Genomic DNA, 141,924 nt, shown 5'->3' on the forward strand with positions numbered 1-141,924 from the left:
TTTGTGGATATTTGTTCTATTTATAGATTCTTATTTGTAAAATCATGATGTAGGATATATATTTATGATGTGGATTCAATGCAATTCATAGATATAAAACCTTAGAGCAGCACTGGTTCCCAAGTTGGGGTGATTCTGTACCCAGAGGACCATTGATAACATCTGAAGACATTTCTCAATGAAAGAACCAGTAGAAATGTTACTGGCAACTAGTAGGTTGGAGGACAAGGGAGCTAAGCATTCCATGATGTACAGCCCCCTACAAGAAAGACTTACCAAAGCCCAAAAGGTGGGAGTGCATTACCCAATCAATAAATACACGTCCTTGTTTCAAGCTTCAATGAAAGTTCTTCCCTTTATTGTCTATGTATCACAGTGAGTCCCTTGAGGCTATCATCTCTTCAAATATGCATGAAGCATTTACCAAAACCACTTTGCTCAGCCATAGGAACATCTAAGTGAATTAAAAAAAAAAAATGTCAGGGTGATACTATTTCCTTACCATGAGGCAAAAAATGAGAACGTAATATAAAACTTAGCTTCGTCCATCCTTACCCTGTTGCTACCTACCCATAATTCTAACACCTGTCACCAGCATAAGTCTGACAGATAATGTCTTTCTTCTTTCTGTCTGTGTCCTCTTCCTCCTTTTCCTTCTTCTTCTTCTCCCTTATTTTATTTCATTTTATTTTTCGATGAGACAAGGTTTCTTTGTGTAGCCCTGGCTGTCCTGGAACTCACTTTGCAGACCAGGCTGGCCTCAGACTCAGAGATCCACCTGCCCTCTGCCTCCTGAGAGCTGGGACAAAAGGTGTGTGCCACCATGCCTGGCATAAATAACTACTTTCTAAAGAAGAAACACAAAGCGAAATAGTAATTCCTGAAGCAATGGCAATTAGAGTCTTGGATGTTCAAAGTTCTTGAGTATTTGTAAAAGGAAACCCAGGGAAAAAAATAGCCTTGTGAAGTTTTATAAAATGAAGATGATTGAAAATAAGAGATGAGTTTTCTTTCATTTATGGAAAGAAAATGAGGAACACAATTATCAGGAGAGTAGGAGAGGAATTTCGTAAAAATGAGATGAAACTAACAAAATAGCAACCAAACGTGACCTCAATAAAGGCTGTTTTAAAATTCCAATAAAAATAAGAGACAAAACTCAGATTCATTGTCTGACTCTAAAGGGGTGGAAAAGCTAGAAACAGAAGTTAAGTGATACTGGGGACGAAGAAAGAACTATGAGCCCAGGTACCTAGGAGAAGGCTGGGTTCTGTGGTAGGGCACTTGGTCCTCATTACAGACCTGGGGGTCATCTGCAGATCTACACCAAGCATCCTGCAAATTCCATTTAAGATGGAATGTGACTACAATTTCAGTTGTTCTTAAAAACCCCATGAAGAATACAACAAAAGAATCAAGAGGTAAACTAGCCTCTCCCCAAATGGGGGGAATGAGGAAGGAGAGAGCAATAAAAGGTTAAAAGGTAAAAAGCACACACTTGGGTCATAATTGGCTTTGATTCTAGATCATATAAGCAATGCTGAAAAATCAGATTTAAACTTCAATATATTGGATCCAGGGAGATGTCTCAAGGATCTGAGTTTGAGTCCCCAGCACCCAGCTAAAAAGCTGGGTGAGGCTATCCAAGAGCCTAAAACAGCAGCTCTTTAGGGGGCAGAGACATGATAAGGATCACAGGACAGTACTGCAAGAGCTTAAAAACCAGGGCTAAAGCTGGCAGAGGGAGACAGAAGTGCGTGCTAACCTGGGAGAGAGGGCTAAGGGTCCTCCTATCCAATAACCAAAATATGGAGGGTGCCGCAGAGAGTCACTCATCATACCCAGAATAAGGAAAACCATGAATTGCATTAGCAATGACAACCTAGGCCAGTACTGACATGAATCAGATGCTGCGATGATATGACAAGGATTTTAAAGCACCCATCATAAAAGTGCATTGATGGCCATTTGCAAATTTTATCAAAACATTTTTAAAAAGGAAAAAAAAATCTCAACTAAGGAAAAGAAACTCTAAGGCAGAGGGGTGGATTACAAAACTGGAAAAGGAAAGACTTCAGCTCTTACAGGATGGACTTAGTCACGTGGACACGCCACACACCATGCATTATGCTCACCTCGTTTCAGTTGTTAAAACCCCATTTGGGTGACAGAGGACCCTTTCACCTTGAAGGCAGACTGAAGGAAGTTACTCAGTCTGAATAACAGATGAAGAGAAAAACAGACTGAAAAAGAAAAGTGAGCTGGGACTTGTGGAACCACGTCAGATCTCCCTTATCTGTAATTCCACTACCCATGGTTTCAGTTATCCATGGACAAGGGCAGTGTGAAAACGTTTGCGAGAAAACATCTTAAAGAAACAGTTCATAGCCAGGTGCAGTGGCACACATCTTTAATCCCAGACTTGGGCGCTTTTTGGATATTTGTGAGTTCAAGGCCGGCTCGGTCTACGAAGAAAAAAGGAGAAGGAAGAGGAGGAGGAGGAGACAGAGGATAGAGACAGAGAGAGAGAAGAAAAGAAACAGTTTATAACTTTGAAACTGCATGCCATTCCGAGTGGCATAATGAAACTGCATGCTGCCCTGATCTAGCCCAACCAGGATACGAAGCATCCTCTTTTCAAACCCTACCTGTCCAGTAGTCACTTAGCAGGCATCTTGTTCATCAGAGGAGCTGTTGTGATATCGCACAACAGCACAACTAATGTAACCCTTACATTAGTTAATGATGGCTCCAACATATAAACTTGTATTACACGGTACTTTTATAATTGTCCAATTTTGTTGTTGGTTGTTTTATGTACCTTGCTGTGCCTAATTAACTCTTTATTTATAAATTAAGCTTTATCATGGGAATGCATGTATAGGAAAGAAAACACAGTATATAAACTGTAGCCCTAAGCATCAATGCTGCTAAGTCTTGAAACGTAACTCTGAGGATAAAGACAAACTATACAGAAAAGAATTGATAGCGTAAGAATTCTAGGTGAGGGCAGGACTCGGCACCACAAAAGTACTCGCTGGATGAACGAATATTTCCCTGGGGAAAGACATAATTCTACAGATCCAAGAACTATTTGGGAGTGACTCTCAAATAGAAGTCCTAAGAAATCCACAAGACACATCATAATTAAACTTCTCAAACCAAAATCAACTTAAAAAAATCTTTAAAGCAGCTAAAGAGAAAGGGGGGCGACTCCCTACAAAAGAACAACAATTAGATACGGAAATGATGAGCAGGAGGACATGGTATCTAGCCTTCAAGTTGCTGGAGAACCAAGACCTCCCCCCCCCCAGGCCTTATAAACAGGTCAAATTGTTGTTGTGCAATTAAAAAAGGACACCCTGAGTAAAGGAAGATGAAGGGAATGTGCTGCTGGTATGTTGAGGCCACAAAAGTCCTTGTGCCCACAGAGCACGAGGATAGCAGGAATGTCAAACACACAGGGGCCTCTCCTCAACAGAAGATATATAAATACCCGTCCCCCCCCCCCGCTTCCCCACCTCCCCCCCCCCCCACCAGAGGGCTGGGAGTGGATGTTGTTAATGACCTGGTGACCTTTTGGCTATCTGTGGAGGCAGACCACACCCAAACCCCCACAATGCTCAACCCATACTGTCCCTCTCTAGCCAGTGAATAGAACCCATCCTTAGCAGGGGATGGCATATGTGCCTGCTGACCTCTATGCTAACTCAGAGACCGTACTAGATTCTGGGCCTTTGGCTATAGAGCCCACCCTGGTGGTCACATGTACTTTGCAAAGGAGTTTCTAAATAGTCACACCTTTAGCTTTATTGAGTACCTGTAATGGGAACGATTGTTGCCTGGAGACCTGGAATGGGAATGCGTGTTGCCTGGAAACTTTTCCCCAGATTGTACCGTGTTTTAAATATGTAAACAGTGAACTGCCTGGCATCAGGCTCCCTGATGTCTGACCCAGGGTGATGGAGTCAACCTGAGCCAAGTTTTCATTCTCGTCTCTTAGTGGGTTTGCTTCCCTGGACACCTGCAGGGTCCTTCTCTCTGGCAGGCCTACCTTTAAAGAATGGCTACAGGAAGCCCTCCAGAATGGAAGAAAATGACAGCTGAACCTTCTAAGAGGAGAACACAATGAGGTGTTAAAGTGACGTAAATATAATAGACTCATCCTCTTGAGTTCTTTTTTTTGTTATCATTTATTTTTATTTGTATTTATTCATTTTATTTATACATCCTTGTCACAGTCCCCTTCCTCCTCTCCTGCCGGTACCAAGTATCACTCTCCCTTCCTGTTTCCCTTATCACCCCTCCCCTACTCCTCTGAGAAAGGGAGCCCCCACCCCCACCCTAACATATCAAATTGCATCAGGACTGAGTGTATCCTCTTCCCCTGTGGCCTGGTGAAATAGCTCTGGCAACAGAGTCCATGTCAGAGTCAGCCCCCATTCCCCTTACTAGGGAACCTATATGAGGACCGAGCTGCCCATGAGCTACATCTGTGTAGGGGTCCAGTCCATGCATGGTCCTTGGTTGGTGCTTCATTCTCCACAGCTCCTGTTCCTCTACCCCCATCCTCCACTGGCTCTGGTTAGTTGGCTCTGTTGGTCTTCTTGTGGAGATCCTGTCCCCTCTGGGTCCTTCTATCCTTCTCCCCACTCTTCCATGCTCTACCCAGTGAGGCTCTCTGCATCTGTTTCCATCAGCTGCTGGGTGGATGGAATTCTCTTACTCACATTAAAAGAGGGCTATTGTCCCTTGATGCTCAATGTATGTGGAGCAACCACTTGAGACGACACACTTTAAGTGATAGGAGTTCGGTGGTGGTGTGGATCTTTGGTAGAATGTGTACTTAGTCCCCACAAAGCCTTAGATTCCAATCCTAGCACCAGGGGATGGGGGCAGTAGGGCAGGTTAAAGGATGTAAAGGGCAAAATGACACCAGTAGGTTATGATAAGTTGCTTATGGGTATGATAAGCCACAGAACAAGAAAACTACAATGTGCTACAACTGTAACAACTTTATGAATACATCATAATGGAGGACCAAGCAGCCAATAGGAAGGCAAGAAAAAAGCAAAACAAAACAAAAAATAACAGCAGTCAGATACACCGCAGAAGGTATATGCAAAAAACAAATATTTAGATGGCTGACTTAGCCCCAGCATTTCAACAGTTGTGCTAAATGTAAGTAGTCCAGGGGCGGGAGAGAAGCCTCAATGGATAAGAGTGTGTGCTCCTCCTACAGAGGACCCGGATGGATTCAGTTCCCAGCATCCTTGTCAGGCAGCTCCAGGGAGACCTGATGTCTGTGGTCTCTGGGCATCTGCACTCACATTTTTATGGCCAGTCACACACACAGACACACAGACACAGACTCACATACATGCATGTGCACGTATGATCAGGCACACACACACTTTAGAAAAATAATAAATATTGAAAAGAGAAGGAACAGTGAGTGAAAAAGAATCATGACCCAACTAAATGTTACTTGTAAGACACATAAATAAAACGGTTACAGTTTGGATATATGTCCCCAACATGCTCCTGCAGTGGGGGCTTGGTGGCTCATAGGCTTTTGGGAAGTATTTGGTTCCCATGGGCTGTGGCCTAAGATGGGTTTCTCTTTCGTGAGTTGCAGGGTGAAGTCATTGTTGAGAGGCAGTCAAAAGCAGGAGGTGGGGCCTGTTTGGAGGAAGTAGATCACTGGGTTGTGCCCTGGAAAGATGCATCTCAGCCCCTTACTCTTCTTTCTTCTTAGCCACCATCAGGTGGATGAATTCCTCTTCCACACGTCCTTGGTCTGCCTCATTCCAGGCCCAAAGCGATGGCTCCGGCAGCCATGTATTGAAGCCACGAACCACCGTGAGTTACAGCAAGTATCTTCGTCACAGGAACAAAAAACTGGCAGGGTAATGGAAGTAAACAGATGGAGAAAGAGAAAGGAGTCCCGAGCTGAGACGGAGTACTTCGCCAAATATAAGATTCGTTCCTTGAAATAGAAGAGGGGGTACTTCACTGATTTTATGGGCCAGTTTTCATACAGATATAGCACAAAAAAAGAAAGCCACAAATCTATATCTCTCCTAAATGTATGTAAATATACTCATGAAAACATTGGCAGATCAAATCTCAGAACGTACAAAAGGAATGGCGTGCCCCTTTAACTGGGCTTCAACCCAGCTACACAAGATGTTTCAGTATTTGAAAATCAACATGAAAAGTCATGTGATTGTATCAACTTAAGCAGAAAAGCTGCAGATAGCATGTATTTGTGATAAAACATGATAAAAACTCTCTCTGTGTTTGTGAGCTGGGGAATGTAGCTCAGTTAAGTGCACACATGCTTAGTGCATTAGCCAGGGCTCCCCAGAGGAACAGATGACAGAAGGAATGAATGAATGAATGAATGAATGAATATATTAAAGATTTATTTAATTTTATGTCTATGAATGTTTTGCTTGATACCCAAGGAAGTCAGAAGAAGACTTCAGATCCTCTAGTAATGGAGTTATGGACATTTGTGAGTTCATGTGGATGCTGGGATCAAACCTGGATCCTCTGTTAAGAACAATTAAGTGCCCAGCTATCTCATATATATGTGTATATACATATACATATATACACACGTATATTTATATGGGATTTATTAAAGTGGCTCACAAGCTATAGTCCAGCTGGTCCAACAATAGCTGTCTCTGGACAGAAAGGCCAAGAATCTGGTCATTGTTCGGTTCGCAAGCTGGATGTCTCAGCTGGTCTTTCAATCTTCATTGGAATCCTGAAGTAGGTTCTACTACCAGCAAAGGAATGCCTTAGCAGCCGGTTAGAAGAACTTGTCAGAGTGAATGTGGCAAGCAGGCAAATAAACCCAAAACTTCAGTCTTCCATCCACTTTATATAAGCTGCCACAAGAAAGTGTTGCCCAGATTTTGTGTGTCTTCTGACCTTAGATGATTCAGATTTAGGGTAAGTCTTTCTATTTCAAATGATCCAATCAAGAAAATCCCTACGGTGGCCAGATTCTCTGGTTTTAGTTGATTCCAGATGCAACCAAAATTAGCCATCACATTTAGCATGCATAAAGTTCTGAGTTTGATTCCTGAGGCCATACAAACCATTGGTGCTGCATGCCTGTGAGCTGAGCACTCAGGAGGAGGAGTCAGGAGGATCAGGAGCTCAAGGTCCTGTCTGTGAAACTGCGATTGGTAAAGACACATGCTGCCAAGCCTGAGGACCTGAGTTCAATCCCTGGGTCCCACACGATAGGAGAAGAGAATCGGTTCCCTCAGGTTGTCCCCTGACCTCCACACATGGCATGGCATACCCTTACAGAATAAATAAAAATGTGACTTAAATTAATAATAAAAAGAAGGCTAGAGGGACAGTTCAGGGATTACAACCACATATTGCTTTTCTAGATGACCCAAGTTAAGTTCTCAATACTCATGTTAGGTAGGGCTCACAATCACCTGTAACTCCAGCCCTCTGGGGATCTGAGGTCCTCTTCTGGAAACTGCAGGCACATGCATTCATATAAAAAACCCTCTCTCGGGGGCTGGAGAGATGACTCAGAGGTTAAGAGCACTGGCTGCTCTTCCATGGATCCCGAGTTCAATTCCCAGCAACCACATGGTGGCTCACAACCATCTATAATGAGATCTGGTGCCCTCTGCTGGTATGCAGGCAGAACACTGCATATGTAATAAATAAATAAAATAAATCTTAAAAAAAAAAAACCTCCCTCTTTCTCACATAATTAAAAATAAGATAAATCAGGCATGATGTTGCATTCCTTTAATGATAGCCTAGGTAGCCAGTTCCAGGCCAGCCAAGGCTATGGAACTACACACATGGCATGGCATACCCTTACAGAATAAATAAAAATGTGACTTAAATTAATAATAAAAAGAAGGCTAGAGGGACAGTTCAGGGATTACAACCACATATTGCTTTTCTAGATGACCCAAGTTAAGTTCTCAATACCCATGTTAGGTAGGGCTCACAATCACCTGTAACTCCAGCCCTCTGGGGATCTGAGGTCCTCTTCTGGAAACTGCAGGCACATGCAGTTTTATGTGACCCTGCCTAAAACAAGCAAACAAGCAAGATAAAAATAAGTTCAAGATACTCTTTGGCTGTATAGGAAGTTCACAGCCAGTCTGGAATACATGGGACACTGTCTTACAAAACAAACAACAGGCTGGGGGATGGCTTAGTGAGTGAAGAACTTACTTCAAAAGCATAAGGTTATGATGTTGAATCCCCAGAAGCCACATGAAAACTGGACGCAGTAATGTGCTTCTGCAATCCAAGTGTTCCTACGGCAACATGGGGGAAGACAAGAGAATTGCCAGATGCTTGTGGGCCAGTTCCTCCGGCATACACAGATACTCCATCTCACCCAAGGTGGGAGGAGATAACCAGTACTACAGGTGTCCTCTGACCTCAGGAACATGCTACAGCATGCCTACATTCACACATACAAACACATACATCATACACTATTACATGCACACATACAAACAAAACAAAAAACAAAGGAAAACAAAACAAGGAAAAAACCTCTCAGTTTGGTAGTAGTGATTTATATATGAACCCTACACATATGGAAGAGAATAAGTGTTCTAAGCCATTTCTCCATTGAAATAGTGTTCAATTACAAGATCTTCTGGTGAGTCTAATGTCTGTTGTTTCGCAGCAGTTAAATGAGTTAAAGTGGTATTTCAAGACATCTCCAAAGAATGCTGCTAGGGGATGAAAATGCTTTACAACTGGAAAGAGGAGGTGGGTTTACAGTATTGCAAGTATACCAAATGCTACTGAATTATACATTCATTTTTTTACACAAGAATCTTACTCTAGTAAAGAAAACAGTATTAACTGAAGAGAGAGACGATCTTCCCAACAAACAGGTAGGAAGTGAAAAAGCCTGGTTTGCATTTCCACTGGTGGTAGTCAGGGGCGCTGCCTGCCTTCCTGGGTTTCTTAGTTTCTTCTTAGTTTCTTCTGTTGCTGGGATAATACTTCAGCTCACAGACCATCATTGCAGGAAGTCATAGCAGCAGAAGCTGGAAGCAGCTCATCTGCAATCAAGAAGCAGAGAGCAATGAATGAGTGTATGCTGCTCCCCCGTCCCTTTTTCCATCCATAAAGTCCAGGATCCTAGTCAGGGAATGGGGCTACCCACAGCGGTCAGGTCTTCCCACCTCAACTAACCTAATCAAGGAATCTACCGGCCTGCCTAGAGCCCCATCTCTAGAGTGATTCTAGATTTGGTCAAATTGATAACACTAACTGTTGCCACACTGTTTTGGTCTCTTTTTTTTCTTTTGCTAATATCATGAAACCACAGACTGAATAAGTTATAAAGGGGAAATGCTTATTTCAGCTTGTGGTTCCAATCAATAGTGAAGAACCCCATCTGGTAATGGCCTTCTTGAAGCCAGAGTCCAAAGATATCTCAGGTGTTATAATTTGGAACCTGTACGTTCATCAGAGGCACATGTTTTAAAAAGCCTGGTCACCAGTCTGTGATGCTGTTGGGAGGTGGTGAAGCCTTTAGGAAGTAGGGCCTAGAGGAAGGAATTAGGTCATTGGAAGCTTGCCCTTGAGAAGGCTATTGTAACTTCTGTGCCTTCCAGTTCCTCTCTCAATTTTCCACCCACCGTGAGCTAAGGACCTCTCCTACTACCAAGTATCCTTTGCTTGGCTCTGGCACAAAGGCAACAGGAGGAAGAAACCATGAACTGATGCTTCTAATAAACCTTTTTTATAATTTGGTCTGCATATTAAATTCTAAGCCATCCAGGGCTGCATAGTGAGTCCCTGACTCAAAAACAAACAGATAAATAGAAGTAAAAAAGTATTTCTCACAGAGACTAGCATTTAATTGATTCCAGATCCAATCAAGTTGACAAAATTAATCATCACGAGATGCAGGATCAGTTTTGGGGGATCTTAACAGGCCTGCTATTACCCGCCAGCAACAAAATCCTCCTCCTCTCAATGTTCAGATCATTCTCTATAGAAACGAATTCCAGACTCCTCAGCTCAGGCTCCTGCCATTGCTTGAACACCTTGCATAATCAGGAGCAATGACTGAAAGTGCTCTTCACCCAGGGGAGTATTGGTGATTAATCACTTGTAGGCGTTGGCATCTTACATTTGAGGTAGGAGGAATCTCCAGGCTTTTCCAGGATTGCCCAAACCGAACTCCAACCTCTACCCTACACGTCAGAGCTGACGCCAAATCATCTGATGGTTGCTGGGGCCAGATTTCTGAAAAACATACCTGATTGCCCTCTGCTGCTCATCCCACACCTCAAATCACCAGAAAATCCTGGGAGAAGTACAGTAAATACATATCAGGGTGTCCAAAACTGTCTGGAGGGGCTGTGTGTTCCATTTTATGAAGAGGTCAGAAAGGTGGGTGTCTTCATGCTTGCACAAGGAAGTGCTCTTACCCACCCTGCCTCCTCCCCTCCCCCGCCACTTTGGATGCATCCACTAACATAAATTTACAGGCTTGCTATACCTGAAGTGGTATCTGGTAGGGAAACAAAAAAAATGTACTGGCCATAGTATTTGGAATGTGCGGGACATGCCTTTAAAACTTATCTTGTTTCAAGACATTCTCAGCACACGTATTAAGCCTTTAGGTATGAAACCTCTAGGAGTTAGGACACCTCAGTACTTCTCAATTTGGGAGTATTTTTATCTGGCAATTAAGCTTGAGGTTTACCAATAATCCAAATGCTCAGCTTTTAGGGTGTGGTTGGGATGTGAACCGGGGTGAGACACACTTTCTTCTTCATGTTTTTCTGTTCTTTAAGTTATCCCCCCTCCCAATTCATGACTAACATTTTAATTATTTATTTCTAGGGAGGATCCAAGCCAGAGCCTCGTGCTTTGTAGGCAAGTGCTGCACATCTGAGGTGTCCTCCTAGTTTTTGCATAACATTGGGAAATTACCTTAATCCTCTGCAACCGTCAGATGTATGTCAAAGCAGAAACAAACCTGCTGCCTCTTCCCATTCTCCTTGATCCTCTAAGGTGAGTCTTCCGGGAGCATGTTGAGCTCAGAACAGAAGTCCTGTTTTCTAGTTTATAAGGATTCCAGGCATCTTCTCCCTATATCCCTGCTAGGAGTGAAGCCAAGACAAATCAGACATGTTGAGAAGTGGCTCGAAGGGATCTCTGTGTGTAGGAGACCTGGTGGGAAATAAACCTTAGCTTTCTATGTCTTCCTGCTATTCTGTTTCTCTTTCCCAACAATATCATCTCATCTCCATTTTCCCCTCCTCTGCCTATTCTCTGCATTTCTTCCCTGCATTCTTTAGGTGAGGCTGAATCCAGCCCAGTTACATGGGGTGGGAGTGGAATGTGATTTTGTCCTGGCCAGGGCACAAAATTCTCCTGAAAATGGTATTTGGTTTGGGAATGGAAATGAAAGCCGGGCCCTGGGCAACAAGCTCTCATTTTCTGGCTGGTCTTAAACCCTGTGGAAGCTGACATCTACTGTGCTCCAACATGGCTTCTGATGATTGGCCACCACGGAAGAGAGGAGAACTTAGAATGTCATTTGTCCCCAGATCAAGCCATACCTGAAGGGTATATTTTTCCTGGCCTTTAAAGCTGTTTGAGTCAACTAATTCCTTTTCTTTCTTATTTTTCCTTAAAGCGGTTTGAACTGAATTTTGAATCAGGTGAAGTCTAATACACTAGGCCTAGAACAATGAATAATATGAGGAAGATCAATGGGGACCTGTACCTCTATAATACCAGATTCTGACTGAAGAAAACTGTGGCCCTGAGCTCAGAGAAAGGGAGGTAGATGGCAAGGATATATTAACATCCTTAGTATTACACACGGATAAGGGACTCAGGTTGTCAGAGCCTGTCCTTGGACACCAAATCTCTACCCATCAGACATGTCAGACTTCCAAAGTTGAATAGCTAACCAGGGTCCATATTAAGGCTAACCAAATAGTTTCTACTGAGGTTGGCTTTCCCTGTGTTTACCCACTAGAAAAACTGTGGATTTTCCATAATAAGCATTCTGATTCCTCAACAGTTCAGTTTGTCGGGATTGGCTTCATCTGGCAGTCTTCACTAAGTTTTTGTCACTGTAATCAGGATGAAGAACACCATGCATCTCTGGGGATGCCAGCACTTGCAGGACTGGTCTCCCTCAATGGCGTTGAACAGGTCCACCAGTCTGTGTGCACACAGCTCTTCCCTTGTGTCCTCTCTTAAATCCACACTGGGCTTGTGGTTGCTTGTGGATGGAATACAGAGGAAGAGGTAAACTTTAGAAGAGCTGAGGGCTTCTTCTTCTTCCTTCCTCTTCGGGCCCCAAGGTGCCCTGTTAGGGATCCAGAAAAACCTCCAGGTGGAGGAGATTATTCACAAAGGCTTGAAGGGAGCACTCCAACACAGAGGGAGGACTTTATTAAGGGACACAAAGGTGCCAACATTCATCCACCTTTGGGAGGCACTGGCATGGAAAAACCACAAGTGAGACCAGTAGAACTGTCTAGCTAAGCATCTGAATGATGAACTGTAATAGAATTGTTGCTTAATGAAGCTAAGGTTTTTGTTACACAAGCAGACTCCCCTGGAAGCCTACAGTCACTCTTAAAAAGGCAGCTCCCCTTGGGCAAATGGATTACAAAAAGGAACCGTCTTTTCTAGGCTGGAGCACAGGTTGCCAGGGCACAGCCCCGGAATGGGAATGGCCCAGCAGGATGTCTAACACCCCTGGCCCCTTAGCCTGGAACCCTTTGTATAAAATACGCACTGAACAACTTGAGTAGGTCAGGGCTTGGAGTACTATCTTCAGGTAGCTAGTCTGCTCCTGTCCCTACTAATTCCTCATGTATGATGGGCGTTTGCATCACCTTAACTTTGCCAGTGTCCCAGGGCACTAGAAGCCTAGAATGACACAGCTATCCTGGCAAATGGCAGGCAGTGATGATCTCAAGGCAAAGCACAAACTGTTTGCCTTGAACAGAACATCTGGTTCTTGGAAGGGCTTTCATCCCTCAGTGGTTTGCTCGCCCAGCCCTTCTCTGCCTCAGGCAACAGCCAACCCATTTCTCACATCTTGGAACTCAAGATAGACATCCGTGAGGGACATGCATTTAATTCTTCCCTGTTAGTTCCTGGAAGCCATTTCATGCTCAGTTCTTCTGGGCTGATTTGCCGCGAGGTAGGGGCAGCTCTTTTCCTTCACACTACACCCCTCAGCCTGCATCACCAGTGTATGTTAAGTGATACGTAACTGGTGCTACTCTTGCCCGTACACTGACTCAAGACAAGGTGGAGCCTGATTAATCTCTGTGCCCAGAATACCAGCCAACTACTTTTTCCTGATGTAAGCATCATTAAGCAGCCCATTTCTTTCCCGCTTTACCTGAAACCAGTTTTGTCCTGAACAGATTGGATGCGGCTATGGTTTTGTTACTTAAACTACAACCCCATTACCAAAAACTGCCTATCACTTGATTGTTTTCTGCCTAGTTAGGGCACGAACAATTAGCCAAGTATTCAGGACTGTCCCCGGGCAGATCAAGATACTGGATAAGGTTAAACGTCCGAGAGCTTATCTGTGCTCCCAAGTGATTGGCAGGCCAAGGAAAAGAAAAGTGAATCGAGAGGGGTGAAAAATCAAGGGAAAGGTGGAGACAAAAGTGGACGAGAAAGAAACCAGACAGCAAGCTGAAGCGCCGAGGAACAGCATCGGGAGAGGAGGAGGCAGCGAGCGTGGAGAAGGAGAGGCGCAGAGAGAGCGGGAAGAGAGGCTGGGAGGGCGGGCCGGAGCGCGCCGGACCGGCTCACTGCTCGGCGACGCGGGGGACGGCAGCCGGGGCTAAAGCGTCGGGCGGAGAAGAGCCCCCCCACCCCCGCGCCCGGCGCGGGATGATCGCGTCCGGCCGCGTCAGCCAATGGGAAGCCGGGATGTTGGAGAGGCGGCGGTGAGCGGGGCGCTCGCTGGCCGGGGTGGGAGGGGGCCGGCGGCCGCCGCCATGATGCTTGTTTGCTTTCAATGAAAACGAGGGGGGCGCGGAAGAGGAGGCGTCGGCGTCGGTGGCGGCGGCGTCGACGGCGCGGAGGCGAAGGCGGCGGCGGGCGCGGCGAGGAGGGCGAGGCCGGGGGCCGGGAAGGCGGCCGAGCGTAGCGGCGGCTCGTGGGGTCCGGGCGGCCGAGGCGGGCGGCTGAGGAGGGGGAACAAAGAGCGGCGGCGGAGGCGGCTGAGGAGCGGCGGCGGCGGCGGCGCTGCAGCAGCGGGCGGGACTGGTATGGTGGTTCCACAGGGCAGACCCCGCTGCACTCACCGGGAGGAGGCGGCGGCAGCGGCGGAGGAAGGCGGCGCAGCTCGAGAGGTGAGCGCGACGGGCCCGGGCGGGACGTCGCCGGGGCCTGCGCCTCCCCCCGTCCCCTCCCCCCCGGGGGGACCCCGTGAGCGCGCCCCCGGCCGCAGCTTGGTAGCTCTCGGAGCGACCCTGTCCGTCCATCCGTCCCCCTCCTTGACGCCCGGCGGCCGCGATCGGGCCGGTTCCCGGGCCGCGCCCCCGCGCGGAGTCCCGGGGCCCGGCCCGGCCCGGAGGGGTGGGGGGGAGCGTTGATTGACGGCGGTGTGGCGGGGTACGGGGGGGCGGGGGCGTGAGCCCCGGCCTCTCGGACCCCCGGCTCTGGGCACGCGCGCCGAGAGACGGTCTGGAGCCCCCCGGACCGGGGGCTGGGGACCGGCGGCAACTTTGGAGAAGTGGCTTTGTGGGACGGCGCGCTGTGCGGCGTGGAACTTGGCACCCCGGGGACGGCGCTTGGCGCTCACCTTTTCCCCTCAAGTGCTTTCAAGAGTCAGTTTAACGCAGACATTTATTGTTTGGGGCGGAGCGGATTACGTGGCCAGAGAAGTGATTATCGGTTGGAGAGATTATTGGACTCAGGACTGGAGAACTAATTCCTCGAAGAAATTTTCTCCAGTTTAACCAGTGCGGACCTGGCCTTTTTCATGTTTCAAAGTCAGTGGTTATTTTCTTTGGTTACATTCCCCCTCCCCCTTGACTGTTTCTATCTTGACATGTTCTTCAGAGTCTGCTTATAAACAACTGTAATCTTTTACCTGTTACTGCAAATGACAACGTTGTGCCGTCTCGTTACTGTGTTTAAATAGTCTGCTTGAATTTGAGTACGGTAAACCCGTTTTATGGGTAGATTGCCTAATTATTGCTAGGTCTAAATTCTTCTCTGCCTGTGTTTGGGATTTTAACTTTGGAGAAAAGAGACTATATGAAAAACAGTTGGCTGTGTAATAGCCCTGTGTTTTCCACACTTCCTAGAATTCTCCACCATTCCATAACAGTTCTGTAGGCTGGTCAAAAGATCGTGAAGGCATATTTTGCTTTCTGTTGTTGCTGCCAGTCTTAAGATTGATGCTTTATAGAATAAATTTTAAAATTAAAATTACATGGTACTAGTGGTTTACCCTAATTCTCTTATGCTGCCCGTGTGGAAACTGAAACCTAGAATGACTAAAGTGACTCGCCCAGGGTATTACGGATGCGAGGGTAGGCACCAGGCTTTGTGTGTTTGTCAAAGACAGACGTTAAGTGTGGCATACATTTTTAAGGGTTTTTGGAGAAGGAAGGTGTTTTAACGGGTAGATATTATTTAAAGTAGGTCAGTGTGGGCATTTCTCAGTAGGTGAACAAGGTGCTCCCTAACGTGGACAAAAAGACATTTCCTTGTGTGACTGGAGATTTTCTTCTTGAAAAACAATCCTTGTTGAGAAATTGCAGGCTCTTTTTTTTTTTGAACAGACGAAGTTGATGTACAGAACTTGCTTGGTGCTGAATACAAATAAAGGCATTACTGCTATTCTGCATGCAGGGTTTTGTTTTTGGAATTTTTTAGTCAGGGTGTCTCTGTGTAGCGTTGGCTGTCCTAGAATTCACTCTGTAGACCAGGCTGAACTCACAGAGATCTACCTGCCTCTGCCTCACTGAGTGCTGGGGTTTAAAGGTGTGCACAACCACCCCGATTATACATGCATTTTTAACTGATATTTTGGTTAATGTTTAGATATCCCACTGTACCCGTGTTAACTTAAAAAAAAAAAAAAGAACAGGGTCTCAAAATACAATCCCTGCTGTCCTGGAACTTTCTTTGTAGACGAAGCTGTCCTTGAACTCAGATACCTCCTGTCTCTGCCTCTGGAGCGCTGAGATTAAAGGTGTGCAGCACCATGCTTAAGTTTTTCATACAGAGCAGCCCAGAAAGGTAATATATATAAGACATTTCGGCAGTAAGCGGTTGTACTGTTCTTTGGTTCTTGTGGTGAGCGATCAATATCTTCAGTACTTTTGCAGCCCTCTGCGCCATGCAAGGTCCACTCGTTAGAAAGCTTGAGCTTAAATGTTTTGTCACTTGGAAATGTCCACATATATTCAGCTAAAAATGTATACTTAAGATCTGTATCCATGTGGATGTATTATATGCATGTATATATGTATACAAATATACACACTTTTGTTGTGGGGGAGAAAGTTCTGATTTAAATTTTTGAAACCATTTATCTTCTACAAAATGCACATTTTTTCTTAATTGTGCCTTTACCTCAGGCTATGGAAGTAGCCATATTACAATGAAATGCTGTTAATAAACACTACTTGTAAGTTGAGTGCTGACTAAACCCAAGTATTATCTAGCTATGTGCATAACGTACACTTGAGTAGAGATGCAGTAGAGTTTGGTGTTTGAATAAGAAGAAGAGAATGATTATTTGAATCTTAAGATGGAGGCTTATTCAGGCTGTCTTAATTTTACTCTTTGGGCTTTACTTTTTTGTTGTCCATTTATATTTTTCTGATAAGTTGCACATTGAGGAATAGCATTGATGGTCCTGAGGTAGATGGTGAGAATTCAGAGATGACCATACTCAGTTTCTGCCTTGCTGTCTTGCATAGGAGAAATGGGTGTACAGAGTGCTTCAAGGAACAGAAGCATGATTAAACTGGAGGAGGGTGTGGTGGCAGTTTAAAAAAGTAACACTGAGTAGAAGCTTGCCAAGTTGGAGAAAGGGATCATTCTAAACAAAGGGAACAGTGAGCTTGCTGAGGTATCAGGTTTGGGGATAAGGCCAATGTTAAGATGTTACTGGAGCAATGGGAGTGGACTGAGAACTACTTTACAAAGGTGCATCTAGCCTAGATTTTGAAGGATTGTGCTTGCTAAGCTTTGTTCCCCTTTAGCAAAGGAGGGTCTACTGGTTTTGTTTGTTTGTTTGTTTGTTTTGTTTGTTTTGTTTTTTAGCAAGGAGCAAAGTGATTTAAAGATAACTAGTTATCAGTGTGGGGAATAGAGACTGCAAATAAAATTCAAGTCATATTTGAAATAATACTGAATTAGTGGACTAAGTGTGTGTTTTTGTCTTGGATATGGTGTCTGTAACTCCTTTTGTAATGTGCTTGAAGAGTGCCCAATTGCTCTAAAATACAGGGCCATGTAAAATCAGAATGTCCATGTTTTAGAAGATGGTAAAACACCTAAAATGGTATACACAAGGCTTCAGGCTTGTGAACTTTGCTTCTTAGAGGGTCACAGTCAACCCTGTGCTCGCTGGGAATCAAAGCAGTCAGGCTGCTTAGGAATATTCTGATGTGTTATTAGGATGTAATAAGTATTTTGTGAAAATTAGGGGGGGGACAAGTGTTTTTCTTGTAAATTCCTGGAATTAGAATATTAAGACTGTGAAGCCATGGAACTCTTAATAAAACTGCTGTTACAGGTTTTGTGTGAAAATCACAGGAGGTGGGAGGAAGTGGAGTTGGGATACAACACTCAGAACATTAAAAGAACAGAAACTTGCTAAGAATGGTAGCATGTTTTTCATGTTAGATGTTTAAGAAGTAGATAAATGTTACAATAACTGTGCTACTTCAAAAAGCACCGGGTTTTCTTGAGCTAGAGAGCCACAGGGCTGCTGCTTGTAAGTTACTCTGAATTGCAAGGAGAGCTCCCTGAGAGTCTGGAAAGCTGTGACACTAGAGTTGGGTGGGTGTGGTCCACAGCACAGAGGGAGCTGTGCGTGTCCTCTGTATCAATTCACCTTGGGTATTTTTTTTTTATCTTTGTCTAATTTTTTTCACACATAATAAAATAGCACATAAACAAGTGAGAAATTTGCATGTACTCAAATTGTTCAGTATTAAGTCAGCCATGTTGGAACACATTTACAATTTTCCAAACAAGTGTTCTATAGAAAAACTAATTATGCTTGAACATAGTATTTGAAAATAGTATTCAATTCAGAGTAGGTTTGCAGTGGTGCAGAAAGACCAAAGAATAATAAACATAGCAGGTTAAATGGTAGGTAGAAATATATCAAGCCTTTTGTGTGTCCTGAAGAAGTATCTGATTTTGAAGGAGTTACATCAGCAGTCTTTGAGCTGAAGTTAGAAGACTTACCAGGCTGAATAGGGTATTTTTGAGGAAACAACAGCGTTTCCACATGCAAGTCATACACAACTTGGGCTATGCAACATAGGATGGATAGAGGAGAGATAGAAGTCAAAAACAGCCTCGGCTCTTTTCCTTAAAATGTTAGAACATCTTCCTGTATACAGTGGGAACCATTGAGACTTGGAGTGCAGAGATGTTGCATGTGACATACTTAGGAAGCAAGTAGTAAAAATGGAGAGACTGGATACTTACTTGGGTTAGAGAGATCATTTAGGTCTTAATGTGAGAATAAGGACATCAGCATAGAGAGTAGAAAAGCTAGTATACCCTCTAACAATTTTCAGAGTACTAGAGTTAAGATAATACAGGTACTGGATAGTAGCTGTTTCTCATCTAGATTTTCTTTTTTTTATATGTGGAGAGTAATAGGCAGTATCAAGGGCTACAATATCTTTAAGATTTAAAAAAAAGTGTTTGTTTATATTTTTGAGACAGCATCTCCCTATGTAGCCTTGGCTGGCCTGGAATTTAACATGTAATCCTGACAGGCCTGAAATGCAGTGAATGTGCAAAGAACACTCTTAAGTGCTAGTACAATGTGTGGCAGTTAGCACAACTCAGTTTTGCTGTTAGGTCTGTGGGTGTTTGCTTGCTTTGACTTTTTGCTTCTTATCCTAAGGTATCCTAGAACCAGTATTCTTATTCCCATGGACGCTAGTCAGGTTCTTTTTGTCTGGTTTCTCTGGATTTTACCTTCACCGCTAGAAGCCTAGGTATTTTTTCATATGCCTGATAAGATGGACCACAGCTTATGTTTTGTTTGTATGTGTTTTAGAAACTATTACAGCTTTCCCCCTTGAATTCATGTAAACATTGACTGAGTGTGAACTAACTGCCAGATGCTGGACTTATAAAAAATTTTAAAATATAAATAAATACACGGACTGTTTACTGTAATAGGTAGGTTTAAATTAAGATGAGGTTAGTGAATACAACAGTAGACCAAATTTTCAAGGTTTAGAATAGCTCAGAACAGGAGATGGTAACTTCTGTGTTTGGGAGTGATAATTGTCCTTTTGGAATTAGATAACCAGTTTGGCATTTGAGCAAAGTCAAGGGACCATGTGGTGTCTGGGGCATTTCAGGCAGAAGCAATATGTGCTAAAAGCACAGAGGCTTGTGAGAGGTTAAGTGGGCAATGAGATCTGCATATGATGAGCTCAGGAAACAGGCAGGTTGCAAATACACCTTACTCATTCTAACAGTGAACCTGGGTTTCTTTTGTTCTTTTGTGTAGAGCCAGCTTTCCATATTTGCAGACTCAACAAACCATGGACTGAAGATTAGAAAAACAGTTATGCCTGTGTTGAACATGTACAGATTGTTTTCTTCCTCTTATTCCTCAAATGGTGTATTGTAGCAATCATACGGTACTTGCGTTCTCTTAGATATTAGAAGTCATTTGGAGATGGTTTAAACCATGATAAGATATGTTGTGGGTTTTTTTTTTTTTTTTTTTAATTCATTTGGGTTCTTGGAGCCGGTTGTCCTGGAATCAATCCCTGGTAGATACTCTGGGACAACTGGTATTTAACACTTTGTCCTGGGTGCAGTAAGAGTCATACAAAGTTTAGTTTGGGGCAGTCATCACAGATGATATCTAGAATGGATGAAGGTAGGAGAAGAGTAGAACAGAGAATAGATCCGAGATAAGAGCAGAAGGGGTTAAGGCAGAATTGATGAGAATTTTGTCAGAATTGGAGTCTTGTCATACTCATTTTGGCTTGAAAAACTGGGCAAACATAGGAGGGAAGACAAGTTTGAAGATCAAGAGGCATTTTTTTTTTTTTTAAGTATGATCCTTTTGATATTTTGTTTCCCTCACTGCTTTCCCTATTCCTTTCAAGCAACTTAAGTACTTGGCTCTAAGACATGTCATGGGGTGTAACATACCTGCCATAGTATGTATGTATGAGCTATAATAGCATTCTCAAAATCTGTCCTTAATATTTAAGCTAGATAGGAAGCTTTGCAGAGAGGTATCAGTGTGTAGGTTGATTTTCACCAGCGCACGAAAAGTGCCACTGATGACAGCTCCTGCATGAGGTTTCATATGTGTAAAGTATATGGTGGGAACCTGCCTAGAAAGAAGAGAAAAAAATGTGACACTTTTTTTTCCCTCCCAAGACTGGTCTTAGATTCCTGATCCTCCTGCCTCTGAAGTGCTGGGGATACAAGCTTTGAGCTTGCATAGGACAGTAATGACTTTGAGAATCAAGGTGATTTAGGTTTAAAGTGAGTGGAAGTACATAACTAAATTGAGGCTTTAAAGTTAGAACTGTCTTCCAAGAGAGCCCACCTATTCTCTTTACACTAGATTTACATTCTTTTAATTTATAGAATACAACATATATGTCAAAACAGGTAAATTTTTAAAAATTATTTGCTCTTCGCTCCAACTGCAGCTTCCTTCCCTCTGTTCCTCCCAGCTACCCCCACATCCACTGCTCCTCAGTTTCCCTTTAGAAAAGAGCAGGCCTCCCAGGGATATCAACTGAACATGGCATAACAAAATTCAATAAGACTAGGCATAAACCCTCAGATCATGGCAACCCAGTAGGAGAAAAGGGTCCCAAGAGCAGGGCAAAGAGCCAGAGACACCCTGACTCCCACTCTTAGGAGGCCTATAAAAACCCACGCTAAACAGTCACATCATGTGTGCGGAGGACCTAGTATGGACCCATGTGGGCTCCATGGTTTTGCTGCTTCAGCTTCTATGAACCTCTGAGCTCTGCTTCGGTGATTGTGTGAGCCATGTTTTTCTGGTGTCCTCAACCCCTTTGGCTCCTACCAGTCTTCCTCCCCCTCTTCCTCAGGGTACCCTGAGCTCTACCTCATGTTTGGTTGTGGGTCTCTGCATCTGCTTCCATCAGCTGCCAGGGGAAGCCTCAGATGATTGGGCTAGGCACTGATCTAGTCTTCTAGCAGCTGTGGCCTGTGAACAAGGTAAATATTTTAAGGCCTGCAATAGGCCTTCCGTTTCCTGCCATAATTTTAATACAAAATTCCAGATTATTCCCATGTAAAAAATGAGTATTTGCCAAATTCTTGTGTTTATGTGACATTTTGAAATGTTCTACGTGTCTTGGGAGAAACAGTACAGCAAACTAGTCTTCATTTTCATCTAATTTTTTTAATATGCCTATGAATGAGTTGTCTGTCATTTGTATTGTTTTCCAAAATAGATTAAATTGGGTGGTAGGAGGATTTAATGGTTTTAAAGTAGTGGCTTGGTAACTTTTTTTGTAATAATGAAAAATAAGTTTTGATACACAATTTAATTTCCTTTATTTGTTTTACAATATCACCATTTTTGGCTGGGTGTGTAGTTCAGTGGTAGAGTGCTTGCACAGATCCTAGGTTCCATCCCCAGCACTGTTAACTCCTCCTTCACCTCATAAAAGTCACCATTTTCCTACTTGTCCCATTGAAAGAAAGTATGGCCTAGGACTCATTTCTATTCTTGTTTTGAAGTTTGTCGACTTTTATTGAGTTATCTTCCTGTTGTAAGGTAAAAGAAATGATGAGTTATGTAGTACGTTTGGTATAGGATTATTAGAAACAAGTTATATGGTATTCTAGTCTCTTACAAAGCAGTTAATTTCAGAATGGTTTTTGGAAAATGAATAAATCTGAGGCTATGCGTTGTGGTAGACGTTTTTAATCACAGCATGTGGGAGGCAGAGTCAAATGGATCTCTGAGCTCAAGGGTAATTTGGTCCAGGCCAGCCAGAACTTTATAGTGATAATCTGCTTAAAAACAAATAAATACACAGGGCTGGAGAGATGGTTCAGTGGTTTAGAGCACTTGCTCTTAAAGAGGACTAGGATTCGCTTATCACTCCAGTGTGAGAAGATCTAGCACCTCCTTTTGTGCTCTGCGGGTACCAGGCATGCATGTGGTACACATATATACATGGGAACATTTTTGTGTACACATAAAATGAAAATAAATCTTTTAGGATGTTCTTTAGAAGCCAGGAGGTGGTGGCACATACCTTAAATCCCAGCACTTGGGAGGCAGAGGTAGGCAGATCTCTCGAAACCCTGTCTCTTAAAACAAAAGAATATTCTTTGAAGGACATTCAGCAGAACTCTGTTATTGTTCTGTCTAATCTTGTTTGGTGACTATATTATATTCATGGTTCTATGTTAAAAGAAAATGGTTGTGATCTACTAGTACACCTTAGAAATGAAGGTTAGAATTTCAGTGTACAAATGACAGAACTAATACTTTGGAGGTAGAAGTGGAGCATATCCAAAGGGTGTCAGTTTGTTTACTGTTTCTGTCGAAAGTACATAGACAAGTCCTGGGACAGAAGTTGAAAAGATAGGGGAGCTGGTTAGTTGTGACGTATTCCTTTAATCCCAGCAGTTGGGAGGTAGAGGTAGGCAGATTTCTTGAGTTTGAGGCCAACTTTGTCTACAGAGTGAGTTCCAGGACAGCCAAGGCTACACAGAAAAACCCTGTTTCAAAAAGGGATTCTATATGATAAACTGTGGAGTTTGAATTTGTTTCCTAAGATATAGAGATTTAATATTTTTTGCAGTGCAAAAGATGGGACCCACTGCTTTGTGCTTGCTACGTAGATGCTCTATCATAGAGCTACACCCCCAATTCCAACAAATCAAAAATGGTGTAGAGGGAATGTCTTAGATCCTTAAAGCTGACATAGGATCAGAAGTTAACTCTAGCTAGCCACCATGTTGATGCTGGGAGTTTGAACCCTGGTCCTCTGGAAGACCACACAGGGCTCTTAAATTTTAAGCCATCTCTAGGCAGCCAGAACATCGGGCCCTTTTAGCTGCCATTCTTTTGTAAAGCGGGGCTTTCTTTTATCTGGGATTTGACTGCTTTGAATGCCCTCCCCTCCTGAAAGGATAACTAGTTAAGCCTTTCTCTTTAGTTATCAATTCTCTGATTATTCTGTATCAGAGTGGCTGGTTGGCATGCTTGGTCTGTGCTGCTTGCTCACTGTCTTCTCTGTTCCCTCTGTTCCTCGCTTGGTGGTTATTGGAGTAGTATCTTTCAGTTGTTATTTCATCTTCTACATTATGCTTTTCTGCAGTACATGTAGCATCATGTTAATCCTCTGGTTTTAGCCGTCTTTCATTGAAGTACTTATTTTATTGATTGTGCTTTAGCGTATTATGATTGTGCTTCTTTTTTACTAAATTATCACCGTAACCAATGAGAAGGGTTCCTTTTAGCTAGTTCTTTGTATTGTGTCGACATGAAAACCCCATTAGATTTTGCTTTTTGACACTGAAAGATGCTCTAGATTCATGTTCTATGTTTCTTGTAACGTATTTACAACTGTCTAGCCTACAAAGAACTTTGTGTTGTTGGTAGCTTATTTCTCTGAAGTTTCAGTTGTCTGGTCAGTCTTATCCCAAAAATAATAAGTGGAAAATTAAATATGTAAGCCAGGTGGTGGTGTCACATACCTTTAATCCCAGTACTTAGGCAGAGTCAGGCACATCTTGAGTTCAAGGCCAGCCTGGTCTACAGAGCTAGCTAGTTTCAGGACAGCCAGAGCTACACTACAGAAACCCTGTTTTGAAAAACAAACAATAGGCATAAATTCATAAGTTTTTAGATTGTAAGTCATTTCAGTAGCATGATGAGTACTTGTGGTATCCTACACCAAGGAAATGAATCAAGCCTTTATCTAGTCTATCCATACAGTGTATACTACCTGCCCATTAATATTTGGTCTGGCATATTAGATCAACTATGATGGCACCACAGTGGCTAGTGTTCAAGAAATGCTTGTTTTACTCAGTATCTCCAAGGCACAAAAGTACCGATCCTAGCCATTTGGTAGATGCACCAAAGAGAAGTATAAGTGGCTTATATCTAGAGTAGAGCGGTTTCCCATATGATGACGGACTATATTCTAAGATTCTCAGTGCCTAAAACATTAATAGTACCAAATCCTGTGTATATTGTATGCCCACTCTCCCATATATACATACTTATCATAATGTTTAATTTCTAACTTAAGTGTAATAGAGAGATTAATAAGTTAAACTGAAAAGGTAGCAGGAAGTTATTTTTCCTTAAGTTGATGTGTGCTTGATGTGTGTGTGTGTGTGTGTGTGTGTATTTGGATCTGTGAGTTTGAGGCCAAAGCGAATCCACGACAGCCAAGACTACACAGGGAAGCCTATCTCGGGGGAAAAAAAAGTAGAAAATGGTATTTGATTATTCAGTATGTGTAAATGTGTTTTTATTTCCTCATACCCAAGCTTTTCGAATACCAGAACATTTATTTTTCTGTGTTCTAAATATCCCTAGGCCTAGAATGTTACAGCCTATGAGATTGACTTCTGAATAAGTTCATCCTTTCTAGCTCTTTCTTAACTCTGTGTGACTGGTTCAACTCGGCTATTCTGCCTCAAAACTCCTTCCCAAGATGACTTACTCAATCTGGCTTCTCTCTCTGCTTCACTGATTTGCTCTGTTGGAAAAACTGCCTCTGAACTACACGAACTCATCTGTACTCAACTAAAGTGCACTGAACTGTACTGTCCTCCCCAACTCTACTGTATTGTCTCCATGAACTTGCTTGCTTTCTCTCTCTCTCTGCCTGCTCATAAGTAGTCTAGAGTTGGGCGTATCCTATCTCTGGCTCATTCTGGCAAATCTTTCTCTGATTCATCACTTTGTCCCTCAATTAGATGTCATTGTTTGGGATTAAAGGTGTGTGCTAATGGCTGGTCTCTATTCCAGCCAGAGGAGTTAAAGGTGTGTGCTGTGTCTTGCATTCCAGCCTGATCACACAGACCTATAAGGTCTTTGAATGTGAGCCCTTGCCAGAGCAACCAGGTTGTTGGATTAAAATTCCTCTACAAGTATGTATTGATTGGTCTCTTTTCTTCATTTAACAGGCATGCCCAAAGAAAAATACGAGCCCCCTGACCCTCGGAGGATGTACACAATTATGTCCTCTGAGGAAGCAGCAAATGGAAAGAAATCACATTGGGCAGAGCTTGAAATAAGTGGTAAGACATGTTAGCATGAATTTTATGTTACAGAGACTAAAAATGTGTTGGAAAGTTAGGTTTTCTGATACTAATGAATATATAAAAGCAACAGTTATATTTTACAAATGTTAATTTCTCTTTGAAGGAGGAAGGGCCAAAGAAAAGAAATGGTTTGAGTCAGAATTTAAATCCCATTGATTGCCTGATACTTACTTGTACTTGTGCATGCTCTTCCTCTTCCTTAAACACCATTAATAAGGAGAGGGACTGTGGATTATAAGCTTTTTGCTAATAAGATCACTTTGTTAGTCTGTAATAAATAAGCTTGTGTGTTGAAACAGTCTAGTTGAAGTCTTTTAATGCTGAGACAGTGCTTTCATAGAGAGGATTTAGCATAAGCTTCTTTCATTCTTTTTTTCTTTTTGGCCTTTTTGAGACAGGATTTCTCTGTGTTCTGTCCAGGGCTGTCTTGTAACTCAGAGATCTGCCTGCCCCTGCCTCCTGAGTGCTAGGATTAAAGATCTGCACCGCCTTGCCCAGCTAGCATAAGTTTCTTAAAGACAGTATATTTAAAAGTTCTATAGGAAGCTGAAGAGATGGCTCCATGGTTAAGAGAACATGCTGCTTTATCAGAGGATCCTCATTTGGTTTCCAGTATTCTTATCAGGCGGTATCTACAGTTCTTCCTTGTAGTTTTTAATTGTGTTTATTTAAGCATTGTACAGTAGCTTCTCCACCCTCCTCATCTGGTATCTGTCTTTATTTCAGGTTCCCCCTCCAAATTTTCTTTCCTTGCAGTTTATGTGTTGACAGTCCAGCACTTTGTTTTCCCAGTCTGTATTTTTCAGATTGCATACTCAAAATGTATCTCAGTATGTTCTTCATCTTATATTTTACAAATGGATGTCTGGGTCTAGAGTTTAGAACAGACTTGAGGTTTAAGCTCTTGGACAGGATTTAAGATATATATCTGTCTCATAGGTGGTATTGTGCAGATGGTACAGTGCCTTTTCTTTAGGAGCAATATAAGACATGAAAGCTTTTTCCTATTGCTGTTTATTGGTCAAAGGCATTAATTCTTTGAGGATTGTCATATAGATACTTTTCTATAATTTTTCATTAGCTGAGATATGTTTTTAAAAAGAGATATCTTTCATTTACCTTTTTGTTTCTTATCACTTTTTTATTTAAAAAATTTTTATTAATTAGTTTATTCACTTTGTATCCCAGCTGTAGCCCCCTCCCTTGTTCTCTCCTAATCCCACCTTCCCTCCCTTCATTTACTTTTATTTCCTGATTCAGTCTTAGGGTTTTTATTGCTGTGAAGAGACATCATGCCCATGGCAACCCTTTTAAAGGAAAACATTTAATTGGGGCTAGCTTACAATTCAAAGACTTAGTCCATTATCATCATGGCAAGAAGCATGGTAGCACCCAGGTAGACATGATCCTAGAAAGGTAGCTGAAGAGTTCTGTGTCCAGGTTGGCAGGCAGCAGAAAGAGAGACACTTGGCCTGGCTTGGGTCCTTGAAAACCAGAGCACACCAGTTTTGTTTCCAGAACTCATCAGACTAGATCTTTATTTCTTGTACTTTTAAATTATGTTTATTAATGTAAACTTGCTCCAACAAGGCTGTATTTCCTAATGCCACTGTCTAAACATTCAAATATGAGTTGTGTGTGTGAGAGAGGGGGGGGAGGGATCATTCTTATTCAAACCACCACATTGATGTATAGTTGGTATATAGTAAAGAAAAACTATCTCTTTGTGTATGTGTATTCCAGAGTTTGACACTATATGTCTGCTTCAATTGATCTCCATCTGATTTTTAAAAGATTTATTTATTTATATATTTAGATATATATATGGGTACTTTTGTCTGCATGTACCACTGAACACCAGAAGACAGCATCAGACAGCTGTGAGCTGCCATGTGGGTGTTGGGAATTGAACTCCGGACCTTTGGAAAAGCAGTGAGTGTTCTTAACCACTGAGCCAGCTCTCCAGCCCTACACCACTTTATTTATTGAGGCTTGGTCTTATCCTGAAAACAGTTTGGCTTTCCCAGAAAAATTGAGTAAACAGTCTGAAGTTCTTATACCCCTTTCTGCAACAGGCTTTTCCCATTGTTAACATCTGACATCAGTGATACATTTATTACAACGATAAGGAGTTGACACATCATCATTCAAAGGTCTGTAATTTGTGTTAGAGTTCCCTCTGATGTTCTGCATAATTGTGTAGAGAAGCATTTCTCAACATGTGGGTTGTGACCTCTTTGGGGTCACATATCAGATATCTTGCATATCAGATATTTACATTACAATTCATAACAGTAGTGAAACTAAAGTTATGAAGTATCAATGAATAATTGGGGCCACCACAATATGAAGAACTGTTTTAAAGGGTCACAGAAGGTGGAAGAACCACTGATAGAGAGGCATGGATCCACCATTAGAGTATCATACAGAATAGTTTCTCTGCCCCATAAATTCTGTTTCATTTTTTCATGTCTAGTAACTGTGATGTTTCTACTGTTCTTAAACTTTTGCCCTTTTGGGAATGTGGAATAATTGGACTCATACAAAATCCTTTTCAGATTACCTATTTTACTGAACCATGTACTTTAGAGACTCCTATGCCTTTTCAGGCTCAATAGTTCATTCTATTTAGCCCCGAAATAATGCTACGTTGTCTGGAAGTACCATCATCTCTTGCTTACTGGTGTCCTGAATAGCATCTTGGGGTCTTCAAGGTTTTGGCATTTTTGCATATTGCCTCTCCAGACATCTGCCTGTAGGCTTTGCTAAGGACCATGGAAGTGTGATTATTGTTCATATGCTAAGAGTATGCTTGGCTTTTATCAAAAACTGCTAAAGTATTTTCTAGAGTGCTATGCACTGTTTTCACCAGTGTAAACAAGAATTCCTGTTTTGCAGCCTCCTTATGATTTGGTGTTCTCAGAGCTTTGAATTTTGCCATTGCGATAGTGTATGTTTATCTCCTTTTAGATTTGAAGGGTTTTTGTTTTTTGTTTTTATTTGTTGAGACCAAGTTTCTCTGTGTAGCCCTGGCTGTTCTGGTACATGCAATGTAGACCAGGTTGGTCTCAAGCTCACAGAGATATGCCTGCTTCTGCCTCCTGAGTGCTGGCTGGTATTTTGGCATTTTGCAGTTTCTTAATGACATGCAGGGTTGATTAAATGTTTGTCATTGATGTAGTATATAGTATCTGTTCAGCTCTTTTTGGCTGTTTTTAATAGGTTCTTTTCTTTTGTTGTTGAACTTTTAAGAGATTGCTATGTATTATAAATAACGTTTAAATATGAAATGTCTCCCTTTAGGTTCTGTGCTTGAATACTTGATCTCTAGCTGGTGATATGAAGAGTTCTATAGGTTTTAGGAGGTGGGGTATTGCTGGAGGAAATGGGTCACTAGGGAAGGGCCTTGAGGCCTGGTTCTATTTTGTGTTCATTCTGTTTTCCTGAATGTTGATGTTGTGCTGACTTCTTGCTTTTCTGCCTGCTGCTATGTCTTTCCTTCTGTGCTGGAATGGTCCCTAGAACAGTGGTTCTCAACCTGTGGGTTGTTGTTCAAACTTTGGCAAACCTCTATCGCCAAAAATATTTACATTATGATTCATAACAGTAGAAAAATTACAGTTATGAGATAGCAAAAAAAACAATTTTATGGTTGGGGCTCACCACAACTTTAGGAAGTGTGTTAAAGAGTCAATAGAAAGGCTGGGAACCTCTGCCCAGAACAGGAAGCCAGCACAAACCTGTTATTCCCTTAAACTGCCTTGTCAGCAACAAGACAAGAACTAACAAGTCTTTAGTCAGCTGTCTCTCTTGCTCTTGTGTTTTCACTTCGGGTGTTAAGTTCAGGGCCTCATGCATGTGAAGCGCACTCTTCTGTAGAACCACATCCCCAGATGTGCCTCTTCCAGTTCATGGCTGGTCTCCTCATTCTCCTGGCAGCCGAGGACGGCATTTGTAAATTTAAGTGATACACTATTGAATCTGTATATTAGGTTGCAGGAACTGACTTTTTGGCACTGTAGTCTCCCTAGCCATGAGCTTGGGCTGTATTTTTACTTATTCATTCTTATACTTGGTTTCTTTATATGGAATTTCATACTTTTCCTCATTTTGTATCTCTCCTTTTCTTAGTACAAATGTAAATGGTAGTGTTTTTATTTTGAATTCCACTTATTCATTGTTGGCATATCAAACAGAATGGCTGATGGTGAAGTCTTCCTTTATGTTTTTTTAAACATGATTCACATGTTCTGGTTAAGTGTCACTGTCTGTTGATACTATTTCACTAAATATCAAATTATAAGTTGTTTTTATCCACCTGGGATTCATTCCAGTGTGGCTCATTCTTTATAAATGCAAATTCCTGTTGCAATTGTCCTTCTGAAAGTTTAGTAATAAGGTTCTTTCCTTTCAGACTCTGTCATTATGTTATGCTATTTTGAGGGATAATTTTCCTGGAGGAAGAATTCTCAGTTAATGGTTTGCATCCTTCAGTAAAATGTTCCTTCTCTTGCTTATATTGTTTCTCTTTAAGTCTACAGTCATTCCTGTCATTGATTCTTTTATGTATGTCCATTTTCTGAGGCAATTTTTAAGAGTTTTTGTGTTATTTTAAGCACCTTGATTATGATGTCTTTGTATAGGATGTTCCTCTTCACCCTCCTCCACCCCACCACTTTCTTTGATGATTAGCTTTTGTCAAGCTTCTTGGATCTGTGGGTTTACAATTTACAACACTATTTTGTCATATAATTTTGTTCTGCTTTCCTTCCCCTGACCATTCTGAGTTATGTGGTTGTGTTTTAGCTTGCTTAAATTTGTCTTATAGATTAGCTATGCTTAATTTACTGTTACCTTTATTTTCTTTTGGACTAGTTTTCATTGCTAAACCCTTAATTTCACTAATTTTTTTTTCAGTATCTAATTTTCATCACTAGAGGGTATAGAAATTTGTTTTCCATGCCTTTACCTAACAGTGCCCCCCACCTTTTAAAGCATATAGCAAATATAGTAACTTATTGTTCTGGCACTGGTTTTGTCATCTTTTTTTATTTCTAGGTTGATTTAAAGTCATTTCACTTCTTGTTTGCATGCTTCATAATTTAATTTTTGTTTTAATATAGGAATCACAGAGGTTTACTTTCTCTATTTTGGATAGCTTTATATTCTCGAGTTTTATTCTGACGTAGAGTTAACTACTTGGAGACAGTTTGATTTACTTAGAGCTTACTTTTAGGTAGCATCTTCCTAATAGTCTAAAAGGTTTTCCACTCTTGCTGGTGGAAAGTCAAATTGTTCTGATCTTTGGAATCCCAAGGATTGCCTTCTCTGTTGTCAGTTTCTCTCTGCTCTTCTCTTTCTGTCCAGGTTGTTCCTTATATGAGGACTCATGGAGGGATTTCTGCACAGCTCTACACAGCTCTCTCTTTAGCACTCCATCCTGTGAACACTATCTGCCTTGACCTCTCTATATTCCTGTCTTCATCTCCGCTTACATAGACCATCAGACTCTGCCTGAGTTCTGCCTTGCTACATATTCTCAGAACACTAGGCTGTGCTGCCTAGTGTCCACCATCTGAAAATGGCCTTTTTAATGTCTTTTTGTATGATTCCTTCGTTCTTACCTTCCTTCCTTTTTCCTTCCCTCCCTCCCTTCCCTCCCCTCTCTTCCATTCCTTCCTTCCTCCCTTTCCTTTCTTCTTTCCTTCTTTCCTTCGAGGTTTTGTTCTATTTCTCTTTTTCTTGTGGTTTCAGGCCTTTGATATTTTTTTATTAATTGTGGGAAATGGTGATTTCATGGCCTTCTTTTCCTTAGGAGTAAATTCACTTGTGTATTTTTCAGCTAATTATGGAAGGGAGGTGGCCTTATTCTAATCAGGGATTGATCTGACTTGAGCCAGATTTCACCAGTTGTGAGTATCTCTGTCTTAGATCATCCTTCTTCCTTTTATAGCTCCCAGCTGGAATCCTGCTGGTTTAACAGGATCTTCTTCCTCAGGGTTTCAGAGTTCCTCTTTTATCTTGAATATGTTTAAGACAGCTTAGCTTCTCTTTGGCCTCAGCATCTGCTTTCAGCTTCTGAGCTGCTGCTTATGATTCTGGACCAGATACTCTAGAAAGTAACCCCCTTTCATCCCTTTCTGTGCTTCCAGTTTTTCCTTGCTCTCCAGGTTGTCTGTCACATCTTTGCTCTTTTTGTTCTTTAGTGTAACAGTTATCCAACATTGATGATGTCAAACAATCAGGTGCCTTTTAAATTATTTTTATTTACTTAGTTTTTTATTTTATATAATACATTTAAATCATACTCACTCCCCACCCCAACTCCTCCCAGGTCCTCTTCTATGTCCTTACCTTTTTACCTCCTCCAACTTCCAACTCATGCTCTCTTTCTTTTTCTTAAAAAAAAAAAAAAAAAAAAAGAAAAAACACATGGAGTCTAATTTGTTTTGGCCAGTTACTCCTGAATGTGAGGCTTGTCCTGGAGTGTGGACCAAGTGTTACTTCATTGAGGAAAACTGATTTTCCTTCACCCAGTAGCAGTCAAATGCCAAAAGCTTCTTGGCTATGACTAGGAGTTTTTGCCCACCACTGACAAACACCTTATATCTATATCTATATCTATATGAATTTAAAATTAGATATGTACAAAAAGAAATTCTGCCTGAAGATGCCAAATTACTTTTATATCTCTTTTGTTCTCATTTAAATGGGGGCAGTACTGTGATTACTTGATTTTGAGGTACTCCTTTAGCTTTTAACAGCCATGTTTAAGTCCATTTGAGATACCACTGTAGGGCAGGAGGCAGTGTACTAACTAGAACTATACACAGGAAGCGTTTAGGAGATGGAAGCCTGACTCTTAACTGATTGGTGCTCATTAGAAGATTTTTGAAGCAGGTGCCTTTCCATGTTGGCCACATGTTAGTGCAACTTTTAATTTTTATTGACAAAGCTTTATTCAGATTTGCTTTTCTGTGGAGAATAGACCATGACTAACATTCTGAATGTTAGTCAAAAACTTTATGATTTTTAAAAGGAGTATATTACATGAAGCTCTTTTTATAATTATTAAGTGTAACTTGAGAATTGGGTAGCTTTCATTATGTTATTAGTTTATGAGCTTTCTGCTCTCAGTCCAGTGCTTGTTTTCCAGAAGTTAAGAATGGCCAGGTTCAAATGGGAGAGGAAGAAAGTCTAAGTAGAGACAACAGATGCTGAGTGGTAGTTCTAAATCATTTGTTGCTCACTAGAAATTATTTATATGCCGTTCATCAATTCGTTCTTTGTCTTATGAATGGATGAGTAGGTGATTAAATATAAAGATTTTCAGAATTTTATAAACTGTAGAAATCCCTGACAAGGTAGTTATGAAACTATAATAAATACAGAACACAAATACTTGAAGTGTTATCTTTAAGAAGTTTTTACTAGCCTGGCAGGATTAAGGAAAGCGACTTAGGCTAGCTGAGTACTGAGGTGGTGATGTAAGCCAAACAGAACTGAGATCGAGGGTAGTTTAGGAAAGGGAACATACAAAACGTAATTTGGAAAGGTGCATAGCCAAAGTCTTTTTATTATACCTCTTCTCATGTTTCTTTATGTTCCTCTGGAGTTGCTTTGTGCAAACACATAGGCAAATAAGTTATTTCATGACTCTTTGATTCAAAATGATGTTATATCATCTATCTATATATATTTCTTTACTATTTTTCACTTACCATTGTATTTTGAAAAGATGTTTTTCACTTTTTTTTTTTTAAAGTTTATTCAACACAACACAGTCTCCAACTTCAAGAGGTGTCTGACCATGTCTACCACCAAAGTCATCTCTAAACTGGAATTCACTTACTGAGCCAACCCCAGCCTCAGCTTTCTTGTCAGCCTCAGGGGACACAGCACTCCTTCTGTAGGTGTCTCTGTCCACCTCCCCTCTTATGAATCTTACAGGTCACTTACCCTCTGGACCTTTGAGCTGAAGCTTGCTAGTCTCAGGATGGCTGTGGCTCAGGGTGGCAGGCGCAGTGTCCAGAGATAGGTGAAGGTAATCTCAGAGATACTGATGCCCTCATTTGTAAGGTATCAATAGAAATGTCTCCAGGCAGTTTGCTCCTTCATGTAGCCTTGAGACTTGAGAGACTACATGGACTTCATTACACGAGTGTTGGGCCATTCATTGTCTACCAGCTTGGGGTGTTTAGTCATATGGACATCTTTCTTGGCAACCATCACTACTTCCTTAAAAAGTTCATATATGGCAGTCTGCAGGGTCCAAGGCAGAGGCTGGACTCTAGACAGGCTGGCCCCGAACTCAGAGATCCTTCTGCCTCTGCCTCCCACTTGGTGGGATTAAAGATGTGCACCACCACTACTTGGCTGTTTCTGTAGTGTAATCAGTTTTATGGTTTCTGCAGACTTCACCTATCTTTTATTTCTGCCTTCCAAAATATTTATTCCCCCGTCCCCGTATCCTGGCTTAGACTCCACTGTGTTAAGTGAGAGTACTAAGAGGAGGCACTCTTGCTTTGTTTCTGATTTTTGGAGGACTCTCACATCCCTTTACCACTAAGATTTTTTATAGGTTCTTTTTTAAGGTGAAGTTCTTAATTTACTGAATTTTTAAAGACTCAGCAGTGGATTGTTTTTTGTCAAAATGATGTTCAAATTTCCATCTGTTAGTATGAGACTTTTTAAGTCTATTAAAATAATGAATTTACATTGATTTTTGTCATATCCAATAAGCCTTTAATTTCTAGAACAAAGTACTTGTTTATTCTTTTTTGAGATAGACTCTATAGTTCCAGCTCATAAATAAAAAAATCCTTAGCAAATTTTTAGGAAATCAACAATTCATTAAATGAATTTAATGAGGCTGCACTATAGTGAAGTTGGTAGAGTATTTGTCTAACATGAGACCCTGAGGCCCTGGGTTCAATAGAGGAGGAACTGGGGAGGAAGGGGAGATGGAGACCAGACATTCCAAATATATGAGCCTATGGGTCCATTCTCATTTAAACCACTACACCAGGCATAATGGCACATGTCTATAATCCCAGCATTTATTGGAATAGAGGTGGGAGGATCTGAAGTTTGAGGCCACCTTTGGCTACATAGTGAGTGGCAAAAGGCATCCTAGGATACATGAAACTGTCTCAAGAAATAAAATTAAAGGTTAAAATTTCTTTCTTATGCCTCTCTTGTGCTGCTTTTGTCTTGGTTGTATGAGGATGTTGTTGACTTCAGAATGGTTTGGAGAGTATCTTGTCGTCTTATGTTTTCTGAGTGAGAGTAAGTATAATTGGCATTATTTGGTAGTACTTACCAGTGACTCCATCTGGTCTAAAATTCTTTTTGTGGAAAGCTTCTTAAGTGCACAGTTAATTTCTATGAGGATAGGCATGGTCTATCCAGGCTTTCTCTCAGTCCTGATTGTGCTTTGGTAGCCTGTATCTATATGGAAGTGTCCTTTTATCTTGCCATACTGTTCGGTATGTGTTATTATCTTCTCATAGCTTATTGCCTACATGCAATAAGCATGACCATTCTAAGTTTGCAGTAGCTATGGTATGTGCGATATCTTTGTGATGTATAATATTCTGATAGTAACCAACTGTAGCCACACATATTTACCTGCAGTCTCTGGCAACAACAGATCTTTCTTTTATTACTATAGTTTTATCTCTGCATGTATATATCAAATACAGTTGCCCTTTGTTCAGAATGGGTATGGTTCCAGGTCTTCCCACAGATACCAAAATTTGAAAATACTACTTTATATAAAAATGCTATGTTACTCACTAACTTCCTGTTGTATAAACAGTTATTAAAGTGTTTGGGGAAAGGGGACACAAGAAAGGTCAGAATATATATATTTGCATCTGTTAGACAGTATGAGACTTTTTAAGTATTAAAATAATGAGTTTACATTTTTGTATATTGATTTACATATATATATTTATAAATTTTTGTTTCCAGATTTTTCAGTCTGTGTTGGAATCTACGGGTATAAAACTCATAGGCATAGAGGATGAACTGTGTATGATGTGATACACTGTATAGCTCTTTTTAGTTACTCAGTGCTGTCTAAGTACTGTTAGCATTCCAGTGCCTGGGAACACTTAATCATCAACTTGGGCCGCTAACGGGTTTTCTGGTTTTGGAAATGATTGTTAAAACCATTGTAAACTTCTGAGATTTCATTTTCTGACCCATTTCTTTTTTCTTTTTCTCCTTCCCCCCACGCTCCCCATCGTACTTAAGACTGAACCCATAGCCTTGTGGGCTTTACCCCAACAGAATGTGTATTTTTTTTTTTTTTTAAAGATAAGGTCTCAACTGTAATTTTTTTTTTTTCGAAGGTAAGGTCTTAACTGTAGCCGGTGTTAGCCTCGGACTCGTATTTGTTTCTGGCTAGTTTATTTTATATCTATATCTATATATATCTGTCCATCTATCAATCAAATTTCCTACTTCTCAAAAGTAACAACTCTTGGTTCATTGGTTTAATCTGCTTTCACCTCTGTTCTTTTACATTTTAGATTTGGATTAAATTTCTTCTTTTCAATAGCATATTATTAATAGAGAAGCCAAATTTATTTCTTCATTGATTGAAACTTACATAATTTTCCTTTTAATATAGAATAGTTTCCAGGTAGTCTTTTAATTGCTTCTGACCGGTGAAATAGTTTCTAGCATTTTCTAGGTGTCCTTACTAATTTCTAAACTTAATCCCAACATGATTTTGACAGAAAACATTCTTTATTTTAATTTCTTTTGAGTTTATGATAGTCAGGTTTTGCCAAAGTGATTTCATGCATTCTTAGAAGCTACATAAATACTTAGGAGTCTGTGCTCCTGGTAAGTTGACTTCTTTATAAAGACAGGATTTGTTCATTACCCACAGAATTTCTTTTCTGGTATCAACACAGCTACTGCCAGCTCTCTTTTCAGTGGTATTAACATTATTTTTGTTTCCTTATTTCCTATGTATTTATAGTTGAAATACATTTCTTGCAGATGGCCTGTAAGTTGATCTTTTTAAAAATGGGAACTGGCAATTTGTTCATGTTATTTGCTATTTAGACATCTTAATTTGACTGGTTAGATTTTGAACCCACCATCTTTTTTGAGACAGAATTTCTTTATGTGGACTTGGTATTCTGGAACTCACTCTGTAGACCAGGCTGGCCTCAAACTCAAAAGAGATCACTTCCCTCTGCTTCCCCAGTGCTGGGATTAAAGGCATACATCACTACCGCCAGGCCACTTGTTGGTTTTTAATTACCCATTCTGTTTTGTATTTCCTACCTCTTTTTGAAGTAAATGGATGTGTGGATGTTTGACCTGTTTTAGTGTACATTGACTTATGCCACTTTCTGTATTGTGTTAGAACCTCATACTGCACTTTCTCATCTTCACACTATTGTCATGGTACATGTATTTGCCCTGAATCTCATAGTTTCTATAATTTTGCTTTAAAACAGTCCATGTTTGTTTGTTTTAAGGTAATGTCACATGTAGCTCATGCTGACCTAAAACTTAATACAATTGAGGATGACGGAGAACCCCCAACCCTTCTGCCTTCATCTCTCAAATGACGGGATTGTTGGCGTGTGCCACCCCCACATGTGGATTAGTCAGCTTTTTATAGAAAAATATAACATTTTTAGAAAGTTTGTATTTGTTGAATTTACCCATTGATTTTCTACAGATTTGAGCATTTCTAATCCGAAGGACTTGAGATCTAAAATTCAGTGTCCATGTTTTAAAATTCAGAGTTTTGGAACATTTCAGATTATCAGATTAGGAATTTGACTGGTAATATCTATGTGCCAATAATTCCAAATCTGAAAATTACAGAAGTAGAGATGCATAGTTTTTATGTCTGATAAATTTCCATCTAGTAATACTGTTTCTATACTGCCTAAAGAATTTGTAGAACTACTGTCAGCAAATTCTTTTAGTTTTTTTCTCTACCAAAAAAAAATGGCCTTCACTTGAAAAATTTGTTTGTATTGGGTTATAGGTCTTTTTCTGCTAGTGCATTAAAGACTGTTCTATTCATGGTTTACAACTAGACATTTACTGACATGTTATTTTGTTCTGTAAAAAATATAATTTTTCCCCAAAAGGCTGCCTTTTATATTTTTCTCTTATTTATCTTAAGCCATTTGGTTACTGTATGTTTCATACAGTTTGCTTTTTCTGTTTTTTTTTTTTTTTTATGGAATTTTCTTTCTGTTGTTAAAAGTAATTATTTGTCTGGTTAAAGAAATCTTGATAATTATCATTATCAGTGGTGTATATTTATTGTGATGGGCTTCATGAAGACATTTTTTAATTCCTTTTCTTTCTCCAGTTCCCCTTTTCTTCTTTTTAACTTCTCCTTTCTGCTAGTATCTGTTTAGGGTTACTGATCTCTTTGTGTTTGTGGGATTGCTGTATTAAAATACCTGGCAAAGACAACCTAAAGGAATGAAGGGTTTCTTTTGGCCCTCAGCTTCAGTAAGTACAGTCTATCATGATTGATAGGGAGCATATATGTCAGGAGCAGGAGACAGATGGTTACAGTGCTTTCACAGGCCAGAAGCTGGGGACTATGAATGCTGGTGGTTAGCCCCATTGTTGCTTTTTATCCAGTCGGAGACCTCAGACATAGAATAGTACCACCCCCTTCCCACCTCAGCTAACCTAATCTAGATAATCCGTTATAGACAATTCCACAGACTTATTTCCACGGTGATTTTGAATTCTGTCACAATTAACCATCACACTAGGCCTATAATTTTCTTTGCATAAGGAACATTTTTCTCTCCCTTTTTCTTACGACAACTGAAATACAATTCATGCATCTTATAGTTCATCAACCTTGTGTAGTTATAGGTTTCTGTAGTCTCCACCTCAGTTTGAGAACATTTTCATTATTTCCTGAAAGGAACTCGGTACTTACCAGCATTCTTTTTTTTTTTTTTTTTGGCTTCCTTCAACATCCCTTCCAACAACTATTGCTCATCCCTCTTGGTGGGTTTTTACTGTTCTGGACATTTCATGTAAGAGCATTCATATGATATGTGATCTTTTATCACCAGCTCTTTCACTAATGGGTATTTTTAAGGTTGGTCCTTGTTCTAGCACATATTTGTTTTGCATATTCTATGATAGTGAATATACTACATTTTATTTATCCAGTCATCAAGTCATGGGTATCTAGATCATTCATTTCCAGTTGACGTTTTTGTTTGTTTGTTTGTTTGTTTTTGTTTTGCTGTGGTGGTGGTGGTTTTTGGTAGCTGTCCTGAAACTTGCTCTGTGGAGCAGGCTGGCCTCAAACTCATAGAGATCCATCTGCCTCTTGCCCCCTGAACTCTAGGATTAAAGGCATGCACTGCCGCTGCCTTCCCTACTCAAAAGATTTTAATTTTAATGAAGTGCATTCAATTTTTTTTTCTTGTGCTTTTGAGTTTTGTATATGGTGTGAAGTAAGGGTCCAGCTTTTTTTTTTTTTTAACTTTTTAAAATTTTTATGTTGATATTGTACCTGTGTGTGTGTCTGTGTACCACATGCCTGCCTGTGCCCAAGGAGGCCAGAAAAGGGCATCAGCTTTTCTGGGACTGGACCTTTTGATGGTTCTGAGCTGCCTTATTGGTGCTGAGAATTGGTCCTCTGGAAGAGCAGCCAGTGTACTTAACCGGTAAGCCAGCTTGGCCACACCTCATCTTCATTCTTCTGTATATGGCTATTCACTTGTATCCTTCTGTTATTTAATTTTTTTTTTTGCTTGTTTCCTGCATTCCTATTTGTTGTCTCCAGTTACGTCTGCATTGTGAAAAGTTGTACCAGACGTTAGTGTGAAGTGCCATGGTTTTTTTTTTTTTTTTTTTAAAGATTCATTTATTTATTATTTATACAGTATTCTGCCTGCATGTGTCTGCAGGCCAGAAGAAGGTACCGGATCTCATTATAGATGGCTACGAGCCACCATATGGTTGCTGGGAATTGAACTCAGGACCTTTGGAAGAACAACCAGTGCTCTTAACCCTTGAGCCATCTCTCCAGCTCCAAGTGCCATGTTTTTTCATTGTGTTTCCTTATTTTGTTTCAGATTTTCTTGCCCTGCCTTCAAATACAAATAATTTTCTTCAGTGTCTTAATTTGCTGTTAATCTCATCTTGTCCATCTGTCTACCTCCCTTTCCCCATTTTCCGAATCCTTTTTTAAAAAAAATATTTGTTTATTTATTTATTATATATATAGTATTCTGCCTGCATCTATGCCTACATGTCAGAAGAGGGCACCAGATCTCATTATAGATGGTTGTGAGCCACCATGTGGTTGCTGGGAATTGAACTCAGGACCTCTGGAAGAATAGCCAGTGTTCTTAGCTTCTGAGCCATCTCTCTGGCCCCCATTTTCTGGATCTTGATGTAAATTCAAGATTCTAAAAATTCAATTTTGGTGCTTGGGCTGTCATTTCTATCTCAACATAGCTTTTAATGTCTGTTTACACTTGGATTAATTTTTCTCTTGTTCCTGCTTGTTTATATGCATGGTGATTTTTCCATTGGTGCTAGAAACTGAGGCTTTTTTGTTGTTGATGATGATACATGTTTGAGATTTCTCCAGCTAACCTTGGGCATTGTTACAGGGGTACAGTGAAGTTACTGGAAAACAATTTGACTTTTCTGAGGCTTTTCTTTAGCTTTTCGAGGTAAGACTAGAGCAGTCTTTGTCTAGAGTTGGACTTTGATCCTATGCCTTCTGAGTTGAACAGATTTTGGTCTCCCATCACCAGTTGGGAACAGTGTGGCCTTCGCCATTTGGGTGTTTCCTCCCCTGGCTCAGGTTGTTTTTTTTTACATTCAGTGGTTAAGGGAAACCTTCATATCCACAGATGGTACTGTTCGCTTCTCTCTGCACTGTTCTCCAATTCTAACCACCACAGTGTCAGTACTCTTGTCTCCAAAGCTCAGGAGCATACTCCTCTTTAACTGGCATTGCCCACTGTTTTTGTACATACTGCCCAGGAAGTAAACATAGATAACCGTAGAAGCCACTGTGTCTGTTTCTCATTCTTCCTGGGTAACTCTCCTACCATGATTGGTATCTGGTATATTTGTTTCCTGTAGCATAATATTTAGGCCTTATTACCCTGTCTTGATTAGAAGTAAAAGTTTCAGGGTTGTATTTTGAGCCATTAGACTACCAGTTCTCAAAGGCTGGTGTATTTCCATTACATCTGTTTGTTTCATTCTCACTCAGATTAGGCCTGAACCATTAAGGAGATTATGGAGAAAGTTCTGGTGGATTGTAGAAATGCCTAAGTATAGGTTTAATACTTCATTGAAAGAATGCTGTATTTTTAGTTTACAGAGCTCTGTCTCTGATGCTTGGCTCAGTATCTGAACTGTTTCTGGGAAGATATTTTCACATTTACATTAACAGTATAGATTTTCTTTTTTCTTGTTTGGTGTTTTTTGTTTGTTTAAAGAGATCTCACTGTATAGACCAGGCTGGTCTGGAACTCCCAGAGACTAGTTTGCCTTTGACTCCCTAGTGCTAGAATTAAAGGTTTGTATCACAACACCATGCTTTACTGCCTACAGGGCATCCGCATCCGCATGACAAACTTTTTTTTTTTAATATGATGCAGTTACTACCTGAGTAATTTGTCCCTCAATCTCAACTAATATGAGAATACCTTAGCTTTCTTTTCTTTTTTTAAGGCAAAATTGCTATTTTTCTGGTATATCAAATGAACAGGTTTTCAGACATTAGTGTTTAATTTTTGTACATAAACTCAAATAGTATCCAAGTTTTAGATTGGCCATTACTGTGGATAATATATATTTGAAGATCTATTTATTTATTATTCATACAGTATTCTGCCTGCATGTACACCTGCATGCCAGAGGAGGGCACCAGATCGTGTTATAGATGATTATGAGCCACCATGTGGTTGCTGGGAATTGAACTCAGGACCTTTGGAAGAACAGCCAGTGAGTGCTCTTAACCTCTGAGCCATCTCTCCAGCCCTCATTATTCATATTTTTGTTTACCATATTTGAGTCCAGTGTGCTCTTAAAATGAAAATAGTCTCAAGTATTGATTTAATTTAAAAGTTTAAATGTTAGTTTCATTCTTCTAATTAATCACTTGGCGTACACAGTAAATTTGTCTAGAATAGATTCCTGTTAAACCTTCGCAAACTTTTTTTCCAGTATAAGTCGTTTATTCCCAAAGAATCCCCAGATCGAACTTATAATTCCGGATCTTGTTTCTGGAGCAGGGTAACTTAGGTCTTGTTCATCAGCCTGCTGCACAGTTGCCCTTTCAGACACATAGATACCATCCAGAAACTTTCTGATATCCTTGTTTTTAACTGTGTGGCTTGCTGAATCAGAGCCGCTGAATTTGAAACAAGTTCAATATCATTTCCTTCAAGGATTAATTTATTCTTCTGGGCTTGAGAGACAGAACAAGCCACGCCTGTCCTTATCCGAACCCTTCAGATGTATTTTTCACCCAAGAAGTTTCAGATTTCAACAAAAAACCCATTCTCCTGGATAACGATGTTGATGGGGAAGTGAGCATACACAGACCTCATCTTGTGGCGGAAGCCCAGTGTAACACCCTTGATCATGTTCTGAACCTGACTGCAGATGGTTCTCACAGTGGCCAGTTCCTTTCTGTTACCCCACCATTTGTCAACCCAGAGCCTCTTCTTCTTCTTTCCAAGAAGACTCAGCTCTACATTGATGTGATTGAAGTCCCTCTGCAGAGCTCCCCTGAGGCCCCTCACAATGACTGTGTGCCCCTCTAGGGTGATACTGGCATTTTCTGGGATGTCGACTGTCTGATTGCTGAGAATGGTCTTCATTCTCGTAGTAGAAGGGGCAACAAGCTTCTTAAACATTTTAAAATAGTAATTTAAGTACCTAAGTAAAACATCTGAATTTATTTACTACATGGACCAAAATTGGGAGATCACTGTATAATTCGCCGCTCTCCCCCCACCCCCTTTTCTTGTTTTGCAGGAAAAGTAAGAAGCTTAAGCTCATCTTTGTGGTCACTAACTCACTTGACAGCTTTGCATCTGAGTGACAATTCCCTGTCCTGTATTCCTTCAGACATTGCCAAGCTTCACAATCTGGTATATCTGGACCTGTCCCATAATCAAATCCAGAGTTTACCGGCAGAACTCGGAAACATGGTATCACTCAGGTATGCAGACTTAGTCCGGCACATTTAGATTCCCCTGAACAAAGGGAGAATGTATTTTGTTAGGAAATAAAGTTACTTTATATTTGAAGAACGGAAGCATAGCTATGTCTTTTATTAAAAGAGTTTTGCTAAGAATTGAATGTTCAATAATAAAAATTAAGTAGGTCTGTTGCTTAGTTTTTTGTTGCTGTGTCATGTATTTTATTTTTGAACCAAAAAATTTTAAATAGTGTAGAGATAAACAGCTGTAGGGCACTGTGTTGTTTGATGTCCTTGCCTATGGCCAGCAGTTCGTGTCACACAAGCAGCTTTAGTCACATTGGTCCTCGGAACCTGTTGCCATAGTAGGAAAGCCTTGGCATGAACAAAGCTAGAATTAATTACTGTGCTTGGAAGCCTGTAGTCTCATGAGTAGAATTAATAGTGACGCAGTTCCTTTGGGAATCTTACTTTGGCATTTATAGATTATGTGATCTTGGATAGGCTTCTTAGCCAGAGGTTAGGGATGTTGGTAATGATGAGTAAAAAGTTACCCTATCCAGCTATAACGTTTCAGCAAATGATAATAGCTGTTTTTGCTGTTGTTTTTGTTGTTTGTTTTTTAACCTTGGAAGGTAGATGAGCTCTACATAAAAACAAAGCCAAACCCAGTGTACCTACTTAGAATGTGGTGGTTTCTGAGGCTTTTTTGCTACCTTCTAGCATGAGGATAAGGACATTACAGAAGTTTCTTATCTTTATCAATCTTAGGGCAGCCTTTTAACAGTTTTCTTGGCTTAGTTACTGAGTATTTACTATGACTTTTTGGGTTTGGGGAGGGTTTCTAGACAGGGTTTCTCTGTGTAGCCTCGGCTGTCTTGCGCTTGCTTTGTAGACCAGGGTAGGCTAGAGCTCACAGCAGTGTGCCGGCCTCTGCCTCCCAGAGTGTTGGGATTACAGGCATGTGCCACCGTGCCCAGCCTGGGACTGTTTTTAATCCTCAGAAAGATATATAGAACCTTTTTTCCTATTTAATGTGTTTGGAAATAAAGAGGAACCAGTTACTCAGATCTTGTTTTTCTTGTTTAGTTTTCTCAGAAGTAACCAAGATTTGAGTCAAGAAACAAGGACAGTAGAAATTATTCCTTCTCATCTAAAATTTGATTAGTAAACTTAATATAGGAGGTTGACAGTATCTCAGTTCAGTGTTCGGTGTTTGGTAGCCTTTTTTCCTTGAAGAGTGCTATGATGTTTATAATGTGGTTGTCAAAAAAACACTAAAGTAATCTTTTGTTTATATAGCTTTTACTTTTAAACTGAAGTTTTGGTAAATTTGGAGAACTACTTAAACATAACTGCAGCCATCATTAACTCATTCAGCAGTGCTCATGGTAGCTTCATGGTAACTGCTTTTCTTGTTGCTGTGACCAAGTACCTGACAAGAAGCAGCCTAAAGGAGAAACTGTCCATTGTGGTGGGAAAGACATGGTGGCAGGAATGCACAGCAGCCGAGCACACTGCGTCCATCACCACGAAAAATTGGGACCTGCTTTCTTCCTTTTTTCTCTTTATTTTGCTTGGGTTCTTAGCCCAGTTTGGTGGCACTACCAAGTTGAGGCTAGTCCCCCTCAGTTTAAGCTCTCTGGAAGTACCCCCATAGATGTATCTTTGAGATGTGTCATGATCATTTCTGCCTTCTTAAGCGTGTATAGTGGATCACACATGTGTCAAACTAGCACTTGCTAACCATGTTTCTAGCTTATAATTAGGTATTTCAGTTGAGTAATTTTATGTATTTATGAATTAACCAACTTTTAAAAATTGAAGCTTGTATCATACTTTGCTTTTGTTTCTTCTTTTTTAGTAATTTTCCCCGTGTTTTGCCAAAGGTTTGGTCTGTGGCAGTTTGCTGTTGTTTTTCACTATGCAGAGTTTGAGAAAAACCAGGCTAGATATTGGAATATAATGTGTAAAACTTTGTCATTCTTCAGTTCATACTTTCCTAGAAATAACATTGTTGATTTTAACTGTTAAGATTAACATGTCTTCTGACTTCCTGGAGTTTTTATATCAATAGGGAGCTCCATTTAAATTACAACCAGTTACGAGTTCTACCTTTTGAGCTGGGAAAACTGTTTCAGTTGCAGACTTTAAGCCTGAAAGGTAGGATTTCATTTTTTTTTTTCTTACAGTTTCAAAGAAGCTATAAGAGTTCTTACTAGGGGATGCTTTGGTGGGCAGTGTTGTTCCCCATGCTTCCTTGCTTTAGCTCTGCTGTAGTTCTCTGTGACTGTTCAACTGCAGCAGTCTATTCTTTGTGTTCTTTTTGGTTCCTGGCCTGTCTGCTTTCTTTGCTTCTGTCTTGGCGCTACCTTACTTATACCGTATTTCCTCATCATGTCGTAAGAAGCTTTTCCTTTATGTTCAAATCTGCGTGCAGTTTCCCATTAAAATAAGAAAGAAAATTTCCCCAGTGAATAGAAATTTTTGATTTGGTCCTGGTACTAAAAAAATTATGCTTTTGAGGGTTTCATTTTTAAGAGGTTGATTTATGTATACTTGCCTAGTACTAGAAATAGGGAAGGAGTCACAAATAATGCAGTAGGAACTGTTGTGAAACATCTCAAGCCAGAAGAAGTCAAAGTCACATTTTTCAAGTGTGTCAAGACATTGGTCATATTTTGTAATGTGATTGATTCTTTACCAGTCTGGGCAGGTGTAGACAAACAGTTGTCTCCTAAAGCAAAGGCTTCTGGATAAAGTCTCTAAGAGTTGCATTCATGTTTTTGAAAGATAGTTACAGGATCAGGTAATAAGTTTATTTGGTATATCATAGAAACTGTTCAAGAAGTAGATAAAAAATAAAGACACACACTTGCACTTTATATATAATCATTTTTATCAGCCAGCAATTTTGCAAATTCGTCAAGTCCATTGCATGTCAGAGAAAGCCTCTCTTGTATATCCTTCCAGTTCGGAATTGATAGAGAGCGCTTCTGTATTAACATTAACCCACTGATAGTCTTAAGTACTTCTGTAAAACGGTGCAAATTTTGAGGCTGGATACATGGCCCCAAGAGTACTGGCTGTTCTTTGAGAGGAGCTGGGCTCAATTCCCAGCTCACATGTGCCTGTAACTCCAGTTCCAGGGGATCCAGTGCCCCTCTTCTAGCCTCCAAAGGCAGCATGCATGCATGTGATACACAAACATGCATGCAGGCAAAGCACTCATACTCATAAAACAGAAGTAAGTAAATCTTAAACATTGCAAAGCTTCATTTTTTTTTATATAAAATTTCAAGTGATATTTTTATTTGGTAAGTTATTAGCAACTGTAATATAACATTGTAATGTGCTACTTTTTTTGTGGTGTCTTAGGTGATTATGATTATATTGATAAACTTTTCTAAGTTTGAAACACTTTATTATCTTCATTTACCTACTTAAATTTCTCCCAGGAAATCCACTTACCCAGGATATATTGAACCTCTGTCTGGAGCCAGATGGAACAAGAAGGCTACTGAACTACTTGCTCGATAATTTGTCAGGTACTGCAAAAAGAAGTAAGTGGCTGTTTGTTTAGACTTTTTATTAGGAAGACATGTAAGAATATCACTTAATTATTACTGTTTTTTTATATGTATATATACCCAGTTTCAACAGAACAACCACCTCCAAGATCTTGGATCATGTTACAAGAACCAGACAGAACAAGGCCAACGGGTTGGTAGCTGTATTTATTAATCTTGATTTACCAGGTCTTGATAAGCCTGAAAGTATTGTTGGCATGCTTCAGATTATCAACAGTATTTAAGGCAATATTCTTATAGGTTGATTTGGTTTGGAAAATAATGATAAAGATTTTATTCTGTAATGCATTGCTTCTCAACCAGGAACAGTTTTATCTTTGCGGGACATGTATCAATTTTGACAATTCTGATTCTCAAAACTGGGAAAAATACTATAGCATCCTGGAGATTGAACATAGCTAAGTATCCTACAGTTTCTGGCCAAGTCAGCCCCCACAGTGAAGACAAGATAGCTTTCTTGTTTGAGAGAAAAAAAAATTGAACTAATGGCCTTTAACCTATTTTTAACTTAAATTTTATGAGAATAGTTTAGTTTTCAGGGTATGTTTAAAAGGATTTGGCTGATGATATATATACTTGTGTTTCTGCATAAATTAATACACAAGCTACCTTTTTTCATGGTACTTTGTATATTTTTTGCTCCGTAGATAATTGTGAGTTTTTGTTGTAACCATATGTCAGTCTAGTCTACCATTACCATTTTTCCTGTAGCTGAGACAAAAATTTTTTTAGCAATAAAGTATTTCTTAGTCTGTGAGTTTAACACAGTGCTGTTCTATAGATGATAATGAAAAACTTTTTGTGTGCCGCAGGAAGCCAAAAATCACCTCTGATTTGCTTTGTTGGGGTATTCACTCTATTTTAGGGTTCTGAAGCCAGCTTATAGTCTGTCTCCAAGTTAGTCTGTAGTTGTTCTATGGGAAAAGAAAACTGGGCACCTGTAAAGGAAAGTGCTTGTCAAATTGCCATGTCCTCTGTTAACAGTTGGTGGCATAGAAGAAATAAGGAGTCTTGGTTTGTCCTGGTTTTTAGGTTCTGTAAATACAAACACATTGTATCTTAACTGGTTTGTTTATCTGTCTTTCCATTACTTATTTTTCTTTCTGTGAACACAGAAAAGAGTATACTCTTGGCATAAAGTAATAAGGTTTTCAATGACTGTAGGTTGAGTGGTTAAAGTCAGACTTAACATAGTAAGGACCATTACTAAAATAATTATGGTTGTTGATTTTTTTTCTGCCATGTGTGTGAATAAGTTATCTTTCCTACAGCTTTGTTTTCTGTCATGTGCTATAATGTTCTTTGTGATAAATATGCGACCCGGCAGTTATACGGCTACTGTCCATCATGGGCACTAAATTGGGACTACAGGAAAAAGGCCATTATTCAAGAAATCTTGAGCTGCAATGCAGATATTATAAGTCTTCAGGTAAGTCATGCAGAAGACTCTTTAAGTTACATGACCCTACAAACCAGGACAAAAAAAGGAAGCAATTACACTATAATTTATTATGCTGATATATTTGATATGTATATGTATATATTGTATATGTAATATTCAACAGCTCTTAAAATCCTGGCCTTTTCTAGTTTGAGTGAGTTCTGAGAAACATAACTGTCTTGCTTTGCAACCCTGTGCAGTCAAATAAAGCAAATGGGTTTGACTAGGTTTTAAACATTGGCAGTAACTTTTCTCCTTTCTCCAAAGTTCCTGTGTATTGGCTGAATTTGACTTGGCAAAGTTACTGAAATTGTGGTATTTTCTGGTTATGGTCTTCTTCTTCTTTTTTTTTTTAAGATTTATTTATTTATTGTGTATTCTGTATACACACCTGTATGCCAGAAGAAGGCATCAGATTCCAGTATAGATGATTGTGAGCCACCATGTGGTTGCTGGGAATTGAACTCAGGACCTCTGAAAGAGCAGACAGTGCTCTTAACCACTGAGCCATCTCTCCAGCCCCTCTGGTTATATTCTTGCTTTACTAGCCCTGTTACTAGAAAAAATATGGTGGAAGTGGGAATAGTTTGGATTGTCTGCACAGTAACCTAGGTTTTTTAGCCCAAGTCTTACAATAATTTACATAGTTTTGGTCAGTTTGTTTTCTCTTCATGGGTCTGGAATTATAATGTTTTAATTGGAATTCATTCTTGTATGGTTCTCGCTCCATGAGTTCTAAGACATGAATAGACATGTGTATGTGTACGTGTCTTTCATTTACTGCTGTTAGCAACTGGTACAATAAAGTCTTCTGATTGGTTTTAGATAAATTACGTTTTGAAAATGTTCCATTCTGGTTTTTTGTTTTTTTTTTTTTTTGAGGTTTATTTATTATGTATACAATGTTCTGTGTGCCTGTACACCTGCACACCAGAAGAGGGCACTAGATCTCATTATAGATGTTTGTGAGCCACCATGTGGTTGCTGGGAATTGAACCCAGGGCCTCTGGAAGAGCAGCCAGTGCTCTTAACCTCTGAGCTATCTCTCCAGCCTAGATGTTCTGTTCTTAATAATTTGGTCTGTTGAAGAAATATTACTTCGGACTGTACACATGGGGTTAATGTATTGGGCAGATTTTTATCTTTGAAGTAACTTTGCTGGTTATGATTTTTCAGGAGGTTGAAACAGAGCAGTATTACAGTTTTTTTCTGGTAGAACTGAAAGAACGTGGCTATAATGGATTCTTTAGTCCTAAGTCTCGAGCTAGGACAATGTCCGAACAAGAAAGAAAGCATGTTGATGGCTGTGCAATATTCTTCAAGACAGAAAAGTAAGTTTACTTGAGCTGTTTGTTTGTTTGTTTGTTTGAAGGATAGTGTCCTTAGTATTTGTAGGACAGGGCCATGAATGCAGCAGTGTATTGGTATATCAGAGAACAAAGTGTGATATTATTGAAGAAAATATGACTTTAAAATTTAAACAGTCTTGTTTTTGTTTGAAATAACTTGCTTTGCGGGCATACTAAAAATGCTGTTGTTTCTTTGGATGGTTTACTGGGGCTTCAACTGCTAACTGAAATACTTTTTAAGTAACATTCCTTCTAGGAAACCTATGCTTTGGAAGATAATTGTTTAAATTATGCAATGAAATATTCCAGCACTAATGGTAAAGATGACCAACTACATTGCATTAAATTGTAAAGGTATTTCCAGGTCTTGTTTGTGTCAGTAACAAACTAAGAACAACTCTGAAGTCTCGGGATACATATCAGTGGTAGAGAAATATGCCTAACATGCACAAGACCCTGGGTTCTGTCCTCAGTACCACAAATACAAGCTGCGTTAGACTGGAAACAACTTTAAATGAATTTGGGCAGCCTGGTACTATGGAGGATTTTCTATTATATGACTGAAGTGATTTTGTATCTGGTAATAACGTTTTCTGGAAAGATGTTTTACTCAGAGCAAATGTCTTATTTTCTATGTTTGTGCTTTGTTTCAGATTTACTTTGGTTCAGAAACACACTGTTGAATTTAATCAGCTAGCAATGGCGAATTCAGAAGGGTCTGAAGCTATGTTGAACAGAGTCATGACGAAAGATAATATTGGAGTTGCAGTACTGTTGGAACTTCGAAAGGAATTGATTGAAATGTCATGTGAGTGTTCGTTTCACTTCCTGTAAAATTGACACTTCAATCCCCCCAAATTTAGTTCGGATTAGGTATCTTCATAACAGAAATCTCACTGTGTATTTAATGGTCTTGTCTAACGCCTGAAGAAATTGAGTGAGTAGTTGTCTTTTCTAAAATAACATACATTGTTTTCTCTATCACAATGGTAAAATTGAAAAATCATTGCCCAGAGAAGTTCAAAAGGCATAAAGGCTAAAAGGTGTTTTAAGATGTTGAGGTAAATAGTAATTGAAATTACTGCTCAAGGATGAGAATTCTATATGCTCCCATGACTTCTTGTCAGCAAGGGTGTTAAAGCAAGTTTTTATAAGTTAATCTTCTTGGCTGACTTATAATAATTATATTAAGGGTCTTAAATTTGGAGAAGGTAATTACTTTTTAAAAATGTAAGTATGTATATCGTGACTTAGAAGCTGAGAACTGAAGCTTTCATCACTTGTTGCGGTATTTGGGATATTTAATATAAAGATAAAACCTGGTGACTGAGGATTGTGCGTGTCCCAATGCCACTTGCAGAGTATGCGCAAGTCCTATGTGAAATCTCCATTTCTGAAGAAAAAAAAAGGCAAAGAATTAATAAGTGCTAATAAAAATATGTATCTAAGCGAATTTAGTTTTAAATATGAGAAACTTGATTTAGGATATCTAAAAATAGCTGGCATGGGCGTCTCTGTCTGGGTAGGGTTTAGTGCTGGAAGTACCAAACTGATTTAGAGATCTAATTCATAGCTTTATCAGATTCCGTGATTGGGTAGGAATCACTAGATACATTAGACTCTTTCCAAAATTTCACTTGTTTTCAGATGCAGTAAGAAGCTATCAACCGATGAGCAGATTTTGTCTGTTTTATTTTATCTAATATAGCTGGAAAACCACATCTGGGAACAGAGAAACAACTCATTCTTGTGGCTAATGCGCATATGCATTGGGACCCTGAATACTCAGATGTGAAGTTGGTACAAACTATGATGTTCCTCTCAGAAGTGAAGAATATTATTGATAAAGCCTCTCGGAACCTCAAGTCCACTGTCTTGGGAGAATGTGGAACTATTCCGCTTGTGTTATGTGCAGATCTGAATTCTTTGCCAGACTCTGGTGAGAAAAGTAATATTTTATATGGAATAGGTACTTTTTGAATTAGAAGTGTTTTATAAAAACTTAGTTAGGTGAGCGTCCTTGCACAAATGCGTGTGAGTGTCGAGGTTTGTTTAGGGATCAAGAACAGCCTTATGCAGTTGATCTCCCCTTCTGCAGTTACCTGGATTCTGAAGGTAGAACTCAGCTAAGCAGGCTTTGGGGACAAGCACCTTCCCCTGCTGAGCCAGGTCACTGTGAGCCGTGCATAATTTTTTTGATAATTCAGAATTTAATCTAAAGGAAAAATAATTTTGTTTTTTTGGGTTGGGTTTTTGTTGTTGTTGTTTGTTTGTTTTTGGTGTGTGTGTGTGTGTTTTATTCGAGACAGGGTTTCTCTGTGTAGCCTTGGCTGTCCTGGATTTGCTTCGTAGATTTGTTTGGCCTGGAACTCACAGATCCCGTCTGCTTCTGCCTCCCTGAGTGCTGGGATTAGAGGCTACATTTGTAGTGGCAGTTCAGGTCTACAATTTCTTTTTATAAAACAGCCAAGGGAAAGAGATCGTTTTAGCTAATGTTATAGAAAGCTAGGGACGTGATTATAGGTATTGCTTATTCTCTCTTTGTGTCTCCCCTTCCCTGAGTCCTCACTCCAACCTTCTTTTTCTTTTTGTTAAGAACTCTTCCCTCCCGAGTAAGTAGAACCACAGAATACATGTCAGCATACCCCCAGTTCTAGGCCGATAACTTGTTGAAAACATAGTTTTGAAAATTTATCCCAAGACACTTATAGATCCTAAAAAGCTGTTAAGATAACTTGTTTGGGATTCCAGCCTTTAGAAAAATGTGATTACAGTTAAATTTGACCAGCAATACATTAACAGAATCCCAAATTTTGTTTCTTCTGATAACTTTTATAAAAAGTAGAAATTAAGACCTTTTGTCGCATGTTATCTTATTAACAAGAAAGAGCAATGCTCTTGATTTTTGTCATAAAGTAGCACTTGGAAAGCCTGATCTTAAACATTTTTTTATGGATAGTGCAGAGAATAAACCAGATTTCTTTCGCTAGCAAGCTAGATTGTTCCTCTGTGTTCATATTCTCATTCTCTGCACAGTCCTTTTGGGCTTGCCTGTATGCCTGACTGCATCCCACTGTGTTGATAGTCAGCAACTTTGATAATACATTATTGCTGCCGAAATAGATAGAGCCATGAGGAAGAAACTGAAAATGTGTTTTCAGGAGCAACAAAAAGTCCCTGAGATCTCTAGTTCTGTAGCCCCATGTCATCTAACTATTTGGTGGTGGTGAGGGTAGGTGACTGCTGCTGAACAGATGAGTCTCTGATAACTCCATATGCTGTTCTGTCTTCTAGCTACAAAGTATTGGGGGGGTTAATAGCATTTTGGGGAAATGTCTGGTCTTGCTGGGTACTTTAATAAAAGTTAAGTATTTGTAGAGCCTACTTTATGATTAAGAATTTTAAAAAAAATAGTGAAGATGCTCTCTTACTTGTGGCATTATATTCCGTAAGTTTGGTTGGATGATAAGATAATACATAAACCCAAAAGAGGGTTGTGTAGCCCTGCAGATGATGTAGGATCTGACAAACCTGCATACTATTTTGATTGTGATGTTACGTTTAAGCTGAGCAGGCATATTTCAGCCAGCTGTTTCTTAGAACCATTGAAGGATTTGGGAAGACACATCTATTTGTTAGATAGCTTTAAACAAACCAAAATGTAAAATATTTGGATACTGTAATTGCATGAGAATGAATTCAGGCAAATTATAACAAATTAAGAAAAACATTTTAGAAGGATAGGAAATTGTATGGCTTTTTGGACTATAACATGCTCTTTTAAAATTACATTTTCTTTGCTGGGTAGTGTATTTGATAAATACAAGTGCATTTCTGTTTGTTTAGGTGTTGTAGAGTATTTGAGCACCGGTGGGGTAGAAACAAATCATAAAGACTTCAAGGAATTAAGGTACAATGAAAGTCTTACAAACTTCAGCTGTAATGGGAAGAATGGGATGACCAATGGAAGGATCACTCATGGTTTCAAGTTAAAGAGTGCCTATGAGAATGGCCTGATGCCTTACACGAATTATACATTTGATTTCAAGGTATGTCTTGAGATAGATATGCTTTCAAAAACCTCCTTTTTATCAGTGAGTCCTGTAACTTCTTAAGTCTTAAATACCAGTGTATGCTGACTAGCACTGAGCAGCCTTAACTTAGCAGCAGTAGTTTGCATTGTATTTCCATGTACACAAGCACAGGGTGGGGTCAGTTTTTCTAGATAACCTAGCAGACTAGTTTCCAGAGTGAAAAGTCAGGTGAAAAGTGGCAGTAAAGTTGTCGTTGGTTATTCTTTACCCTTTGTGACATTTGTTTCTTACATGCTGGTCGTTAACAGCTAGATACTGTAGTATGTAGTTTGCTGTCAGGTAAAGTGAGACATCCTTCTGTCATGCTTTAACTGAGACTCCTTTGAATGCCAAAATGTGTTATGTGAGCCACTTTTAAACATTATTTACTTGGTGTGTGGGGGCCGTTGCTCATGTTGCCACATTGCTTGTGTTGACATCAGAGGGTGGCTTAGGAGAGTCTGCTCCCTCCCTCTGTGATGTGGCCCCTGGGGACTGAACGTAGGTTGTCAAGCTAGTGACAAGTATATCTACCCACTGAGCCATTTTGCTAGCCCTGTAGATTTATTGTTTTGTGTTTTGTGCTGGGAATTGACTCTTGTGTTTAGTACTAGGCACGTGTTTTTAACCTTGTCCCTTGTCTTGGTTCTAAAGTATGTTATGTGCTGTATTTCACAGTTATTAGCATGTCCAGTTGTCTTTGTACTGATGCTGGTTTAGATTCTTAGGGTGATTAGTGGGAAGATATAGGTGGTGACCAGAGTAGAGAACAAATTATCGTTTTGTTCGTTTCTGTTAATGATGTAGAGATAGGAGGAAGAAACACTGGCATATGCTTTAGTGTCCTTAACCAAGAATACACGAGAAAGGAGGGTGAAGTTGTTGGAGGAGAGCCCTAAGCCAGCAGATTCATTGTTGTGTTCTAGATGTACCCTGCACTAACTACAAAGATGTGCAGAAGATGTGAATGGGAAAGACCTGACCGTTCACTCTGGAAACCGTTCTGCTAGGTTTTCTAGAAAAACTGCCCCCTCCCCCCGAGTGTGCTTGTCTGCAGAAGCGCAATGAGCACTACTGCTGCTGAGTTAAGGCTGCTCGGTTCTAGTCTTGACTGAGATGGATGCACACTACATAACTCATACTTGCCTCAGCTTCTTAGTCCTCCTACCTCCCAAGTGTACACGTGTGCAGCATCACGCTTAACTCAAAGCAAGCCTGGTGCCAGATAGCGTCCTATGACTGTAACGAATGCTTTTTTTTTAAGGTTTATTTTGGCTTTCATCTTCAAGGTTCTTGTATGTGCTATAGCTGTGGGCCTCCCCATTGGGACAGAGTATCACAGTGGGAGCATTTGACAGCAAATTGCTCATCTTAGTCACCAGCAAGGAAAAACAAGAAAAGGAAGAGCAGAGTTAGGGTCGCATAATCCTGTTCAAGGATATGCTTCTAGTGACTAAAGACCTCCCAGAAGGTTCCACCTTCTGAAGGTTCTTGGCATGTCCCAGTAGCACCACCTGGGGGACCAAGCCTTTAACATCTGGGACTTTAGAGGGGCATTTAATAAGATTACAGTCAGTCTCAACTGTAGAGATGGGTATGTCCTCACTCCTTAGGGTGGGCTTTAGTGTTGGAGGTTATTACGGGTGACTGTTGGACTCAGGAGTCCAAGCTTTGATGCTTGGTAAGGAGCTAGGCAGGTGTTAAGAAGAGCATGCATACTTGTAGGCTGTTAGTTTATCTGGCCAGACTTATTGATTCTGCTGAGTCTGACTTTGGCAGAGTTGGTTGTTTTCTGTTTTTTCTTGTATAGGGCTGGGGTTACACAGCTAGCAAATTGCTTTTGTTTATCAAAATGACTTCTATGGATATGTATCTTGAAAATACTTGATATTTCAATTTTTTCTTGCTTGGGCCTTACCATTTTTATTTATTTTTTTTCCAGGGTATAATTGATTACATCTTCTATTCTAAACCTCAGCTGAATACTTTAGCCATCCTGGGACCTCTGGACCACCATTGGCTAGTTGAGAATAATATCAGCGGCTGCCCACATCCTCTTATTCCCTCCGATCACTTCTCACTTTTTGCACAATTGGAGCTCTTACTGCCTTTCCTGCCCCAAGTTAATGGCATTCACCTTCCTGGCAGGAGGTAGTCAAGTACTTTCAGAGGACTTCAGATTTACTTGTAAACTGGTGAAAATCTGACTATAGAGGAGTGAGGTATGGCCACTAGGGATTTTTCTCAACGATCATTTGACTTTTCAGTCTGATTATTTGATAAAGGATATAGTATGAAAGCCAGGTGCTAGCAACAGACCAATTCTGAGCCCAGTATGCTTTATATCCTGCTAGACAGGGACGGGTGTGTTTACACCTATCTTTTAATTTGTTAAAGTAATTTTCCTGTTTATTCTCTCCAATGTGTATTGTCATGCCTTGAAATAGGAAGATGTGTGAGCAGTGTGCTGTTTGCACAGAAATCCACAGCACTGTTTTCTGAGGCCAGTAGTAACAACAGAGACCGTTCTTCCAGACTTTACTCACTCTTTTTTCAGACTTGTTTGTAAAATGTAGAATTTGAATTTAGCCTTTATGATTGTATATGATCCACAGAAGACCTGATTTATGAAATTTTGTACTAAAAAAAAAAAAAGACAAATTTGAAAACAATTGTATTGTAAACTAAGGCTAATTTTTTTAACCTGTGTCCTGTGTTCTGAAGGCCAGCTGGTAACAAAGTTGCAACAGACTTTCTCTGCAGTGATTTGCACTGTTAGGGTTTTGTTAGCCCTTTTGTACTACTTTATTTTTAAATTGAGAACATTACTCTTTAAATGTAAGTTTGCTTAGACCTTGGGATATTTTCTTGGACCAGAGGCAACTTATGTATGAATTCCTGAATTTCTATGGAAACTTTCTACCAGGACAGATAAGCTGATCTGTAGGCATTTATGGACTGAATATGATAGTTGACATATGTACATTTAAATCTTTTACTTTTTAAGTTAAAAAATTACAGCTGCTTAGGTACAGCTTCTAAGTCCTTTCTGAGACATTTTCTGTTCTGTCTCCACTGTGCCTGCCTAAATTTGTTCTCACCAAGCACTGCCTGTGCATGCAGAGAAAATCTGTGCATCTTTTATATTTTTTAAAAACTAACATTTGTGAGAATTTTATGGAAATGCTTTTGTATGAGCTGTGGCTTTTCCTCGTTGTGAAGCGTTGGATAGCACATTCTGGAACATGTCCCTGGGTCCTGGGTCTCTGTTCACCGACCTGAGCACTGTTTCTCGGTGTCACTGACCTGGAGAACCACTATCATGTAGATTCCTTACTCTCTTATGTTTTTAAAAATCATTCCTTTTTTTTTTTTTTTTTTTAAAGAAGAATAATTTTCTGTTTTTGAAGCAGTATAAATTAGATGCATTTTCAAAACAGGTTCCCCAAGACAATTGTTTGGATCATTTTTAAAGTGACTAAGGAATTATAATATGTCAACCAAGATAAAAGTTATACTGTACCCTCTCTTTTGCCCATAGTGCCATTAGTAGATTAGAGATTAAAGTCACCTTTAACTTTACAAAGTTAACTTGTATACGTTCTGTTCTCAGTCGTTGGTTCTCTCAAAATCAGATGAACTCAGAGGGAACTTGTCTGGCTGCTTTTGTTTCAACTGCAGGCAGTGGAGCAGAAGGATGCCGTGTGGCACTAAAATGAACTGTTGAGTGTTAACAGTTTTATACAGAGACTGAGCCATTTTGGATGACTCAAAATTTTATGAGAAAACATTTAATTGCTTATGCTGTTTTTAAGAGGAAATAAAATTACATACTGTTTAAATAAGTGAATTTTTTTTTCTTTTTAAGAAATTCTCTAAAAGGTCTTGATCTTGAGTCTGTCTTAGACCTTGTTTTTCCTTTTTTTATTTTGTTTGTTTAAATCTTAATTGTGATTGTTTGTTTGTGCGATTTCTCTTTGTTCAAGTTGTGCTGGCACCAAACACATCCAGTTTGTAATCCACGCGTTGGTGTAGAACCAGTACATGGCTTCTAATGACTTTGTTTCCTCTCTGTCTGACTTTCTCTGTCTCTTGTAAAGTGTGAATATAAGATTTGCTGACTTGATTTTCTTAAACACTGTGGTGGTAGTGTGCATCATGACAGTTTCCAGTGACGGTGACCTGGAGCTGGTTGGACTGATGGGACTGAGGAAGCCGCTTTTCCTGTGACCTGCTAAGAGAACCACAGGTCCAGAGAGTAGGACGTAAGGAGTGGGGAGGAGCACTTACTCATTTTTGCATTTGTTAGTGGAAGATGTATTCCTTTCATGGAACCTGGAACTGAGTGCACTTGTTAGATGCTAAAGGTTTGAGCTTTACACAAAATGTTTCATTTGTATTTGTTACTGTCTACAATATATTTGAATTTGGGGGCAGCATAGTAAGATATAATTGCCTGTTTTGTCTTGAAAGTACTTGTTTTGCCTCTTTTGGGCATACTGCATTCTGTGGGTCAGTTTGAACATCTCCACCTTGTTTAGATAGTGATAAGTTGAACAGAGGGTGTAGATTTACAAGTATAACCTTCAAAAATATTTTGAATCTATAGAGAATAAATGTTCAAACCAAAATAGACCGATACTTTTGTTAAGCAAGGTTTTATGTTTTAAATGCTTTGTGTCCAAAATAACTTCCAAGAACCTATACTCCTTAAAATGCATAAAACTAGTCTGTTTTCATAATGTAGATTATTTTTTGAAAAATTCTGTAATAAATATATGTAATGTTTTGCTATAATGTAATTTCAGTGTTCTTGCTGATAAATGCATCTTAGGAGTGTTTTACAGAATGTTTAGAATATGTTCCCTTTCTAAAGATGAGATGATTGGAGGCACTCAAATCCTTGTAAATCTTATAAAGTACAGTTTATAGTATTGGTGGTAATTATTTATGCTTTGAGAATTTAAATAATGTTCACTGAAATTAATTTATGAAATAGTATAAACTGAAGTTCTAGAAGTAAATTGTTGATTGCAACTTTAATAATCCCAGAACACAGGCAGAGAACATCTCCAAGAAACTTGTTTTAGTTTGTACTTTGATTTGATTTGGTGACAACCAGGAAAACTTATTTTGTATTAGCACTTTGAAACCTAAAGACATAATTAAATTGGGTAGAATGCACTTCTAAATCTTTAAATTATAATTGAAACCTTTAAGATTCCATTTTTCTATAATAAAATTCACATGGCTTAAAGTTCCACCTTTTCACTATTTAAACTACAGAAATCATTTCCATCATGACTTTTAAGTTTGGTGGTCATGTCATAGGATAAAGCCAACCCAGGCAAGATGATTACGGGACTTTGTCCTCCAGTGAGTCAATCACAATATCCAGTAAAGGTATCGCAGATAATTCAGAGAGCAGAAGCGGGTGTCCTCCATTCGTAAGCAGTATTTTAACATGTTCTCTTTGTTCCTTTTGGTTACTTAAATTTTAAAAACTGGTATGTTGATGTAGTGTCTCAGTTAGAGTAGTCTTCATTCACAGTACATTATGTTGTGTAATGCACTGGACTAACTCTTGTTTACCATTCATGTAACAAAACCCAGCACACTATCTGCACTAAGCTCAAGAATGTCACATCTGCCTAGGCAGCTCTTTGATAAGGGTGATGAGAAACTGAATTTATACCGTATGGACTGGTGGTAACAAGGGCTTTTACTGTTCTTTTCAGTGGAATCTTCTTGGTCAAATTGTAACTAGCTAGTATTATATTTATATACAGGGTCTCTTTTCCTTACTGATGTATTTTCCTACTCATAGCCAACCAATAAATTCAATATCTGTTTCAAATATTTTAAAAGTGTAATTTGTACAGCTGTAGCACTGAGGCTTCAAAGAAGGTGTTAAGCAGAAGACCGCACATGCACAGTTCAGAGTTCTCTGGGACGGTTACAGCCCACCCTCATGGGGGAGGAGTGAGTCGGGACAGGGGCCTGGTGCAGTGATGTAGTGTGAACACTTTTCCTCCTCGGCCGTGTTACTCTGTGACACTCATCTTTGCCAAAGTTTTATATTTAGGTTGCGGGTGGTCCTTTTGCATTTAGGGTTTTTCTTGTTACCATATACCTCATGATATAAAAAACGGGCTCATGTTATGGAAGGACATTGACAAATATATTTTAAATAAATGCTTTTAAATATGGTAGCGAATATTGTGTCGGGGTTATGATAATTATTAAAGGTCTTATTGTTACATCTCTAAATTCCGTTGCACGTATAACCTTTAAAACTTTTTTGATCTTCCAAGTTTTCATATGTGGGCTTGAAGTTTAAAAACAAAACCATTGATTTCCTTTTCAGAAACCACACAATTCTATTTCCATATTCAGGAGGCTGAGGCAGGAGAATCATGGGTTCTAGTCATTCATCTTTGTATAGATCCTGAAAAAATGTTTAAAGTCAGAAGAATGTAGAGCAAACAGTGTCAGGTTCTTAGAGTAAGCGTACATCATGTAAACCCAAATCTAACATTTGCTAAAAGCAAGTAAGTGGAAAAGTTAAGTATGCTCTCTAAGTTCTAACTGGTGTTTTGTTTTGTGTTTTTTTTTTTTTTTTTTTTGAGGGGGAACAGTTTTCTAAAAATGAGCTGAAAATATATTTAGTGTAATGTTTTCAGCTTTTAGGTAGAAGTGTTAATGCATACCGAAGAGGCCCTTTTTGAATTTAGATTGGTTTTAAGATAAGCTATGGAGACCTCAGAGATCTGGTGATCTGTCTGTGTCCCCTCCCAAGTGCTAGGATTTTAAAGGTGTTCTCTACCACTCCTGGCTTTACAGAGACAAGTGTAGCCTGACATGTGTTAGAAGAAACTATGTTGTAAAAGACAACCCTTACTAGAATTTTTGGCAGATTGGGGACACTATTTGTAAGTACATTTGTCCCAAGTTGGGTTCTAAGTTTTCCGAATGAGTGTAACCTGCATGTCTGTCTATCTGCCTAGGGAATGGGGAAGCTGCTGGGTAATGGTGACGTCAGAACCCTTTCTCCAGATTCTTCAGCACATTTAACACTTCTGATCACGTGAGCAAGGAGACATCAGTGTTCTTGTTTTCTCTGAACTGCGAATTTAAATCACTGTAATCTACCCCATAACTGTTAAATTTACTTTAGACTGTTTTCTGTCAACTGTGACCCAAGGTAGATGTCAGCATCTCTTATTGCCACTATTCTCCAGCTTGCCAGCAAAGTGAGTCTAAGTCTCTGGGCTCAGACCCAGGAAACAGAAATGGGAGGAACCTGTGTTATCGATACATCTTGAAGTATGAGGTTAAACCATGTTTTTGTTGCATTGATGAATATTCATTTTGAATTGCAGGCATTATACTTAGTTTGGGACTAGATTTGCAGGTATAATCTCTACCTTGTTGGTCCTTATAACCTAGTGCAGTAAATGTCACACATAACCAAGGAGCAACTGCTTGCATGGGTTGAGAGATGACCTTGTGGCTTTATTTTAAAGGACTGAGAATTTGTTTCCGAGATGAAAGAAGTTAACACTAAAAGGCTTTGTGAACTGTCTGTTGCTGTGATTGGTAAATTTGGCATATGATGTGGTTCAAGCTCATGAAGTGCACTGGTAAAATGGCTGGGACATGACAGTGCCTTTGAACCCAAACCACATGGGAAATTTGAGTTCCATGAGTGGTCTAAAGAGCCACGTGAGGATCTGAATGGGCAGTAGTGTTGCCAGATTTTTATTCTGGAAACATTGCTGTAAGCAGCACTGGAGGGAAGATGAAAGTAATGAGACTAATTAGGAACCAACAACCGCTTGAAAGACAATGAGCTGAGCAATAAATGTCTGTGCAGTGCGTGCATGCACATGCAAACACACAGAGAGTGAGAGAGAATAGGAATTAAACCTTTAAACAAAACAAGTAGAGTAACTCTTTGAAGATCACAACAATCCAATAATTTTAATTGCAGCTTCTTCTGGGAGGGATTAGCTCTGTGCCTTGGCGCTTAAGCACTTGAAACTTGACTCTGCAACAGGGCACCATGAAACAGGTTTTGTTAGTTTTTGAAGCTTGACTTTTAAAAAGGAGTTTTTAACTAAAGAAATTTACCTATGTATGTGAGAGCTTCCTGACATGGGTGCTGGAAGCCAAACAAACTCTAGTCTGAAAGAGGAACAAGTGCTCTGAACTGCTGAGCCACCTCTCTGGTTGGCTCATCCTCACAGGACTCCTTGCCTTGTGCAGGGCAGGGGACTGCTGTGCTGCTTACCTGTATCAATGTGTATCTCTTGTTAGTCAGTGTCAGCAGACTGAATTCTAGTCACGCCACTAGCCAAAACATTATAAAGTTGATTTGAGTATTTTGTGTAGACAGTTGGGAAATAATCTAGTACAAAGGAAGTATATAGGACAGTAGTCCCTATGGATATTTGTATGGAGTCTCCTTTTATAAGTGTGGGCAAATTAGAATCAGTTTTAATACAGAATTTGGGTGTTCAGAGTTATTATTACAGCTGGAATGGTGAAAACTGGCTGTGTCACAGAAATCTGCATGAATTACAGTTTTCTGTAGCAGAGCAAAAGAAAAAAAAATGTTGTATAAAAGGGTAGAATTAAAGGCAACATGAACAGTATTGCTATTTCGCCAAAAATGCATATCTTGATATTTCAGTGGTTGAGAAGTTGATGGTGCCAGATAGTGGTGACACATGCCTTTAATCCCAGCACTCCCTGGGAGGTTGATCTCTTGACTTCCAGGGCAGACTACACAGAAAAATCCTGTTTCAGAAAAATAAAACAAAAGAAGTAGATGGTAAATCTATGAAGTAAAGATGTCCAACAGAAAGTTTAAAACAGACAAACAAAACCCACGATCTGTGCTTCTGTCTTGGCCAGCTTTTATAAAAGGGCTCACATTATTGCACCAGAGGAAAATGGTCTATTGGGTGGAAAATTATTTGATAGGGAAATTTTGTGTGTGTGTGGAAAATTCTAAAAAGACTGAGTGTCTTATAAATAAAAATGCAAGCTTTGCAGCTAGCCCACCAGTTAACTATAGAGCACAAGGCTTTCCTAGTTCCCCAGAGCTCAGTTGATTGAGGGGCTGGGAGATGGTTCAGCAATTAAGGGTCCTGCAGAGGACCTGGCTTTAATTCCCAGCATCCACATAGTAGTTTTCCACTATAGCTCCAGTTGTAGAGGGCTCAATGCTCTCCAAGAACATTCATGCCCACAGTGTGCATACTGCCCAGTTGATACTTTGTTTTGTCTTTAAAAAGATCTCCAGGTTAAATTTTTTTTTTTTTTTTTTTTTTTTTTTTTTTTTTTTTTTTATCCCTAGCCTGAAAAAGTAAAACTTGTCTGAGCAGATGGCTCAGTGAGTGGAGCCCTTACGGCCCAAGCTTGAGGACCTGAGTTCAGGGCCACAGCACCCACATAAATACAGGACCTGCTTTAGGAATAAAGATACAAATAGGTTGGCAATAAGCAGATGAAAAACGTCACCTACATATAACCAGTTGTAAGTGGCTGTGCCAGCCAGCACAAGTTTAATTCATTACTAGAAACTAAGGAGTTGCTTGTAATGGTGAGCACATCAGACCACAGAGCTCCAAACTAATGGACCAAAGTCAACACTGGTAAAGTAGGTGATGGAGCAAGTCATACACGAACACTCAGTTATGGGCTGCCAGCGCCAGCAACTACTGAACAGCAGTATAAGGTGGTAGGAAAATGAAGAGTGCTGTAACCCAACTACATCTACTAAACCCGTGAGACAGCAATAACGGAGCACATGTCTTCTCAGCTCTATGTGGAGCTGTTCGAATTTATACAAAAGTTAGTCTGTAGCTAGTGGAGTGCAATAAGGTTGGATAAAATAAAGTGAGTATAGTGGAAGTTAACACCAAAAATTGCTGATGGAACAAAGAGAAGGGAAAGTAACGTTCTCTGAAATCAATGAGAAAATCACATTGGAGTAGGAAACACAGTGAGAGCCTTGTACAGAGGGAAGTTACAATGCAAAGACATTAAAGAAGAAAGTTGATCTGATACCAGGGCAAGCAAACACAGGAGGTAGGAGGAAATAAAGAGTAAAGCGGAATTATGGAATGAGAAATAGAAAACAGGAAATTAAAATTTGCCTCTGCTGGGTCTTTTGAAAGATTTGCGAAGCTGAGTGTCCAGATCAGCAGAAATGAAAAAAGTTATTAAATTTAGATACTAAAAGGACTACCAATCTCAGAGAAACTGGAATTTTGTATAATGTGTACACCATCTCAAAAAGGGTAGAGAAGCTTAAAATCTGAGTACATACAGCAAATAATGGCACTGTATCAGTAGTGGGAAATGCAAAACAAAAACTCTGGAAAGAAGCCCAGGCCTAGATGGTTTCACTGATAAATACCAAGAGAAATTTAAGGACCAATGTTAAGTCTTAAATTTTTGTGTTTTGAAATTTTCAATTCTTCCCAGTATTTTTTAAAGGTGTGTGTGTGTGTGTGTGTGTGTGTAAACTTTTCACCTCACCTACGGGTCCAGTATTACCACCCTGACATCAAAACGGATGAAGCAGGCTGGAGAGGAGAAGAGGTATGAGGAGCATGTGCTGCCTTGCAGAGCGCCCACATCGAGTGAGCCACCTGTAACTAGCTGTGGGCCGTCCAGCACTTCTGACATTGGAGAACAGCTCAGTGGTTAAGAGTGCTGGCTGCTCTTGCAGAGGACCTGGGTTCTGATCCTAACACCAACATGGAGCCTCGCAGCAGGCTTTGACTTCAGTTCTAGCAGGATACCCAACACTTGCCTCTCAAGGCACCAGCCACCATGTGTGACACAAACACTTATCCACATAAAATTATAAATCTCAAAGAAAAACACTGATAAATGTATTGTCTTTTTGTGATTGAAAACAATCTTCAACTAGCTGGCGGTGGTACATGCTGGGCCTTTAACCCCAGCATCAGGAGGCAGAGGCAAGTGGGTCTCTGAGTCACGGCCAGCCTGGTCTAAAGAGTTCTTGGCTAGCCAAGACTACATTGAGACCCTGTCTCAAACCCTATTTCTAGTGTTTGTAAAACAAACAAAAACTACCCTGTAGTATCCCTTTGCTTAACATTCTATGAAAACATTTCTCCCATCAGTTGTCCTGGGTTGGGTTGGATTCAGAAAGGCGAGGTACATTCTTGATTACTTCTTTCATCCAGTTTCAATATATTAAGTTAGTTTCTTTGCATCCTTTGGTCAAAGATTATCTAATAAGCCTTTTTTTTTTCCCAAGATCAAGGACATGAATTTATACACACTGGGTAAGGTTTGTTCCTTATTGTTAACATTCAAAAATAGTTTGATCTATGGCCCATGTATCTTTGAGGCAGTCCTGCTAGTCACTGGTAACTTCTTTTCTGGTATGAAAAGTTATTGTCTTTTATGTTTCCTACATGAGGCCTGTACTTAGCTATTCATTCAAAGATTGTTAGTTCTTAACGTAGGAGACCAAACATATGTAAAATTCAGGAAGGAATGCTTTTAACTACTGTCAGGTTCTAGGTCATTTCAGGGGACAGAAGTGAGAGTTTCTCCTAAAGATAAAATACATCTGTGGTGTTTTTAAAGGAAAATGTTCCCTATAGTCTTAGACGTTTGAATGCTTGGTCCTCAGTTTGTAAGCGCTATTTGGGAAGGCTTAGAAGCGGGGAGTAGCCTTGTTGGAGGAAGTGGGAACTAGCTTTGAAGTTTCAAAGACCCATACTGTTCCCCTTTCTCCTTTCCCTTCCTTTTCTCCACCCCTCCCTCTCTCCCTCTCTGTGTCTCCTTGTGCTTGCCTTTCAAGAGGTGAGCTCACAGCTTCTGCTCCAGCTGCCGTGTAGGCTACTTGCTGCCATACTACTACGTCACTTAGGCCCCTGAACCATAAGCCAGATGAACCCTTCTATAGGTCATCTCGGTCGGGGTGTTTTATCCCAGCAGTGGAAAAGTAATTAATACGTTAAATGTTGAAAGTTCGGTTTTCATTTGAACCCTATGGTTTTTGCTTAAAATTAATGGTCTTAAGTCAGTACCTCCCTTTAACTTGGCCAGAAAAACTTGGGTTTTAATTGATTAAAAAATAATAATAATAACCCCTTCATCCCCAAGAACGGGACTGGCCTTGTGCATGTAGGCTAGTCCTCTACTACTGAGCTAAATTCCCAGCTTATGATTAGTTCATACAGCTTCGACCGTGCCGTAGATGGCCTCAGTACAGCAGTGCCATCAGTAAGAAATATGTTTTGTTTTTAAGCACTTCTTGTCTTTGGGCACACACACACTTCGACACAAGGGTGTGGTTAAACGGCCATCCTTTTCCATAAAACGCATTACTTCTTTTGTGCCTGTCTTCAGAAACAGAATTAACTTCTTAATGCCAAGTTTTAGAGACTGTCTTTGGCTTCTGTAGTACTCTCAATGGTTTACAATGGCAAATTAGCCAAATAAGATTTTTGAGGGAACAAAGCTGTTTAGTTCTTGCTTCTTTTCTCCCAGATTGTTTTTAATAGGTTTCTGTTGTAGCCTGCCATTGAATTTTTTTTTTTTTTTTTTTTTAAACAGAGACATCTTTCTTAAACAAACAGAACCTGTCTCATGATGAGTTCTCTGGGACACAGGCTTGTGTGCAGGAATTCTGGTGGCAAAGATGGAGGGATGTTGTAGCATTTGAAAGATGGAATTGGGAGCTGGAGCGAGGTGGTTAAGAATGCTTGCTGCTGTTACAGAGGGCCTGACTTCAGCTCCCAGCACCCACACCGGGTAGCTCGCAGTCACCTGTAGCTTCAGTTCTAAGAGATCAGGTACCTCCTGGCCTCCTTGGGCACTGGCACGCATGTGCATGTCCTTATACACATAAACATATACACATAAACAAAAACCATTTTTAAAGGGAAAGATGGAATTCAGACAACAGATTGGCGGTGATACCTGTGTGAATGGGGAGCCATCATTTAGGACGCTGTACATCCCCTGAGTTAACACTTCTGCGGTTGTGTGGGGAAAATTAAGGAATTAGTATTGGGCAAAGGGAAAGCAGAGGGGTAATGGAGTCACAGTCCTCAGACCACTGCCATGGGAGTGTGAAAACCCTTCAGATCTGTTTCTTCTTGAAGCTGGGAGTCCATAGGTCTTCATGATCTATACCAGAGAGCTGGAGACAGGTAGAACCTACATCAGCTAGAAGGCAGACTCCCTCTTGCTCACTGTGACCTTGCAGTTCTTTGAGGGCAGAAAGCAACTCAGCTAGGGGCTGTCAGTTTTGCCAATACTCTCAAGAGCTGTGGAAAGGGCCTCTTGAAGGGAAACTGGGTGGCTGCTGCAGCATCCAGTGCAGCCCACCCAGCTCCACACTTCGAAAATAACGGATTAGGGATCACCCTCAATCAGATGAAGATTATGCTGGTCTCATTTCCCCAGGAATCTACAGGAGCAGTGTTGGGGCTAAGGTCTCTAAGCATTTCTCTCTTGCCTTCCTGGGAGACAATCCCCTGGTTAAGGAGGGTATCAGAGCTGCCTCAGAGTGGGCTCTTTATCTGGTCCATGCCTGCCCACGCCCAGACATACTGTGCTGTAGTGTACAGTGTTCCCATGGCAATTTAGGGCATGGTTATCAGACAATCTACAGAGTCTAGACATGTTTTTGTTAACAAGTTATCCAGGGACATTCAGGGCACCCCCACTCACTTCACCAGAGATGTCAAACAGTTCATCTTAGTGTTTGTGAGTCTTCAGACCAGTGTCTTCCACAGATTTGTGCCCCTTGCCGACTGTAGAGGCCATGTATTTAAAATGAGATTCAAACCTCATTTTAGTCCAGTTGGCCTTTCCTCTACTCTAGTTGTGAACAAAGTTGGAACTTCACAAAATTGTAAAGTTTAAATCTCCGATTATTTTTATAATAATAGGAATGGAAAAATCCCAGCCCATTGGGATTAATAGTTTAAATGTTTAAGTGTAAAAGATCCAAGTAGCTTCATTCTCTCTCTCCCCCTCCCCCTCTCTATCACACTCACACACACACACACACACACACACACACACACACACACGATGCCTTTGGCTTCCTATGGGGATTGGCTTTGAGGCAAGAAGACATCAACTGCAAAGCTGCTCCAGCCGTATTTATTAGGGTAGAGGAAAAGGGCGTGAGCATCAGGGGTTCCAGTTCTCCTTGAAGAATAACATCTTGTCGGGCAGAATTATTCCAGGTTCACCTCAACCGAATACTGTCAGGGCCCCCTGGAAAAGAGAAGCCAAGCCTGAGAGTGCCCTTCACTGCTGCCTAGGAATGCTGAGAAGACCTGGGCACCTGAGCTTACTCAAGACAGGGGGGCATAGCTATTGGGGAGGGGTCCCTAGGACAAATGCCATGGCCTGCTGGCAGTCAGTTGTGCAAGGTACATCCTGAAGAATTCCTTCACGGTTTTGTGAGGAGCAGGTCAGAAAGAAGGGCTCTGCGATGCAGCCTGGGCTGCCTCTATATGATGATGAAGGTGGCTGGGAAGGGGTACCCACACAAGAAGGAACAAGCATGCAAGGGAGTTGCCCATGTTACCAGCAATGACTTCACAGCCCCCACAGTGTCAGGGCCCAGCTCGGTGATACACTTCCTGGAACCCTCTATGAGAGGACCCACTGGGATGCCCAGGCTGGCCAGGATGAACCTCAGGATGCTCAAGTGGCTTGATGGTAAGCTAGGCACAGCCCCGGCCACAGCGTCTACACCTGGGGCAAGGGCAGCCACAGGTTCTACTGCCGGTTTGACCACCGAGTTCACAAAGAAGGCAATACCTGCCAACACAAAGAAAGAACCTGACTGAGGCCTTCTCAAGGATCCTCAAGACCCAACTCTTCCAGGGAGGGCCCCCAAGGGAGACCTCACAGCCACCCACCTACATCCTAATTGATGGCTGCCCTATGTCTAGGGAGACACCAACAGAAGTGAGGAAAAGTGGCCACAGGGAGAAGAAAAGGGCCCAGGGAGAAGATGGCTGCAGAGGGAGCCATAGGAGATGGGTACGGTTTTTAGAGTTGAGGACGTTCATACTGTGCTTTGATTGAGGAGACATTAACCAAGTTGAGAGCAGGTGGGATGGCTGTTCTCAAGCCAGGGCTGGCCTTTAAATCAGCTATCAGCTGGCAGGTGAAGAGAAGCTGAAGGTGCGTAAATAAGTGAGGGCTAGCTCAAAGGCAGGGTAGGACGGACAGTAGGCTTTGAAGGCCACAGGTAAAAGAGGAAACCTCTGAAAGGAGAAGTAGAGGAGCATCTGGGTTCCTCTGTAGACACCTGCTAGAAGAGCTACCGTCAGCAGCCTGGTGCATAAGAAGGGCCCTATAGGGTCAAAACCAGCTGGAGTTGGGGCCAGGAAAGAGCAGATACCAAAGGCAGGTCCTTCCATGGGAGATGCTAGGTCCCAAGGAAACTCACCGGAGTCACTGAGCAGAGCCACACAGAACACTAGGAAGGCGGTGGAAAGCTTCATGGTGGAAGGAGACTCGGAAGATGCTCCCGGGACATAAGACACTTCCTGGAGCCTGGCCCTGGGGGCTGCATATATCCAGGAGTGGAACCTTACCCTCCTGAGAAATGTGTTGTTTACTCAGCTAATGGGCACAACTACAGCCAATTTCCTCCTCTGGCCAGTGGACCCTGGGAGGATCGATTGCACATCCCGCCTCATTCCCGGGGATTTCCTCTTGGCAGCGTCTCCTGAACTCAAGTGCTGGCCCTTTCTTCCTGCAAGCAGGAACCCAGGACATGCTTTGTCTCCGCAGGGCCCACCCAGGCCTACACCTTGATACTGTATTCTGACCCCACCTCACCATGACCACAGTACAGGCTTGGGGCCATGTCTGTGGTGGGGACAGCTCCCCAAGGGTGAGGAAGGCCTGAGTGATTATGCAGATTCTGGGGCTGGAAGCCTGAAGAGTGTGTAAGTCAGCAGGTCCCAGGGACCCCAGATCTCTCAGTGAGCTAGTGGTACCTGGTCCCAGACTATGGAAATGTCACACAGTGACAGTCTTCCCAGCTTCTGCTGGTCTGGGAGCACCACTGTGAGCCAGAAAGACATGCCTCATTGCTTGGCTGGGTAACCAGGCCTTACTCTTGACTACCTCCTTGGTAGTTGGACCACAGGATTATTAAAATACAGATAGATAGATAGATAGATAGATAGATAGATAGATAGATAGATAGATAGATAGATAAAAAGGCCTGGCGCATTTTTCTGTCTTGAAATTACTCTCCAAGGCAGCAGATGAGCTTGGTTTCTTTAAAAGCAGAGTTTCTTTAAAAGCCCTTTCTTGTCTGCCACCTGCTGAAGTGTAGCAGAGAACAAAGCACGGACACTCCTCCACTAGGCTCATCAGTGGGGACATCTGACTGCCGGTATTTGAGAATGCCTCTGCCACAGCCCATGAGCTTGTCTTGATTAAGAGAGGGGCTCCAGCTGCCTGCCCCTGAGCTGCTGCAGAGTTAGGAGTGGGCAAACCCCACCTGTTTTCAGTCCATGGCTTGTGCCTGTTCTCACGCTGCCTCTGCCTCTGCCCATTCTTTACATCTTTTCCTAGGAGGCTTTTTGTTAGTCACTGTAGAAGTGATTTCAGCAGGGAAATGAGATTTCAATTTAGGAGGCCGCACCTCCTCTCCGTGGCGTTTCTGAGAGGATTGCCGTTTGTGAGGCTGTGTCTAGTGCATCTGTGTTACTGTGGATATCGTGGGCCCGCTGCCGCACCCAGAACACCGGAGCCTCCTCGGAAGCGCACATTTCTGACCAACCACCTTCCTAAAAAGCCACACCTAACTGGTGTGAGGTGCCCCACACCCCTTAATCTGTTGGCTTTCTGTGATAACTGGAGTCCGAGAATATTAAACAGAAAAGCCCACGATTCTTAACCTTTTTAGGATTTTTATCAGGTGTAACCTTGCTTTTCTTCTTCATCTTTAAATTTATAAATACGAATGCAGATTGTCATATTGGTGGGTTTCACTGTGACATTTATTCACCCTCCCAATGTTCTTTCTTATTCTCCGTCTTCCTCCTCCACCTTGTTGCTTCTGTTTTCAAGCTTTCTGTGTATATGTATGTTCTAATTCTAGCTTTCATGTATGACAGAAAATATGCAATGTCCATGAAAAGACATTATCTAGTCTATGTGTTTGTATATTTTTTGTGCTGTCTTGCTGTTGGTTTCTGATTTTATTCTCTTATGATCTGATCAGATGCAAGAGATTAATTAAATTATTTAGTACTTGCTAAGACTTGCTTTAGATTGTAAAATATGTCTGTTTTGGAAAAGTTTCAGGAACAGGGGGAAAAGAAGCGAAGTGTATGTTCCTGCTGCTGTATGGAATATTCTGTAATGTCTGTTAAATCCAGTTAATCTAGTGCAGTGTCTCAACCTGTGGGTTGTGACCCCTTTGGGAGTCACACAGCCTTTCACAGGGGTCACACATCAGCTATCCTGCATGTCAGATATTTACATCATGATTCACAACAGTAGCTAAATTACATGTATGAAGTAGCAATGAAAATAATTTTATGGTTAGGTCACCACGACATGAGGAACTGTATTAAAGCGTCCCAGCATTAGGAAGGTGGAGAACCACGCCTCTCATACACTGCGTTGTTCTTAATTTACTCACCTGTTTGTTCGAATGGGCTGGCATGGCGGTGCACACCTTTGGTCCTAGCACTCAGAAGGCAGAGGCAGGTCGATTTCTGTGAGTTTGACGCCAGCCTGGTCTACAGAGTGAGTTCTGGGAGAGCAAAGGCTGCACAGAGAAACTGTCTCAAAAAAGCCAAATATGAATGAATAACCTTCTGAATTCTTTTTTTTTTTTTTTTTGTCCAGCATTTCATCCCCTTTGGTATCTTTGGATTCTCAGTTACTGAAAAGCTCTGACTTGTTGGAGGAGTCACATTAGCACCATGTTTCTTGTGTTTCTGGGTTGAGATTTGTGCACATGTTGGGGTGAATAATGTCTATTTTTTTGTGGGGGTCTCAGTGACTAACTTCTCTGGAGAACTCCATCCCCAGTACTGTCCAAAGAGAAAGCGGTGTTAACAAAAACAGTAAAAACAGATCAGATACAGTAATAAATTTTTTAAAAAATCAAAAACAACTTTACCACTGACAATATTAAAGACACCAAAATGTAGAATAAATGAAAAATTAAAGTAAAAAAAATCTATTACTAATAAAGAGAATGTTTGTGGGAAAAGAAAACAAGGAAGAAGCAAAATTGTAAAAAGGCATAAAGATGAGAAAAGAATGAAAGAGAAGAATGAAAGGTTCTTTCAAATTTTATGCAGCCATCAAGATGTGAAATCATGTTTTCAGGCGAGAGATGCAGCTGGAAATCACTATTAAGTGAAATAAGCATACAAAATAGCACACATTTTCTCTCACATTAGATCCTAGATGTAAAACTGTTCTGGCAGGTGTGGGGGGGTAGGTTAACTAACTTCAAAGGAAACTTCAAAGAGGTGATGACAGGGAGGAAGATGCCTTAAGTGAAGTGTGGGGGGGGGGTGGAGCCCAGGTAATAGAGCAGAGGGGAGAGTGACCAGGTAGAAAGGAAAACAGCCATAGTGGGAGAGCAGGGATGTGGGGTAGGGGAGGGAAAAGAGTGTGCATTGACACGTGTATAAAGATACCACGGGGAAAATGACTGCTCTGGGTGCTAGTGTAGACTTTTACTCCAGAAACTACCGTGATCCATTCCATCCCCACCTGTCGCTAGAACCCTTTATCTCAGAAAGCGGAAACCTGTGCCCATTAAATACAAGCCCCTCTTTCTCTCTCCTTTGTGGTCCTTGGAAATCACCACCCTATCCTCTTAGATGACTCTCAACTGCCATACTGTCATGGGTCAAGACTTCTGGTGAGCAAGGGCTGCTGTAACTAGACTCGGGCTTGTTGGATCATTGTGTTTGTCGTCTTTGAGCGACCACTGTTCTCCACAAGAGCTACCTCCTCCGCATTCCCACCAACAGCAGCATATCTGTCTTGACACTCCGTGTTCTCACCGGCAGGACTCCAGTGACCCAGGTGATCAGATTGGGCATCTAGGAGCTGAGCTTGCATCCGCTTTTCACCATGCCGGCTGAGAACCAGAGACAGCCAAGTTCGGGCAAAGTCCTGAGCGACCTCGGTGGAGGCCTGCCATCCTCGGGGCTCCAGCCGCCTGTGGACTCCTGGTGTCAGTCCAGTGGCCTCCCTGCACACCCTTCCTGGCATTCTTTGTCTTTAAAACAACTTTCCAGCAGGATGTGATGTTGCATGCCTGGGCTTCATAACAGCACCCCGTGTTTCAAAAACAACAACAGAAGAGAGCAAAAAAACAAAACAAAAAAACCTCCCTGGGCTGAACGGTATAGCTCACTAGTGGAGTACTGGTTTCACAAGAGGAAGGCCCTGGAGATGAAAAATGGCAAAAACAAAACAAAACAAAAATCCTCAGCAATAACTGTCCCCCAACTTCCCCTTCCTGGTTAAATAGTTTGAGTGACCTCTCCTGCCTTCCCAAGAGCCTTCAGTGTGACCACAGGCCTTCTCAGATGCTGGCCAAAATGCAGCCTCACAGTAACGCATGCCATCCTGTCCCGCCATTTCCCAGGTGTGTGACAATCACCCAGTACCATCCTCAGTGCCAGTCAGTGGGGAATGTTGAGAGCTGCCTGCATCCTGGGTGCCAGACAAGGTCTCTGAGTTAGCTTCTGGAGGCTGCTGTCAGCACCTGCAGGCGGCTGAAGACAAAACACAGTTCCTCGCTCGCTCTTCTGGAGGCCAGAAATCCAGTATCACTGGGTTGAAAGCCAGATGTTGGCAGGCCTGCACTCCCTCAGGAGCCCTGCGGGAAGGCCCATTCCTGTCTTCTTGTTTGTGGCATTCCTTGGCTCTGGCTACATCCTTTTAAAGCCTGTTTCTGCTATTAGGTCGTCAGTGTGTGTATGTGTGTGTGTGTAAGTTATCTTTGCCTATTAATAATATGACTACATGTGATTGCATTTAGGATTGATCCAGATAACCCAGGAGAATCGCTTTGTCTCAAAATAATAAACTTAACTATATTGCCAATTCTCCATAGAAAGTGATATTCAAAAGGTTTGGCAATTAGTTTTTATTATGTACCTTATCATCCTTCAATACCTGTTGCTTCCGTCTATGTTGCTTTCTTAAGGGCCAGTGGAGTGTCTCCCAGTGGGTGTCAAAGCCTGCTTGGCATGGGGAAGGGGGAATGGGCAGGGATGAGGCGATCAGCGTCTACTCTAGACCTTCCCCACCCAGTTCCTGTACGTGGCCGAGGGCTGGCTATGATACTGAGAAGTACTTGGCAGATAACAGGGTCAGTTTGTCCCAGGACGTGTTTGCAGGGCATCCTATGGGCCAAAACAAACATTCACGCTTTTGCCTATTCTCTGAGAATGCAGGAAATACTAGATGTAAACAGTGACTTTGAAGGCTCTGAGCATGGGCCAAAGATCAACTTTGGAACTGTGGAAGGACCACGAGGACCTCAAAGCTGGGTGCTCTGCCAGGGGGAGGCTTCAGCAGATGGAGCCATAAGGGGAACTTCCTGGCCCTTCATCATGGTTCCTGGCTTCAAGAAGCACCAGGGGAGGTTGTGGTCTGCACCAGGCTGAAAGGACTCAGCCAAGTCCCTTCAAGACTATGCCTATGCCATCAACAAACCCCCAGTTTGAAAGGCCCCCAGACCTGACCATGATTCCCTCATGCTCAGATTTCCTATCCCAGGGCTCAACTCAACTGCCAGCCTGGCTCCAGGGTCTCCGTGGTCTGTGCTTGGTCCCCCTCTGTTCATGTACATACCTGGGCCCACAGTGAGGCTGTCATGAGCATGCAGAGATGGAGCTTATGCACGTAGGCTGAGGCAGCCAGCCAAGCAGCCCCCCACCCCCAAGCCCCTGGGGGTCCCAGGAGGTCTCTTCTTACTTCTTTTCCTTTCATTTTTGCCAGTCAGCGCATCTCTTAGTAAGACTTGCCATCCTGGTACCCAGGGTGGAGCCCTCTCTGATACCCAGGATAAGTGCATTATTAATCAAACTATGGACCCCTATTCCATCTCAGTGGGGAGCACAACTGCCCTGCCTGAGCAGGCAGATCAGCTTCTCTGCCCTTCAGACTGGGCATTTGGATTGTGACCTCTCATGGCAGTTGTGTGGGGGTGGGGGCAAGACTGTGGAGACTTCCATGATGACCGTTTCCGTTTTCACCGCGACTCATTGCCTTGTCGCCTTGCTGTGAACCAGGTCAGTCAGAACCCCGCTTTGTGATTATTTTGAGCTGGAGGGTGGGTCTTGTATGCATTACTCCTATATCTGTGTAAAACTGATCAAGGCTGAAGTTTGCAAATGGACTGCGTCGAGTTTCTCTTCATTCCTTCTCCATTCTTTTCCAACCAGGAGGTGGGATGGATGGACAACCTCTTTGGTGAGTCAGTACCCAGCTTCCTCCCCAAATCCTAGGCTGCTGCTGCTGCTTCTGCTGCTTCTTTTTCACCTTTTTATTTATTTATTTTTTTGTGGATTTCACATCATGCACCCCAATCCCCCTCATCTCCCCATCTCTCCATATCTGCCCTCTGCCTTTGCAACCTTCCCCACAAAAGAAAACAAAAATAAAAATGATTAAAAAAAAAAACAAAAAACTGCTGTTGAAGTTGTGGTATGTCACAGCGTGTCCCACAGTACACCAAAACACCAAAGATGTTTTGCCAAAACATCTTTACTTGCAAATGTTCATTGCAATAAGTCTTTGGTCTGGTTGTAGGCCCCAGGCTACTGCTACCCTTATTTATACTGGATCCTCCCTGGGACTCCTCTTGGGATATAGCCTGTTGTTGCCTTGTATCATGGAGGTCCTGCAGCTTTTTATCTGCAGGACCAGCCTCTTCATGTGTTCTAGCAGTTCATAGATGAGGTAGATGCTGGGGTGGGCCACCTCAGAGCCCTGGATCTGAGCCTGTGTCATAGATGAGTTGGTCAACCTGCCAGCTCTCCTGTGCCGTGCCACCAGGGCCAGCTCTCCTGCTTTGCCCAGATGAGGGGTGGAGATAGCTCTATTGTGCTTCCCAGGAAAGGTATGGGGGTCACTGTCCTATACCCAGGCTACCGGAACCAGTTCTCCCACACTGCCCAGGCGGGGCCTGGACCTTTTCATAAGGGGCCTAATGGAGACTTCTTATCCCAGATCTTCTTCCTTCCCATCAATATGACCACCTTCCTAGGGATGTTATCCTTGGCCATGGCAAGTGTATGGCCAAGGGATGGATCTTTCTATCTCTCTCTCTTCCTTGAGTAGTTCCCTCCAGGTCAGGTGGGCATATCCTGGCTCTACTAGCGGCCAACGTGAGGCCACAACAGCAGGGCCCTGGACTTTGTTTGACACCAGGTGAAAGTGCTTTGGGGAAGAAGACAGGATCTATGTGATAAGGCTGGAGCCACTAGCAGGGCCAGAGCAGAGAGGACTGCTGAGCATTCCCAGAATCCCCGGCTCACCCACCAGGTACACAGATAGGCTGCTCCCTCCTCAGGGGCCACTCATGAATCTCTGCCAGCATGCCCTCCTCAGTGGCCTCCTTCCTGCTTCCTCATAGCTCAGCAGAGTCTGTTCTCAGCAGAGTCTCCGTGTCTTGTTAGGACTTGTGTGAATGGCTTCACGTTGGTCAATATTGATCTGGCTCTCTCAAGCACTTCATTTTCCATCTCCCAAGGCCTCCTACAAAGCACCCTATAGTGGAGAGGGTGGGGCAATACTATCATCACGGGTTTTGCCTGGAGAGATCAGGACATTGCAGAAAGTGGCGAAAGTGCTGACCCTGTGGTAAGCAGTGACTAAAGTGCCAAGGAAGGTTCTGCCTTCAGTCAAAACTTGATTCAAGCTCAAATGATGACAACAAGGACCTTGCATTTCTCAGCAATCTCTCTGCTCCTTCTTTCACATTTGTCCTTTCTTGAGTGAGAAGCCAGTAGCCAGCGATGGCAAACAGTACCTCAGCAGCCAGACAAGCTCCAAATGCTCGCTGCAGTCAGTCTTTGGTCTGGTAAGGAGCCACATCTGACCCCTTCTTTGTGAAGGACTGGCCAAAGTTCCCAGATATATGCTGTCTCTGAGTTTTCCCTGCCCCAGTTTAGTCCTCATTCCTGTGTCCTCCTGACTCTTTTCTGGCTTATGACACCCATGTCCAGCTCTAACTGAAAAGTGGAGATGTCCTGTACCCCCTGCTCTGTGCCTCTGATGGTGAGGTGCTGTAGATCATTCAGTCCAGGACAGGGAAGCAAGTCACCTCCTCTGCTTTTGTGGCAGCAATCACTTAACTCTAGATTTCCCTGGGTCAGAACCACCGACAGACCCTCTCGACTGCAGCAGCCTCCTGGTTTTGTGTAACAGAAGGGCCACAGGTCCTTCTGTTGATGTCCACTTTACCCCTAAGCTTCCAAGGCAGGCTTCCCATCTCTCTCTGCAAGGCCCTCTGTTAGTCTCAATGGCTGCAGCCTCCAGAGGGTTGTTGTGGGGAGATGAGAACCCCACCTACTCTGATGCTGATGTATGAAGGAAGGGGACTCAGTGGGATTTGCCGTAAGAAATGAGCATGGTCTTGGATCAGACACTACACTCATTCACTGCTCACAGTTCTGAAGGCTGAAAAGTCCAAGATCAAGAAGCAGGGATGATGCTGTCCGGTGAGGACTCACTTTCTGATTTGTGGATGTGCCTTCCGATGGTGGGAAGAGGGTGAAGGAGCTCTATGGGATGGTGTGTGTGTGATCTTATCTTTTCATCCCTTGGTGTGGTAAGGCTCTTCTATTTGAATGCTTGGTCCCCAGTCAGTGCAACTATTTGAGAAGGATTAGGAGGTATGGTTTTGTTGGAGGAGGTGTATCACTGGTGGGCAGGCTTTGAGGTTTCAAAGGCCTGTGCAATTTCTGCTCCTCTCCCAGCCTCTCTGCCTCTTATGTATAGATCAGACATAAGCTCTCAGCTGCTGCTCCAGTGCCATGGCTGCCTGCTGCCATGCTCTTCACCATGTCGGTCATGGACTCTAACTCTCTCAAACTGAGCTGCAAGGTCAATGTTTCTTGGTCATGGTGTCTTCCCACAGCAAAAGGAACTAAGACACTCGACTTCTTTTAATAAGGGAAAAACCCCATTCCTGAGGGTGCCACCCTTTTTGGCCTGGTTCCTTCCCAAATGCTCTGCCCTCATACCATCCCCTTGTGATAAGGGTCTTGAGGGGTCACAGTGGTTCAGCCTGTGGCAGATGTCTAATAGATGAGGGGATATGTGATGGATAATCTTATCAACTTGACTGGACTGAGAAATGCCTACTAGACATGCCATCAGTAATACCTCTGTAGATTTTAGGAAGATCCCTGCTGATTTTGGGTGGCATCCTCCATTAGGCGGGGGTAAAGATATAACAAAAGGGAAAAATGGAGGAGACCTGCTAGTGCCACTACAGGCATGACTCGATGAGCGCTGGAGTATTCTCCATGATATGGTCACTTCCCGCACCCGTTTTCTCCAAACCTCTCAAGATGGCAGGTCATGGTGAGACTGAGGGTCTGATTGGCACTGAAGGCTCCCTCCGATTCAGGGGGCCTCATCTGGTCTCTTGCCTTCCACTCTTGGCCTTACCCAACCCCACAATCCAGCCTGGTCCTGGCTTTCTGGTTAGTGAGAGAGAGGAGATCCGGGTCCTGAGGAACAGGCTTCTGCCACTGAATCTGTGGCCAAATGCAATTGATTCTAACACAACACTGTGTGTCAACATATTTGTGTTTTGTATGGATTTTTCTTTCCTGTTCAGATTTAGATTTATTATAGAAGCCAAGACAGAATGAAGCACCCAACCACAGCAGCTGCCACTGCAGGGAGGGGCTCTTCCCACCAGAATGTCGAAAACTTGAGGGGGCAACAGGCATCACCAGGCGGGCCCAGAATGGGTAGTCGGCTCACCAAGGTGGGCGACTTTGCCTCAGGCCTTTGCTAGGTGGGGGGTAAGGGCCCATCTGACTGTGCTGGCTGTTTCTGGGTGCTTAAGACCTCCAGTCTGGTCCAGCTGCTAGGGCTGCTGCCTCCCAGCAGCCATCACTGGCTTTCCCTCTTGGGACCCTGGGACAGCCTGACTTGCAGACACCCTGCTTCCTCAATGTGATTGGAAGAGAGCTGGTGCAGAGGTCTTATCTGGGTCTAGATCCAGTGATGTTCGGGGAGCAACGTGCGACAAGAAGGAGCTATTTATTTTACTTTACAGATCAAATAGGTGTTAGGAGAACATGTCTGGGCTGGGTGGAAGTCCAGCCAGCATCCTGGTGTCTCCTCTGTGCCCTCTACTGGCAGTTTTGGGCAATGTGCACTGAGTTAGGGACAGATGGGGACCTGGGCTCAGGAGCGTTGTCAGGGGGGACCACACCATGTTTCCTTTGAGGCCTGAGGCTTTTGTGGGCTTTAAGGTTAAGGTCAGAGTTCGACAGACATAGGATCCATTCATTATAACTCAAAGACTGGCATCGAATTTATTATTATCTCTCGTTAAATATCTTAGATCATTTCAGAGAACACCGCCTCAGAGGACAGAGGACAGAGTTCGTCTTCTTCCCCAGTACGTTTTGGATGTGTGTAGTTAGAAGTCGGGAGAGGTGACACAGACAGGCGATACACACGTTGGGGAGGGTTGAGGAGGGCTCTGCAGGCCCTTGGCAGCCTTTGGTCCTCTGAGAGAACAGTCTCTGTATTTCCGTGAGGCAAGCTTGAGACTCGACCCCACAGACAGGTTAGATGTGGAGGAATGGGGGTGAGGGTGGGGGTCCGCAGGGGACAAAGAAGACTACAGTCATACATGCACTCAATGTATCATAGAAGAACAATACATTTAGCGGGGGAGGTGGGGAGGGAGAGTATCTGCCGAGCAAGCCCCTGCTTGCTGTATGGTCGCCTGTCCCGCAAGCGTTCTTATTGGGATGGGGCAAGGGATTGGTGGGTCTCATCTGCCCAAGGCTTTCTTCTGATAAGTGATGGTTAGACAGTTTGAGCTGGGCTGGAGGGGTTCCGAGCAGGGAGGCCCCAGCTTCCACGGAGGGGGTCTCTCAGGACAAGGGTTTGATCGGTTGACAGGTATCAGGTAAACTGAAGGCAGGGGCCTCCAAGAGGCCCGGAGACATAGAGTGATGGCTGAGTGCCCCCCCTCCAGCCATGTGGTCCTCTGTGCCAGTCCCCCACAAAGTCTTCCTTGACAGAATCCACAGATTATCAGATTCTGGCTCTAGAGCAAAGACCCAAGCAAGGGAGGTCCAGAACACCAGCTGTTTTATCAGGTTCTAGGCCAGGCTGGTGGGGCCTGGGGGCCTTCAAGAGAGAGAGGGAGAGAGCTGTGGTGATGAGCACGCTGTGAGGACCCCGTTGGGGGCCGAGATTCAAAACCGTGTCCTTGGGCTTTCCCACGTGACTCGTGGATGAGTGAATCCTTCACAGCAGCACCCGGTCTCCTGATAAACTCAACACTCATGGGCAGAAATGTTGCTTCATTTCCAGTCATTGCATACAAACAGCTGCCATGAGGTACTTCTGTGTTTGGAGGACTCCTGCTCCCTTGGTCCTCCTTCCCGGCTTTGATACGGAAACTCGGTCTTCTCTCCTCAGCCCTGGAGGGCCAGGAGAAGGAAGCAGGAAGACAGTTGGACATGGGGGACTGTGGGTGGAGGGGATTGTGTTGGGCAGGGTGAGGATGTGGAGGTTCTGGTCTCATTCTGCCTCCCCCCCACACTCCCCGAATGTGTGACTCTCAGACGCATGTGTTCCTTTTGAGAACCCTGTCACGCACCAGGGCGACGGAAGTGGGTGTCGGAGAAGGATTCTCTCTCAGGGTGCTAATTCTGTAGCCAGCATCTGTGAGTGCCGAGCTGACAGGGCAACTGAATGTGAAGGTGAGGGTGACGAGAGGCACAGGAATGCTGTTCAGGGAAGCCCTTGTGTGGGGGTTTGACTCTTCCTGGCTAGGGAGGCTGAGGAGGGCGCTAGGGAACACCTCCTCTCAGCCTGGGCCTCCGGCCTTGCTCTGCTAGGGCCCAGCTGTCAGATCCGGGTTTCAGCAAAGGGGCAGGAGGCCTTGCCGAGGGTCTCCTTAGTAGCTGCTGTCTGTGAAGAAGCGGGCGCCAGCAGACGGGCAGTCGCCTTCTGTACATGGCTGGGAGACCTCCCCATACTCATTGTTGTAAAACACCTTGCCTCCTTGTGCCCCTTGGGTGGGCCGCCGTCGCCTCCCCTGGGGGTCAGGATGTCCTCTGGGAATATCCGTGTGCTCGCCAGGGCCTTGACAGCTGCCAAGACACGGGGGATGGTGTTAATAAACAAAGTGAGAGGACTCTGACTCAGGGTCTGACTGGAATCACCCAGACACGAGCAGAGCATGGTACTTGCGAGAGGCTTTGAGGTGCGCACAGATTTGACATCAGTCTCACCACAGACAGCTCTGATGTGACAGGGCAACTTTCCTGCTCAAAGCTTGGACCCAGGGCCATGGAAATGACCAACTTCATCCTCTCAACCCTGCATCATCATCATCTTCTTCTTCTTCTTCTTCTTCTTCTTCTTCTTCTTCTTCTTCTTCTTCTTCTTCTTCTTCTTCTTCTTCTTCTTCTTCTTCTTCTTCGATTTCCTTCCTTCCTTCCTTCCTTCCTTCCTTCCTTCCTTCCTTCCTTCCTTCCTTCCTTCCTTCCTTCCTTTTTTGAGACAGGGTTTCTCTGTTTAGCCTTGGCTGTCTAGACTCACTTTGTAGACCAGGCTGGCCCCAAACTCAGAGGCTCCTACTCCAGGTGGGCATCTCTGTCGACTCAGAGGTCACCCTCCTGGGCCATGTCTACATCCACACTTACCTTCCTCCCTGGAAGGTGGTCAGGAGATCGTTCAGTTAGCTGTGACATCAGGGTCTCTTCCCGCCACTGCCCCAAGGGCCTTCCATCACTCTTGGGGTGCATTTCTAGCTTTGGGGCTGGGAGAACGGCTCAATGGACACAGGGCTTGCTGTGCAACTGCGAGGACCAGAGCTTGGGTCCCCAGCACTCAGGTAAAAGCAAAAGCCGGGTAAGTGTGGTGGCTCACCACGAAGGAAGAGACAGGGACAGAGGCAGGACGCCTGGGGCCAGCTAGGTAGCTGGCCTGGCTGAGCTGGCAAGCTCTGGATTCAGCAAGAAACCCCGCCTCGGCAAGCAAAGTGGAGAGAGATCCTCATGTCAGCTCTCATATGCGCACGCGCGCACACACACACACACACACACATACACACACATGCACACAAACATCCAGGTGCACCTGAGCACACACATGCATGAAGAGGTGCGTGTATATGCACACATGTGACACATACACATATACATGAAAAAAAACAAAAACCCTACAGTCCATGAGGGCTTGCAGGCTCCAGCCCTTCCTTGCTTGCTCCAGATCATCCACCCTTATCTCATATTTTCTTTGTGACTTTTATAAAATAGTCATTTATTGCTTTTCGTAGCATGGTCCTACTGAGAAAATTCTGATGCTTACCTTTTTTTCATCACGAGTACCTTGGTCTTTTTATCAATATTTATGTAGTGTGTGTGCGTGCATGAGAGAGAAAGACAGAAAGACAGCCATGCATGTGGATATCACAGGACAAACTGTGGTCCTCTCCTTCCGTGTGGATCTTGAGGATAGAACTCAGGTCCTTGGGCCTGGAAGCAAGTGCTTGTATCCACCAAGCCATCTCCTGTCTCCAGAATATTTTTTTTAAAAACCAAATTGTCTACTGGGAAATATCCCAGCGTTTACTCCTGTAGGTCAATCTATTTCGGTACACTTAATTTTTTAAATCAGTAACTTTAAATATACATATGTATATATGTGTGCGTTCAATGTGTGTTATGTGTGTCTACGCCTTCAGACATAGAGCTGGAGCTGGAGTTATGGAAATTTTGAGTGGCCAGATGTGGGGTGCTGGAAGAGCACTCGGGTCCTTTGGAAAGACAGTAAGTATTCTGAACTGCTGAGCCATCTCTCTCGCCCCTAGGCATGCTTCTAATATGCAGAGTCATGTCTTCTTTTATGTACTCAAAAAAAAAAAAAAAAAAAAAAAAGAAAGAAAGAAAGTTTGTTCATGCCTCATAAGTTTAAGGCAAATATGAATTCACTCACAGTGTGCACATTTTCTTTGGGGAGCTCCAAATTTACACATCAGACACTTCTGCTCCTCCCCTACACCTACTCTTCCCTGATCCTTTTATCTCTTTGGGTTTGTTTCGCTTTCCTGGTTCTTTCCACTTGTTCGGTTACACATCTGGCCATTTATATTGTCCATGGAGGGCCTTGGTCTTCATTTTAAAGAGGATTTATATTTCCCTTTCTTCTGTGTGTCGCCGTATTCTATCTTCACGTCACCCATTCGTATTTCCAATTCTTGGCACGGTGCTTGTTTCTTCACATATTTTAGTCTGTTGGCATGTTGTGTTTGATGGCCTCTCTCCAGATGTGTTTATTTTTATTTGATGTGTATGAGTAGCAGCAGCTTTACTCTCTGCAGGGTTATGGATTCTGTGACTCCTTCACGGTTTATAAGCCGTAAAGTCAGTTCCCAGTGCAACTGTGTGGCAAGGTGATTCGGTTCATGTGATGGACTGACGTCACAGAATCCAGGGTCCCCTTTCACGCTGCTCTTGCCATTGCTGTGAGATCGTGCTACAAGGACTCTGCAAGACCCCAGCACCACAGTTCCAGATTTCCCAGCCTTGAGGGACACGGGTCAACCACATTCTTTCTCATTCTCAGTTGCCCAGGCCTTTCGTTACAGCAGCAGAAGCTACACTAAGAATGGTGGCTCCCTAGGTTTCCTCATCCTGAAGTGTCAATTCAGACACTTTCATATCTTTGACATCACCTCGGGTTCCCTTGATCGTGTCCTTTCCAAAGCTTCCACCCAGTCCCGCTTTATACCAACGACAACAGCCGGCCTGTCACTTTTCCTGCAGTCATGCTGCCCAGTGCAGGCCCCGCATTGTTCGAGATCTCCTTCCGCCCACAGGCTTGCAGGGATGTGGCTCTGCAGAGTGTGGGGGCTCCCGTGGGAAGAGCGTGGCCCTGGGATTAAAAGAGGTGCGAAGGACCTGGGCAAGCCAACTCCCTCTTCCTCCCTGTAGATGCCTCCCGAGAGACACTCTGTCCAAGCGTTTGGAGAACATTCATCAGCTAAATGAATGCACCTGCCTGGTGATTTGCTGCTCCATGCAGGGAAACCTGTGTAAACAGTAGCGCCCTCTGCCACTGTTCAAGTGAGCTGCAGTTTCTGCGATGAACGAAAGTTCTCTCTTCTTCTTTTCTCCTCTTCCTCTGAATTATGGGCATTATCTTACTTCTGTGGGGTCATTATCTTCTAGAACTTTCTTCTTTCCTCACCACCAAGCAGCAATCCCTTCCAGCTCACTGCCCTGTCGGAAGCAATCCCTTTCCAAGATGGCTGCCTCTGGAGTCTCAAACTTGTGCCAGGATCTTTGTTCTTCTCCTGTGTGAAGACTTAGCCTACTCCACTGTTGACTGTCTGTGTGGCACATGGCTTTTATGGGACAGTCCCCGGCTGACCCACCTGCTGTGGCTCAGGCTTGGCTGTGCTTGGCATGATATGTTCTTGGCAAGAACACACACAGACACGCAGACACAGATACACATATACAGATACATACATGTACAGACACAGAGAGACACAGACACACACACTCTCTCTCTCTCTCTCTCTCTCTAAGTGCCTTCATTCTAGCTCCTCAAGGAACTGTGTGTGTGTATATGTGTGTGTGTGCGTGTGTGTGTGTTTTAAGGATGTGCTGAGATTTGAATTTCCATAGTCATCATCATCCCTTGGGTGGTGCACAGTGGTAGGTCATAGGGCAGAGCACTGGGTGGGGCCGTGATTTGGGCCTCGGGGTGAACCCACAAAGAAAATCATTTGGGTAAGAGTGCTAGAGCAGCACCAGGCCCCAGCTGCTTCAGTGGGCTCCCTCTCAGGGGATGGCACGCCCACTTTTGGAGGCTCTTACCTGAAGCTGCCTTCTTGTCTGTGCCTGTTTTCTATCTGCTCAAACTCCTCTGAAGCCAGCACCATGCCGCTGTCTGTCTGGTTATCCTGTGGGGAAAGAACTAGCCTGTGGACCACACGAGAGGCTCTCCTACAGGGCAGCTGTATTCCGGCCTGGTCAGGAGTCAAGGGACCCAGGCTTGCCGGCCTTATACCTGTACCCAGGGAACTGAGCTAAGTGAGTGGTATCTGACAGGAAGGGGAAAATTATGGAGGCCAGGGGTGGGGGTGGGGCTGTGTCTGGGACACTTCAGACTAGAGGGCTATAGGTTAAGCACGTGCTCATTCTGAGTCCTCCAGGAGGCAGGAGCTGGAATCTCAGAGTTGTTCCCAAAGGTCTTCACTGAGTCCTGGAGACATAGGCCTAGGTAGCTGTCGTCTGCTCAAGGGGTCCTGATGACCTCATCACCTACCCTCCGTGGGCCAGAGCTCACTGACTGGGTCCAGGTTCCATGGCCCGTTCGGGACTGACCTGGGTCTGCAGTTGTAGCCACTGGCCACCGGAGCTCAGGCCTGGGGGCTCAGTCTTGTCACTTACTTACAGGCGGATGCCACTGCTGAGCCTCACAGAGCCCCGCTGCATATGAGCTGATCTGTGGACCCCTGCACGCTTCCCACTCTCCACACTGTAACCCTCTCTCAGAGACACTTGTACTCCACAGGTTGGCGCCGACCACCACCTACGGAGCCATCTTCGGTGTCCAGGCTGAGGGCGTGTGAGTTCCCTCTCTCCTTAACATTCACATATTTGAATATATGTGACTATACAAGCATGTCGCAGTGTGTGTCTAGAGGTCAGAGGAGAACTCGAGGGAGTCAGTTATCTCCTACCATGTGGCTTTTAGGGATTGAAGTCAGGTTGTAAGCTTATCCACAGAGCTGTCTCACTGGCTCTGAGTTCTCTCTCTTCTCTCTCTCTCCTTCCCCTCCCTCTCTTCTTCCCTCTCTCCCCAGCTCTCTCTTTAAAAACCACGGTTTCTACGCAGCTGGGATAAAACAGGCTGAGAGGCCACACGTGAGAATGACCAGCAGCTGGGAGAGGATAGCCTTTGAGTGACCACCAAGATGCAAAAGTTCTTGTCTCCTGGATTTGATGTTTTCAAGGACTTCCCCAAGGAGATGCCTTCATGCCCGTGTAGTGCGGCATGACTCACAATAGGTGAGCGACCGCCAGGCTGGGTGCCGTCAACAGAGGATGGGGCAGGAAGATTGGTGTGTGTACACAATGGGGTTTTATTCAGCCACCGAGAAGAGTAAAACGCTGCTTGCGGGAAATGAATGGAATCGGAGGGAGCCACAACTAAGTGAAATGAGCAGACACGGAAAGGCGAGTACGGCTTGTTCTCTCCTGTGGAAGCTAAGAACCCTTGACCTGGAAGTAGAACAGCCATTAATGAAGGTTGGGAAGAGGAAGAGGAGGTGAATAACGGGAGGCTGGATTTTATTAGCACATCCCAGAGGCATGTCTTGAAAGATCATCGCCTCCATTATTCTGTACAATTTGCACTGTAATAAAAGTTAAACGAACGATTTTAGAAGCCTGGCTTGCTTTGCTGTTACTTGTGTTGGGGGATACTGTCCCCCACCTCTGAGCTCTCCCTCCTCCCTTCCACATTTCCTTACCACGGAGGCTTTGTAGGTTGTAGGGATCATGGGGAATTCTTCAAATGTCTTCATCCTCGAGGAACCTGGAGTCTGGGTCCCTCTGGTTAGGCACCCAGGAAAGGACACACAGTTGTAATACCTGTGGGGAGGACACAGAAGGTTCTGATGAACTTAAGCACCTCCCCAACTCTGGGGCTGCTTCTCTCCCAGCCGAGAGAGGCCTTCCAGTTAGAGGCAGAATATGGGTGCGGCCTGGACCCAAAACATGGCCCTCTCTGCTCCTTCCCTGTATTGCATTGTCTCTCCTATTAAGAGATCTCTGAGCGCACCGCTAGGGCTCTGCAGAGGAAAGACAGTGAGGGTCCCAGGCTGAGTGTGGCATGGAGCTGAGGGGCAGGTCTGACCTTCTCCTCAGGATGGCCATCTTTCCACTCTTATCCACCGACTGGCCTGCCCATGCATGCGTGTGCGCATGTGCAAGTGTCAGCGTGCATGGTGTGTGCATGGCATGGGTGCACGGCGGAAGCAGCCTAGCGGGGACCAGCTTGCATTCTGCTCCCCAGGCATGTCATTGCCCTGAGCACACGGGACAGGAGATGCACACAGGACAGGAGCCCCGGAGCCTTAGCTTCTCTGTCATGCTGGTGAAAACACATATGGTGCGAAAACTACCAGCGGTAAGAGACCATGGATCCGAAATTCTAGAAACAGGCTGTTTTACTCCTGAATATGGCGAGTGTGTGGCCTTCTCTGGTCATAGAGCCTTGCCAGTGGTCCTGGAGACAAGCTCGAGAGATGAAACAGCAATTGCATCCCGGGAGGAGTCTTGGTCCAAACACAGTCTCCTCTACTCTGTGTCCCCAAAGAAAAAGTGCTCCAGGTAGGTGCTCCCTTGAAAGCAGGAAGCACAGAGTTGGAGGAGGCCAGTTGCTGTGCTTTGGATGGTTAGAGTGTGTCTTCAAGGTTCACATGGTGTAAGCTTCATCTGCCATGAGGGGGCACTGAGGTGGGGCCTAGTGCATGGGCACATCAACCTCAGAAAGAACTAATAAAGTTCTCTTGGGATCCTTTCCAAGAGACGGAGCTGTTGTAAAAAGTGTGGTCTAAGGGCCTCTGGCTTCCTCTGCCTTCCGTTCTCACCACATCTCATTCATGTGCTTTTGTTATCATGATGCCATCTGCCACAAAACTCTCCCCAGAGATAAGCAAATGCTGACACCATGTTCTTGAATCTCCATTGATGTGAACTGAAGGGGACTCTTTTCTTTATAAAGTGCTCAGCTCCAGGTATTTTGTTATAGCAATGGACTAAGACGCTCATTGGAAGAGATCTCTCAAGTAATTATAAGTTGCTTTTCCTTGAGGACATATGAAATGTGCCACCACCAAACTGCTGTCACCATCAGACTCGTTCCCAGACCTGGGGAGAGGGAAACTGACCTGGCTGCCAGGCTGTGGCCGTGCACGCTCGGTGGACTGCTTTCAGCGTCAGCTTCGGTGATGTGCAGAGCTGTGGTGGACGCCTGCATGAAGCCACCCTCCTCTGAGCTCTGAGAGCTGTGCAGGGCCAGGCATTCCTCTTCCTCCTCCTGGCAGGAGCGGGAGAAATTTCAAGGGTCACAGGCTACCACAAGCCTGCCCTCAGTCTTAACGTTCCAGTCAGGACTACTGTGGTCTTGACCTTAGCCATAGGGTCAGGATTGACTGTGTGTTTGTGTGTGTGTGTGTTTGAGTGCTCTGAGGATTAGTGGGTCCATGCTGGGCCCTAGCATACTTTAATGCTCACAGAAGGCCAAGCATGGAGATTGCTAAATGCCTGCTGGGCTGGCCTTGTTCAGTTTTCCCAGCAGCCCTTCCAGGTCCAGGCAAGTGGGACAGGATGGGCTTCAGCTGGGCATCCTCAATTCAGGTCCCAGAACATGAGGTATCAGTCTCAAACTACTACCATCAGGAAGTGGCTCTGGGAAGGGAGGCATGGAGGATGTAATGTCCAGTGTTTTGGTGCTTAGCAGGTGCTAGGAGTAAAGGGAATTACTAGTGTCATGTTTGAGGCTAGCATTGCCTTGCAGGCTCAGTGTGGACCAGACTCCTTGTGGGCAGAGAAGACTATCCCTGACTATCTGTATGGTAGCTAGAGCAGACATCAGTGGTGTTTGCCTAGCTTCATGCTGAGTGAGATGGAGCTGTGGGCAGTGGGAGGATAGGCCCATAGGCCTGGGGCCCAGACATGTGTGACCCTTGCTTGGTGGTTGACAGGTGACCAGGGCTTAGAAAGACAGACAAGGCAGAGACCCAGGATAAGGCCATGGGTTGCAGTAGGACAGGACAAAGATGGGGCTCACCTGCCAGCCTCCACCCTGAAGCAGGTCCCCCAGGATCTCCACCAGCTCGGTGAAAGCAGGCCTCGCTTTAGGGTCTCCAGACCAGCAACTCTGCATGATGTGGCGTCTGTGGTGGTGGGGGTGGGGGCAGCCGGCTGTTGACCTGTGCTCTGAGTGCACCATGACCCTCCCTCCAGCTGACCCCATCCCTCCCGCACCCCCTGGATCACCTCGCCTATCAGGGCTCTTGCATTTATATACCCTCTGAAAAATTCCCAGGATTCCCATCATCACACAAATGCAGAAACTATCTGCAGCTGGCAAAACCACGCCTCTGTTAGGGCACGAGGCAAATCATAGTCAGCTGCTGCAAAGCAGCCCCACATCCCCACCTGGGATTAAAATGAAAACATATTCTTGTAATATTTCTGTATGAAAAAAAACAAAAAACAACAAAACAAAACAAAACAAAACCCCATAATTCTCATGACACTGCAGGGTCAAGGGGGCTTATGAATGGATTAATGCTGGTCTTAAGGGTTGGGCTCTCCGGAGAACAGGCTGTTGTATAAAAATTCCCTTGCTTCCTGTCTCATTACGTGATCTGTCCCTTTCATGTGCTCCCAGCGTGACGCCATCTGCTATACTTCGATGCAGACAGAAGGCCACCAGAGCTGAGTAGACAGAGAGCGATGTCTGCTCCTGAACCTTCAAAATTGAGTGTCCCCTTGCCTGCCCTGAGGCCCTCCTCCATGCAGGCAGACTTCTGTTTTTGCCTTCCATCTCACGATCTGCACCAACCCTCCCCATTCCCCATCACTGCAGACTTCTCTCTTGGTACCTGTCCCCCAACAATTAAGTGGCCAGCCAGGAGACTCACATGGCAGGTGTGGCCAACTCCGGGGCCCTCATTCTTGTGCCGTCCTTCAGCCTCTGGCAGAACTCCTCATTGATCTGTACCCCAGGGTATGGAGAGGCTCCTGATGGGAGAAAGGTGGTGGGGTTGGTGGGGAGCAGTCCCTTTGTTCAGCCTAGCCTATCTTGTCCCTTCCTCTCTTCTATATTGCTACTATTGTCAGTTTGAGGTCCCTACCCAGGGGCTGGACTAGCTGCTAGCTCCCTTCTCCCCCATTCTAAGTCTTCATCCGATTAAAAGAAGCCGAATGGAGCTGGAGATAGATCTCAGCAGTTAAGACCATTTGCTGTGCAATCATGAGGACCAGAATTCTTGTCCCAACACCTGTGTAACAGGCTGGGAATCTGGCACATGCCTGTAACCCCAGATTCAAGCAGGGCATAGACAGGAGAATCACTGGGGATTGTTGGCTTCTAGACAGCCATGAAAATGCCAGCCCCAGGTTCTGGTAGGTTACCAAGAGCATCCACATAGTCAATGTGCATTTGTGAGACTAGTTCCTGGGATCTTCTGCATCCTCTGATCATCCTGCCCACCGTTTGCCCACTTCTAACTCATGAGGGTCACCGGCCTCGTATTCCTTTGCTCCTCCTGGGCCACCTGCCTCTACCCTACCTGTCTATTATTTATTTGTAGACTGTGTTGCTAGAGATTGAATGCCCCAACGCATGCTAAGCCCACTGAGCTGCACTCCAGCCTCATCTCCTTCCTAGCCCCTCTGGCTCACCTAGCAGCCCAGGGGCCCCTGAGTTGTCTTGAATCTTCCCATTCCTGTATTTAGTAACAGCGTTTATCACGGCTGCCATTTGGTCGCACTTATGTTTTGTTCATTGTCTCCTCCTACCCTTCATGGGGCCTGCTTCCACGTGGGATTTGTGTAAGCAGGTGTGACCGAACGGAGTGGCCTTCAAAGTATCGTGTATTTGAGTGGTTGGTGACCATGGAGTGGAAGTATTTGGAAGGATTAGGAGGTGTGACCTTATTGGAGGAAGTGTGTCACTGAGGGTGAAGTGTCACAGGCCTTTGAGGTTTCAAAAGTCTACACCAGGTCCCAGTCTCTTTTTCTATCTGCTGCTTAAGGATCAGGATATAGCTCTGAGCTACTTCTCCAATGCCATATCTGCCTTGGTCCTGCCATGCTCCCTGCCGTGGTAAAAATGGACTAACCATCTAAAACTGTAAGGAAGCCCCAGATTAAACGCTTTCCTTTATAAGAGCTGCCTTAGTCATGGTGTCTCTTCACAGCAACAGAATAGTGATTAAGACATTGTTTGGGTACCAGACTCCCTCAGAGACCCATGGTGAGTGAAGAGGCGGCCATGTGAACCAAGGTTTTGCCCTGCTCAACATCAAAGTATTGCCAAGGGAGCCCTCTTTGGAGGCAAAGTCCTCTGAAAAGCTGGGCCAGGCTGGGCGGGGGCAGGTGATTGTGTGTGTGTGTGTGTGTGTGTGTGTGTGTGTCTGTGACTCATCACTTGCTTCAGAAGGCCCTGGGCTGATAGGTCCATGCACAGCTACAGTTGTGTGGTCAGCCCCTGGAGCCTCGGGACCCACTCTTCTCTCCTGGATGGGTACCTTGCTCTTTACTCACCCAGGGAGAAAATTTCCCACAGCAGCACTCCAAAGGACCACACATCACTCTGCGTGGTGTACACCTTGTCAAAGATGCTCTCAGGGGCCATCCATTTCAGAGGCAGTCGGGCCTGCATGGGCAGAGAGACATATGCCCCATGGTGGAGGAGAGAGGGCTAAGAGACCCCAGGATACCCACAATCCCAGGTTCCTTCTGTGAAGATTGAAGGTATCTTTCCTGCAGTTGTCCTGTGTACCCAGATCTCCCTCTCCTCATCCTTTCCTTCCCCCCTTCCTTCCTCTTCCTTCCTCTCCCTCCCTTTCCCTTTTACCTCCCCCCTCTTTCCAACAGCTAGCATTTGTGCCCATTTATCTTCATCTTTTTCTCTCTCCCTCCCTCCTCCTTCCCTCTTTTTCTTTCTGTTCCCTCTCTCTTCTCTCTCTTTCCTCCATTCTCTTCTCCTCTCTTCTCCCTCTCTTCTTCCCTCCTCTCTTGAACCCTTAATGATGCTCTCCCATCACCTTTCCCCCTCCATCTTATGACCTCATCTGAGTGCTCATCACAGCACACCCTGGACTCATCCTGATCAGTTTCTGTCTCCAGCCACCTTCCTTCCCCTCCCTGGCACAAACTCAGGTCACTTATTCAAGCACCATTTTCTGAGCTATGCCAGTAGCCCGCCACTGACCCCAGACCTGTCTATGAAGACAGCTGGAATAGGTTGACTGAGATGGAAACACCCAGCCTAAATGTGGGTGGAACAATTCCATGAGCTTGGGTCCCAAGCTCAACAGGAGAAAAAGAAGAGAGAGAAGCCAGGCAGACGTTGAGAAACAGAAGCCAAGCTGAGCTGAGTACAAGCAATCTTCACTCTCTCCTTCCTGACTGACGCCATAAGAGCAGCAGCCTCCCGTTCTGGAAACTGTGCCATCTATGCTATGATGTATTAGATGATGATTTTTTTTTTCCAGATGTTTCATCACAGCAATAAGACACGTAACCAGCACATTTGCTGAGCTCCAAGGAACAGTGAGTCGCCCAGCAGCAGGGCATGGCCTGGCAGACCCAAGGGTTCCTGTCACCCTGAGCAGTACTGCCCAGTACAGCTGTTGGTCTGTGGTCTCACTCTTCCCATCCACCCCGAAGTCCCCTGCTCTTCATGGTCTGCACTCACACTGCCCTTTCGGACATAGTCAGGATCTTTGTAGATGTCCCGAGCAAGACCAAAGTCACAGATCTTCACTATGTCGCTCTCCGACAGCAAGATGTTCCGAGCGGCCAGGTCTCTGTGAATGCACTGGGGGTGAAGGAAGGGAAATGACAACGAGGTCAGCTTCAACCTTTGGGGTGACATCTTAGTCTAGAGCTCTGAGGTGCCCTAGGGTACACATGGAGGCCTGGGGCAGGGACTTCCTCGCTTTGGGCTGAGTTTCCTTCAAAATGGGACAGATCTGAACGGATACTAAGGCCACCGCGGAGTAAAATTATGACTGGGCATATCTCTGCCAACGAGTGTGTACCCTTCTCCTCTGGAAAGGACCTGGTAGGGTTGGGGAGCCTACCTTGCGGGAAGCCAGGAACTCCATTCCCCTGGCCACTTGAAAGCTGTAGCAGACAAGGTCTTCCATGGTCAGTGGGCTTAACCACAGATCCTCAGCTGCACAGAAGGAGGGGACCTCAGGAGGAACCTCTACCCGAGGCTCCTTCTATCTTCCAACTCAGCTCCAGAGTTTAACATTTGTGTACCCAAGCCTGACTACAGTTCTCCTGGCCAGGCCCCTGAGACTCCAGACACTGTGCACCCCGTTTATACCTGTTCCCTTCTTCCTCTCTGCGGCACCCACTTTTGCACCTGCTGTGTGGCCCTGTACCCCTCCCTGACCCTGTCTGCAATGCATTGCTGTTTCTCCTGGGATACCCAAGTTAAATTTCATTTCCTGCCCCCGGGGTGTCTTCCCACCTTGAAGCAGATCACCTTACAATTCTCCCATAGACGCCCTGCGTGGAGGGCCGCAGGCAGCCTCTTACCTTCCTGGACGAGGGGGGCCCGCCGTGCGCCTCCTCCCTTGCCCAGCAGCCGCGTGAACAGGGCCTTGTCGCTGCTTCCAGGTCTCCTCCGATCAGCCTTGGCGCCTTCTACCATCGCGCGGAAGCGCCTGCGTTGCTCGGGAGACTTCTCCTGCCAAAGCGAAGCGTAAAGCTGGCCCAAGGTGGCTCGCCTCCCACTCCAGAGGCGCCTTGGACTTCCACCCCTGGCCAACCCGGTGCCCACCCATTCTCTAACTGCGCTCCCGCAACAGGCTAGGGTGCCCACTTACCGCGTATGGGCTGAACGCCTCCCGCTTGGCACGCAAGAAGTTGGAGAGGTTCCCGTACTTGCAAAACTCCACGATCACCATGAGAGGGCCTAGGGCACCACGGAACAGAAGCCAGGCACTCGGTGACGCCAGCAGCGCCGCGCTCCTGCCTCTGTGGTCCATCCTTCCTGCTCCCTGCCAGGCTCCAACGTGGGCCCACCCCAGGATCCACATGGCTCCTCCCACCCATAGTGAGAGTGCCGGCGCCCAGGGCATCCCATTTCCGTACCGTTGGGCTTGGTGCACGCCCCTAGGAGGTTGACCACATTGAGGTGGTTACCGATGTGAATTAGGATCTTGAGCTCTGACATCAGGGCACGGTGCTCGCTGGCAGTGGCGCCCTCTGGAGGAGACATAGGGACGAAGCCAATGCCAAACCTGCCCTGGTACTTCCCCCCCAGTCTGCTCAGTCCTTCTGAGACACTGATTTAAGCCAAGGCCTGCTCAGCGCTGCTGCGGGGGGTGCGGGCCGCACTGAGTCCCTAGCACATACTGGTGACCTTACAGAGGCAGAGGGTTCGGGTAGAGGCTTGGATCTAATTCCTAACGCCTTTCTGTCGAGTCGTGACTGGGCCTGCCGCTCTGAGTGTTACCCTTCCTGTTCTTGCATCGCAGTCCTGCCCAGAGTCCCTGACCCTCCCCCAAGGTTGCACAGCCCCGTCTACCGGTGAATCCCATACCTTTCAGCATCTTCACGGCCACGGTGTCACAGCTGCTGCCTTTATTGATGCCAAAAGCCGAGGCTTCCACAACCTTCCCAAAAGCCCCGTGGCCTAGGACTCTCCCTGTGGAGGCAGGGGGCCAGTGCCAGGTGAGCTATGCAGGGGTGCGGGTGAGGACGGAGAAGGGTGGACAGTAGGGGTGACCTGTCCCAAGAGCTTGGGGCAGGAGGAAAATGGCAGCCTCTTCTGCCAAACAGGAAGGGGATAGGGAGCGAGTCTTAGAGAGGGAAAGCTGGAGAAGGGAGAGCAGAGGCAGACAGGAAGGCCCCCCACATCCTCTCCAGGCAGGTGGGACAGGTCCGCCCTGCTCAGGGCAGCGGGAAATGACCTCGGGGGCCTGGGAACTGGGAGCTCTGGCTGCGGTTCTGGGTACTCAGGCCCAGCTGGAACTGGTCAGGCCAGGTGGGGACCGGGAGGGCCATCCTGGCACAGGTTCTGAGAATGGAAGGGTTTCTGCTACTTCGGCCTGCCTGACCCTGTGGCGGCTGAAGCTGTCTCTGCCAGGCAGTGTGTGCTGGGTGGGGCGAGCTGGGTGCTGGCCTCACCGAGGTGTAACCTTTCCCTGGGGAACTCCCACTGGCTGGCGTCATAGGACAGGTATTCACACTGCTCCTCCAAAGGCACCTCCCCGGGGTCCATGATGATGGACAGGTAGCCCGTCTTGATGTCTGCGTGGGCAGGCTGGGGGTGGGGGGGTGGAGACAGCTCATTGATTTGGACATATCACTGTGGCTTGGATATATTTTTTTTTGCCTAGGACAAATGGCGCTCGCTTCTGGGTTCTCGGTCAAGGAGGGGACAGGCCAAAAGGCAATCTCTGCTCCTTTTGGAGCCCGGCATAGAAGGATGGGGAGGATTCCCAGGGCAGGAAGTTGACAGGTGCACCAGGATGGGACTCTTAAGGGCTTGCGGGGATGAGAGTGGAACGTGGGGACGCGGGAAGCCCCGTCAGGCCCTGGAGAGAACCTCTGCAGGGGGAGGACCCTCACCCTTTTCATGTTACAGAAGATGAGCAGGAGGAGGACCCAGAAGAAGACAGCGATGACACCAGTGCCAATGAGTATCACAATCTCCATGCTGCCTTTATCTTCGGAGCCTGGGTGGGTGATAGCGCGTGCGTGAGAGGAAACATTTATCCAACGGGAGGCGCCCCTCGTGCTTGGGTACTACTTTACTAAACGGCCAGGTCACAGGGAAGTGCCAGTTGGGTGTGCGAGGTGGCCTGGACAGAGCCGGGCGGGGACACACCTTCCACCGCCACGCTGGCCGAGGAGTTTACGCAGCCCTTGGCATTGCACACGCTGCAAAGGTAACGTCCGGCGTCCTCCTCTCGCACGCGCTGGATGCTCAGCCTCTGATTCGAGTCTGCCAGGTCGATCCCTGTAAGGGGGTAGGATGAAGGCTCCAGCTCAGGCGGTATCGCGACATCGGTCCTGCAGACCTCCGGACCCCGCCCGTCACCCAAGGCGACCTGCCCCTACCGGACTCTTTCTCCAGGAGCCTTTCGTCTTTGTACCACACAATGCTGGGCACATGCGCTCCAGCCACCGGGCACCGCATCTCCAGCGAGTCGCTCACGTTCACCAGGAGGTCGGTCAAGTTCTGCGTGAGCCGAGGAGCTTCCAGGGCTGGGGCAGGGATGGAGAAGGAACTAAATGAAGGCCCAGAAACCAACAGGGTACCTTGGGATGGGGCAGGGCGGGGGGTGGGGGGTGAAAGGGGAGGAGCTGGCCGTAGGGAGAGAAGCAGATGCAAGGGTAAGATGGGTGGCGTGGTGCTCAAGGATCAGGGACTGAGCAATTCTATGCTGAGGCTGCGCCCTAGGGCTGCTTCTGAAGACCCAAGCTTGCGATTCGACCCCCCAGGGCTGTGCTGGACTGGGTGCAAAGGCAGAAGCCGCAAAGATTGCGAAACGCGGCCCCGCCCTCTCCGGCTCGCCACGCCCACCTCACCCTGCACGGACAGGTACTTCTTGTGGCAGTGCTTGTCCTGGCTGCGTCTGTCCTGCACCTCACACACGTAGTCACCCTCGTGCTCGGGCGCCACCCGGGGGATATTCAAGCTGAGGGTGGCGTGGCGGGCCCCCGGCTCCGCCTCCTCTAAGTTGGCCTCGAGGGGCGTGGCAAACAGGTGCACGTTCTTGCAGTCGAGGAGGATGGGGTTCCCGTGTGCGTCGTGCAGGGTTGAGAGGTTGAGGCGGTACCAGCGCAGATGCTCGTATGTGTAGTTGTCCGCCCGGCAGCTGAGGCGCACGGACTGGCCTTCTAACGGATCCTCAGAAGGCTCTGATTGGATACTGAAGCCGTCCGGGATGGCTGAGGAGGGGAGAGGAACCAGGGTAACCCTGTCTCTGTGTTTCCCGGGGCAGTCTGGGTTTCCCTCCTCACCACTGACCTCCGCACGCACTCAGTTCTCACTCAACGGTTTTCACAGTGACTAGAACCCACTTCCTCTCCTTTTTCTTTCCCTCCTTGCTCTAAGGAGGTACCGCCTCTTGGAAGCCCGTCTCATCCCTCGAGGTTAGGTTCTTTCTGCATGCCTATCTTTCTATGCCCTAGCGGGGAGCTGTCCACGCACTTCCAGGAGCCCAGGTCCTGGAGGCTCTTATCACCAGACCTGGGGAGGTCCTCATTCTCTTTGGCTACCAACTGACCACACCCTGACCATGGCTTTTCCTTGGAATGATTTCATGAGCTTTTTCCCAGTGCCATTCTCTCCATTTCTATCTGCCCTTTCAGGTGCATCTCATCCACCTGGACCCAGCGTCTCCTGTGACGCCTGCCTTTCTAGAGGTCACTAACCCGTTTAGAGATCTGAGTAATTTAGAGAATTTCTGGGAATTTCTCTCCACTGCAAAATGCACTCAGGAACCACAGGCCTCTAAATTGAGAGAGGGTGGGATTTCTCCCTGCTGAGGGCACCATTCCATTCCCCTGCACCAGCATCCGGTCTATAGGCTGGGCATCTCTAAATTTATCTCTTCCACTCTGGGTTGGGGTGGTTGGTGGTGGTCCCATGGGCCGGGTGTGCGGGTGTGTCCAGGGTCACCAGAAACTCAGCGAGCTCACTCCTGGCACCCAGGCCGGCCTAGGTGAAGTGGTACTCTCCGAGGACTGTCTGGTTACTCACTGGTCACATAGAAGTAGATGAGCCGCTCGTCCTGGCCCACTTTGTTGAAGACCACACACTTGTACATGGCGGACACGTTGGCATCCTGGATCACCAGCTTGCTCACCGTCTACCCAGAATAGAAGCATAAGGCTCCATTGCCCACGCGGACCCTCCTCCTCTTCAGTCTATTAATAGTGCCCACTGGTAATGGGGAAACTGAGGCTTGTGCTGGCATTGACCAAAGTCTAGAGACGACCCCCAGAACAACAGGGGCAAGGTCTTTGGCAGTAGAGAGGCAACACCTCAAAAAAGCCAAGAAATAATGTGTGGACAGCTGGCCTAGGCTGTGGCTGAGGTGGGAAAGGAGGCAGGATCAAAGAGGCTTATCTGTGCTGCCTCTCAGACTGTGGCCATGTTGAGGGGTCAGAAGACAGTCTGGTCCTGTCTCAGCAAGGGTTAAAATTCCTACTGTAATGGGCCCCATCAGGGCCAGCTACTTCTGACTTGTGGCCTAAGGTCAGTAGCTGGTCACTGTTCAAGGTCTTTGCGAGGTGTCCCCATTAGTCCGAAGGCATACACCACTTCTTCAAGGTCCAGGGTGGCGGGGGGATGTGTGTGGATGTGTACGAAGGGATCCCAGGATTCTAGGAAAATTCTGCCCTCAGGGAGTAGGAAGTTTTAAAAATAGGGGAGGAGAGAACGCCATAGGCCCTGCCTACCATCCAAAGACCCCCCACCCCCACCCCAAGCTGGGCACTTCCTGGCCAGGCCTGGAACAGGAAGAGGCTCTGGAGGTGTGTAGGAAAACAGGAAGTGACTGTAGGAAGTGGGTGCCTTTGTTCAGTCCCCCTCCCCCTCCTGGTCAGCAGCTCACCAGGCTTCTATGGAGACCTAGTCAGCCCCCAGCCCCAGCCCTTCCCAGCCTGGGGACTCGTGGGCAGCTGGGTTCTCCTGGATCTCAGCTTCCTTGTCTGGGAAGGCCTGGTTCACATGCTGGCAGGGGAGCTGAGGTCCAGAGAGGACAGGAGAGTCACCTGCCTGTCAGCGGCAGTTCCCAGAGCTGTGCAGGCCAGGTGGAAACTGAGCGTGAGCAGGAGGGAGCTCCTCCTCTGTTCTTGCCACAGCCTGTCTCTACCCAGGCCTTTCTCTCCGTATGGCCTGTACCTTATTCTTCCCCTCCACAAACTCGGTCCAGGTGTCCAGGCTCTCGATGGGGTTCACAGCATCCTGGGTAGTCACCTCCTTCCAGTCTCGGCACTGGGGCATTCGATCCCGCTGCTGCCGCCTCCGGCTGCCATGGACCAGGAGGGACAAGGGCAGATTAGGAATAAGGACAGGCAAGACCTAAAAACTGAGGGTAGGGGGTCAACGCCTTTGTTATCTACAGACATCGCCTCAGACCTCAGTGGGTAAGAGACAGCCCTCAGGCCTGGGAAGAAGGGCAATGAGGGGCTGGAACACTGCGGCGGCCCCACAGTCCTTTCTTCCAACAGACACCGCTCTGTTCCGCTTCTGCTGTGTGCCTTCCTGCAGAGCTCACCTTGGGTGTGCTAATCCAGCCTCCAGGAGGACCACAAGTCACCACTCTGCCCTGTGAACCCCATCCCACCTGCTCCTACCTCTCTCTCCTCTTAGGTGTCAGTCTTCTGACAAGATCTTGCCTGTACCTATCTGAAGAGTGGGGAGGCGGCGCCCCCGGACTCAGTCCTTTGGCACAGGGCACAACAGCGGATGGCTAGAAGGGGCAACGCTGGAGGTACCAGGGTGAGCTGCAGGCCTCGTGTTTCGCTAGGGTGGCTTAGGAGCCTTGGGTACTTTAGGCTGTCTGGGGCCGCTTCTGAGCCTCCCCGCTGACTGCTCTGGAGCCCTGGGCCAGCAGGTGGGGCTAGACTCCTTCCCTGCCTGGGTTCCAGGCTTCGATTCATTTCCTAGCATGCCACCACAGATCGGCAGACCTGTCACCCCTTTGCTGAATGCCCTTCACCGCTTCCCAATGCCCTCAGAGTTCCTGCTCGCGTTGGCCCCCTTCCCTTCTGTTTCCTGTGTGTCTAATTTGTCTCTGCCCAGACTGTTTTTCCAGGTTCTCCCATCCCTTTTGTTTGGTTTTTGTTGTTGTTACTCTGGCTTTGAGCTCGCTACGTAGCTCAGTTTCTGATACTCTTGCCTCCACCTCCCAAGCGCTGGGATACAGGCACATGCCACCACACCCACCCAGCTCCACTCGTCCTCTTGACACTGAGCTGGGTGTAGGCAGCTTGGCTCGGCATGTGGGCAGGCTCTGTTGTTTATAGCTCTGAGCTTGGGAAGTCTGTCTCACTTTGGAAACGTGGTGTTTTTTTTTTTTTTTTTTCCCCCTCACCCATCAACGGACGACGTGGCTGAGCTAAGATCTTGTGTGCAGTAGGGAAGAATGGGGTGTGGTGGGGGCCAATACTCACAGGCTGCGCTGGGTGAACGTCTTGCAGGGTGTCCAGGGTCTCCAGTGCCACTGGACACTGAGAGGCTGGGGTACCCCGTAGGCGGTGCAGGTGAGGGTCTGGCGGCTGTGGCGGGAGTAGATGCTGGGCGAGGAGGCTTCTTTTTCATGGATGTGGGGCGGCACTGAGGACACAGGCAAACAGTCAGCTGGCCCCATCGCCACCCTCCATCCCCTGGGACTCGTCCCTTCTCCCATCCTTCCGGGCTGTACCGTTCACCACCAGCTCCAGGCTGATGTTCTGCCTCAGACCAGCCGCAGAGTTCCACAGGGCGAGAGTGTACATGCCTGCGCTGGCCTCGGTCACCTCTTTGATCACCAGAGCATGTGGATTGTGGCGCCCGGTCACTGCCTTTCTGTCTTTGTACCTGGCAGAGGAAGGGAGTTCAGAAGCTGTGTGGACCCCGTGCTAGCTCTGCGCTTGAATTCGAAGGCCCTCCAGTGACAGTGGTTCTCAATTTCCTGTTGGTCACCAAAATCTTTAATGACCAGCCAAAAATACTGGATGGCATCAACAAGAACAAATTTTGTTTGAGGACGCCATAATGATTCCTATACTTTGTGTGCTAATTAAAAAATAAACCAAGACAAAAACAATTCAAATACCCAGTGCTCCAGTTCCTTCTGTAACGTAGCAGCATTGAATTTACGCATTAGCTACAGACACACCTCTATATAATGTTAACCCTTTGGAGATGACATCTGATACTCAGTATAAGAGGTTGTGATATTCATGTGCTCAGGGACTATGGGAAAAATACAAAAGGTCCATCTGCTTGATACAGACACATTTTAGAAGCTATTTTCCATTCAAGGTTCATTGGCTCTATGACTGCAAAACACACACACACACACACACACACACACACACACACTAAGGGCCCACACATCCTCCTGGAGGTGGGAAGACAAGGCTGTGTGGATAGACCATGCTAGAGTAAGAGGCTCCTCTGTACCAGACCAAGAAAGGCAGCAGGAGTACAGGATGGACAGCAGTCCCTGGTCTGAGGAAGGGCAGACAAAAGCTCTGGACTGGGCTCAATCAGTCACAACTTACTCGGCCAGCTCAACTGTGTCACCGACTTTCAGGACCATCATGAGATCTACAGTGGCACTTCTGGACTCACCCTCAAATCCGGACAACCCCCCACAACACACATAACCAGTTTCTGCTCAGGGCAACTGCCCTCTCTTTGTCCTGTGTGTGAACTTGGCCCGGGGACTAGGAGGGCGGTTTCCCAGGCCATCCCACGAAGTTCCTCCACACCTGCCAGGATCAGCATCAGAGACTGACTCCGGTACCCTCTGCGCGTCCCATCTTCTTTCCCACAGTGTGACTGTGAAGGAACAGCTACAGCCAGGCACACAGAGTGGCAATTGGCTGGAACTCTGACACCCGGTTCTGGAGACGTCCATGAGTTCTCCAGACATGTAGCTGTCACAGGGCTTCTGTCTTACTGTTAGGTGAAAATCTGCATGGCTCTCTTCTTCCTTCCCTGGGGCTGGAGTATTGGTTCTTCAGAGAAGGTTGTCATGTGGCCCTGCCTGCCCTGTCCCACTGCCTGCTCACCTTCCTTCTGTCATTCGTTCCTTCCATCCCTCATTTCTTCCTTCCTCTGGATCAAGCCCAGGACCTCCACGCTCTATGCCAGTGTCTTGCCACTTACCTACACTCCTATTTGCCACACTGAGTTTTTTGTGTTGTCTTTTTCTTCTCTCTCTCTCTCTTTCTCTCTCTCTCATGTGCATTGGTGTTTTGCCTGCATGTGTGTCTATGCGTGTGTCAGGTCTTGGAGTTACAGACAGTTGTGACCCATGGCAATGTGGGTTCCAGGAACTGAACCCGGGTCCTCTGGAAGAACATTCAGTGCTCTTAACTGCTGAGCCATCTCCCCAGGCCCCACACAGAGTTTTATACAAGTGTCTGTTGGTCGACCATCCTCTCACTGAGCTGTGAGCTTCACTGAGGACAGGGACAACTCACTGGTGCATCCTGTTTACATAATGCCCCACTGGGCATGTGTGGTTGCTCTAGACCTCTGCATTTGTGTAAGCAAATGCCTCTCACCCTGCACTGTTTCTGCAGCCTGAACCCCAGGCTCAGAGCTAGCTCTCCGAGGACCCTCCCCTCTGGATAGCCATGACTCTGTGGCCCTGGAGAGGCACATCTCTTAGGTAAAGACCTAAGATAAGGTAGATTCAGGGATCCTATTCTCAACTCTGACAGCACCGGGATCAGAGAGGAATGTGACTTGCCAAGGACCACAGAGCAGGGCAAGTAGGGCAGGGGCAGAGCCAAGGCCGTGCTATCTGCCTGGCTGTGGTGCAGAAAGCTTGTCAAACCCCAGCTTGTTACTTTGCCAGGCATGCGACCCTGGGAAGTGCCCTAAACTCTCCGAAGCCTCGCTGTCTTTATTTGAAAACTGGAGCAATGTATTTGCAGGAATGTCAAAGGCTCACTGAAACAGTGCCCGCACCTTGCTGGGCACACTGGGCCAAAGACCCAGTCCGTCTGTCCACTAGACCATTCACCACTCACTACTCAGAGTAACACCATCATGACGCCACTTGAACACTGGTGGTGGTCTGTGGTACTGTGATGAACACAGGTGCCCTGGGCTGGCTGCAAACCTTTCCGAGGAAGATGTTCGCTAAGCGGGAACAGAAAAGTTCCTGTGGAAAGCCATGCGGCCTTGAAAGGACTGAACAGGCTCAGTCCTGCTGGCCTTGGAGGTCAGGTGGCTCTGTGATTCTAGGTGTCGCACTAATGTGAGAGACGCTGCTGGTTCTATCAGTGCCTCCAGGGCCTTCCCTCAAGGGCTCTGCTACTAGGCCATGCAGTGCTATATGGCCTTTGATGGAGGATTCAGGGCCACAAGGCTCATGACTGGGACACCCTGAACCTTCCCAGAAGCCAGCTTTCAGCCTATGGCCAATGGGTCCTGGCTGAGGACCTTTGGCACCTCTGCCTGTCTTGGCACCAGAACCTTTTAACGCTGGCGTCTCAAGTTGGAAGGGCAGGGTTGCTCTGGGTTGACAGGAAGAGACAAAACAGGAATTCCTCCCAGGAGGCCTGGGTTCAGGTGGAAATGCTTGTCCTTTTTCTGACCCAATGGAGATGGAGGCTGCAGTCGAGTAAGTCATGACTGAATCACGTGGACAGCTCAGAGCATAGGGGGGTGGGCTGAGATGTTGTACTCTCTTGGGAGGATACAGAAGGATGCAGGCATCACCCAGGGTCCCCTCTGCGCACACCCTGTGGGGAAAGCCCACCTCTCAGTCCCCTACAGGCCTCTCACTACCACATCACTCCGTAACGATTTACCAGTCTCATGACAACTCAGAAATGTGGGTCAGAAGGTCCTCCGAGAGGAACCCTTATAAGGAGGGAGTCCAGAGAACACGCCACTGCAGAGCAGGCTCTGAGTCTGCGCGCTGTGTGGAGATCCAGCTGGCAGAGTGGAGAGTCTGAGGGGATGCAGGGAGCAGGTATGCAGAGCCCCACACAGCCCACCACACCCACATACCAGGCCTGCTGTTTAAACATTCTGAGATTTAGCGGCTCCCGGGATAACCTTCTTTCTCAAGCTGAATTCTCGCATGCCCTTTAGGGGCGCTATTTAGTGGGGGTCCCAACTGAGTTTCAGGGTATGCAGGTCCTGATGGGTAGGGACAGATCCTCTTCCGATATTCAGGGCTAATGATCGGATGGGGTGGGGAAGGACGTTGTCCTCCTCACTCTTTGGCGAGTCCTGTGTTAGGCCTGGCAGGGCAGCAAGGGAAGGGGTCCGGGGCCATTACCATTGGAACTCCGGCGGGGGGTAGGCCGTCAGCTTCACAGGCAGCTTCACCAGCTCGTCGCCGGCTGTGGCCTCCAGGACAGGTCCCTTGAGCCACTCGACACTGATGAAAGGCTTTTCTGCCAAACAGGAGGCATGAGTGTAAACTTGAGGCCGACCACGCACCAGGCCCTCCCAGCCTCTTCCCCCGCAGCAGACTGGAGCTTGCCTTGCTGTCCAGCTGCTGGGAGCTGAGCAGGGCTTCCCCTCACAGCCCTTCCTTCCTTTTGACTGGCCCCTGCTGCTCAGGTGCATCACGACCTCTGACCCACACTGCATAAGAACCCTTGCTCTCCAGGTTCCATGACACCGGGCCCATCCCATCCCACACCGGGCACAATGACCTCAGCCTCCCAGGCCATACCGTGCACAATGACCTCCGTGCTCTCCCGGAACCGCTGAATGCCATTGTTGGCCTCACACACATAGGGGCCCAGGTCGTGCTGGCTGACATTGTGGATGGTCAGGATGCTGGAGAGTTCTGTGTGGGTCTGCTGGGAACGCCGCTCAGGTATCCACTTAGCCCTCTCCGCCTGCCACACCCAGGGGGAAGCTCAGGGTCAGCAGGCAGGCCGGGGCACACCTAACCCAGCAAAAGCCCACACCCTGGAACCCAAACACAAGGAACTCTGGATGTCCAGCCCCAGAGCTATGGGAAGAAGGTACCTGGCGGGGCTGCCGACCTTACCTGCTTCCCTGGATAATCCCAGTCGAAGGTGACACCCGAGTCAAACTCAGCCCACACTGTGCAGTTCAAAACCAGCTTCTCTCCAACCAACAGCTCCAGTGACTTCTTGGGGTACAGCTGGATGTCATAGAGCTCATTGCCTGGTGACACACACAGCGTCACCTCCCACACTCCTCGTGGGGTGGTGCACACGGGGCAGTGGGTGGTAAGGCCACCCGTGTGACCTGGGGACTGGTGGCACCAGTGCTATGCCCGCCCTGTTCCTCTCGGGGGACAGAGACAGTGGTGCCTGGGTGAGATGGAGCCGGCAGCCCCTACCTGTCATGTGCACGAGGAAGGGGTTGGAAAGGAAGTCCTGGTCGCCCCAGGTGGTCTCGCACTGCAGGTACAGGGCGTCACGCAGGAGTAGAGTGGGCACCCGCATGCCCCGGCGGTCATCCCACAGCACCTCCTGCCCATCGGGGTGCAGCACTGAGCTTTGCTGGAGGGACATAGGACCGTCAGCTGCCTTTCCCAGGGATGGCACGGGGCGGTGGGATCCCGGGGCGGGGCCCTCCAGGGAAGGGAACAGTACCGAGCGGAGCGTGATGTTGAGGCCAGGGATGGACACCAAGCAGGGCACCCACGTGAAGTCCTTCCTGTTGACCAGGAGGGTGTCGGGTTTGTTGATGAAAGGCTGTTCAAAGTCTGAAGAGATGGAGTAGGAGTTGGGTGAGGCAAGCGGGCCCCAGAGAGTCTCAGGCTGGGGCCGGGGTTGGGGGGTGAGGAGGAACTCTAGGGGAGCCCTGGGGGTCAGGGTGGTGAAGTCTTAGCCTGCCGCTTCTGTGTGGAACAGAGGAAGACCCTGTGTTCACTGCTGGCAGCCTGGTGTTGGCAGGCCGGAGGTGGGGCATAGGTACCAGTTAACCCCCCGCCTCCCGGGACCCCGTTCAGGACAGGCCTCACCTCTTATGAACACATAGGTGCTGGCGGCTGTGGTGCCCTCAATTCGGGCCTTGATGTACTTGTAGTAGCATTGGTAGCTGCCTGTGTTGTTGGCATGGGTCTGGGCCAGCAGCAGCACCTTGCAGTACGGCCTGGTTTCCGTGCCTTCACAATCTTGCACAATCTGTGTGTCCTCACCATCCTTCCCGCCTGCGGTCAGTACCTCTTGGGCCCCTGGCCAGGTCCACTCGAGGGGGTGCTGCCCCCTAGCAGAGGGTAGGAGAGGTCAGGATATCTCCCTCCCCAGATTTAACCTTAAGGCCACAGTCTCCAAGGAGCCTGGTTTCCTCAAGGGCTAAGAGCTTCTCCTAGCGTTAGCTCTTCCAAGGAAGGGTAACCCAGGGTTGGGGGATATTCCACAGATCCGCTCCCTGAGCCCTTGACTCTCTGCCTGGTTCTTGGGGCTATGACGGGGCAGGCTGGCAACACAGGTCGCTACTAATAGCCTCACAAGGAGGCTCTGGGACTGGAGTGGTAGGCCTGAGGCTAGTGACAGGTGGCTGGGAACGGACAGAGGTGACCTATCAGAGGAGGAGGGGAGGCTAGGTGAGTGTAGGGATTGCAGGAGACATCCTAGGCCTCCCACTCAGCCTCTAGGCCTCTCTGTCCTGCAGAGTAGTGGCCTTCTGGTTCTTCACCTAGCCACACCCTTGCCTAGTCATGGGCCGCCTTCATGAACTGCCAGGTAGGGAGGGGGCCAGTACCTGCAGCATATGGACAGGCTGTCCCCGGTGTCAATGACATATGAATCCTCTGTGATGTTCAGGGTTGGAGGGGTCATGGAGTAGCCATTTGCCAGGCCTGGGATGAAAGACAAGGTTACTGTGGTGCTGGTTACGTCATGGGGTCACGTGACAGCTCCTGCACTGTCCAGGCACTCTTGGGCCCTCTGGAATGTTGCCTCAAGGCAGGGCTTTCGGTCAGCATCGCCTCGTCTCCCCATGTGCAGTCTGACTACAGCATCAACCCGAAGGTACCACGACAACTACCAATCTCCACCACAAACTGTCCCTTTCTCTGGCCAAGGCCACCCGTCCCCACCACAACCCTGTCTCTCTCTGTCCACAGACTGCGCACAATCCCAATTAACCTTGACTGCTGCCCTGACCTCTGACCCTAAATGAGCTGAGCTGCCAGCAGGAAGAGGAAGAGGAGGAGCGTCCAGGTCTACTCCTCTGGAATAAGGGTAGCAAGGGACTGGAGAAGAGATTTAGAGCGTAGACTCTCCAGAGCTCTGCCCGAGACCCCTCCCTTCTGAATTCCATATTTAGCGGTAGGTTTCACAGGCCTGTGCCCTACCTTGCCCTCTCCTGGGTCCCAGACAGTTCCTGACTTCATAGTTTCTCGGCTCTACAAGCTTCTCTCCACTCTGCCCGTCTGCCTGAACCTCCTCTGGGTTCTGCCTGCACCCTTCTTCTACACCCTCAGGCCTTCCCGAGGTGCTCCTCCCCAGATGCACAAATGAACCTGCTTTAGCTGGCGAACCCACCTTCAGCCTTCCCTGACTGGGCGGATTAGGTGAGGCCTCTCTGCTGTGCGGAGTTCTGTGGATCACACAGTGCTCTACCCAGCACTCGTCCCCCGTTAGGGAGTGCACGTGTGCATGCATGCGTGTGTGTGTCTGTACACGGGGTCTTCAGTGTAAACACATCTATTTGGATCTCTGGGCCTGAGTGTGCACAGCATGTGCACTGACTGTGCATCTCTGACATGTTCTCTGTTGGGGGGTTGGGATCCTGATGGGGGTAATGGGAACATGGCCTGGGGGAGGTGTGGGCCTGGAACTTTGGCAGATGCATCCTGCCAGGACCATCCTGAGACAACAGGAAGGGAGGACTGCGTGGCTGGAGGCCCGGGGCTATGTCCTGTCCCTCCCCCCTAGTCCCAGACCTCCTGGGGTAGTGGTCACAGACCACTCTCCTGCCCTTATCTCCTTTCAGTCCTACAGGCCCTTGGGGGTCAGAGCAGCAACTCAGCCGGTTCTGTTCCTCAACCAGTTCTGCGGTCCTCAATTCTTGCTCTGTGACTAGTGAGGATCCAACCATGAATGGTTCTATACACTCTGTCCACAAGCCACTTGACTAAGTGGTATGGTGTGGGAAAACACAGTCCACACACCGTGGTCTCACTTCAGCATCATGCAGACCACATGGCCATCAGCGGCCATCACATACCCACTGTTTCCTCCCTTCTGGTTACAATTTGTAACTGTTTTCCCTCTTCCGTCCCCATTACCTCCTAGACAAACGTACCTGGGACCTTATTAAGTATCTAGTCCCGTGGTACAGTCAGGGAAACTGAGGCCTTAACTGGACAGAGGTGCTGCCCTTTGAAGGGCAAGCTTGCTTGAACAGCTGCTGTGACTGCTGCCAAGGCTTCCCTTTTCACTTAGCTCTTGATAGCCAGGTCAGCAGCCCTGGCCTTGGGACATCTCAGCATGCTCTGAGGTTCTGAGGTGGGAAGCGTCTGGACTCTGCAGCCTGCTTCCTAAATGGATGACTCTGCAGCCTGCTTCCTAAGTGGATGGGTACCTGATCTCCTACGCATGTCAGCTGGGTCTGAGTCTGAGGAGACTTCTGTGCCAGGAAAAGAGCTTGCAGAAGGTTCAACTTGAGGGAAGTCAGGGATGGAGGAATCCCAAGAGGGTCTCTGTGGAGCCAGGCCTTGTGCTTTTGTTTTGTTTTGAGGCAGGGTTTCTCTGTGCAGCCTTGGCTGTCATGGAACTCACTTTCTAGGCCAGGCTGGCCTCAGACTCAGAAATATGCCTGCCTCGGCCTCCCAAGCGCTGAAATTAAAGGTGTATGCCACCACTGCCCAATCAGGCTTTGAAGTAGAAGTAGTTTCCCCGCTAAACACTGAAAAAAGCTATACTAGGAAAACAGCTGAACAAACACACAGATGACTGAGTGGACGGTGGTCTGTGATCTTAGCCACAGAAGGAGGTACAATGGGCATGAAAGTTGGAGAACTGTCTCCTCCTGATGGCCCCGATGGAGGTCCGGGTGAAGGTACAATGGCCAGTGCCCATCTTCCTCAACCCCATTTAGCAGGGAGGGGATTCCCCCAATGAGGTTGGGCGTGTACACATGTGCACACCCCTAGCAAATGCCAGTCAATGCCAGTTGCATCTGGAAGCCCAGCTTTCTTTGGTGGCTCTTCTGCTTCTAAGATTCAGCAGAGGCACAGAGCCCACCTGCGAGCTGCTCCTTGTCCCTGTGGCTCCGAAGAGGCAGAGGGCATCGCGGCTAGTCTGTCCCGCAGCCTGGGATATTCCCATTTCCTTCCTTTCTGGGGATATCCCTCTTTAATGTAATTCAGTATGTCCTTTCCCTAGGGAGCGGTCATCATCAGTCAGGCTTTTTCCGCCTTGTCCTTCTCGGGCTCCTGCTGTTAGAACACTCATTAGACTGAATTGTGGCTTTCATTTTTTTTTTTTCTAACTTCAAATAGGAGATGTACAACAAAGATTCAGAAGATGGATATAGGAGTGGTTGGTGGATAACAGCTGGAAAGAGGGTAAGACAGCAGCTGAGATTTTAAATGAGATAGATGGGACATTGGGCCAAAAGATGGGTGAAGTACACAGACTGATGGGTGGATGAATGGGTGAATGGGAGAGCATGAGTAGATAGATGGATGGAAGGAATAGAACCTGTAGGAGCCTCCTTCCCATCCATGCTGTATGCCCGAGAGTAGGAATTCATCCCAAGGAAGACTATCCATCCGGTTTCCTCTTGCTATGTGAAACCGGATTGAGGACACCACTTCCTCTGCTGGGTTCTCCTCCCCACCCCATATTCCAGATGGAGAATGCCTTAGGGCCACTTCCCCTCCCTACAGCCCACCCCTGGTGGCTCCTGCTTTTGATGGCACCACGCTCTGCCCACTAAAGCTGTCATCAGCTTCTCTCCTGGTCACTTCCTTTCATTCTCTGCTGACTATAGCTCCTGGCTCTCCATCCTCCTCCCCACCCCAACTCATGCCCTTCCCCATGACTTCAACATCCACAGGATGACTCACCCCCTCGCCCTCCTTCAACTTTGCAATCCTCTCCTCCTCTCTCCCTCAGCCACGGGCACTCCCTGGATGTGGTCACCACTAGAAATCACACCATCCCGGAATGCCTGCCACCCTACGTTTCCTGCTTTTTCTTTCTTCCTTTCCTTCTTGCTCAGGTGTCCTTATCCACCACTGATAAATTCTCATCTTCATCAAAAATATCCACCACGCCCTCTCTTCTCCTGGCTCTGCCTTTGTCCAGGTGCAGTGGAGCCTGTTGTCCTGATTGTCCTTTTGCCTAGACTCCTTCCTTCCAAGACCAGGATACTACATTCCAGAGAAGCTCAATCTTGCTTAGTGAAGCCCTTCATACTGGCCAGGTCCCATTAGTTTTGCTTCTTTCAGACTGAGCAGGTCCTGGTTAATATGGTCCAGAATGTTCCTTGCTCCCCAACTCTAAACATTCCCGAATAAGACACCAGGTGGAATGCTTTAATTCATCTGATGCCCACACCAGCCTCACAGAAGGGCCTCAGGAATTCCCCTTCTAACACCAAACACCTGTGCCCCAAACCCTAATGCCCTAGACCCAGATCTCACAGATAATTCATTTCTCCTCTCATCACCAGTCTTTCTCTATGGGAAAAATCTCCTGTCTTCATACAAGAAACACAGCAAAGCAGATCCTCCACTTGCGTCCGGCTACTGTTCCTTTTTAGATTCTCCTTTGTGACCAAAGCTCCCCAGACACCCTCTCGTGAACCTCTGGGGTGCAGCCCACTATTAGTGACTCCTATACAACAGACAGAGTGTGCACGCAGGACACTTACCGGCTCCTGTGATCACGCACTCCCCTTGTCTTCTTTACTCTTTGCCGACCACTGCCTGCTGCTTTTACCCTCCCTTCCCTATGCTCTTTTTTTCTAAAGGTCCAGATAATTAAAACAAACAAACAAACAAACAAACATCTGCATCTTCAGCTCTGACCACTTCTCTCAACTCAGTGTTCAGATTTAGCCCCGAGTTTCATGTCCTTCATCTAAAGGCCCGACTCAGACTCCTTTATCCCCACCAAAGGCTCCTTCTTCAGTATTCCCAGATGGGAACACCCTGGATGGCCACATCCTTCTCCCTAGTTCATACACCAGAACGGCTGGCAGGTCACATGCATTACATATTTGGTCTGTGCTCTGGGGTCCTTCCAGCTACATTTGTCCCCCAAATGGCTTCCTGGACATGTCCTTGTCTTCCTTAAGACTTCCTCCATGCATTTATTAGTAATATTTAACCCCCCCCCCCCCGCACACACACAGAGGAGGAGAGAGGGAACACAGGGCTGGAGGGATGGCTCAGTGACTAAGAACACTAGCTACTCTTCCAGGACTAGGTCTGATTCCCAGCATCCACATGGCGATCACAAACATCTGTAACTCCAGTTCCAGGGGGTCTGATGTATCCTTCTGGCCTCTGTGAGCACCAGGCATGCAAGTGGAGCACAGACACATGCAGGCAAAACACATAAAAATTACATATAACAAATATAAATATACTTTATAATATGTAGTTACATATCAGATATGTGATATATATGTGCGTTTCTCACAATGAAGTCCTATCACCCGTGTCCTTGAATCTTTTTTCTGTGACTTAGCACTGTTTTTCCGGGAAAACTCAAACTCCTGACAGAGGCCTGGTGTCCACTCACCTTTGTACACACTCATGGCCCATTCCTGCCTCACATTCACATCCTCCATCCACCGCCTTGCTTAGCAACACGCAACGCTCATTCTACCTTAGGGCTACATCTGTCCGCCACAGTTTTTCTCTTTGTGCTTTGCTTATCTCCAGGCCACAGCTTAGGTGTGATCTGCTCACTCTTACAAAACCCAAGTTCCTTCTTCAGATTCCATTTCAGCCTCATGCTTGCTATGAGTTGTAATCATTTGCTTGTCCCTGCTTTCCACTGTCCTCCATTAGCAGTAAGTGTCAATGGGCAAAGACCCCATTGGAGGCATCCCGCCCGGTGCCTAGCTCAGCACCTAGCAAAACAAATAACAGCTGAATGACTGCATGGACGGGTGGGTGGAAGGATGTGTGAAGAGCAGGAGAGATGGATGAGCAGATAAGCAGAAGTGAGGAGATGGATGGATGACTGGATGGGTGGTAACAAGCTGGCAGGACACAGTTTGTTGTGGAAATGCAGGAGTGGAAGGATAGGCAGATGAACGGATAGACAGACTCATAGATGGATTCAAAGGCGTAGTTGGAAGGGTGAATAGATGATGGATGTGTGGATGGATGGAGGGATGGATAAATGGATAGATGGACGGATGAAAAGATGGCTAAACAGTTCACATCATTATTCCTTTGGGGTGGAACTACGTAGGACCTGTCGTTCTTTTGCAAAAGGTACTTCTAGGTTTGAAGGCCCATTTGGACTTGAGGGCTGCTGTGTCCGTGACCACCCAGCCCCCACATGCAACCCTGAAAAGGTGCATCCTTCCTGCCTGGCTGTTGTCTGTCTCTGCTGTCCTTCCTTTCCCGCAGCAGGAAGCAGTGTCATCCTGGCCTCTGCTGCGCTCCCCCTGCCTTCCTGTTCCTGAGTCGGGAACTGGCTTCTTCCTCCCCAGGCCAGCAGAGCCCTGGCCCCCAAGGCTGCGGCAGAGCAGTAGAGGCAGGCGCCAGGCAGGGGTCAGCCAGGCCAGAGTGCACACCTCCTCTCCCCTGTGCTGTCAGCAGTCCTGGGGTCACCTTCCAGCCTTGGGTCATGGAGACCCTGGCGTCAGGCTCAAGAGACTGGGGTGGCCACTCCCAGGGCAAAGCTGGCATCTAGCTGAGGGTTCAAGCAGGTGGTACTGAAGTCTTCTGGCAGATTAAATGCTGAGCACTGGCCAGATCATTGGCATCTCACTTAGTACTCACAACAGCCTCAGAGGGAGGGGAGGATCCTGAATCCAGTCAGTAATGAGGAAACTGAGGCAGCAGGCAGCGGTTTTAGTGCAGTCCAAGTCTAGCTGAGCCTAGAGCCATCCCTGCTTTGGAGCCTAAGGCAGAGGGCAAAGATGCTCAGGCCAGAAACTGGGCTTCCCCCTCCTCTGAATCCCTCACCCACACCCTTAGAGACCCCCTCAGAGAGAAAAGCCTACACAGGAAGCCATGTGGTCCCGGGCTTCAACCTTCCCCCTCACTCCTCTTCGGCTTCCTGTTCATCTATTTATTTAGTTGTATGGCCCCAGTTTACAGCCAGCAAATCCATTTAAAGCGCCGTTTCCCCCTCCTTTCCTTTGCAGACAGGGTTTCATGTAGCCAAGTGTAGCCTTAAATTCTGTCCTCTTGCCTCAGCCCCCCAGATGCTGTGATCACAGGCATGCACCACCATACCAGCCAAGACACGGTTTTCACAGGCATCGGCCCAGAGAAAACGGGAAACTCAAGCAGACACGAGAACTGCTGAGAGACAGTGAAGATACTGTGGATGTCCCTGAGCTGAGCGTGTCCCCGAGTCCTACCCAGGTGGGCCCAGAGGAAGGATGCTGAGAAAATACGAAGGATCTCCACAGGAAGAGACACGAGACAGAGAAGTCTGGAACTAAGGGAGGGGACGGTCATCTCCCTGATGAATGTGCCTGGGAGCTATGCTAGGACTCCAGGGGGTGAAAAGTCTTGGTCTTCCTGCAGGGCAGGCTGGAGGAGCACTATGCAGGTTCTGGGATGGGCCAAGGAGAGTGGTCATGATGGAGTGAGGTATCAGCTGGCACATCTTTGACCTTCCTCCTCAACCTCATCCTATCACCTCCTGTCCCTTTCTCTCTTGTTGTCACTCTAAGCCTTGGCCTTACTCCTCAGAGCTCAGCAGCCTCCTTGGCCTCTAGCCGACTTCTAAGCACAGAGGGACACTGCCACATCTGGCCTTTTTTCTTGAAAGGTTCCATTTTTCCACACTGGCTGAGCACATTAGGTGGGCCCATCCGTTGCCTAGCTTCAATGTCCTCTGTCCTCCTTGTCTACACCTGGAGAACTGCTCTTGCTCTGAGGCCTGTGCAGCTTCCCTGAAAGAGAGGCTTAAAGTATGCCCGCATCCCAGCCCTGACCCGAGGCTCAAGGCTGGCCTGTGTCATACCGATGGTGCCTAAAGCTGGGATGTTAGCGGCTCACAGCTAGGTCCCCAGGTTCAGTGTGACTGATATGGGATGGTGTCAGGATCTCTGGCCCCGGACTGACTTGGGAAATAGGCTTGTCTGTGTCAGAGTGACGTGAACTCTCCAGGCAGCTACATCCAGGAGGACAAAGACGGCCAGGTGGCAGAGTACAGATAAGCTGTGGTGGAATACAATGGGGCGTAGCCGGCTGAGGGGAGCTCAGGTCCTTGGGCATGGTTCTCAGGGTGCGCCTGGCACTGGATCTATGCGGACACCTTGCAGGGAGAGGGCAGGAGTGTTCTATCCTGAAATGGATGGCATTCTGTACCTTCTGAGCTCAAAGGTCAAGTCCCCATCAGTGTCCCATTCCCCACCTGAAGGACAGGAGATGCCAGGGATGGAAAGCGCTGGCCTGGTTATGCTTGGAGCTGGACACAGATTTCAGTTCCCCTCTCTCAGCTCCGTATCGTACCCTTGAGATGCAGCTTCCTCCCAAGATTACCGTAAGTGGCAGACCACAAGTACCACAGTACAAGCCCAGAACCGCAAGTTTAGAATACATAGCGCCTGACCACTGCTTCTCTCTTCCTGCTTGACTATGGCCTTGGTGTCTGCCAGTCATTCTGCGTGGAGCTGGAATATGAAGGGCGCAGGGTGGCTGGAGGTTGCAGGGGCAGCCCTTGCCCCGTGGGACCAGGGAGAGTGTTTCTGTGATCTGATCTGGGGACTGTAGACCGAATAGGAAATTACCGATGGCAACTTTGAAAAACAGGTAGATGTTTTGAAAAACAGAGAGGGAGAGAGAGAATGAGAACGAGGGCATATGATGTGGGTGATGAACAGAAAAGGGCCCCAGCCCTGTTTACTGGATACATTCCCTCCTCTGAACAGTGAAATACCTCGGGGACTTCAACCCTGTTCTGTGCTCCCCCTGACCCTCCCCAACAGCTCTCCTGCATCTCTGTCCTCGTGGGACCTTCAGCCCTCAGCCCAGACGATGTCTAATATCAGCAGGACAAACAGGAGCCTGGGAACACACGAGCATCCCCTCATCTGATGAGCAAGATCTGAAAGCACGCACTTCCTCAGGCTGGCAAGGATGTGGAGAAGCAGCAACTCACGCAGCAATAATAGTAATAAAAAAAAATGTTCACACACTCTGACCCCCAAATTCTGCTTATACCAATACATCCTGTTACAACAATAAAAGCAAATGCCTGTTTAGCACTTTCGGTGCGCCCGCACGGCACCACACCGCTCACACCCTAGCCCCGTTTATCTGCTCTCCCCGCCAGTTAGGCACTGCTATTGCCACTGCACAGAGGGGAAACTGAGGCACTTGCCCGACATTTCACAGCTAGTAACAGATCGCTTTTGGGGGACGGAATTATGCTAACTTTCATAGATCTGAGCATTCCTTGCACTTCTGCAGTTCATGAAAGAGAAGCGGCTTTCTCCCGTCAACGGTGGCATTGCTGCTCATTCTCCCTCTGTCTGTCCAACGACAGCCGTTCCACAGGTTGTCAGTCAACACTCTCATCTCCCACAGCTAACGGGTGTCCGTATCACACCTGTTCTCGGAGCTGAAACAGGCTTTGTAGACCGAGTAGAAGTTTGCATGCCCGGGAAGAAGACATCAAGGGACCCCAGGTCCAATACCTCCTCTCCTTGTCCTGTCGACCTTGAATTCTGCACCCTGATTTGGATGTCTTACCGGTTGAGGTCTCTCTGCTCTCCCTCCTGTCCGCCTGTCTGGACTAGCTGGCGGCACCAGCCCTGGACTAGCATCGTCTCATCTGCCCAGCGGCCAGAGGATCTTTCTGGAACACAACTCCCCCTCCTGATGAAATGGTCTTGTGCCTCCCTCCTGCTTAGCTGCCATATGGCTTTTGGTTTCCCGGTCACCCGCATGTCCCTCTCCAGCCTTGGAGATGCCGTCTTCCTTGCGTCGCCTTTGTGTGACAGTCTCTTCCTCTGCTCTGATGTATTCGCCCAGGGCACCCCCTGAGGCTTCCTTCACGGGACCCCCACACACCTGTTTGCAGCTCCTTGCAAAGTCTGGTTTCTTACTCTTGACCATTTCTTAGTCTAAGATTGAGAACCTTCAGTTCCCCCCACCCCCCATGGTGGCAGCCACAGAGTGTTCCTGAGAGATGAAAGACTTTTCGAACGATTAACTCATGGCTGCCTTTGGGGAATGATACGCCTTATACGGGCGCACTCAGAGCGGAGGAGAGTGGCACCTGGCAAAATGGAGATGCGTGCACTGAGGTGTACACCTGAGGCCAGAGCTAGATGTGGCGGAAATGTAATGCCCAGCCCTGTTTGGTTGGGGCATGCTGGGGACATCAAGGTGGCACTGTCTGGGGTGTCAGACACTTAGGAGTCCACCTGCCTTCGTCACCAATACCATCCTAACTGCCCTGCTTGCTCTTATCTCTTTGGTCTCTGTGTCGTCTGGGAACATACACCTGTTACTTTCTTGTTGTAACCAAATCACCCCTGGCATCTAGCATCTAATGAGCCATTTCACCCTTTCGGCCTTAATTTTCAAATCTCCAAAATGGGCACAATAATACCTACATCGCAAGGATAATCTCTTCATATACTCTGATGTGAAGCTATTTGATGAATTGTTTTATATTGATCTGTATGGCTCACTACTATTAACTCCAAGTGTGTGTGTGTGTGTGTGTGTGTGTGTGTGTGCGTGTGTATGTGTGTTCATATGCACTTATATGTGCTTGTGGCATGTGGCTAAACACTAATGAACCTCACTTGGGAGAAGCTAGGAAAGCTTTGAAGCTGGCACTCTGGGCTCTTCCTAGGTCTTCCTGGAAGTCTGGAATCTGTGCTCGTGGGCACACAGAGCACGAGGAGTAGAAGGCCCACCCTCGTGGATCCCTGCAGTGGAACGGGCTTCTTCCTGAGGCTTCCGGCACACTTCCAGGGGCCTCTCTGAAGGAAGAGAGGGTCAGTACTGGGTAGGAAGGCGCTGGGTGTCGACAGGGTGGTTGCAGACTTGGGCAGGTGCAGGCTGGGTGGCTGTGAGACTAAGTGGGTACAAGCAGGGACTTGTGGGACTAGGTGGGTTCAGGCTGGGTGTCTCTTAGGCTGGGGTGCCCTTGGAATCCAGACGGAAGGGCCTATTCCATGAGCAGGAGCTGGTGCTCATGTCTGGCAGCTTCTGGGAGATTCAGACCCGTGTTTCAGAGGTGTTCCTTGGTGAAGCACCGTGGCAAACGTCTAGAAGGTGCTGGACATCAAGAGTGAGGGGTGAGGTGGGGAGTTCAGGATGCCTCTGCACTCTGTGGGGTGCTGGAGGGATAAAGGGGACTCTAGCACACACTGAGCTCCCAGCCCTGGGTGGCTGGGGTATGCCAGCCAGTTGCCCTGGATACCCCGGGGGCCAGGGCTCTGCTCATCGGCTGGCAGGGCAAGCCACTTTATCACAGAATCCAGCTGGCTCAGAGGTGGCCCCCCAGCGCTGCTAAATCGGGGCCACAAGCTCCTGCCTCAGGAAGAGGGAAATATAGGCAGGATGTCCTCTTCTGTGGCCGACAAGTCCTTTCCCATGAACCCCTGCTGACCTTGAGGGCCACGTGGCAGGGGGCTCCCCCACTTGCCACCAGGACCTGTGCCTGCCCAGGGACAGGGTGGTGGTGCTGAGGAGCAGAGGCAGAGGGGCGTGATTGCTCTTGGCACCGCCCAGCGGGGGCAGGACATGAGGCCTGAGCCCTGAGCCTCTGAGACTCTTCCAGTAACGAATGCCCGCACCTTCCTGCTCCCAGACGTGTCCTCTCAGTGTGACCGGAAAACAGATTCCCAGAGGAAGCCAGTGTCTGAAAAGGACCAAAACTCAGCAATCCCTGGCTCTGGCTGGGACAGGCCGGCTGCTTCGCTATCAGAAATGTCCAGACAGAGCGCAAAAGGATCTTCGGACACATCTCCCCCGACCCACCTTTCACTCCCAGGATCTTCCCCAAGAGCTGTGGGGTGAAAGCCAGGTCCTGGTGGAGAGACACCTGGCCAACGGAGGAAAACACCAAACAATAAGCTAGACACAGAGAACTTTCTTCCTTCCCTCCTCCGTGTTACCCCCCGGGGTTTTCCCAACTTCTTTTTTTCCCTGTCTGATCTGGCTGCATGTACTGGAGTCTCCCAGGAAGTCAATCCACTGGACACTCCCATCCGGAGACGATGCTTCTCCTCATCATCTCCCTACCATCCACCTGTTGGCTTAAGCCAGAATCCTGGAGCATAACCTCGGTACCCACTTATTAATGTCCCGTTCACTTGTAGCATTCACTGCTACAAGCGTTCGCTGCTTCGCCTGGACAGTCATCAGTCGTTTCTGGCTCCTGTCATGTTTTCTGTCACTCCCTATCCAAGATCTAGCTAGCCTCAGCTGACCATCCACTTGTCTCCATCTAGGCGTTCCTATCTCGGGGCCTCATTAAGGTGCCCTTCACCCTGCTTGGAATTCTCTTTCCTGGCATTCTGCAGACCCTTCCCGGAAGCCCCGAGATCATGATTCTCAGCCTGAGGGTCGCGACCCCTCTAAGGGTTCCCTGAGACCATCTGCATATCATACATTTATATTACAACTCATAACAGTAACACATTGCAGTTATGAAGCAGGGACTAAAATTATTTTATGTTTGTGGGGTCACCACGACACAAGGGACTGTAGTGAAGGGTTGCCGCATTAGGAAGGTTGAAAGCCACTGCCCTAGAGGCAACACTGCCTTTCTGCGCAGCCCACAGCAGCTGGTCTCTGAGCATGATCACCCCTGGGCTACAGAAACCCAGTGCCACATCAGTCTGGAACTTGGAAAACCCCTGCAAGATGGGGTCGTGCCCTTGTCCTTCCTCTGCCATGCGGAGCAGGTGATGTGTGGTGGTGGCTGCACAGAACTACAGTCTCTTTCTCTGACACTCCGGGGAGTTCGCTGGGCTGTTCACCACACTGTCCCAGGCCTGGCTCTGATGAGGGACCAGGGCTCCCTTTTCTACACCGGTTCTGAGAGACACTTCCATTTCATCCTCCAGAGCTCAGAGCTAGGCCTAGAAGGCCACAGCCAACTGCAGACCCCACTGTCCTGGACCTGGATCAAACCTATGAGCAGGGATATCAGAGAGACGGGTGGCCATGTTTGGTGTAGACCATGGCGAGGCAGAACATCCTTAGATGAGGCCACCACAGCTGTCCAGCAGTCCCCTCTGTGTCCCCTGCTAGCTTCCCTCTGGGCTAAAGTCCCGAGATAAAAGTTTCTTGAAGCTGACACCTGCCCCTTCTATAGGGACACTGCTGGGATCAGACTGTGGAACTGGATCAGGACACCAAGCGATGAAGTCCAGCCCAAGTCTCTGAAGCCCCTTGCCTCCCTGCCTGCCCACTGAATGCATATGGGGACATTAGCACTGAGTGGGGAAAGGAAGGCCCAGGCTGCACCTTGAGGACTTTGGGGCACAGCTAAGACAAAAGTGTGAATCCACTGCCTGAGGGCTTCATTTTCGGGTCCCCAGGCTTCATGCAGGTCTGCTGCTACGGCTTGCTTGCTCTTAGGGGGGTTTCTTTCTGTACCCTACAGTGAGCTATATAGCCTGCTCTCTGCACTCAGGGGTTCACCTTCCTGCAGCAGCATCCCCCACCAGGCCCCTGGGCTCTCTCCGACGCAGCAGTGGGTGAGAGTAGGTGCACAGCCCAAGGAGGCTTGGTATTTCCTTTGGCAGCCCCCTTCCTGCACCCTCACCCATCCTAGGACATCTTGGTGAGCTATCTCCGCTTCCTCCCTTCACAGCCCACGTGGTCAGAGTCACGGTGCGTACTTCAGGGAAGAGCATCAGTTCCCACCATTCCTACCGGCCTCTACCGGCCTTCATAGACCTGCCATAGACCTGTCTGCTAAGACATCCCCTCCTTTCAGGCCTCTTACCCCAGGGTTCCGGCAGCGGGGAGGGGAAGAATTTGTGCAGCTTACATCCCGGCCAAGCCAACCTCCCGGAGGCTCAGACAGCTTTCTCGGTTGAATGTGGGAGCTCCCCTGGGCACAGGGCAGTCTCGTTCCCCACCCGTCTTGTCCAACCAGAGCCCCATTTACGTCTCCCACACATGCATTCACTTAACAAACACATCCCGGACGCTGGGGAAAAGCCTGGGATGGGTGCAGTGGAGCGAGAGACAGCCAAAGCGCCAGCCGTCCTTCAGCGTCTACCCACAGGTCCAAGCGCTTCCCTGTCTGGTGGTATAGAGCTGAGAGGCCAAAGCTGGCATCGACTAGTTCTCTTCCTGCGGGTTCCCGAGGACCTTGGTAGGTTACACGTTTCTCCCATAAATAATAATTAAAAAAAAAGGTTTCATACTCCGTGCGAATAGGAGATGAAACAAGCCGATTTCTGTGGCACACAAACACGCAGGTTTCTCTCTCTCCAAGGCTTTTCAGCATGTCTCCATTATGGGCTCTGTGATGACCCTGCCACCCTGGATTTCCAGGGACAGCGGATCCCGAGCGGATGCCCTTCTCACCCCCTGCCTTATCCCCGGTGCTTCCTTCCTGGCCCCTCCGTGCAGCCCCTCTGCCTCCAGAGACTCTTACGCACCGCAGGGCCAAGCTCTCAAGACAAACTTGAACCTGCCGTTCCGTTCCCTGTGCCCAAGACTCTCCCTCTCATTGCCACCTCTGCTTTAGAGTTCAAGTCTCCCATCCCTTCTGATCCGGAGATCCCTTCAAATCCCGGGAACTCAGGCCTTCCACTTCGCCGCGGATCGGATCGGTCTAGAGCTACGCACTCAAGATTCTCCTTAGGCTTCAACTTGAGTCTAGGGTCACCCGGGACGGCGGCGGTGTCTGGTGCCTTGAGTGGGGTGCGGGGTGGGGTGTCCCAAGTCCTTAATCCCAGCTGGGGAGAAGGTAGACGCCCGTCCGGAGCGCCCTCTGGGGGACCTCGGGAGACCGACCTCCAGCGCCGACGCAAGGCGTCGGGAAGTGCGCACCCAAGTGCGGGGTCGGGCGGGGATCAATGGGGAAATGATTCACGCCGGAGGACCGGGATCCAGAGGCGCTGCGCCTCGGACTCCCTGGGGACGGAGTGAGGACCCGAAGAAGCCAGGTTAAGAACTCATTTCATCCCGGACCGAGAACGAAGACCGGGACCTGGTCCGAGGCGCGCCACCCCCCGTTCACGACCCGGCTGCAGTCCCTGCCCGTTCTTCCCTGCTCCCAGCGGTCCCGGCCCCCAGCCTCCGGCTCCTCCCCAAGCCCCCGGCTCCTGCGGCAGTCCGCACACCGGCCTTCCCCAGTTTGCCGTCCCTCCTCCCGCCCCGTCGGGGCGTTCTCACCACCGGCCCCTGGAGCGCAGCGGCCCTCGGGCGATTAAGCCAGGGCCGAGGGGCTTGGGCCGTGGCTCGAGCGCTCACCTTGGAAGAATCCCAGGCAGAGCCACAGGCGCAGGCTCGGAGCGGCGCCCGGCTGCATCTCCGGCCCTTGGGCGCGGGTGGGACCTGCGCGGCCGCAGCTCCGGGCTGGGAGTGAGAGCGCGCGCCCGGGCGCCGACGGGGCGCGGACCGGCCAGCGGCCCGGGGGCGGGGCCGAGGCGGCCGGGGGCGGAGCTCCCGGGGAGGAGGGTCACCGTGGTCACCTCGGCCTGTCCCTCGCCCATCTCAGTCCTTTCCAGCTGCCCCAGGAGAATCCAACCCCGGGTGGGGAGAGCGCCCACTTTGCGCCCCCTACGCCGAGCGCGCCGCGTCCCAAAGCAACCGCCACCGAGAACAAAGTCTAGGGCCGCTGCGAGCAGGCGGGGCGCGCAGGTGGCTAACCCGTGCCCCGTGCGCGGGGTGGCTCCGGGAGTGAGCAGAACCGGGCAGTGGCGCTCTCCTGCATTTCCCTTTCATCCGTCAGCAAAGCGGCAGCGAATTCGACGTTACCACGGATGCACTTTAAGCCTCAGCGAGCACCCTGCCCAAACCTCTCTGTCCAGTGTGAATGGGGCCAGTACCCGGGGAGCTGCCTCCCCAGACCCTCCGACCCTGAAGGATAGTCGTCTTTCGCTTTAGCTTCCCTACCGAATACTTTTGCTCTGAGCTCATTCATAGAAGGCTTTTTTATCAGGTGACACTCCACTTTCTGTTTTGGCAAACGCTCTCGCACAGACTTCCTTTCTCTTTGTGGTTCCTTTGCTAGAATTTTCCTATTTCAAAATAAATCCCAATGACAGTGACGATTTCAGCTTCTGCTTTTATTTACTCCGTCCCCACGGTTCCCACGCTCCCCACCTACCAGCCCCGGGTCATCCTTGACAAAAATCAAGGACAGACAGACAGACCGTTGTTGGTGTCGCTAACACCTCAAGCACAAGAAAACTGACTAGGAACGAGACAGCTAGGTGTGTGTATCTTTAACGTTGGGAGACAGCGCTGACTAGTTTTTCATTTTATCTAGCTTGGACTGGAATCCCATTGTGCTGTCAATTGGCTTTTCCCTGACTACCACTGAGGCTGAGCACATTTTTATAACTGGTCATTTGGATTTGTCTTTTGCTCTAGGGCCTGTCGTTTTTCTTATCGATCTGCAAGTTTTTTGTTTGTTTTTGTTTGTTTAACGAAATCTGTATGTAAGTGCTTGGTCAGCCCTGTTTGTTGTGGCTTGGGTAACAATTTACCCCAAAATATGAGGCACAAAGTGGCAGCTTTTTTTTTTTTTTCCTTTCTTGGCTTTTTGAGACAGGGATTCTTTATGTAGCCCTGGTTGTCCTTGAACTAGCTCTGTAGACCAGGCTAGCCTCAAACTTGGCGATCTGCCCACCTCTGCGTGTCTCCCCCCCCCCCGTGCTAAGATTAAAGGGGGCATGCCACCGTACTGGCTGTGGAATGACAACTCTTATTCTGGTTTGGGGAGTCAGGAGCTTTCTAGGGGCATCTCTGTTACTCTTGATTGGACTTCCTCAGGGTCACTGTCAGTAATCTGAAGGTATCATTGCTGGGAAGGCTTTGGGGGGCTGCTGAGGATCACCTGGGAGTTCAGCCGAGGGTGCTAGCCGGTCCAGCCACCCATAGCCTTCCCCTGCGACAGTCTCATTCCAGTCTCATTCGTCCTAGCGGTGGCTTCTCCAGACTGAGTCACATGATCCCGAAGAAACAGAGCTTGTGCAAGGGATGTCCTCCCAACTTCTTGACAGGGCAAAGCAAGAAGTGTGAGGCGGGAGAGACTGTAGAAGCCATCTTTGGAAAACACACTTGGCCACTGAGGTAACAAACCCCCTCTCCCACTCAGCGTCTTATCTTCAGTCTTTTGGAGACAGAATCTTGCTCTGTTGCCCAGGCTGTCTTCAAACTCTTGGGCTCCAACAGCCCTTCTACCTCAGCCTCCTGAGTGGAGCAGCTGGCACTCCAGGCACGTGCCATAGCCCCAGCTCACTCTCCTAATAGTATCTTTGCACTGGGGAGAGAATGCTGATATTAGTTTAAGAGTGGATCACTTTTCTTTCGGCTAGTGCCATTTATATTCACTCAAAGAAACCCTTTTCTGGCTTGATATCACAAAGATATTTATTGCTTTTATTATTGACAATTTTTCATTGTTTTTCTTTTACATTTAGACTCCCAGGCACCTGTAATGGCTGTGACACAGAGAAGGGTCACACTTACCTTCCTTTCTCTCCGTAACCATTTGTGAGGAGATAATGCTTTCTGCCTTGTTTTCCGTTTTCACCTTGGCTGTGACCGAAGCATCTGTTTGGAACAGCCCGTTTTCTGGGCTTTGTCTTGTTATCCAGTTTTGTGCTGGTCTACCCTGCTGAACCTGGAAGTATACATCCTTCTACCTTACTCTTCAAAGGTGACTGCAGCTCTCTACAAGTTACACCTCCGTTTGCATTCCAGATTCACTGCAGTCAGTTCCTAGACGCTTTTGATCTCCTGGGACTCTGATTTGAGGCATTAGTCTATCATCGATTTGGGAAAGCTGATTTCCTTTCAATCCACAAACTTCGACTATTGCTCCATTTTAAGATTTAAGGTTCGGTCAGTCATTTTTCATAGTTTTCTGGGTCAGGCTCTTGAACACTGCTAGACTTAGTCCCAGATAGTCAATGTTCTTGTACAGTTGCAAAGATAATATGTGGACATTTCATTTTCTAATTATTTTCTGCTTTTATGTGAAAATATTGGCTGTTTTTTCAAAAGTGGTAAGTTTTCTCGCTATTGACATTTTAGAGCTCTTTGGATATTTAGACACAGAAATACAATTTATCAGAAATATGTTTTGTAAGTGTTATCTGCACTTTGTCTTGCCATTCTCTTCAGAGTGTCTTTTTGGGGAGCTGGAGAGATGGCTCGGTGGTTAAGAGCACTTCCTGCTCTTGCAGAGGACCCAGGTTCAATGCTCAGAACCTGCAGTAGCTCACAGCCACCTGTAACTTCAGTTCCAGGATATTTGACATCATCTTCTGGCCTCCTTGGCACTATATAATGTGATGCACACGTACACATAACCAAAACTCCCACATACACAAGATGAAAGTAAATAAATCTTAAACTTTTTTTTAATGTGTATGAATGTTTTGGCTCCAGGTATATGAACCACCTACATGTGGTGCCAGAGGAGGCCAGGTGTTAGATGCCCTGGAACTGGAGTTACAGACAGAGGTGAGCTGCCCTGTGGGTGCTGGAAATTGAATCTGGGTCTTCCAGAAGAGCAGTCAGTGCTCTTAACCCCTGAGCGATCCCTCCTAAATATAAATATAAATTAAAAAAAAAAAACCAAAAAAGAATTATTTTAAGCAGCAGAAGTTTTTGTTTGTTTTGTTTTTGTTTTTGACTTTGGCTTTGATGAAGTTCGTTTCGTTGGTTTGTTATGTTCTGAGCCGTGATTTCATAAAGATTTATCTTCTTGATCCAGATAATGCCCTCAGGCAGAAAGCTGAAATACTTATAGGTCTCATCTGATTTGCTACCCAGCATGGGAAAGGGCTTGCTTTTTAGTTTTTCCCGGCAGAAAGGAACCGTTTTCTAGACAAAGTGAATATTCTTCCACCTTGCTTCACTCTGCACCAACAATGTGCCAGTTATTGTCATAGACTCTGCTGTGAAGTGCCCGCTCAATTCTTGTGTCCATTTTCTGCCGACTTGTCCTGTTTCTCTCTCGGTGATGCACCACTTGATGACGGAAGTGTGTTCCAAGCAGCATGCTGTCAAGTAGTTTTGCTGTCCACATACCATAACAGGCTTATACAAACCTGTACGTCTAGGATCTAGGAAGTATACAGGATATCATCTATTTGTCCTTTGGTCACAATACGAAAATAATGAAAGATTAAATCAAGCACAAGAAATACGGAATTATGTGGCTGCTGCTGGTGGTTTAACATGGCCCCTTGACTTATGGTAAGTGCTTTCTGCAGGTTGTCTTAGGGTTACCATTGCTATGATGAAACACTAGGAGCAAACTCGGGGGTTGGGAGAGGGTTTCTTCAGCTGATGCTTCCGTATCACAACTCTTCACCAAAGGAAGTCAGGACAGGAGCTCAAGCAGGGTAGAAACCCGGAGTCAGGAGCTGATGCAGAGGCCAGGGAGGAGTACTCTTTACTGACTTGCTCCCCATGGCTTCCTTGGCCTGCCCAAGGCTGATACCACCCATGGTGAGCACTGCACACTGCCCAGAGCTGTGAGTGCTGTACAGCTGCATCAGTGGGTGTGTAGTATGGGGTAGTGACTTTCTCTCTCCTCTCTCTCTCTCTCTCTCTCTCTCTCTCTCTCTCTTTTCTAGACAAGGTTTCTCCATGTAGCCCTGGCTGTCTTGGAACTTGCTCTGTAAATCAGACTGGTCTGAAACTCAGAGATCTGCCCACCTCTGCCTCCAAAGTGCTGGGACTAAAGGCATGTGCCACCACTGCCCGGCACTGTATGGTTATTTTCTAATTTTGTCTGTATAAGCAGTTCCCTTTTAATGTTCTAGTTTTTAACAACTGGCTTAAAAGGGAGGAGAATAGGAAAATGAAGAAGGAAAAATATCACCTGCCTCTAAACACCCTAGAAGTTGATTCAGCACTAGGTGGGGTTCACAACAGTAGAAGGAGGAGCAAAGACAACAGCCGCTTCCCATCTGCATCTCTGGTCAAACACAGTTCTCAGCAGTTTCCTGAAACACTCTTTATATTTATGCCCACCGTGGCTCTGGGAACTGCTGGTAAGCTGCTTCAGGAATGTGTGCATGGCTGCTTACCTCATGGCTGAGTTAAGAACTGAAATCGTGTGCAATTCACCATTAAGGCCTTTGGATGTTGCTGGCAATGGCCTCTCAAGTTCCAAAATAGTGACATTAGCCAAGCTCTGCCAGTAGAGTCATCTATGAAGGGGGGCAGATTTCTGGTGCTTCTTTATTATCCATCTCCCTAAAATCTTGTACTGAATCAATTAACTTTTTGACAAGACTTCTAAGATCATTAACTGGGAGAAAAAAAAAATAACCTCTTCAATAAATGGGATTGGTGCCAATGGATAGTCATGAGCAGTTAAGTTGTACCTTTATCTCACATGATCTACAAATGTAAATTGAAAATGGGTCAATCAGCTTTCTTTAAAGGAATAGAACTGATAAAATGAATATGTTAAATGAATGTATTATATCTATTCAAGGGGATTTATTATGTTTTTCTCCTCTGTTCATTTGGTAGATTCAAAGATGATCACTACCTCTTTTTACTTCTCCCACGGCCACTCACTGATATGATGTGACGTTTACGGTGTCTTCTGTCAAGCGTGGAAGGTGATTTTCCTTTACTCTGTAACGAGATGCACTGCTGGCTGGCTTTAGCTGAGCAGATTCAGCAAAAGTGGCGTCAGGGAGGCGTTCCCTTGGCACCCTTGAAACTCAGCAGCCAGCGTGAGGTGTACTTGCCTATGGTAGTATGTTGGAAGTTTGGAAGGGATGTGGATCTCCACGAAGAAATCATCCAGCCAAGGATTTCAGATTCAATGTTTTAGTACACAGAAAAAAAAAAACCCTAAGTGCTAAAAAACATTTTGATTAGAGCTTGCTAGGGGGTGCTATATGGTTTTGGTTTGAATTTTGGGAAAGCCAAGCTTGGAAGGACCAAACCACAGAGTTTATAAACTGAAGCCACAAAGTAGGTAGAAAAGGAAGCAGTTACTGCTTTAGAGTTCCATTCCCTCCCAACACCCCCTTTCCCCTCTGAGAGTTATACATGTCACAGGCAAGTGGGAGGAAGGGAACCAAGCAGGAACTGAGTAAGAATCAGATGAGGCCTGCATTCTCGAGGAGACTGGGAATCCCCAGTGCCCAGACCCTGGCTCATGAAGAGTGACCCTGGCTCAAGAGTGGCCATGGGAGGATCCCTCAAGGTGTGGGGGCAGGGTCTTACCTCTGAGGGAGTGGCCAGGAACGATGTGGAAAACACTGCAGAACGAGCTAGCCTGTGGAATGGAATGGGTGCAGAGAGATACTCGGAGTGACAGACCCAGAGCAGCTCCCCGCCTGAGAGGGCCCTGCCCGGTACAAGTTAGGAAGGCTGAGGAGAAGTCCCTGGACCAGTTCCCACAGTATTCCCAGCAGATATGGCTTGGAGGAGCTACAGTCACCATGGGAGGCTTCAGCAGAGCATAGCCCCCAATCATCCAGTCACATATCTGTGGTAAAAAACAGTGGAGAGCCCAGGCTGCGGGGTACTGCTGAGGTTGGAGGAGGAGCTTTGTGCTGCCTTCACAACATTCACAGGGGATGGGTGGGAGGGACATTGGGAAGACCAAGCACTTAGCAAAGGGAGCCAGAGTCAGTCGTGGGGAGGGGGAGGTCCATATTAATCTGTAAATGGCTGAACAATCTATAGGCATAGATCGTTGGTTCACTTGGTCTTTACAAATGGGGAAATGGTTCCTGGCTGTAATTTCATTCAGTTCTGGATAAAAGCCATGAAATTCTGTGCCTGTGAGTTACAAGGTGTGAACATCAAAACCTCCACATGTGTGTATGTGAGAGAAGCCCTAAATCAGGAATTATTTGAAGAACTCAATAAAGCCACTGTTATAGTCAGTCCTAATTGTCAACTTGACATATGAGGATTGCCTAGATTCAGTTGACCAGTGAGCATGTCTGGGAGGGGTTGTCCTGATTGTCTTGACTGATGCGGGAAGAGCCAGCCTGAAAGTGAGCAGCACCACTTCCTGGTTTGTAGCACCTGTGGAAGAGTGGAGAAAGTCAGCTAAGTAACAAGCAGGCATGTGTCCGTTTCTCTCTGCTGTGGACTGTGGATATGACTAGCTGTTTCAGGTTCCTGTTGTCTTGGCTTCCTGCTGTGATGAACTCTTACCTAGAATTGTAAGCTCGGTAAAGACTTTCTTCTCTACATCACTTTCTATCAGGGCACTTTAATACAACAGCAGACAGGGAGCTGGAACAGCAGCCCAGAGTGGAATACCAGAGAGCCAGGAAATAGGATTAGACTTTTACGTACTAATGATATGAGATGTTCATGAAAACAAGCAAGTAGCAGGAGGAAATGTTCAATGTAATTTATTTTAGTGTGCTTTCCATTACTAAAAACACCCCTTCCCCACCCAAGATTGGATAAAGAAGAGTTTACTTGCCTGGCAAGTTCATGGGCTTGGTAAGGGGTTTCCTGCTGTGTTTTAGCAAGGTACAGTGCACCATCAGGTGAAGGATAGAGTAAGTGTGCTAGTTTGTGTACCTTGTCTTCATCTAGAGACATCAGTCTGTGCAGAGGCTCCACCCTGAGGACTTTGTCTAATCTTCCCTCAATTAAGTTATCACATCATTTTGGGGGTTAAATTAAATACATGTTTGCACATATATGTTTGTACTATACACATAAAAACATACACATATCTATGTACTCCAGCTTTAAGCATCTAAAATGAGGTTGGGAAATGGAACTTGATTCCATTCACGGGGCTCTGAGAGAGACAGGTCTAAAAGGGATGCCTCAAAATTTTGAAGTGGCTCATTTTTTTGAAGTAATATATTTCTGAAGAGTACATATAAGTCAGAGCAGACATCAAGACTAATCTCTCTCTCTCCGTGCCTGTATGTGGATAAAGCTTGAAGACATTTATATATGTGTGTGGGTGTACTCTTTTTTTTCTTTTTGAGACAGTCTTGCTATCTAATCTAGGCTGGCATGAAACTCCCAGTGTAGTCTAATTTGGCCTCAAACTCACAGAAATCCTCCTGAGTCAGCCTCCCAAGTGCTGGGACCACAAACATGTGCTGTCATGCCTGACTATGTCTGTTCTTGGTGCCCATCATGTATTTCTAGCTGTTAGTCTTACACGTCCATCGCCTGTGTCTTCTACTTCACAGAGTCTCACATACCAAACTTTCCTTGTATTTCTCAGCTCTGGCCCCTACTGAAGAGCTAGCTCAGTAATGAGAGCTTTAAAACAGGATATTCACACAAAACACCTGTCAAGGCTGAGATGCTGGCCTGTAATGGCCTGGGTTGTAAGACACTAAGCAATGATGGCAACAGTTTGTTGCCTGCCTACGTGGTGCCACCGTGTGGCCATATTTGGTCATGCTGCACCACATACCTTAGATGGGTGGCCATCTTTAAAATTACTCTTACGTTTCAAAAAAAAAAAAAAATGGAGTGATTCACATCACACTTCCACACTGCACTTGGTGAGGCTTCGGTAACGGTATTTGGCACTCACAACTGTCAAGACCACAGGTGTGCTTGGGCAATGGAACTGAATAATCAGCAGACGAGCGATTCAGACCTCCGTGGCATTCGCCGACCAATCTCTTCCTTCTGTCTGTCTGTGCTGGGATGCCGGTAGGCCTGGAAAGGTGGTCACACTTACCAAATGCTCCCAGCCTCCGTGCTAAGCATCTCTAGCATCTTCACTTGCTTCTCCATTCAGCAGATAATTCATCCTGCTATGTGGCAGGCACTCGGGGTGTAGATACAAGCAGGCAGGAGGTTCTTGCTTTTGTTGAATCAACTGGCCATGTGTAATACTTAGAATGAGATATGACCCTCACGGGCTCATGCATTTGAACACTTGGGTCCCAGGTGGGGACATTGATTGGAGGACACTCTAGGAGGTAGAGCCTGTCTGGAGGAAGTGGGGTTTTGAGAGCCTGTTTACCTTATTTCCAAGTCACCGTGTTTCTCCTTTGTGTTGAAGGTGTGAGCTCTCAACTTCTTGCTCCCGCCGTCTACTGCCAAGCCCACCTTGCCCCTATGGGGCTGGAAGTGAAAATAAACTTTCTTCCTTACAGTTGCATTTGGTCATGGTGTTTTCTCGCAACGACAGAATAAACAAACAACACACCAAACCACTACCATGTAATCGTCATGTCTCTCTTAATTTGCGCATTGAGGAAGTGACGTACGCAGAGGCCAGCACACTTGCCCTCCTAGTGGGACGCCTCCAGCGTTTGCGGTTTGGAGGTGTTTATGTCACCAGCGGTTCCGAGCTGAGACCGTCTTTTTTTTTTGGGGGGGGAGGATGGGTCATATAATCAGTGTTATAGGAATAACACTGCAAGGTGTGTTATAAAATTATCTACGAGCTGAACCTGTCTCTGCGTTCTCCAGTCTAGTCACCTGTCTGTGTGTCAGTACCGAGCCACCTTAAAAGTGCGTGGGTTTGAAGCAAATCCTCCATTTGCTACAGCAAACCATCTCTTTATTTTCTCTTGAAGTGTCTTGGCGATTCCGAATAAATCACGTACCCATTTAAATATATTTTATTATTCAAGGTGGCTGTCATTGGAAAGATAAAGACTGTCGCTCACAGATCCAAGGAGGGAGCCATGGGACTCGGGGAAGGGATACAAGGAGACTGTCCAGGGCTGGGCAGAAGGACACTGTGTGCAAGAACGGTTGGTTATTATGGTCTCCGTAGGAAGACAAGCATGAGACACAGTAAGAAGGCTTGGGATTAGCCAGTTTGAATGATTTTAGGTAGGCTATTGGGTACTTGGCCATCCCTGCTTGTCTGAGAGCTGGTGCTAGAGTGCTTAAATCAGGGGAGCAGCGGTCTAGAGGATGATGCCCTGATAGGTGAGGGAAGTGGCTGTAGGATTTGGTTTATATTTGCTCTTTCATTCTTCTCTCCTGGTGCTAGGGATAGTCTATGCATTTTCTCTTGAGTGGATTGTTTATTATGTCTAGGCATTGGCTAGCTCTTCGGGGAGCCAGTCCATCTAAGATTAGCAAGGCCTTACAGTGACTCAGTTACTGTTCTATTGCTGTGAGGAGACACCATGATCAAAGAGACTTACAGAAAAAAAGCATTTAGTTTACAGTTTCAGAGGATCAGTCCATGATCATGTCAAGCAGTATGGCAGCAGCAGGAAGCAGGCCTGGTGCTGGAGAAGTAGGCTGAGAGCTTACGCCTGATCCACACGTTTCAGGGACAGACAGATAGACAGACAGACAGACAGACACACAGAGAGAGAGAGAGAGAGAGAGAGAAAGAGAGAGAAAGAGAGAGAGAGGGAGGGAGGAAAGACTGGACCTGGTATGGCCTTTTAAAGCCTCAAAGTCCACCCTTAGCGACACCCCTTGTCCAACAAGGCCACACCTACTCCAGCAAGACCACACCTCCTAATTCTGCCTAAACAGTTCCACTAACTGGCGACTAAGCATTCAACCATACGAGCCTGCTGGGGGCGTTCTCATCCAGACCACTCTCTCTGCAACTTGTGGGCCAGGTGTAAGGGCTCAGCTACATCTCCAGTACCATGCCTGTTGTCACGTTCCTCGAGGTGATGATAATGGACCGACTCTCTGAACCTGCAAACTAAATGCTATTTAAATGGAAAGGGAGAATGTTCTTCTTTGTCTATGATGGTGTACCGCCTGCAAGATATGTCAGAGCAATAGCTGCATAAACTTGTATGAGCTGATAATGGATCGGACTTAAGGTCCACTTCTCAAGATGGAGCCCATACCTGACGCTACTTGGTGACCAAGAACTGGAGACTAGATAATCTAGGGACCCATAGCAAAACCAAACAATACTGGTCTTAAAAAAAAAAAAAAAAAAGAAAACAATGTAGTGATAAAATGACTCCTATACTCGTAGACCAGTGCCTTTTCAGTCATCATCGGAGAGGCTTCCTCCTGCAGCAGAAGGGAACAAAGATAGAGACCCACAGCCAGACATCACACAGAGAAAAAGACTTTGAAATTCTCAGCCCTAAATGGGATGTCTCTGTCAGATCCCTCCCTTCAGAGCTCAGGGAACCCCACAAGAGAGGAGACAGAAAGAATGTAAGAGCCAGAGTGGATGGAGAACACTGAGAAAAAAAGGCGCTCTCAGTCAACACGAGCACAAATTTTCTAAACCCCCAGTCTGAAGTGACATGCACAGGGCCTGCGTGGGTCTGCGCCAGGTCCTCTGAGCTTCTATCAGAACTTCCCGCTTAGTCTTTTTATGTGTTCTTGAGCATGTGAACAAGTGGGTCTCTGACTCTTGTGAGCTCCCTTGGGCTCGTTTCCTTCTGTTGGTCTGTCTTTGATATGATAGTTTTGTTTTATTTTATGTTCTAAAAATGACTGACTGACTGACTGACTGAATGAATGAATGTAAAGCCAGCCACTAGGGTAAAGGTTAACAACAGAACTGTCATTTATAAAACTGCTGGAAGATGGAAAATTGGTTTTCTCCAACTTAATGACAGTGGGTATATCAACTACTCCAGGACAAGCCCCATGTTCAGTAGCAGCTGACCAACATATAATGGACTATGCAGCTTTGTGTGTATGTGTGTGTAGGTGCATGCTTTAATTTTTTACAGTTTTTTTCCTTTCTTTTTGCGTGATGTATTTTTCTAAGTTTTGGACATTTTGCTGTTGTATTGGATTTTTTTTTTTTTTTTTAGTTTGTTTTGAGAAAGAACTTAAAGTTGGGTGTGTAAGGAGGAGGAAAGGATCTGGATAAATTTAAGGGGGGGGGAAACTATGATCAAATATATTTAAAATAAAATTTTAAAATAATAAAATATATACAAGTGAATGAATGAATGAATGAATGGATGGTTCTACTAGGGAAATTTTTGCTTGCTCTTCCTGTGACCTTATGTTCTGCTAGCCTAGAAGTTTTGGTTCCAGACAGGGGGAATTCCTTCCTGAAGATACAGCAAATATTTTTTTCCTCTGTGGCTACTTTGGGGTTTCTGATGCTCTTAAGAGAACCAGCTAAGAAAGGAATAAGAGCGTTAGGAGGGGTGACTGAGCTAGATTATTAAGGGAAAAGTGGATTGCTTTTCCATCATGGAGGTAAAGGAGATTATGCAGGAGAACCTTTAGGGTGGCTCTTGCCGTTAGAAATTAAAGTCAAAGGGGAACTAGCGCCCCCTATCTAATCCAGGCGTTCAATGGATCATTTGAGATAGGAAGACACACCTTAAACCTGGATCGCGCCTTCTTGTGGCAGCTTCTACAAAGGGCATGGAAAAAAGGCTTTTACGTTTTGCCTGCTTGGCTTTGTTCTCACAAGTTCACACATCCTGCTGCTAAGGCAGCCCTTCACAGGTGTTAAAGCCTGCTTCTTTGGGATTCCAACGTAGACCAAAGACCAGCTGAGATGTCCAGCCTCGTGGACTACACGACTCCATCACGATTGGAGAGACAGCCATTGTTAAGACTAGCCGGACCACAGCCAGTATTCTATCAGCTTTGTTTATCATGATTAAAAAAAAATGATAAAGCTATTACAGAAGCTTTAAAGCTACTGTTCTGACTCAAGGAGTCCCAAGGGATTAGGCTGGGAAGTCCTTTCAGAGAAACAACGAAAAGCAGAGAGAAGGAGGGAGATTCAATTCTTGTGGCGCACCAGGAAGAGGAAGAGACAAGCCCATCTTCTGGGCACTGACAGGAGCTTTAGGTTTAAACAGAGGAAGAGCTTGGGCAGTGAGGGAGGTATGCAGTCCTTGCTGGAGTGCCATCTGGCTAGGCACTCTGGTCTGGTTCTGCAAGGTGGTCCAAAGAAACCAAAAGAACCGGCTTGTTTGAGGGGCAATGACTATGGAGTGGATGGCACTCTTATGACGGGGTGATTGTCTGTGAGCTTCTGCTGTGCCTGGAACCCTAGGGGTCTGAAGGTTTAGGATGATGACTTTTGGGTGTCTTCTGCAGGACACTATAAAAGCTGAGAGAAAGATAATTTACTTGTTCTTACTTTTTTTTTTTTTTTTTGCCTTCTGCGGTGAAGGGAGATGAGCTTGCTCAGAGGTCCTTGGCCTTTCAGACAGACATTCCTTGAGCTGTTAGCATGCTTATGTGTGGACTGACTGACTCAAAGCGAAGGACACATGCAAAGTAAAGATAGATACCATGCTCTTGCTTATCCTGCCTTGGTTATCTCGTAGGCCCAAGGGAAGAATCGATGCCTTTAAAAAAGTGTTTTTATTTGGTCCGTGTATGGCGGTGCACACCTTTGATCCCAGTATGCAGGAGGCAGAGGCAAGGTAGATCTCTGGGAGTTCAAGGCCAGCCCGGCCTATAGTGAATTCCATTTCAGACAGAGCTACATAATAAACCCTGTCTCATTAAAAATAAAATAAAATAAAACAAAAAATACTGGTCTTAGGTGTTTATTACAGAGTCATGCTTAATAAGGCGAGGAATACTTATTTTTAAAGTTATCTATATTAAAATAAAGTTGTCTGTGATGTATCATAAATTTTGTCAAATGTGTAGCTACTTGTACGAGCTGCCATGATCAGCATACATGATGATCTTTTCGGTCCCCCAGTTTCCTTCATGTTATATTTCGTATTCAGTTCCTCCTCCAGCTCTCACTGGGAGCCACCGAAATATTCTCCATCCCTGGAGCTCACCTCTCTGAAAGAATATCATATATATGGAGTCATGGGGTAACTACATCGCTTTGTGGATGCGGCTCGTTGACCTTAGATTCAACTAAGCTTTGGTGTTTATCAATGACCAGATTTCGATGTAGAAGTCATTTAAGCTTAAACTTTAAAACACTTCGTGAATGTGCAGTCAGTCCTCCGGCTGTTGACTGAAGGGAGGGCGGGGCGGCACCCGCTCAGGCCTGTTCCCCTCCCCCTGTATTTTCTCACTTCCGATGGACACCTGGAATTCGCTCCAGCCTTGCTAACTCACTCGGGGTCTGGATGGCACCGACGAGCTCTGGTTCTGAGCAACCGTCCCACCTTTCCAGGGAAGGGATGCCTGCCGCCTCCAGAAGCGGCTGGGCTGGGCTTGGAGCCCAGCAGCCCCGGCGGTTCTCTGGTTGGCAGACCTCAGTGTCGCACAGTTCCAACAGCGGGGGGCGGGGCCGTCTGCTGCCCTCCAGACGGGAGGGCGGGCCGGCCCACGGCCACTTCCATCAGCAGCGGCGGGTCCTGGGTACCGGGCCTCCCCGCGCGCGGCGCTGGTTCTCGCGCCCTTTCTTCGCTCACGCGTTCCACCGCCGCGTCATAGACGGCACACCCCACAGGGCGCGCCTTGCTGTGGGCCTCCTTCGACGGCGCTGGTCTCCGAACCGTTGACTCCACTTGAAGGCAGAGCTGTCCCCATGGGTGGCTACCTGGGCCGGGCTCGCCCTGGCCCTCGCCCTCCATCCCCGACTGTGTCCACTGGGGACTTGGAGAAGAGGCCCTCGCCACCGGTCCACCGCGTTTCCCGCTCTCTCCCGGGTACTTCCACGGACCGGGGGCTGAACATGGCTGACAACCTGTCTTTTGAGGCCGGTTCGGCTCTAGCCCATCCTCAGCAGCCCCCTGGGAGCATTGTGGTCTTACACACACAGGGATACCCAGTGGAGACAGCTCAGGGGCTGCTCGTTAGAGTCTTCCCCTCGGAGTTCTTGGCTAGTAAGCACAAGCCAGCGCCGACACCGCCCAGCTCCAGGGTGTCCCGAAGCTCGGTGATCATGAAGGTGGTGTCTGCCAAGGGCAAAGCCACGTTTCGTTTTGTTCTGGGGCAGCCGGTCCTGATTATCTGGTCTTTCCTTACTGGCCACCGCTCACTTCACTCCAGGAAGGAGACACGGACTAATGCTTTCCAGGAGAGCAGTCAAGTCCAAACCAAGAAAAGGAAAGATGTGGCTACCTCGGGAGAAGATGGAGAAGGGCTTGCCAAGCAGCGGGGAGGCTCCCCAGCCACCGAGAGGCCCTGTGATCAGGGAAGGAACTCTGATGGCGGCGAGAGTGCTCCATCCGCCTTCAGACGCCTGGTTGTCAACGGCGTGCTCTCCTCCTTCACACCCAAGCCGGGTCCTCTGGGTAGAGACGGCTGTGACAAGAACTCAGCAAGGAGCTGCGCTAGGCAATCCCAGATCGCCTTCAAGAGCTCATACAAGCGAAACGCCATTGCCAGCTCCTACAGCTCCTCTCTGCCACAGTGGCCGCCGGAGAGAATTCCTGCACCTGCTTCCCAAGGTGCAGCCGCAGGGGCTGCCGCAGGTGTTGCTGCACGTGCCACCCGAGGTTCTGCCAAAGCGGCTGCTTCCCTGGTTCCCCAAGGTGTTGCCAGAGGCTCTGCTGCGTGTGGTATCCCAGGTGCTGCCCCAGGTGCTGCTGCAGGTGTTAGTCCACGCTCTGCTGTCGTTGCACCTGCTGCCCCAGGTGCTGTCCCAGGTGCTGCCCCAGGTGCTGCTGCAGTCACCGCAGCAGGTGTTAGTCCACGCTCTGCTGTTGCTGCACCTGCTGCCCCAGGTGCTGCCCCAGGTGCTGCTGCAGGCTCTGCAGCAGGTGTTAGTCCACGCTCTGCTGTCGCTGCACCTGCTGCCTCAGGTGCAGCCCCAGGTGCTGCTACAGGTGTTGCCACAGGTGATGCATCAAGGGCTGCCCCAGGTGCTGATGCACGTGCTACCACAGGTGTCACCCCAAGAGCCGCTTCTGGGGACGCTGCCCGCTCTTCCCGAAGGGCAGTTCCTGGTGTGGCTGCAGGCTCCGCTGCAAGGGCTGCTGCAGGCTCTGCTGCCCGAGCTACCCGAGGTGCTGCCAAAGGCTCTGCTGCACATGCCACCCAACGTGCTGCCGCAGGTGCTGCCACAGGTGCTGCTCCAGGTGCCGAATCATGCTCTCGGCCGCTCCCCAGCCAGGCCTCACCCCACTTGCAGGTGTCTGCCAAGAAAGCCGGCGAGAGTGGCCAGGCATCCAGCTCCTCAGGCAATCCTAAAAAAAGGGAAAAGAAACACCGGAAAGGCAAGCACACAACCATCACTGATGCTCCCCAAGTCCAGCAGGGAGACCCAAGGAACGGCCTCCCCACGTCTGTTACTCGAAGGCCTGTGAGACGCAAGATCCCCCTGTTGCTGCCCCACAGACAAGACGTTCCACTGATTCTGCCCCCATCCCCGGAACTCTGTTTTCGAATCACTGTCGAAGACTTTGACCTAGAGAAGAAAGCTGCCATGCAGTGGATCAACAAGGCCTTGAAGGGTGAGTGAGGGCTACCTGGATGGCAATACCATCCAGCTTTTCTGCTGTGTCTGCTGCAGGAACTTTCTTTAGCACCTTTCCCTTCCAGACCCATCATTCATTCAGAGCAGAGAGAGCACTAGGAAGACGCAGGGTCCCAGGCCTGGCAGCCTTCTCGTACTATGCTCTAGTAGCTGCCTCCCTAAACCTTAGTTTGCTGGCCCATCGAGGGTCTGTCCCCCAAGGGCCTGTCTGCCTGGCGTTTGCTAGTACTTTAATTTTGTTCTTGAGTCAGCCCAGGAAACTCACCTGGCCTATGGGAACTGTGGTGGACCCACTAAGCTTGCCAGTTCTACCCAAAGAGACAGTGTTCTAGCCTCGCACACTTTGTGCCACGAGTCAAAGTTGGGTGACTGGAAGATGGCGTTGGTCCAACCCAGTGGATCCTGGAACATGAAAGGGACACTTTGGGTTAGTTTTCCTCTAGCTTGGCTACTGCTTGACAGAGTTGCCCATTTCTGCCCAATACAGCTCCTCATGTTGTGGTGAGCCCCGGACCATAAAATTACTTTCATTGCTACCTCATAGCTGTCATTTTGCTACTGTTATAAATTGTAACGTAAATATCTGATATTTCCGATGGTCTTAGGTGACCCTGGAAAGGATCATTTGACCCCCAAAGGGGTCACCGTGCACATATTGAGAGCCACTGTCTAGATTACTCTTCATGTGGCCTCTACGATATCAAACACTTCCTGGTTATTTTAAAAAAAAAAGATTGATTGATTTCTCCTGTGTACAATGATTTACACATACAATGCTGTGCCTGCGTGTACACCTGCATGCCAGAAGAGGGCGCCAGATTTCTTTATAGATGGCTGTTAGCCACCATGTGGTTGCTGGAAGCCATCTCTTAATATCCCAGCCATCCGTCCAGCCCCACTTCGTAGTTATTAACCCCCCATCATTTCACACTTTTATTTGTGTCTTTTACAGATAATGGAGCCAGGGCCCGTTGTAATTAAGTGACCTGCTGATGGCCACGTATCACTGAACGCTTAATACTGATCTTCAGGTCTGAGCATCCGGTTTCTGTTCTCTATGTGTAGTTATGATCATCACAGTCTAAGTAAAGCCATTTTGATACTTGTTACCCAGAATGCCTGCTGCAGCCTCTGACTTATACTTGTGTGTGTGATACATGTAATCTCTTCATATGATTGTGTCTCTTCTGTTGGTCATAGCCGTGACCCATACATTCCCCTAGAAGCCTAGGAAGTCTTGCTGGTGTCCCGTGCCCATCCTGAAAATGGTCATTTGTTGCTGAGGGTTCTGACTCGGGATTTTCCTTGACCCTTCATTGCTCAGGACACTGCAGCAGCACCCATTTCTATTCGGAGCCCTGGTGAGGGTTACTCCCTCTTCTTGGAGCCACTCTGTCCTATTTTTACTTTTCCTGCTGCAATAAAATACTCTGGCATCTCAAGGGAGAAAGGGTTTCCTCAGCATACAGTTCCAGGTTATAGTTCCATCACTGCAGGAAGGTCAAGGCAGAGCTGTGAAGCAGCTGGTTGCTTTTCTAGTCAAGAGCGGAGAGAATAAAGGCCTTCATGCTTGCTTGGGTTCAGCTCCATCCCTTCGGTTAAACAGCACAAGACCCAAACCCAGGGAATGGTGCTACCTGCAGTGGACAAGTCTTAATCGAAGCAATCAAGACAATTCCCTGAAGACATGCCTCCTAGCCAACCAGATCTAGGAGGATTGAGAGCCTTGTCCGGGATGATTCTAGGTTGCGCCAAGCAGACACTTAAAACTAAACATCATACATTCTGTCTCTAGCCACCAAGGCAATGATCTAGTGCTCAGAGCAAGCTGAACCTCCTCTGATTTGCATTTCTGATTCCAAAGTACTCAGGTCAGCAAAGTGAGACAAATAAACAAATCCATTATTCCCTAGTGATATCTCTCTCTCTCTCTACATCTTTTGCATTTTCTACTTTTATGATTTGTTTTTGTTGTTGTTCATTTGGTTATGTTCCCCCCCTTCAAAAAAGAGGGTTTTTCTGTGTAGCTCTGGCTGTCCTCTCCCTCCCCCCTTCCTCCTCCTTCCCTGTCTCCTGGCAATCCATCTGCAGTCTAGGCTGGCCTTAAACTCAGAGATCCACCATCCTCTGTCTGGGATTAAAGGCATGTGCTACCACCACTGGTCATGCTATGATTTTAAATGTGAAATATTTAAATGTTTAGTAAATAGAGATTTTATGCCTTGGTTTAGAATTCCTCTTAACCCCCAGGTGGCAACTTAAATAACAAAGAGAGTTCGCAAAGCTTAGTAAGTCTATTCAGGTATGGACACTGCAATGGAAATGTGTGTACCATGGCAAACTGTGCATATTTTCAAGGAGATGGAGACAAAGGGAACTATATATTTTTTTGTTTTGGTTTTGTTTCTTCGAGACAGGGTTTCTCTGAGTAGCCCTGGCTGTTCTGGAACTCAATTTGTAGACAAGGCTGGCCTCAAACTCAGAGATCTGCCTTCCTCTGCCTCCTGAGTGCTGGGACTAAAGGTATGCGTCGCCAAGTCCAGCCTCTAATCACAACCTATAAAATCACAGCCTATCAATGCTGTTCTCCATGGTGGTTGTCCGGGTCCTTGGCTGTGGCTTGGGACAAAGAACAGAGCGACCCCGGCGTCGGGGTTCAGTCTCTGTCAGGACCGGCGGCTAGAGTGCTTTAGGGTGAGGCCAGTGCACTAGGCAGGGCTCCCCGGTCTCGCTGGGGGAGGTGGAAATAATCTTTCCACTTTCTGTCAGGAATGGTTAGAGTGCTTTAGGGCGACGCCAGCGCACTAGGCGGGGCTCCCCGGTCTCACTGGGGGAGGTGGAAATGATTTTTCCCCCCGGGGTGTTATGGTTAGCTCTTTTAAGTGAAACTGCCAGCGGCAGTGGAAACTCGGGTGTTCCAAAGCCTATGGCAGCACCGAAGCGTTACAGCTCCTCGGTTAGGGTGCTGTGCTGAGCACAGTAGAGGATACAGACAGGCCCCGGAAGCCAGCCTGAATGCAGGTCTGGTGGCAGTCAAGCCCTTGGGGTGATCCAGAAGCTCTTGGTGGAGGCGGGGGTGGGGTGGGAGGAGGTAGCTGCTTGATTGGCAGCCAAGTCCAAGCATCCAGCGGCGGTTCTTTCCCAGAATAAATGAATCTTGGACTATGTCCTTGCAGACGGTCTTGAAGTGAGAGCGCACGTACGTTTATCTCATGTGATATCAAAGGCAGTGTAAACCTTGGGCAGTGGGAGGGGTTCTGAGGGGCAATGTCTTTGGTTTGCTGGGGTCAGGGGTGCCAGGGATACTTAATCTTCTGGTACCAAAACAGTCCTGTCCTAAGAGGGGAAAAGCAGAACTTAATTATTCTGTGGGTGGGGAAAGAGCTCCAGGTAAAGTCAAAGGTCATTGGTGGAAAGTGGAGGTTAGCACAGGGTGTGGGTATCTCAGGAATTCCCAGGTGCTTGGCGAACAGGTTTCTTATCAGAAAAGGGTCAGGCCTGTGATCTGTCTCTGAGGCCTATGTGATGCTCTTTACAAGATCTGGGATTCCCAGATCAGGCGGAGAGAGAATCTTGCTGAGAAAAGGGGAGTCTACCATTTTCGGCCAAGCAGAGAGGCCATCCAGAAATGTCAGACCTCAACCTCATCCAGCAGAGCCCCACATATCAGTAACAACAGTGGCGCCCAGTGACCCATGGTTAAATTAGGCAGACAGGGTTCGGTGTGGACCATCTATCCTTGCTGAATTATTTTCTGTGTAAGGTAATTTGACCCCACACAAGGTTATAGTCTGGCAGGCTTTTATATCGGCCATTTTTATTAGGCACATGTACATGAGGTGCCTTCCTTGATACCTAATGTTGTTGTTTTGAGCATTACACAAATAACTCCGTTTTGATCCAGACAGCTTTCAGATAGGCCACCCACAAAAGCAAACCATGGCTACTGTTGGTAATGTGCTACGAAAGTGGGGGAAGGGGACATAACTGAGATTCCTAATAATCTGACCTTGAGGTGGTATACAGGGCCGGGCTATTTGGATAAGCCCAATGAAGTGACAAAGATCCTAGTAATGAAAGAGGGAAGCAGCAGTGTCCATGTCAGTAGAAGCTGGAGGAAGCAACCTCAGCGGAGCAGAAGGCTCTTCTGAGCTTTGATTCTCAGACGGTCAGGCAATGAAGCGCGGCTTGTTGGTGACCTCGCCTTCGCTGACTGAAGTAATGTGCTGGCAAGCCCGTCAACTTACAAGCTAGAGTCACGTGAAAGGAGGGAGCCTCCATTGAGAAAATGTCTCCATAAGATCTGGCTGTAAGAAAACTGGGGATTGAGGGAGAGAGGACGAGGCCGTTCTTGCTCCTTTGTAACCACTCTAGAGAGAAATAGCTGAGGGCCCACCCCTGTGTTTTAACAGCCGCCTCCCAGGTGCTGCCTCCTAAACGCCTCACCACCTCAACATCAGCTGTGAAACAAGCTTCTAACAAACTTGGGAGACGCAGTCAAACCAAACCCTAGCAACGATGAGCACGTGGATGGGAGAGCTTGCCACACAACTCTAAGGAGTCTCACTGTGCAGCCCTGGCTGGCCTGGAACTTGATATATAGGACAGACTGGTCTTTTGTTATGTATTTATTACTTGAACAGTTTTCAAATTTAAATGTTTTGATACTTTCCCTCCTTTCAAAGCCTCCCCCCCTTCCTCCCCACCCAACTTTTAACTTCTTTCTCACCCCCCCCACAATACAGTACCCCAAACCAAGAAAACAGAATAAAGCCATGACCCCAAAGAAAACAAATGTACCCCAAACATCAGACTTTGACCAAATAACACTGTGGAGCCCATTATATATTGGTCAGCTGCTCCTGAACATGAGGCCTGCCTTGGAGTGGTTGATAATATGAAGTTGCTGGGATTTAAGGCGTGAACCACAAAGCCAGACAAGGCTGGTCTTGATCTCACAGATTTCTGTCTGTCTCAGCCTTAAGACTGCTGGGAATGAAGAGTGCTTACAACTCCTTGTTCCAATTAAAGGGGGAAAAAACCAAAACAAAACAAAAAACAAGAAGGTCATGGTGGCTCCCGCCTCTAATCCTAACACTCAGGTGGCAATTTGAGGCCAGCCTGGTCTACAGGACAGCCAGGGCTACACAGAGAAAAAACAAACAAACAAACAAACAAAAAACAAAACCAAAGACCCAAAACAACAACCAAAAAAAATACAAAAAATAAAAGATAAAAAAAACCCCAAAACCAACCAACCAAAATCAACCAACCAACCAACCAACCAACCAAAAAACACAACACCTCATACTCCAACCTCTGTTCTATTGCCACCAGCTCTATCTCTATCAATCATCTTTTTAATTTCTTTACAATCTGATCCC

The 141,924-nt window shown here is 46.2% G+C and overlaps 3 protein-coding genes and 1 pseudogene across 5 annotated transcripts; 1 reads left to right on the forward strand and 3 right to left on the reverse strand.

Annotated features, from left to right (window-relative positions):
• The first annotated feature begins 14,251 nt into the window (after positions 1-14,251).
• Positions 14,252-59,069, forward strand: Cnot6 (CCR4-NOT transcription complex subunit 6). 2 transcript variants are annotated; one of them, XM_060363788.1, is made up of 12 exons: positions 14,252-14,384; positions 25,420-25,533; positions 42,592-42,778; positions 44,835-44,920; positions 46,216-46,320; positions 46,412-46,480; positions 47,619-47,776; positions 48,965-49,119; positions 49,791-49,945; positions 50,846-51,076; positions 52,984-53,186; positions 55,153-59,069. In XM_060363788.1, the coding sequence occupies exons 2-12, from the start codon at positions 25,422-25,424 to the stop codon at positions 55,363-55,365; spliced, it is 1,674 nt and encodes a 557-aa protein (XP_060219771.1). In that variant the 5' UTR covers positions 14,252-14,384; positions 25,420-25,421; the 3' UTR covers positions 55,366-59,069. The 2 variants fall into 2 exon arrangements, with proteins under 2 accessions (XP_060219771.1, XP_060219772.1); XM_060363789.1 differs by having other exon boundaries at positions 46,216-46,305.
• On the reverse strand, positions 41,749-42,434 carry LOC110547370 (large ribosomal subunit protein uL6-like; annotated as a pseudogene).
• Positions 59,070-67,373: 8,304 nt separating the features above from the next.
• Scgb3a1 (secretoglobin family 3A member 1) lies at positions 67,374-71,402 on the reverse strand. The gene is made up of 4 exons (XM_060365027.1): positions 70,906-71,402; positions 68,689-68,808; positions 67,816-68,051; positions 67,374-67,499 (listed from the first exon to the last, which is right to left on the reverse strand). Exons 2-4 carry the CDS (start codon positions 68,741-68,743, stop codon positions 67,476-67,478), a joined length of 315 nt encoding a protein of 104 aa, XP_060221010.1. The 5' UTR covers positions 68,744-68,808; positions 70,906-71,402; the 3' UTR covers positions 67,374-67,475.
• A 7,377-nt stretch (positions 71,403-78,779) lies between these two features.
• On the reverse strand, positions 78,780-120,678 carry Flt4 (fms related receptor tyrosine kinase 4). 2 transcript variants are annotated; one of them, XM_021634883.2, is made up of 30 exons: positions 120,532-120,678; positions 105,678-105,774; positions 104,935-105,179; positions 104,564-104,676; positions 104,308-104,470; positions 103,990-104,129; positions 103,666-103,834; positions 103,264-103,381; positions 99,676-99,830; positions 99,425-99,587; positions 98,151-98,277; positions 97,005-97,113; positions 95,828-96,190; positions 95,357-95,503; positions 95,124-95,255; positions 94,865-94,971; positions 94,421-94,556; positions 93,834-93,938; positions 93,383-93,496; positions 93,115-93,203; positions 92,825-92,975; positions 92,359-92,453; positions 91,971-92,093; positions 90,815-90,926; positions 89,188-89,287; positions 88,329-88,434; positions 87,427-87,575; positions 86,005-86,125; positions 84,344-84,429; positions 78,780-80,605 (listed from the first exon to the last, which is right to left on the reverse strand). In XM_021634883.2, the coding sequence occupies exons 1-30, from the start codon at positions 120,587-120,589 to the stop codon at positions 80,410-80,412; spliced, it is 4,089 nt and encodes a 1,362-aa protein (XP_021490558.2). In that variant the 5' UTR covers positions 120,590-120,678; the 3' UTR covers positions 78,780-80,409. The 2 variants fall into 2 exon arrangements, with proteins under 2 accessions (XP_021490558.2, XP_021490560.2); XM_021634885.2 differs by lacking the exons at positions 78,780-80,605; positions 84,344-84,429 and adding an exon at positions 85,597-85,753.
• Between the last annotated feature and the right edge of the window lie 21,246 nt (positions 120,679-141,924).

The sequence above is a fragment of the Meriones unguiculatus genome, chromosome 11, assembly GCF_030254825.1.
Source record: "Meriones unguiculatus strain TT.TT164.6M chromosome 11, Bangor_MerUng_6.1, whole genome shotgun sequence".
Lineage (NCBI taxonomy): Eukaryota > Metazoa > Chordata > Mammalia > Rodentia > Muridae > Meriones > Meriones unguiculatus.

Excerpts from the sequence above, each read along its gene's own strand:
- Cnot6 (XM_060363788.1), top strand. The coding sequence starts at position 25,422 with ATGCCCAAAGAAAAATACGAGCCCCCTGACCCTCGGAGGATGTACACA. Across the intron at positions 42,779-44,834 it reads GGAAACATGGTATCACTCAG|GGAGCTCCATTTAAATTACA; the intron begins GTATGCAGACTT and ends TTATATCAATAG. Across the intron at positions 46,481-47,618 it reads AGACAGAACAAGGCCAACGG|CTTTGTTTTCTGTCATGTGC; the intron begins GTTGGTAGCTGT and ends TCTTTCCTACAG.
- Scgb3a1 (XM_060365027.1), bottom strand. The coding sequence starts at position 68,743 with ATGAAGCTTTCCACCGCCTTCCTAGTGTTCTGTGTGGCTCTGCTCAGT. Across the intron at positions 68,052-68,688 it reads GGCTCTGCTCAGTGACTCCG|GTATTGCCTTCTTTGTGAAC; the intron begins GTGAGTTTCCTT and ends TTGTGTTGGCAG. Across the intron at positions 67,500-67,815 it reads GGGCTGTGAAGTCATTGCTG|GGGGCCCTGACAGTATTCGG; the intron begins GTAACATGGGCA and ends TCTCTTTTCCAG.
- Flt4 (XM_021634883.2), bottom strand. The coding sequence starts at position 120,589 with ATGCAGCCGGGCGCCGCTCCGAGCCTGCGCCTGTGGCTCTGCCTGGGA. Across the intron at positions 95,504-95,827 it reads GAAGTACCTGTCCGTGCAGG|CCCTGGAAGCTCCTCGGCTC; the intron begins GTGAGGTGGGCG and ends TCCCTGCCCCAG. Across the intron at positions 94,972-95,123 it reads GGCCAGCGTGGCGGTGGAAG|GCTCCGAAGATAAAGGCAGC; the intron begins GTGTGTCCCCGC and ends TCACCCACCCAG.